Source organism: Notothenia rossii (genome assembly GCF_949606895.1).
Source record: "Notothenia rossii genome assembly, chromosome: 9".
NCBI lineage: Eukaryota > Metazoa > Chordata > Actinopteri > Perciformes > Nototheniidae > Notothenia > Notothenia rossii.
In genome coordinates this window covers 15,373,746-15,517,924 of record NC_136907.1, presented here as the reverse complement: position 1 = coordinate 15,517,924, position 144,179 = coordinate 15,373,746, and the positions used below count along the sequence as shown (strand labels likewise).

The window sequence follows — 144,179 nt, the reverse complement described above, 5'->3', positions numbered from 1 at the left end:
TAACAGTGGAACGAAGAAAAGGAGATGTAGGAGGATGTAATGGACACTGTTGGAGGAGGATAAGGTGGTTGGATGGACAGTTGGACGTCTATGGGTGAATAAATGATGATTGATGGGTGGGCGATATCAATGAGGAAGAGGAAAGTTTCCAGAGAAAACAGATGACAGGGGAGGCCTCTGAACATGGCCAGTGTGCTGTACAGGTAAGTGAGAGTGGTGAAGTAGTATTAAATGATAACAGAAACTGATTAAGGCAGAGACACATGACAAAGCACAAGTATAGTGATGTAGTGCACTGATTGGTTAACAACAATAACAATGACCATGAAGCCTCATAAAGTCCATCTCCTCTATTCTGTGTCTTCCCAGCATGGATGGCCTGTTTGGCAGAGATTGCTTCCCACAGAAATACACATGAGGAGGTGTCCGGCCGTATTCTGCATCAACGAATTTATAGCCTGGTCCAATATGCTGACGGCGCTCCAGTAAATACCTGCTCCAAGGAGAACCTTCAGGCCAATGTTGAGTTGACATATTTCGCATCAGCATATATCATTTTAGGCCTGACACTCAACCTGAACAAAAGAAAACATTCCTCTTCCCATACCCCTCGAGAGCACAGCTGTCATCCAACAAAAGCTCAGCCAACAAAAGATCCCAAGAAAATTATTACTTCCGGGCAATTTAACGTTGACAGCGTATGCCGTAACATGAAGGTCACAGATTTTATGTACTGTATATAGCAAAAACTAGTCAAGGACTTCTTAGTCTTTGATCTTTCCTTTCACATGCTTCTCACCAGCTTCCATGGACAATGCAGGGATTTGAGGCGGGTACATGAACTTACAACCATATTAATATGTTTTCCAAAGTTTGATCTGGCTAGGCACCAGGGCTAAAACATGATATTCACCAGGTGACTTGTTCACAGCCAAAGTGTTCAAACCAAGTTTGAAATGCCTCTTTCACAAGGCTTTTTGACAAGAGATAGTTTTCCTTTTAATTCAAGATTGCTCTATTTACTGTCCTGTCAGACAGCGAATCATTCACTGCACATTTTAAAAAGCTCTTGTTCAGAGCATCAGCTGCATTCAGATATGTAAATAAACATGTGCGGCCACTTCTACATTGACTGGGGCATGGTGGTTAGCATCATGTGTCTTTAAACCAATCTCTGTGCTTGAATTGTTTTTATTAAAACAAACTCAGGAAAATTATGAACAAGATAACCACAAGGCGTTCAAAGATTCCAATGACACTGCCTCAGAAAAGAGATAGCCAACCGGAGAGTTAAACTAACCCCCATGTCCTGGAATAGGGCCATCACCATAAAGTGGATAAGTCATCTTAGCAGAGTGAATGGCTCCAGGTGTCTTACACAAATCTATTCCCTCTTCAGAGATTGATGTCATGACCCTGGAGGTCAGAAAAAGCATTACCATGACGATTCCAAATCATAGCCTGAGAAATGCCACAGGTGCAGGAAGGACACAGGACACACAGGGCAAACTGGAGAGGATTACAGGGTTGGCTTCAGAGCAGATGTGATATACGATGAGTCAATAACTCTTTAAAAAGGAACACATATTTTGTCCATAGGATCCAATGCTCCACAAATATGCATTGTTATACATAACTGTTAAGTAGCAGCAATTAAATTAGCATCATGCATCCCATGACTAGTTTGGATCAGTTGCCCGTTCAAAAATAAATGATAATTTAAAAAAACACTTATTTCGTGGCAGATTTGTTCCGGCTGTTTATTTTCAAATTCTAGCGCACTCGAGCTGGTTTCTCCAAAATTACCTACCCCACCTTTAAAGGATCAATTACCACTTGTGCTGTCACAATGAAAAATCTTTAATAACAGATCATTTTCGTCTAAGTAATAATAGGGGCATGATAATCAGGTGTGAACATGACTAAAATGTGAGGTGTTCTCTCAAGCTATGTTTACATTTGATTTCATATTTTACTCAAATAAAAAGGCAAAGATCCCCAAAATCATAAAATAATTCATTTAAAAAGAGCGTTGTGTCATACATGTTGTAATATTTTTATTGTCAGGATTTATTTATTTTTTATTTGTAAAATGAGAACCTGCAGAGGAATTATTGTTCCCAAGAATCATCAAGGAGGGACTATACTATACTATACTACCTTTGAACACATTTAAGCCAAAAGACTCTCAAAGTCACACAACAAGCTCTTCTCACCAAGGTGCTTTATCTGAAATGGGATTGATGCTTAAGAGAATATGAACCTACATTCTACTGTATGTGGCACTAATACATCCACGGCTGTAAGCTCCAGTGGTCCCCTCTCCCTCACCATTGTGGTCTAGTGCCTTTCATCAATCATGGCCAACTAGCTATGGAGGCTGAATGGAAGCTGTAGGGGGCTGAAAAGCAATTGGGACAAGCTTATGTAGCCTAAACACACTGTAGACACTGCTTATGGCATCTGATCTGAAATGTATTTACACTCTTGAAACAGTCTCTGTGTGATTAGGGCTGTTGTCCATCTTTAATTCTCACTTTCCAACTTATTTCCTGTTTACACACAAACACATCCCTCCACACACACACTGCCGCACAGTCAATGCTGTCAATTTTAGTCTACATCACAGCCACATCAATCTTCATTAAGCATGTGACCTTGGAGGGGACTGGTGAATAATGGATGATGTCACCTAGTGCAAGCCTTAAGGGCCATTGTGTACAACATGCTTGTATGTCCATATGTGTCCATGTGTTGTTGCAGTGCAGCACCGCATTTTAACTCTCAGCAGGAGAGCTTGTTCGATGGCATCTTTTTCAATTAAAAAACACAACATATTTTTTTTTTGACAGGACTATTAAGATGGAAATGCATGTCAACACAAAAATAGGCCTTCTGTGTATATCTACAATCAGAAAAGCCTTTCAATCAGCTATTATGAGTATATTTTAGCAATAATGGTTGCATTAATGGTAATGGTCAAATTAACCTTATAGGAACTTTAACCTTATGAAACACATCTTTAACATGTTATTGATATTTCCACATTAGAGGTAGAGTACCTCATCGGTAAACAGTACATCCCGTAAGCTGTTTATCCGAAACACTCTTCTGTTTCCTGCTCTGCAAAACAGTTGCATGTCTGAAGGTCAGAGATGAAGGCAGCTCATTCTGACAGGAAGCGATGGTGCTCATGCTAATCTCTGAGGTTTTTGTCCACAGGGGCTTAGAAAGTCAGCCAGAAGTATTAGTCTGGATTTCACTTCCGCTGAATCACAGGCTGCACTGTGATGTTTCATTTACACCACTGCTTTAGATCTGTAAGTAATTGAACTGCGGAATATTTTTACTTCAGCTATTTTGTTGATGGTTTCTTGCGTCCTGTAATGGATTCCCTGGTTAATGTGTCAACCATCCATTGAGACATCTAAGACTTTCCAAATCACAAGAGAGAGAGTGCAGTCCAGTCTCATAAATGGCTTCATAATTTCTGTGAGTGGCCCAGATTGCTATTGAGGCGATCAGCTCAGGCTACCTCTCTGTGGCTTGTGTGCAAATACTGTTTCCTTCAGCTGATTGGGAAAAGGCCTGAAAACCACTTACAGTAAGACCAGATACAAGTAAAAAGGCTTTCCTAGTAAATAAATTATATTTCTTCATTAAAGTTCCCCTACAATAACACAAATAAATCCTCCTACAAAATAGGCAATGTGTATCAATGGTGTTTTATAACAAACTATACAAGTTATCAATTAGCAAGCATAAACTGTATTTTACTAACATCTGCCTTGATACGGATAACCTAAATAAATCTTTTCAGCTAGGTTTCAAAGCTGAGAGGGTTAAGTCACCTAGCTGCTCTCATACAGTCCCCAAACTCTGTGACATTAAGTTGAAATAAAGGAGGAAAAGTGAAAAGTACAGAAAATAATGAGCGATTGCCACTAGCCAACCAACCTATTCTTGTTGCAGAAAACCAATCACCTTAGTTCAGTCAAAACAACTCTAATGGAATGTATTATTATATAAATGAAGAATTTGTAAAGCGTTGATATTTGAGGTGTGGGCATTGAACTCATTGTCCCCAAAAAGAAAACACCACAGCAGGGGGTTGGGAGCAAAAATCTTACCTTTCACCTTATTAGACCCAGAGCTGACAGACGGATGTTAGCTTGGAGGTGGCTTTGTTAAATGTTATATGAAAAAAAAAAGAATTACGGTGTAGCTTTTCAGAGAGCACTGTTAGTTACCTTATTCTACTTATTTAATCAGCAGTGTTTTATAATGAAAATCAAAGGAACTGCTGTGCTAATGGAACACAATTGTCAATTAGATTTTGAACTCTCTAGTTTACCCTGATTGACCTATTTTTTGACAACATGTTTGTAGTACTGCTTTAGGCCAGCAGTTGTATAGAGGCAGATAGAAAATAAGTATTTTTGCCATTATTCCAAATACGACTCTTACTTTCTCTCTTTTTTCTTTCACTCCCTTTAACACATTCTGGGTGCTAAAAGAATAAAAACAAAAATAGTCATAATGTTTATGTTTCCCTTCTGTTTCAAATCTAGGAGGGGCAATTGTAGGTCTGTGTCTGTTGAATTTGCTCATGTCAGCAACAAAATATTGCAGTCACAATGTCTGAAGTTTGGCTTAAAAGTCACTTCATAAAATGTTTTGATTTTCTCTGTTGGTGATGACGTCTCATTGATCCCCATAAGAAAATAAACCCATTAAGTCCCTTAAAAGCATTGCTATTACCATCTTGCCATTATGGTATTTGCCTAACAGTTTAATTCTATTTTAATTATACGTTTATATCTTTATTTTTTAAATATATATTTTACACATGGATTACATTATTCTTTTCCACAGTTAACCTAATACTATGTACTGAGTACTATTTTTAGAATGTAGCTTCTACAACTGATTTGATATTACACGGTGTATACATTTAATGTATCAATAATGTAAGACTGCTTCTCTCATTAATCCGTACAAGCAGCTTCTTTTTTTTTCTTCTACAGAGACCTAATGGCAAGGGTAACTTCAAAGCACACTGCACTGCACAACAGCAGAAGCACCACCACTTTCAACACAGTCAATGGGGGTGGAAATATACGCTTGCTATAAAGAAATTCAGCATAGATCAAGGATCTTCAGAAAGAGATAGAATTGTAAAATCATGGTTTTGAAGTCTATTCACAATCACAAATGATAATTAGGACTCATGTTATATACGGTATATTTGCAATACATTTAAATCACAGCCGTTCCAACTGTACTGAGTAATTCCACCAGCCTAGCTTTGTGTTAATAAGACAATGGAACTATAGTTTGTACAGCAGGCAATTGTTCTGCATATCTTACCATTTGACACGTTCAAATGTACTTAGAGCAACTCTGAAGGAATCCCTCATAATGACAATAGTCAGATAGAAATATCCTCAGTCTTGGCTGCCTGATGGGACAACACTTTTTTTGTGGCTGCAACCCAGAATAGCATATTCACAGTTTTGCTGAATGACTGGATGATAGGCTCTAATGAGGTAGGGGATATGGGAACTTTTTATTTTAATGTTTCCTCCAATCCTCCCCTCTAACTATGTTTTTATTCTTTCTCTCTGTCACTTTCCTTCTTTCACACACACACACACACACACACACACACACACACACACACACACACACACACACACACACACACACACACACACACACACACACACACACACACACACACACACACACACACACACACACACACACACACACACGCACGCACGCACGCACGCACGCACGCACGCACACACGCGCGCGCACACACACACACACACACACACACACACACACACACATTGACATCATCCGTATCTTTTTCAATCATACAGAAATACGCACGCACGAACACACACACACACACACACACACACACACACACACACACACACACACACACACACACACACAAATACTCCTACACCTCCAGAAATAGAGGCAGCAACAGTCTCACTGAATCTCTCAGCCCACATGTTGATAATGTCACCTTTTCAGTGTTGCATTACCTTGTGCTAACAATCAGAGAACATCTCTCTCTATCTCTCTCTCTATCTCTGTCTATCTAGCTTTTCTCACTTTGTCTTTATTTTAGGATCTGTGGGATGTTGAGAGGAGCTGTCATTTGATATAATTGCCCTAGTTACATTAATGGTGCTACTCTGCAATTTCTCCATCACATCTGGAGTGGAAAGAGGGTTTAAGATCCATTAATGTCAGTATGCTAACTTATAAACTGCACTCAGCGGGAAATATTGGACATGAAGGAGGATACATGGAAGTGAGGTCCATCGCAGAGGAGGTTGAGTCATAACAACAGATGTCGAGGGTTCTTTGACTAAAAAATTATGTTGATCCTTATAACATAATTAGGTTCTCGAAGAATAGGTTTACAGAAGAAATGCTAAGCTAATTTTGTTTTGTGTTTTCAAATTTCAATATATTTATCTTTTGTAGCAAAACCGCCCACAAACAAACATAAAAAGAATGACCACAGTCAAGAGTCAGAAAGGAGTTGTTCTGTAAAACATAATGGACTGAATACAGCAAGGTACTTTACACTTGACATAACTAGTTCTTCTAATCCGGAAACATTTTCAGTAAAGGTTCCCTGATCCTTTAGAACACACCGCCCCTGTCTTCAGTACAGTATAAGATCTCAGTATCTTCAGATGTGATATATTTGCTATTTCTCTCAATCATAAATCATACGCGGGTAAAACAAAGGCAATTTCTTGCAAGGTTCACTTTTTTCGTTCACCATTTGTTTGTACCATAAGGCAAGACATAACGCGTTTGTAGCTTCAAGGAAGGCCATAGGCACATCAGAAACATTATAATTTTCCAAAAGCCTCAGAGAAACAATGAAAGGTTATCTTCTAATATGTAGAAAGTGTACTGCATGACCAGAAAGAATGTGGTAAGTTATCAATCATATACTTAGATTTATCACAATAGTTGGAAATCTGTAATAAAAACTTTTAAATAAGCTTTGACAGTTCCCTTGGATAAGACAGTCAGGGTAACATTTTATCTGTATGAGTGTATGTCTGATATTGACTAAATAATCATGTATATTATTTAAACGTATGCCTCAGACAAAAATTGTAAGTTGTACATATAGCTCATCCTCGCACGCCTATCCAAGTATTGAACGAGTAACAGGGTCAAAATTGCCTCCAGGAACTCCTGCTGGTTGAAGATTTCAAAGCTAGCCGTATGCCTTCTGACATAGTACACTTTTCTTAGCGTTGTGACACTTGCAACAGTTCGATTTCATGACTACACTCTACTTATGTCATAGAGATACATAAAAAAGTAGAGAGACTTAGTGTAAGTTTACCCTTGACTGCATCGCTGGCCACTATTTCTCACAGACCTTGAAAAGGAAATGGTCACTGAAGGGTCAGCTAACCTTAGAAAGTGTTCAGAAATGAACATCTCAAACTGCAGGTTGGTGTTGGAATTGAGTTGTTGTGGTCTAAGAGGTGGTCAAGATGTGCGGTCTGTGACTGCGATAACATTTACAGATCGTAATGTTTGCTGTAAAAAGATGTGTACTGTTCAGAGAAATAACCATCAGAATATATTAAACATGTCCTGCTTTATGCAATGAAAATATAGCTGTCACTTTAATAAGTCACTTACTGTTACTGATTACAGGAAGTCCTGAAATGAATGCCCAACTAGCCCGAGGCATTCAAACATCCTGTTTCATGTTGTAAGATGGGGATCCGGATATAGGAGCAGGCGTTATAAAAGTAAGCTAAATACAAACATGAATGGAGAGAAAATATGGAGGAGAATTAACCATTATCATCAAAATGTGTCTTTCATCACAAGCTTAAACAAGCGTTAGACACAAGAGGAAATACAATTAACAATAAAATACTCCCACAGTAAAAGTATACTAAAAATAGAGGTCTTTATAATTTTCAATCAGCATGTTTATATATCGGTCATCAAAAAAGAGAATCAGTCTATGATCATTCTGCAACGCTGATCATTCAAATGTCTTCCAATTTTTAAGATGTACTCAAAGTAAAAAGCTTGCCCCCCAAAGTCTCCTCAATTGATTAAGCTCCTGGTATATTGAATATTGGTCCTGCCAGTCAGCTTTGACATTAAAATGTATTGGCAATAGTGATGTTTCCCTTTACAGACTTTATTTACATTAGGTAATGGCATACAGTCAATATCAGAAAGACAGCTAAGCCTAAAACCAGGCAAAGTGTGCACATTTATTTTCAGCCATGTTGTTTTATTGAAAATAGATTGCTTCAATCTTTAAGAACAAAAGCTCTTGTGCTTTTTAGGCTCATAAGTTGCCTTTCTTATATACTCTTAACTAGGATAAATATTAGTTATACAAGTGATGTAGAGTACAACATTTGTGATAAAGTCACATCATTGCTCTGGGATTCTTGAGTGGCAGGAGCATATAGTTTCACTAGGTAGAATCAATGTCCAGGGAAAGTATTTGAAGGAAAGTAACTAAGCAGTGGAGCAGATGGTCAGTGAGATTTTAATGCCCGGGCCAAACTAAACTGTTGCACGTCGGTTGGCTCAATCTCAGGGTTATAATCAGTGTTATGTAAACTGACGAGTGAGAGTGATGCTGCTGCTGTGGGTTCTGCCTCTGCTCCATGGCCCCACTCACCCTCTACTACAGTACTGTTTGTTTGTATGTAGAGAGTACTGATGGGAAGACATTCATGTTTTTAGAAGGAGAGAAGAAGAATCAGTATGGACGGAAACCAAGAAGCATGAGATGTAATAATGTAAAGGCTAGACACCATAGGCCAGCCGGAAGAGAACACATATGACATTTAATATGATTTAAAACATTTGATTAATATTTACATGTCTAAAGTTAATCCATGTATGCAGCAGCAACTACAGTTGAATACTGAAGCCAAGTGTTCACTGAAGCACTTCCTCTTATGGCCACTAGAGGCTGGCTCCATAAAGCTTTAATGAAGTGACTGGGAACCCAGCATACTCAAGAGATGTACATATCCACTGTACCATCAAACAAAAACAAAGCTCTAGACAGTTCCATCTTTCAGTTGTAGACCATATTCATATACTGAGTATCCACAAGCAGCTAATATACTCATGCTCATATTGTTAGTGAAGCGAGTTAAGTGAGTTATAGATGAGTCAACTGAGAACTGTACATATGAATGGTTTATGTAACGCTATGGTAGAATTTACTAACAATGAGTGGGAAACAACTGCATTGGATAGCATGAAAGGGAAGTGTTACATTTAACCTTGATAAGATGCTGACATAGCATGTTGTGGGTGTCTTGGTGTACAGAAAATCCACAGTATACTGTGTGTACTTGGTGGTGCAAAGATGCAGCAGAGAGGCTTCTAAATTCTTTATCTTAGCACAAATATTCTAAAATTAGAGCTTAGCAGTGTACTTCCTTTTAATATTTATACATATTGTGTTTACAAATTATGACGTTTAATTGGCAATCATGAATATTTGAGTGTGAAATAAAAAATGGTTACATTATGAAGTTACCTGCAGAGAATTCCAGACAATCCCGAGCTTTTGCTTTGGATTTAACTCTTCATTTTGTCCTGCGTTGTGTTGTGCACATGTGTGCATGCGTCCAAGTAGATGGATGTCGGTGTGTGAAGCTAATTCCAAAGCCTTTACCACAGCCTTTAACTTAAGTTAAAGTTCTGTTGGGATATTATTTTGGACCACTGCAAAATAACATTTTACTTTTATTACTCCAATGATTATTATTTCTCACAGAACAATACTTTGAATTGTTTATGTTGCCTATTCATGTCCAGTTGTGAGAATAAAAGTAGCTGGTGGACCTAGATTATGTGCAGGTACAGTATGCTTAGCCACAATACATGTATACACTGTACATTTCAGTCAAATACTTATTTTAAATTAACGTTTTTTGAATGTCTTGTGTTGTGTCCATTGAACATTTGTATTTAGTTTAGTGCACTTGCATTGTTTTATATGAGGTATAACAAGTACAATCTGAAGTGTCAAACTCAGGTCTTTAAATACACAATTAAACAACACTGGTTTATGCTCTCCAGTGCTGTTAAATGTGTGTTTACATCAGTAATGATGGGTTCCCCACTCTGCTGGTAGGTGGTTGTAGCACAACATGTGGGAAAGAAACAAGTGATTCATAAATGCTGAACATTGGCAGCACTGATGCAAAAATAATTCCTCATAATAATAGGAAATTCAATGTTAAAAGAAACATACCGATCATAATTTGTGCAACATCCTATTTTAAGAAAAAACTATTTAAACCTCTTCACCATAGATGTTATAAATTCTCAATTTTAGCAGATGTATAGGTCTGTGATTGTGTACACATAAAGTAAAGCTTGTGTTCACATGCAGTCTGTATGTATGCGAACAATATGCATTGTGCATGTGTGCATGTCTGTTAACATTAGATATAATGTTCTGGTAGGTATGAATGTGAACTTGTTCCCCTGTGTGTGTGAGTGTGTTACGCTGGACCTTGTGCGACACAGTGATTCAGAGGAGACGCAGCTTATGGCTGATTGCAGAGAGCAGCTCACAGAGGGGAAGCACTCTTTTGCCTTTAACAACAGCCTGATGTATTCCTCAGGACGACTGATTGAGGCAAGTCACCCTTAATTCTCTGCAGAAAGGGAACCACAGGCTTTAGCCGCAAAACTGCCTGAAAGTATAGAAACCCTGCAATTTGTCAGAATCAACTTCTGACACTGACGTCAAAGTGCAATCTAAACACACTGGTTCCAAACTTTGTTCATCCCCGATTGTTTTGCTGTGAGAGTTTCTCGTCCTTTTGCTACCAAATGCGCATAGCACCTCACTGAAACACACATTTGGAAAGTCTCAATTAGCCTGATCCGGATTGGATGGATGAGGGATAACAGATGACACCGGGAGCTCGAAACGAAGGGTATGAGACACTGTTAAGCAGGCACAAAGACCGGGTTCAAGAGACTGCTGGCACTGTGACATGAAAAAGCCTCAGGGGTGAAATAACGGCAAGCAGAAATCAAGCTTTACTGCAGTAATTGAAGGGAACTACACTTGGGTTTATCCATGTCGCCTGCTAAAGTCTCAGTCTGAGGCCAGATGGGAGCACTACCTGCTGCATACTGGATAGAGATCCTCATCACCGAGGAGCAGCCCGACCGTGCAGGAGCCACAACATACCACTGACTAACAGAGCCTCAGGAAACCCAGGTCCAATGACATCACATGCCAGTTAAGAAATTCCTCCCTTTTCAAGAGTGGTTAATTCCACAAAGACTGAAAAATCTGTAAAGCCCTGCCCTGCCCTGCTTTTATACATTTTAATATACTATTAATGCTTGAGATAATCTTAGGTTGAGATCCTTTTGTGTGGTTTCGGACCAGCACTCTTAAAGAATCTGTGCTAGTTGAGAATGTGACAGTGTCATTAGAAGCCTTGTGTTCACTTATAACAAAAAGGTCAGGAAATCCTTTCAGGGTCACCAGTGTTCAGAAGGCCACTTTTGCTTTGAGAGTCAACAATCCCTTTAAGTGCCGGATAAAAGCTCTATAGGACGCCCGAAGGAGCGAATGGTTGTGCACTTGCATTTGTTCACATGAAAACACTGATATAAACTGCAGTGTGAATGACTTCCCTTTCAAAGGTCAAACGACCAACACTAAAAATACACAAGTTTGACATATTAAACGCTGATTGGGCACATTCACAATTCACAAAAGACATGTCCTAAAACAGAGTGACACCGATGTTCAGTGTGAATACACAAAGTTGTTATGACAAGATTGACTCTGCCACATATTGATGCTGAATATGAATTCACAGCAGTTGGTACTAGTTTGTGTGAAACGGAACAAATGATTAGCACATATGGCCCCCGTGATGGATACACACACAGAGGGGAAAAGGGGGGGGGGGGGGGGGGGGGGGGCGTATTCCGTCAATATCGGTTCTTTCAAAATGTAAAAGCACTGCGAGTGATAATTTATCCATAACCTGCACATCTCTCACCTAAATTATCGTCATCCATCTCTTTCAGTTTAGTTCTCACACACGCACGCACGCACACACACGCACACACACACACACACACACACACACACACACACACACACACACACACACACACACACACACACACACACACACACACACACACACACACACACACACCTTTGCTTTCCGTTCCCATCAGCTGCCCAGAGATGGAGCTGTTAGTGGGCAAGACGCCTTTGCTGGTGTCTATTTGTTTGAGCAGCATCGCTGAATTTTCGTCTTATATGATCGCTTGCAGTATTCTGAAAAAGCTGTGTTTTGTTGCCCACGAATAACTGTTCCTCGTTGGCACAAATGAAGGTTATTAAACGTGAGGAGGCGTGCAGAGAGTCCAGAGCTATATACTTTTTTCCCCTCTCTCCACTATCTGTCTCAGGCGTGCGCGCCAACACAACTCGCACGCGGGCACGTGTTGGTTATGCATGCCCGCACGTGCACGCGCGCGCACAGGCAAATCGAGTCACATGCAGCGGTTGCGTCTGGCTTTAAGGAGAAGGGAAGCAGCTTGAAATGATACTCCACTTGCATTACAATAGCATTAATTCTGCGGGAGGAGCTCGGTGGGGTTGTGGAGGGGTTTCTTGTTGTCATTATTCAAGAAATGTGCGCGTGCAACCACAGCATCAGGTTATAGGAACAACATATGAGAAGAGCTCAATAAGAGAGGGGAGAAGTCCATGTAAAACATTCGGGTTGATTTATTGTAATTGTTGTCATTATTTTAAGATTTCACAATGTTTCTATAATATTTGTCCTGAACGTGGAACAATCTCAGATAGATAAATAGATAGATGGATGAAAGAATACAGAGGCACATAAGCCAATGACGTCCCTCATAACTATCGCTCATCCACTACTTTAACTACGCGCGAGGAGGCAACACACATACACACAAACACGCACACTGAGGAAACGTTGCACTGCAGACCAGACTGACGTGACTACACTGCCAGCTCACTATGCCTGCTCTGAAGAAAATAAACCCCCAGTCAGAACTGAATGCGAAAAATGAGTTGTTCCTCTTTCAAAAGCATTCCCAAATCAACAGCTGGGATTTATAGGAGGCTTATGCAACCATGAATTACACTGATGTGATATAAACTGCCCATAATAATGTCCTTGTTTTCCTCTTATGCCTCCTGCTGTAGTCCTTGGAGATGAAAATGTCTTCTGATTTGTAGTTTAACTTGAAATACGCAGATGACTACAAAAATATACGCTGGGTATCATCAGCCCAATTTTTTTTCCCCCTGCCTTGCAGATGCACGCGGCTCAGCGCTCCTCGCCGTTCTCAGCTCAGTGTGGAGTGGCGCGGCTGTAGCAGCAGAATATTTGGCTGTAAACTGAGACACAGTGCGGTTGTCTCGATGCGAAACGCAGGCTTTTAGGAGACGGTGAGTGATACGGTGAGTGATTCGAAGAGGATTTTATTGCAGAGAGAGGCTCGTCTCATTAGTGCAAGCTGGTGAGGGAACACGATTTTCTTTACATTTTGGAGGTGTCTTTTCCCCTTGCTTGTGTGCGCGCGTATCCGATGCCGTGTAATCCATTCGTGTTTCATTCGGTTCTTTTTTGCTTCATCGTAAATAGTCACTGTCCGTTTTATTACTGTTACTCATGTCCATTAGATGCCCTAGCTGTCTTGGGTTTTTCAACGGTCTTTTGATGTATGTCAGTTTTATCTCTTCGGAAATCATCACGTATCGGAGCGAGACAGAGAAAGCGCGATGGGGAAAAAACAAGGGATCCCAGTTGAAAATGTAAGAGGATTTTTGTATGGCAGCCACTAAAAAGAGATTAGGGGCGACAGCAGTGGAAGTTAAATTGTGCTGCATATAAAATGGGCGGGCTAGTCTTTATATTAGGTTGGTTCAGCCTATTCCAAAATTAAATGGTCTGCGCTTGGACACAGTCTGTTTGCCATGCACTTTATTTACAGGCACTATTGATGAACTAACCGTTATTTTGGATAGGGACCTCGGTCCATAGACCAGATGTGTTAGTTTAGTGGAACATTTTTTTTGTTGCCGACAGACTGAGAGAGTTCAACTCACTACAGCAGCACCAATGAACAGTGAGAGAGACCTGCGCATATCGTCAGCAGCCGCTTCTCCAGCCTCAAGCGAAAATTCGTCAGATCTGAGATCACAGAGGATCTTTCTCATTCAGTCCGGCTAGAAAAGATATTCTCAAAAGTTTGGGGATATAGCCAGCGGACACCGAATATACCCCGACTCGTCAGCTGTAAGTGATATTCTCAATTTTCTTGCCTTTTTATCAGGCAGAAGAAGGAGAGAGGGGAGTAACACTCGGATTTAGAAAGGGATGGTTTGTGTTGCTGGACACCGCTAGAAACGAATACGAGTTTTATTGGGGGAGAAGGGGAGTTCGCCGTCGAAATTACGATCGTTTAACGGGTATGTTATGGCAAAGAAGAACCATTTGATGTTTTAAACGGGAGACAGCATCACGGACGGCGCTCAGAATAAAACAGCATCAACGTACATTTGCTTAATTACTCCGCCACGCACCAATTGGATCGCCATGCATGCATTTAGAGCAACCTTGCAGGGATGCCAGTTGCATGCTTAATGTCTACCCAGCTCGACTATGTGCATGTATTGTAGGGAAGAGGGTGACATTTCCTCTGAATAACTTAGAAAGTGTGCCTGTGCGGGATTTTCTGATCCAATCATTAATCTGCATCATCCCCGCTTTGTCAAATCCTTGTCAACCAAAGGATTTATTTCATTTTTATTTCATGTTATCAGATCATTGTACGTCCACTGACTCCCATCCACTCCCAGTGCACCTTGGAACATCACAAGCAAGTCGCAGGGATATTGTCTTCTATGTGGGCTGTGTTTCGCGGCAGGATTCTGTGGTCGTGTGTGAAATGGTTTAGCGCTTTTCTATAAGTAAGTAATTGGTCTTTGCGTGGACACATCGATTATCCCTTCAAAAATGGCCCGTGAATGTGTTTTGCATGTAGAGCAGGCTAATTGCTTACATACTTTATGAACCGGCTGACATTATTGCTAATGATTGAGGAGGACGCGAACGCTGTTTTTTTTAGGTGGATTTGGTTTGATATTGCGGTAACGCGCTTTTCACATTGCAGGGCATTAGAGGAGGCTGTGTACAGGTGCTACGAGCTCACACAGGGTGTTATGTGGTCGATGATGTGTTGCCTTCTTATTTCGTCTTAATTATTATGCGCTACAGATGCAGCCATATCGTATGCGTGTGTTGTGCGCGTCAGTTATGGAAGTCGTTTTTCCACTGGGTCCCTTTCTGATGGTCGAAATGCTGAGCTGCTATTTAAATTCGATCTCCCACATAGTTATGGTGTCTGTCAATGTGACACATCGTTTACAATGATGATGTGAAATCTTTGGCGGGTGCGTGTGTCAAGTGGCATGTGATGGCCCAATGCATTTGGCAGGCCATTTGGTTTGATTCATGTGCTGTCAACGAATCTGTGAATTAAGAGCAAGGGACCAACAGCCTAATCTTTTAAGGAACAAGCCTTTATCTACACAATAGCTGTTTGTGTTTAACACATCTGCATGTTTGTTGTCTCTTGAAGAGAAGAGATGTTTGTGTTAATGGTGTGACATTAATTCACATGACTTGGTAATGATGTCAATTATCCCTCTCTTTGACCTCCAACAGTGAAAGGTCCTCATATTGCAACTATGGGTGGACGGAGCAGGACGGCCTTTCTGTGTCTGTGGGCTTCCTTACTTGTGGCCAACAGCGTTCTAGGTGGGAAAAGGTAAGAACAAAACTTTTATTTACAAATGCATGTATGTTTCATTAGGATCATTGGATAATCCTATATATGACCGCCACACTAGAAATGCACACTTTTAATATGATTTGGTTTTGAAGCCTTTTGTAGAGTTAGAGATAAACGGTCAGTGGATTTAAATATTGTTTATATGATTGAGATATTAATGGAATGATGTGATTGCGCCTAGTGTCATTTGGAGGGCAAACTCTAAAGACCACCTTGTGTTGAATACACTTTTGTTGGAGAAGAATTATAGTTTATTATTGGTCTCAGTTCTTGCCAATGGTCTACTTGCTTGTAAATATGTCAGTAAATCAGTCGGCCAGCGAAGGAGGCAAATAGTGGTACACCTGCTGAGTTTCAATTATATCTTCCTGCCTAGTGTTCGGTATATTGGGTTACACCCTTACAAAGCAAATTCACTGTGGTTGTAACTGGGGCATCCCCACAGGACAACATGCTTAGAGTTGCATGGAGGCAATAAGAAATGCAACGCAGGGAGGAGGTTAGAAGCCAAAATCACAACCACCCAGCTTCTTCCTCCCCTTTTTGCCTTCACTAGTCTTGTGGGACAACATCTACATTCTCAGTTCTCAGACTTATGGGTTGTGAACAGTGGGTGATGTGTGTTGCATTGGGGCAATTGGCAAAGATGTGTGCACGTGTTTCTGACGGTGACTGTGGGGATGGTAGGGTTGATGTTCCAACACACATCTCAATGTCAACACTGAGGTGTCGGATGTCGCCTCACAAGAAGTAGACAAACATATTGAGGGAAAGACGGAGAGTGATTGGATAAGAGGTGGCAGTAACTCACTGTCATATGTCCGCAACTGCATTAATTCCCACTGGAGTCATATGCTGGGCAGCCATTCCTATGTAGCAAACCTCAAAATATCCTAATCTGACAACACTCTTTGGATTAACGTGGATCATTTTGACATTGAACCCTACATTAAATACGAACGCAGACTATTTACAGTCAAAAATAAAACACCAAACATGCAATTCATTAGCTGTTGCAATGGCATGAGATCATTTTAGCTCTTTCGTAATCTTGGAGAGACTCAAGAGATCAGGCTTTTCTACATGGTTGAATTATTCAGTAGAACTGTCAGAGGCAGTTCACTTGAATGGCGATGTCTTGAGATGGACCAGCTCGCTTCTCTCTTAGTGACAACAATACGCCACAAAAAACACACATGCATATAGTACACAGTACATGTTTCATCTTACACGCCCTGAGCAAGAGCAGAACACAGACGGAACCTGTCCTATTCTAAATGTATGATGAACTACAATACGTCATGATTTCCCACTGGTTTGATTTAACTGATTAATTAAGGTTGTAGCTAAGGTTTTGGATACTGACTAACAAATGGAAGGGATGATTTACTGGGTCTGATGTGCTGAATGTTGAGCACATTAGAGGAAATGTAAAAGTACTGATTACTTTATTGGGGAACTGTCACTGCAAACTGCAAAGCAATAATCACCGAAAGATTTACTGTATAATCCAGTCCCTCTTTTGAAGTCAAATACAGAATCTCACACACACGCACACACACACAGACGTACACACCTTGGGGGATTTCAACAAGACACGGTAATCAGGAAGACCTAGCACTCTGCTACAGTATGTTGCCAACGAAAGAAATTGCCTTATAATTAGATATCCGAGTGACGAGAGCGAAGGGGACTGAGAGGGAGGAAGAGAGAGAGAGATGTACAGTCAAATGGAGAAAAGGGGAGAGAGTGAAAGAGAGACATTGGCAAAGTGAGTGTGAACGGCACTGTTGCTGTTCAGATGACCTGTAGATGGGGATGGTGTACAATGTTTTATGAGGAAGTGGCCCCTGGCTGATAAACATGTGTATTCTTCCACATCACCTTTCCTCTCTGCTTTCTTTTCTTGTCCTTGAGTTACAACCCCCAACCACCTGTATTTCCCATTTACACTGTGAAAAAAATGTCTATCTTTAAAAAAAGCCATGTGTTATTCCATCAGTTCCTAATGTGTAACATGGTTGCTTTCTACTATAGATTATGACTTGTCAGTACCTTAAACCAATGAAAAAAACAGCAGCCTTTCATTCAAAGACTGCAAGGTCAAAGATTAATAAACCTTATAAAAAGTGTTTTTTCCACTGATTATTAATCACTTTTTTTGACATTGATTTGTTTTCCTTGTATTTTGGTGTATTTAATTATGTTTTAATTATTGTTGAACTTCAAAGAAATACAGGACATCCTGGGTTTTTTTCTCGGTTGGTGGAGAGAATTACAAAAGGACTGTAACCCTTGGAGTGGACCAAAAACTGCTTTGGTGTTTTGTTCTGATATAGGGCAAATTAAAATTGCCTTAATGAATATGAAAAGTATGAATAATAATCAGAATCAGAATTCCTTTTTCGTCCCACATAGGGGAAAATTACAATAAGGAAGGGAAGAGGAGATTGTGTTTTATTTTAGCCTGTCAATGGATGCAAGTTATGTTTTTGTATATACATAATTTGCTACCAAGACCAAACAAAACAAAACAGACCAGTTATTGTTTTGAATGCGAATATTTAAAAGCTGTTACCTTCAAGCCTGACGTTAAACAAAATTGCTCTTTCCAGTTTCCACAGTTTAAATGCTGGCTCAGATAGTTGCCTTTTTTTGGCAGATGGAAGGACGCTTGCAAATTGAGCAAAATCGGTTGCTGAGAGATACACATTAACCATTTTTATACAAATCCGTGTGTGACGCGGATGTGGCAGCCTTATTTAGAAAGCAAAATGTTTAGCGGCTCATGTTCAATCCAACAGCTTTGAACATGAACTGTTTTTGCACTACCCACTTTAATTTCCTAAGCTTTTCCCAACCTCGCTCTTCTTCCTTTTATCCGCCTCACATCCATCTTTTTTATCTCCCATCTTTTTTTATTTTCTTTGTCTTTCTTTGGAGCTTTACTCACATGTTTCTCCAGAAGCCACTTTCCCTCCCTCCTACTTTTCCAACCCTCCCGTTGCAGGTCCCTGCTAAATAATCTTGATGACCTCTCCCTCTCCTTGGAGCAGTTAAGCTTGCAGAGTTTGTTTCCAAACACTTTCTGTTTATTTAGGATGCAATCAAACCAAATGCTATTGGCATAAAAAGAGGGAGAGGATGATTGCTTGGAGGCATACAATGCCTAGTGAGAGACTTTCATCTGATTATTATCAGCCCTAACCCACATGCAAACATATGCATGGTATGTACCAAAGCTTGTGCGTAGACCCTAAGCCTATGCATTCCTTTATTCGGGGGTGAGAACACACAAATAAAATAAAATGTAATTAGGGGCCATATTCCTGATTATGAGTGCGTTGAAATATTTATGCGGGGAGATGCTGCGAACTCTGCTCTTGCAATTACTGATTGTCACTGTTTTTGGCGTTGCTCTTAGCATTTTGATTCATGTTGTGCATAAAGCACATTCAGCAAGGCCTTTGTGGTCTGAAAGACCATATTATGGTATAAATAATGTATTATGATTTCTCTATTCTCTCTGTGAGATTGTGTCTGTGCGTGGGTGCACGCTCATGTGTTGCATGCCCATTTTCACATTTGGATGAAAATAACTTTAACACTCGTCACACTTTCCGAAGGGATAATACAGGATTATCTGCCCTTTGGCGACAACAGTAAAATGCGGCAATTTTGTCAATTTTTTCAACAGAGCTGTCCTGCTAACTACAAAGCAGGGATCTTTTATTTGTTGTCTTTGATATACAGTATGATTCATATTCAGGGTTTGTTCTTACTCTTTTGGCAGTTTTGAATGTGGTTTTGGACTCTAACTGTGATGACTTTAAATCTTATTCTTTGCTTTGCCAGCTCTGGGACGAACGGCATGACAGATGAACAGAAAGATAACACTACAGTGTTCACCAAGATCTTAGACAGCCTTCTAGATGGCTATGACAATCGCCTCAGGCCAGGACTGGGAGGTCAGTAAACCCTTTTTTCCCTCACAGTGACTGTTTGAATATTTTTAATTTCTACCCATTTAATTTTCAAATGTAATTGGAAAAAACCTCTACAAATAACTTTATTTTCACATGACTACAAATAGAAATCTCCACATGACTACATCTTGTGGAGGTGGGTTTGCTTTGACTGTCAGATTGTGTGTGATAATTGAAAAAAAGAACGGGAGACTCATTCTTCAACTGCAGCTTTTGTAAAACAGTGAATTGCCATAAAGCCAGGACTTCTAATATAACACAGTGAATGACATTTCATCGTGTGGGCTGCTCTTCACTCTATTGTCAACTGACCATTGTAAGAGAGAGAAACAAAATGTCAGGGAGACAGATCCAGATAATGGAACATGAGAAAAATAGAGAATAGGAAAGAACAAAATAAAAAGGGAAAAAAGAGGAGAGATAATGTGAGAATTGGTGTGTGAAGGACGCAGAGGACTGCACAGTGCAATGTAGCAGGCATCAAACCGACAGGCGAATAAAACCAAGCCTGCTAAAAGTTCAGCAGTTGAGGGGAAGAAATTATGGATTATGATAGGTATCATTCATAAATCATGCTGTCGTATTTTAGTTTCAGAATCGCAAGAAACCTACTCTAACCTATGCATCGCCTCTGCCACCAACTCCAATTGAATCCCCAGTAGACCCGTTTCGGTTAACAGTATTATGGGACCAGAGTGGTATATATTCAGTAACACAGCAATGTGCACATTTATGAAGGGATTGAACCACTGGCCCGGTAATGGAGCTGACACTGAAACCAATACCAGCAGAAATGGTTATCGATCTACAAAATGGACGTTTTTATTGTGGTGTGTTTTTATTTTCTTCCAATTTATGTGTGTGTAAATGTGTTACATAATGTTGAATGGATCAGAGGCTACAGCCAGGTAGGCTTGTATTAACAGGTAGTTAGGGGCTAATGAATGCCACTGATAGTCACTCACTCTGGCAATTTCCTGCTTCAACAGAGCGTGTAACTGAAGTCAAGACTGACATTTTCGTGACTAGTATTGGGCCAGTTTCGGATCATGAGATGGTAAGACTCTTTTTGATTCTTTAAATGTCACCAGTTGCCCCCTTTCGCTGTTCCTCCACCCTCACCCCTGTCTTATAAACTCTCCAGGCAGACTGTTGTGTAAACTGTCAAATAAGTATTCATTTGATGATTGATTCCATTAACTCCTGATTTGTTAATAAAACTGTTACATGTGTGAAATGTATTTCCTTGTGCATGGTTCGTAACCCAGCTCTACATAAATGCCAACCCGTCTCGTTAATACGACTGCATGTGACTTTTATGTGGATGTTGATATATGCTTTAAAATTTGACCCAAAACAAGTTTTAAAAAAAAGTTTAATGTAAAAAATAAATAATAATAATACTAATAATGTTCGGGTCTACACATATGCTGATCTGTCTCTACTAAAAATGACAGAGCTAACTAACAATATATTAAAATTGAAGGACTGAATGTGCTGTAAAGTAAAAGTAATTACAGGGCAAACATAGCACAACATATATGTTATATTGCCTTTATTTCTGAAAATCAAGCTGTTATCATATTCCGAATGGATTTTTCTAGTCATTACAGAATAGTGAGATGATTTGGCAGTAGATGGCAATACAAATAATAAGCTACGATTCCATATTGAAATAAAATGCTACCTAAAAATATGAGTCATCATATTTATGTTTTGTTTAGTCTTCTTCAGTATGCTACCTTCAAAAAAAGCTGTGGGCCGCTCCAACATGAGCATGATCTGATCTTTATTCTCTGCACTGGAAACCAATTACTCTCATCCAAATGTCTCACTGCCTCTCCTTTACCGCTTTAAAAAAAGAAAGGACTTCTATTATCTGCACGTGAAGTGTGGTTCTCTATTTGACATAATCTCAGTTAATTGCAGTGGCTGACATGCGGGCCAGGACAGTTTTTCTGCTGTGTTATAAGGCCAGATGGAAAGCCGAAGAACAATTTCAACATCTCCAGCCTTTCCCTATCCCCCTGTATTACCTCAAAGCTCTGTTTCAGCTCACACTAATTATCTTACGTGGGCCAAGTGGAATGGGGGAATAAGAGAACAAAAGAGAAACAGGCTGGGCTGTAATTTTTACAGCCTCTCTTTACAGTGCCGGGCAGTCATGTGGAACCATTAGAATCTGCTCTCAGCTATAGTCATTAGCTGCCTTCAAAATGAAACGTCTTCCTAATTTTGTTGTCCAGTGCTTCCTTTTTGTGTCCATTATAATTTAGATTACTAAGCGAAGAAGTTTCCCTAAAGACAAATGCTAACAATAATCATGTTTGGCACTTCCAAACAATGCCCCATTTGCATACATGCCATTGCACTGACCATAATTGTGTCAAAATTGTGTCAACATTTAATAGAAAAGCAACCAAACAAATAACTAAATAAAAATAGAGAACAATTACTATACTTAACATTAGAGGCATTCTTTTATAAAAGATACCAGCCAGGAAACCATGCACCTCTGTCCACAAGATCCTCCCTATATTTTTCAAAGGCTTTAACACGAAGAGACAGCTACCAGCAGGGAAACAAGGCCAAGACTAACATGAGAAAGTCAAAGTGACATGAGGAACAGAAAAAGAAACATTGCAAAAAAAGTAGAAAAATAAGGTTACTCAGCATCTTGAGCCAGCAGCAGTAGATGGAGGTGGAAATAAAACAGCTACCGGGTTGGGGGGGGATGTTTTTTGTTTCCTTCTTGACTTTTATATTTATTTACCCCTTACTGTGCACCCGTAGGAGTACACTATTGATGTCTTCTTCAGACAGAGCTGGAAGGATGAAAGGTTAAAGTTCAAAGGCCCCATGGCCGTGCTACGTCTCAACAACCTGATGGCCAGCAAGATCTGGACCCCCGATACCTTCTTCCACAACGGCAAGAAGTCCGTGGCTCACAACATGACCATGCCGAACAAGCTGCTGCGAATTACAGAGGAAGGAACTCTGCTGTACACCATGAGGTAGGCTGACTGGATTTAAAAAAAACTGGTTTAGAGCTGATGCTGAAAGTCTTATATTACTCAAACTGAATGAAATAGTGCATTCTGTAGGCACCATTTTTCAGCTGTGGGTAAATACACAGGTGGTGTGCTTCTACGTATTTGTGGCACCAGAGCAATGTATGTGCAATAGAGAAATTATACATTTCAGTGCCTATACTGTATGCATGGAAAAGAAGGAAAGTGTCACCCAGTCAAAGGGTCATGTTTATTGATGTGTTCTTAATAGTTTTTGGACATTTTAGAAGATTTGTGGCACAGAGGGAAAAGGGTTTTCTGGCTTTACTGTTGGTTTTAATCTTGGTTGTTTAAAATGCAATTTATTAAGAGGTCTAAAATGAAAAGGCTATTGTATTTATTAAACATTTTCATTGAGTACATTTTCTGAGGTAGATTGCTTCTATCTGTAAAAAAAAAAAGGCAGTATTATTATAGTGCTGCATACTGTCCTCCTCACACAAAGATGATTCATTAGTCTTCTAAATGTATATTCTCTCTATTTTATATATCATTTTATATTACGTATTGTTCTAAGATTATGGTCAGCCATTTAGAAGTTCTGTGCACCACATACATACATAACAATGTCATTTTTCCATTGTAGTGTTCACCAGGAAAAATGAAATAGTTTTATCCTGTCATGATTTATTACTTTGGGGATTCTACGGGACAGTTGCGAGCAGGAAGATAAGGTGTATGACCAGCTGAGCTGAGTTTAGAACAAGTCGTGGCACCTCTGTATCCTTCAGCAGAATGCGGGTAAATAAAAGCCTCAGAGACGGCACAAACCTTGACGCACACTGCAGGGTGATGCTAATGTGAGGTGTCTGAGTCAAGGATTGTAAAACATTTGTTTTAGCATGTTATCCAGCAGGGGGAGGGGGTGGAGGCGGAGCCCATATTGCTGTCACAGATGAACGAGATGAGGGATGGATGGGAGATTAGTGTGTCACGGGTGGCCTGACGAGCTGTTTTTCACCAAGCTGTCAGGAAATAGAAACCCACAGCTCAGGGAGCTGGAGCGTTTCCGTGGGTTTGGGTAAAGTATAGCTGCTGTTTAACTGTTTGGTGCAGAGATTTAGACAAATAAATAAGTAATATATTACATGTTTGTGGGGCTTGAATTTGAATTGTCATTTTTGTGCCCTGATTCTTCCAATCCTCTTCTTCATCCTTTTGAAATCATTGTCGCTTTCTTTCTTTCTTTCTTACTGGCTTTGCTGTTCTTTTCTTATTTGCTTGCTACGGTTTAGTATTTTTCTAATTCACTCTCCATGTCTGTATGAATCTCTCTAGGCTTACAGTAAGAGCAGAATGTCCCATGCACCTGGAAGACTTCCCGATGGATGCCCACGCTTGTCCACTGAAATTTGGCAGCTGTAAGTGGCCGCTGCACTCACACACAACCTTACATACAAATGCACACCACACAGACACATGCCTCTCTGACACGCTGTCACTACTTCATCTAACTGGAAGCGTGAGCCCGCACCAGTCCCAGATAAGAGGTGACAGTGTGGTAACAGCTGTTCTCCCAGAGGAACTGTCCGCCAAGTCCCCTCTGGCCCCCCCATTCAACCCTGCCAGGCCCTGAAAGACCCTGCAAGACCCTGGCAGGCGTGCAGCGCACAGAGCTGCGTTTATCCGAGGCAGCACTCTTTGTAACGTTTCCAGAACATCACACCAGCTGCTCACCGCTGACAGCTACCCCTACCCTGCATCACCGTTGAGAAGACATAACAAGATATAGAGTGATTGAGGCCGCAGACAAGAACGGAGAGAAAAGCTAGATGCAAAAAAAACTGCGAAAGTGAAAGAGAAGTGAACGTCAAAATGTCTCTGTACCATTCTTCAGACAGCTGCACAGCGTGAGTGAGAGGACCTAGCATCAACCCCCCTTTAAATTGAACTCACTCCCTAAATATTTCAGTGATGAGCCCTCTTCCGTATGCTGCAGTCTGCAGTCGAGCCATCCTTTCCTCTGCAGTGGTCGAGCCACACTGCGGCTTTGACAGGTTGGGTGGCCGGAGGGGAGACAAGACTGACTTTGCTGTTTTAAGGTCATGTTGTCCTGTTGGGAGGTTGTTTGTTTGTTTGTTTTCTTACAAGTAGAGGGACAACATGACGTGATGTGAAAATACATCACATCAACGCATGCTTAAATGTTTTAAAAAAGGAAAGCAAAATATGAGACAGCATTACCTGAGGAGTATTACATAAGTCAGTGGAGATGACGTTAGCAAATACTCAAGAAAAGAATGTGCTTAAGTAGCAAATGAGACAAGACAGGTAGAATTAAGATGAGAGTAGAGTAGACGAGATGAGAGAAGACAAGATGAGGTAAAATGGAACGAGGGGATTTTAGTGGAGAACCGCATTTTAGATGTGTCCTTTTTTCTTTCTTCAAATGGCATCCCTAGCAACTCCAAAAATATAACCCGCAAGGCACCACGTGACAACAGACAACCGGCAGCAAAATAATTTATAGGTTTTTGCTCCGTTCTTCCTTCCAGATGCCTACACTCAAGCAGAGGTGGTGTATGTGTGGACCAGAGGGGCCGACCAGTCCGTGGTGGTGGCGGAGGATGGGTCCAGATTAAACCAGTACGATCTGATGGGGCAGCATGTGAATTCTGGTGTGGTGCAGTCCAGCACAGGTAGGTTTTTAGTTATGTAACAATGTGATCAGAATGGTGTGAAATAAATAAAAAATGCATTTGAGTTTACAGATTTAACCTTATTTCAATGTTAACACTGCATTGGCCAGTCAAAAAAGCTCAGTAGAAAGACGTTCCCTACATAAACATTTACACATGAACTAATCACTGCACCAACTACTGGTCTGAAACTGTTCATTCGACACAGCTGCAACAGTTCATCTGCAATGTCAGTGGCATCAGTTTGACGCTTTACAAATGACATGCCATGCCCTAGATTTATAATTTCCCTACTGGGCATCACGTCTTTTTTCCACCTCCTCTTTTCTTCATTGATAGCTGCAAAAAATTAGTGACAGCATAACATGGGTGACCTGTTTGGAGTGACGCTAGCTGCAGGCGGAAAGTAATGCTTACTGTAAAACAGCCCAAGACCCCAATCTGCGCTTTGCTTTATTAGCTCCCGAGTGACTGCATAGACTAAGCTTGATTGAATAAGCAATGTTGATGTATAAAGTCATTCTATTTTGTATTTGTTCCAGTTATTTACGTCTTTTGAAAGCCTCAAAAGCCTCAACATATTTCTATAACCCTTACCCATAACATAAACCTCCGGTGCTGGTCCTCTGACAGTCATATTATATGTTCGACCCGGTGTAACTGCCCAATGAAATGGATCATGCCTTGGTATCGAGTTGTTCTGACGAATGACACCCACAACTATGCCAATATATCTCAACTATACTTAAACTGAGCACAGCAATCCATTTCAACAACCCTAGTACAATAGATGTCCAAAACATATATATTTGAAAGTGTATCTGTGCATTCTTTCTGACTTCATTTCTCTGCCCACTACAGGAGAGTATGTCGTGATGACAACCCACTTCCACCTGAAGAGGAAAATTGGTTACTTTGTGATCCAGACATATCTACCCTGCATCATGACAGTCATCCTCTCCCAAGTGTCTTTCTGGCTCAACAGAGAGTCTGTCCCTGCCAGGACTGTCTTTGGTGAGTTCTCTGCTCTTCTCACTTCTAAACATCTGTGGCTTGAGAAATAAGCACTTCATCAGATGCTTTCAAATCTGGTTGTGGAGAAAATAAATGTGAAAGACATGATGGCTTGACATCAGGCATGCTGTTGAGAAAGACTAAAAACTAAATTAGAGTCATAATTAAATCAACGCATGAAATGATGTAAGGGTTTGACCTCACAATGGTTACATCACAGTTTTTACATCAGTGTTATTGTTGCCCAATGATAGAAAATGTTACATAATACTAAAACATATTGCATGGTTTGAAAAAAGATATCACTGAGATACAAAAAGTATCCATTATTTCATAATCCACTCTGACATTATCTGATTTAATTTTTAAATAAGAGCTTCTTGACTCAAATGGAATATAAATGAAAATAGGACAACATGCTGTAACAATTTCATGAAGAGTGGATGGGCACAGTGTCTTCCTGGTGTCTCTGCTGGTTGCCTGGCAACCTCACAGAGATAACACAGTGGTATCAATCTTCTCATCTAATCCTAGGCAAAAAAGCTAGAAAGCGTATTTGCCAAAATGTCAAACTATTCCCTTAAAGGATATTAAATGTTAAAAAAAAGACGGGATATATTGCCTATTCACTCCAAACGTCATTGTACGATAGTTCCACTCTATTCTCCTCTGTCTCTGTACCAGTGAGGGGAACAAGAGCTTTAATCAGTGGTGGCTGGCTGCGGTAGAAATTCAAGCACAAGGCTCAGTGTGAATTTGGATTTACGTGCTCGGAATGTTTGCCTACAAGTGTGTGTGCGTTTGTGATGTAAGTGTATGTCAATGTGTGTGTGTGTGTGTGTGCGCACTGACTGGCCTATGTGTGTAGTGCACATGTGTTTGGGCGTGTGTATGCAAGTGTCTGTATGTGAGTGTGTGTATCTGTCTGCCTGTCACACTAAGGTCTTACATAATACCGCCCAAAAGGAAAGCTCTTGCTAGTCTGCAGCATGCTCTGTAGCAGCAAAGAACAGCAGCAGCAGGCAGAATGTCCTTGAGTTACCTCACCCTGCACTCTTTCTTCCTCTTTTCCTTTTCTCTCTCTCTCTCTCTTTCTTCCTCTCTCTCCTCTTCTCATGGACGGCAGTGTCTCCCTTTGCCTATTACTTAAGGAGCTTTCACCCAAAAAATAATTCAGACGCCAAATGTTGCAGCTCCGCAGTCTCCAGCAGGTTTTTTTACTCCTGCAATGTCTCGGTGTCTGTTTGTGTGAGTTGTGAGTATCTTCATGTGTCACCGCAAGCTACCTGCGGTGCCCGTCACGTGTCGAGGGGAAATGAGGATGGCCTAGATTAGATTCGAACAACTATCTAGGGCATGTGTGTGTCCCTCATGCTATCACTGCTGGTTCTGCTTCATGAGATTACATGAATGCAGGATGTGCACACATGCACGCACACACACACACACACACACACACACACACACACACACACACACACACACACACACACACACACACACACACACACACACACACAGACACACACACACAGTTGAAGAAACACATGTACGCGCTTTTCGCGAATACACAGAGCAGCGCCGCATCCCAGTATACTAGGTAGGTCATCCATGTGATTAATATGCATCATCTGAGACAGCAGATGAATGAGCGTGTTCTTCAAAGATGTTACAATGCCAATATCGCTGTAAATGAATCATTAAAAAGACATAGCAGACAATCAGGATCTTTCATTGCCATCTTAATCCTTTGGCGATCATCTAAGTCGAAGATTTATGTGGTATATCAAACCATTGTACATATGTCTAGTGCTATTAGGATGAAGGAGTGCATTGAGCAGCCTTTACTCAGAAAATCCTTTATACAATGTGTCTTTATTTTGGTATATCATATGGAAAACGCAACCTTAATAACATGGTTTCTGGCAATGTTCAATGTATTCTCAGGAATAATGCTTTCATGTTATATAGAGGTTACGGTCTCACTGCTTGCAATGTTGCTGTGCAAGTGGGACTACGTACCTTTGGTTCCACTTGTCTCGTTGCAACTTTATATGCCTATTTACATTGATTATTTTGAGAGCTGGGCTTGTAAACGATGCTTTAAACATTCAGCATGATGATGTGAGGCAGACAGATGTCAGAGTTTTGAGAGAGGCAGCTCGACAGGAACAGATTCAGAATGCTGATAGGCACAGAAACACAATGGTTTGTAGTCCCTTCAGAAAGGCACCTCATTACCTAAATGTGATTACAATTTTACAGACTTGCCCAAGTCACAGTGATCCTTTTTAGAAGGTTGTAACATTTCCTACATAGCACTATGCAGTCACACTAACACAAAGGTTACAGTTAAACACGGTGAAATAAATGATGTGCACAAGCCGTTCCACAATAAATATAGCACTTAATGATAATCTTTTAAGCACACATAAAGTAATATAGTTTAATAAACCTCATAACTGAAATGATAATCAGACCAGCACAGCCATCTTATATTTTAGATTTTTAATAATTCCAACTTTGAATGAATCAACAAAGCACTTTAACACATCATGGGCATATATGAATCCATTTAGAGTCCCAGTGTGTCTTGTGCATCAAATCTTTAAAAATGATAAAAATGTATGATGATTTGTGTTAAGGGTGTTCACAGCAGGAGTTTTGGAAATGCCCACACTGTTCATTAATCAAACCTTCAAAGGTCAAATACGTTTTCCATCATAAACACAGCCTATGAAAGAATAGAAAACACTTTAAACAGGACTATTCAATTCACCACTGTTTCCATTTGGACCTCTGCATTATGGCTCTTTCCATAGTGCTCCTGTCAACCTTAATAAAGCTGTGAAAAAACCTTTACATAAAGCTCACATATATCTGAAAGACAAAAAGCCATTATTTTTAACATATACATAGATGAAGCCAACAACGCTCCGTGTTAAATGTTTGGAAAAGCCTTTAAACGTGCAAAACAAAAATATGCAGGAGTCCTAACTAAATGGCACACATTCACTTTAGTCATTCCTCCTGCAGACACCTATTCACAGTTTGACTTCTCTTTGTTTTCATTTCCGAACAAAATCATAATGTATCAAATGGTGCACGGATACTTAGGATAAACAAACAACTACTGTAATGCTATGTGTTCTCTTGTTACAACTGATGTGATCAGGTTAATGTTTCCAGCACAGATGTCCAAATGTGACACAGAAACCCCATTAACATGAACAAGCACGGCATTGCAAACACTGTTTAAATGCCATTGTGACTATGAATCACAGCCGCTGCTCTAAATCTCTTCTCCTAAAGCTTTCCCTGCAGATGAATAGGCAATTTAAAAACACAGCAGTGGGTAGAGTTATCTTATTTATCATTGTGCCGATTAAGAGGCTGATTAGTTTAGAGCCAGTTTGGTGTAGTGGAAAACTGTTTGCTTTGTATTTATTTGCAGTCCAAAATATAAAAACCAAAAGGAAACAGCCACTGATGGCGCTCTGTCTCACTTCCCCTCCCCCCTTCTCCCCTCCCTCTCACTCTGTCTCTGAGCTGTCAGGGAAAGAAATGCTCAGATTATCTTGCTTCTTCCTCGCCTCTTTAAGTGATTGGCTGGGTATTTATTAGTTTTCCCATGATGCTGTTTAATGTATCGGCTCATTAAGGAATAACACCTTGTGTGTGTGTGTGTGTGTGTGCGTTTGTTTGTGTGTGTCTGTGTATGTGTGTATGTGTGTGGGTGTGTGGGTGTGTGTGTGTGTGTATGTGTGTGATTGTATATGTACACAAGTGAGACTGTGTATGTGTCTCCGCATGTATTTGTTTGCTTTGCGTGTGCATGCTGGTTGTGTGCCAGTGGGTGATCATAAATTCATGATTACTTGCCGACAACATTGTAGGCACTGCAGTGATGTACCGTGTATGCACACGCATGCATGTTGTTTGTGTGCATGTGTAGTTCTCACAGCTGTGGTGTTGGCACAGTCAGTTAACTCACACGCCAATCAACATGATTTATTTCTCCATTTATGTAAATCAGAGGTGATGTAGTGACACTGAATGAGATGTGTTTTCTGAGTCAGGCCCCCCTGAGGCTTCAGCTATTGATAAGGTATGAATAAATAAGTAGCCAGAGCACAGTGGAGATGTTGATCGACATCCAAAAAGCAGCTTTACTCCAGGGACTGGTTGAACAAATAGAACTTGTTTGACAACTCCCTACACACAAATTGTCTTAATTCATCAACAGTCTTTTTGGTTATTATGGTTACTAAACTGCACTTCACTAATTATACCCTGATATTGGTATCCTTACTAATGTATTAGTATATGGTCCTTTGTGTTTTTATATCTGAAATTCTCTGAAAAGATGCTCAACTGTTCTCTGATATTCATGCAGCCAACCTGTTTTTCAAAATTGTGTTCATTTGCAGCTTATGTGAATCAGCATATTATTTATTTTTCAATTCTTTAAATCTAGAGTTGTTTTATTTGTTTCCCTACAACATTAACAAATCACTTGGATACGGGGGGATAGAGAAAGCTGATGCTTGAAAAAGACTAAGCTGACACGAAGCTCACTATAGGAGAATTATATTTAATGTTAAACAATCTCTTATCTTATATATCGATTAACCAAGTGTTTTTAGCCAAAATACTGTGGTTGTATGCCCGCTATCCAGCCTCCGGAAATTATAGTGTAATATAGTCATAGTCATACCCCAGCTGCAATGACGGTGCAGAGATGCCAAAAACGCAGAGAGCACAGGCACATTGACCAATCAGAAGAGACCTGGCTTTCGGGCAGTAAAGAGTCAAGCTGCTTGAACGTAGTGTTTTAGACAGAAGGTGAATGCAGGTATATTCAGGCAGGCCTGTCAATAGAGTTTATGTCACACATAAAGGATTAAATACTCTTGGATTGAGCAGGCATCCCACTTCACAATGTCCTTTTGACCTTGTCCCACATTTTGATTGTCATGTTTGGTTTGCTGCTCAGTCAACACATTGTCAGAGGGACATTTCTGCCTGGAACAAGGCAGCATAAGAGTAGAGAGGGAAGTCAGCCATTTTCCTGATGGCTTACTCTCCACCACACAGATTTGAGATCTGTGGCTTGGCTGCAATCCAGTGGCTGAGAAAAGTACGTTTTACTCACTGATCTGAGATTGGTCAGGTTACCAGAAGCGTCATTCAAGGGTTTTCAATCAAGTTGTCAATTGGAACCGAACAAAAGGAAACCATAGAATGACAGAAAAGTCAGTAATGATAATAAACAAAAACTCCTATAGCACCTTAGGCAGGAGCAACGTTTGGCCAAAAGGGACAATAAAGTTGATCTAAAAAGGTCTATTTCTTTTCTTTCCATGCATGGAGCAATTTATTTTGTGTTATCCATGGCTTTTTACTTAATTTGAACTAGACTGATTACGCTGATAGGCATTAAATCAAAAATGATTTAAGCTTTACCTTGCTGTGTCAGAAACCTGTTAACCAATTAGACATAATCCTCCCCATATTCTCTAAAAATGCACATATGGACTGCTTGCCTGCATACAGTATACGCATATCAAAATGAGTTCTTGCCTGAGGCAGCAAGGATAGTCACCCTACCTTGAAATAGTGTGAGTCACCTTGTCATGAATCACCATAAAATCTCTAATTTAGTTTCCCCACATTAGCTTCCTTGCACCGTCTTTCACTATGTCTTGATCATTTTTTTGTCAAGTTTGTGTCTGGAAGTGAATCTGCAAACAGAGGCCAAACCTGTGTTTGTGTAAAGTGAACTAAATTAAAGTGAAAGGTTCTCAATAATTGAGTTACACCACTATTAATCCAGTTAGAACTTTCCACATCAGTGACTTTGTTCATTAACATACTTCAAAGCCTCCTGTCTATTAGTTACAACATGTCAAATGGAGTCATTTAAAACCAGCTCTGGAGTCATGTTATAATGAATCAACCAGTGTTCTAAATTATTCCTAAGTAGGGCTCACAGTTAACAGACAAAGGGTAAGCATTTTTCCTCTAGGTAGGAAATCCATACCTATCCATCGCACATATTCACAAGTATACATAGGCTTATAGATATATTATGCAGAATAATGTAACCAAAGATAAATAAAACCATCAACACATCACTGTGTGCAAGCATCAAAGCAAACCAACACGTAACAATCAGTCAAATTCCTGCTTTGTTTCGATTTCATCGCTACTTTTCTTCCTCTGGTGGTATTAAGATCTTGGAGGAGTTGGAAGACTTGTTTCCATGACAACAGAGCTTGTCAAACACAGCAAAGTATAAATGATTTCAAGCATCGGGCCGCTTTTGTGAAGACTTGTGTAATACCCGATGGTGCTGCCTTCCTCCTCCCCCACAAAATTAACTGATTTACTGGCAAACAAAGTACCTGACAGATTGACACCAATCTGTTGCCCTCCCATCTTTCCGTTCACCTTCCTTTACCTGCCTCCATCCTTTCCTAATGCTGTAACCCACGTATCTCTAAATATATTTTTACCTCCTACATGTGTATTTGGTTTATCTAGTTGTTTGATATGCCATTATGCATCTTCCTTCACTCAGCTATAGCTCTACAGAAGCAATGGATGAGAGGTGCTTTGTTTTTAACTCCAGCATGTCCTTACGCCATAAGCACAAATTATTGTTGTCAACATTGCAGCAGTATTTAGATCTAATATGAGACCATTTTCTTTGGCTTAGTGTTGGCAGAGGTCACACAAAGAGCTTGACTTTGACAAATCTCATCCTTTAAGCATTCCCTTTTATTATCACTCTTCAACCCAACGGCCCAGTTCTCACATAAGCAAATGTAGTACTACCATAGCCATGCTGAATTTGTCCTCTACAGATACTTTATTGAAAAATAAATGTGAACAAAATGGAAGCAGTTTTCAACATAAGACATTATCAGCCAAGCACCTGATTTAGTTTTCCTGTTGTGTTTATGTTGTTTTGTATTCCTAGATGGAAAACAAATGACAAATGTAGTCAGGAAACAGCTAAGTTAAATGTGATAGTTTTGTGACATTTCATAGAAAAATGCACCATACATTCCCCCAAAATGTTATTTAGCTAATACAAATGAGCTATATGAACATAATTCTCGGTTGGGATGGAGGGTATGAAAATCTGGTATGAATTTGTGACTAAGCATCATTTATTATTTGAATATCTCCTGCCGCCATGCATTCCCATAACAATGTATCAACACATTCAATGCCCTACTTAGCAGTGGGTGCAGTGCAGCACATGCTCATGTGTGGACTGTATTGCATCACATATTTTAATTTACAGAACTTACTGCAGTATTTTTTTTTTTTCTCTTTTGACATTCACATATAGTGCTCATGCAATGTATAAATGCACCATGTATGATGATGAGGCAGTTGATACTCTTGATTATACTGTAGCTGTATGAAATCTAATACATCAAATAAAAGAACAGGCAACAAAAACACATTTTGACAATAAATTATGTCAGAATAAACCTCTGATTAGTTAGTCCCTTTTTAGTCATAGTGAATACAAGAACTGTGGACCCACACTGTGTACCCACTATGCCTGTCCAGTAAATCAATCAGAGGTATCTTATTCACTGGTTAATGACCAGTTATTTATTTGGTTCAGTCTAATTAGAACATAACAATCAGCCTTTACGCTTCATGTCGCAGCACCAAGTCAGTACTGCCAAAAACATGTGAAAGTGAGTGGGAGAATGAGTAGTCTGTGATTCATCTCTTAACACTTCATCATAATCGCGGAGGAAGAAGGAGTGGAACGATTCTAATGTAACATTTCAGGACACATGATAACCCAGTACCACCTGCTTATTCAGGCTGTAGGTGGTGGATACATCAACAGAAACACTCTTAAATATATTACAATCCAATACAAACACTAACGTTCTCTTGAGACTCTGAAGAATGAGGTTTTCTTTGATCAAAAATGATAGGATCACCTGGTGACAACCATGTTTTCATCATAATTCACCAACCCTTTCTTTGCCATGTGTCACCATTAATCCAATCCAATCCACTTTATTTCTAGAGCACATTTTAAAATCAGAGGGTTTGCCAAAGTGCTTCACAACGAATATAACATTATAACAAAATATAATATTACAAGAATAGATAAAAGGCACACCTAAGAATAGATAAAAGGCACATAAAGGCTATGGACAGACAATAAAACCATACAAATTGGTAGAGCATAGCTCAGACTGACTCGAAAGCGAGGGAAAAGCGGTGGGTCTTTAGGCGGGACTTAAAAGTTTGAAGAGTGGGCGACAATTTGACATTGGGGGGCAGGTCGTTCCAGAAGCTTGGGGCTACCGCTGAGAAGGCTCGGTCTCCCCTGGTCGTTTTCTTTGTTTTAGGGACTACCAGCAGCAGCTGATCAGCCGACCTCAAAGCCCTTGAGGGGCTCCTGTAGGAGGTCGGAGATGTACAGAGGGGCCAGCCCATTAAGCGATTCAAAATCAAACAATAGAACCTTAACATGAACTCTAAAATGGACAGGAAGCCAGTAGAGGGAAGCCAGAATTGGGGTGATGTGTCTGGTTTAGGCCGTCATAAAGTGCATTACAATAATCTAAACAAGTTGAAACAAAGGCATGAATTACACGCTCAAAGTCTCAAAAGGATAAAACCGGTTTAATTTTGGTGATAAAAAAAAGTGATTAAAAACTGGAAGAAAAAAAAAAAAGCACTGTCGATTTTGACGCCAAGATTTGTGACCATGGGTTTTGCATACTGTTGCAGGGAACCCAGGTCAATGGAAGGGACATCACCATTTGGTCCAAACACAATGACCTCCGTTTTGCTCTCATTTATATTTAAAAAGTGTAGCGCGATCCAGGCCTTTGTGTCATTAAGACAGTCAACCAGGGGCATCAGAGAGCTGGTGTTTTTTTTTTAGGGGTAGATATATTTGGGAGTCGTCCGCATAAAGTTAGGAGGAGACGCCATGTTTTCTGAAAATGAGCCCAAGGGGGAGAAGGTATTAATAAAATGGGCCCCAAAATAGAACCTTGGGGAACTCCACAGGATGGGGGGGCAGAAGACGATGCAAAGTCACCAAGCCTAACAGAGAAGGATCTCTTGGACAAATAGGACCTGAACCACTCTAAGGCAGTGACCCTGATACCCACAAGCTTGTAAAGGTTTTTCTTTACTGTCATTTCAGATTTGTTACTAATAATGTTTAGAGCATAGGGCTGTAAAAAAACAAGGGAGCTATAAAATGACTTAGCAAGTTAAGTTAAGGATCAATAAACTGTATTTAGCAGCTTTATTCATTAAACGTGTCTGTACATGCATCTTTTAAACATGGCAGTGTGTATGAGGGGATATCACATGTATGTTGGGTTATTTTTTTTAAAAATATTGTATTATTCCTGAACAAGCCAGCTGTTCTTCAACCCCCTCCATGGCAGTCAAGGCTGAATTAGTGGATTGTTTGCTCCTTGGGCTGATGCTATTTGGTGTGTAAACATCTGCAGTAGGCTGTTCTGTGATGAGCGCCGCATCGTCAGAGATGCTCTGACCCAGTTCCTCTACTTCTCAGTGTCTCATCTAGGATTTTAATAGCTGATGTCGTGAATTAAAGATTTCGTTTTCCAGGTTTGCTTTTTAATATCAGTCATTTTGGTGAATCAAATTTATGATGTATGTTTTTTCATTGCTGCTTATACATTGGTGTGCGGGTCAGTTTTGAGAGAAAGCCTATTTTCCTGGTATTAGTCAGCAGCAGTATCTCTGTTGCCGGCATCTCCCAGCTGCATCTGTGGAAATCTCTACCTCTCAGAGTCTATTAAAAGCACCAATCTGCAACACTGCATCAGCTGCTCATATATATTAAAGGGGACTTATCATGCAAAATGCACTTTTGTATGTCTTTTATATATGAATATGTGTCCCCGGTGTGTCAGGGAACTCACCAAGTGTCAGAAAACACAACCGTCTCTCTTTTCCTCCATACCCAAATCTTTAAAAATGGGGCTGGAACGGATCTTGAAAATAGTCTGACGTCAGTGACGAGGAGCCCCGCCTATATGTGCAACTCTCCACCAATAAGGGGAATGAGAGGTTGCTGTGGCATGGTAACAGCATGGTAACAGCATGGTAACATGACGCTCGTAACTCGGCCCCCTCCTTTGCAGGGGGGCGTGGTCAGCTGCATCACATGCAAAGACAGGGTGGAGGAGAGGAAAATAGAGCAAAATGAGGCATGGCTAAAATGCATGATCTGTTTGGTATTTTGAAAAAAAAACGTATAAATATAACTTATATACTGTAGGTATGGCCTACAATATATTATTCAAATATAGCATGATAGGTCTCCTTTAAAGTAAATTAACTTTGTGCTCATTTTTTTAAGAAAAGAAAATGCCCTAAACAAGAGTCCTGTCCTTATATATATGGAACCTTGAGATTCACCTATTAGCACATTAGTATATACAATGTACTGATTCCTGCAAAATGTTGAATTATACCAACAGTACATTTGCATTAATTACACAACGCTTCAGCTCAACAAATAAAGCAATATGTATTGTGTTTTATTCTTATTGTGTGATGTAGACTACAATACAACCTTTTTCGATTGAACAATTCCATCTTGTTTTGCTCCCTGCAGGAGTGACCACTGTCCTGACCATGACCACTCTCAGTATCAGCGCCAGGAACTCCCTCCCTAAAGTGGCCTATGCCACAGCTATGGACTGGTTCATCGCTGTGTGCTACGCCTTTGTCTTCTCGGCTCTCATTGAGTTTGCCACAGTCAACTACTTCACAAAGAGGGGTTATGCCTGGGATGGAAAAAGTGTGGTGCCAGAGAAGGTAATTGAAGACATTTGTTATGTTACTTACATTCCTCAATAATTCACTTGGAACACATTGAGATTGAGAGTCAATAGAAGATTTAACAAATATGGTTCGTCAGGCAATCTTTTGGCAATTGACATTAATTATCACTATTTCTATGGATACAGTGAGTGCCCTTGTTTTTAACCAAAAAAATAAATAAAATAATAACGTCAAGCTAAATTAAGGGTGAATCCTACAAACTAAAATACGATTCGATGTATGGACTTCTGCCTCAAAGAGTAATTCCTTTTTTGCACCAAGACAGTAAGCACTTAATTGTTGAGGGAGCATGGGCAGGTGGAGAACATTTAGTTGTTGTCGCCAGCTGATCTCATAGAAAGTGCCATTTGAATAACATGACGTGAACATTAATAGTTTAGTGTTCATCTTGTGATTTCTGCTCCACTTGTCCCTATAATTCAGTAAGCAGCACCGCACCCTGTAATCTCCAGCAGCGTTTCAAAGAAAAGGAAACAGAGCCTATTATTAATTATGGGTTTGATTGTTCTACTTCGGAATATGTAGTTTTAAATAATTATTTCATATTCCATATTTTTACAGAATATTCACCAGGCTGCTACATTGCCCATTAATACCAGTAATTGTGCAAAATGGTCTGTATTACATACATGTTTCAAGAATCTGAACCGTATCCTCTTTACTTTTTCTAACCCTTTCCCCAACAAACAAAATCAGCAAAAGAAGAAGAAGGAGTCCCTCCTCAAGAAAAACAACACCACAGCCTACCCAGCTGCCACTGCTACAGCCTTCGCCCCCAATATTGCCAGGGACCCTGGATTGGCCACTATTGCCAAAAGCGCCCCCCCACTCCCCTCTGAGCCCAAGGAGGAGCCAAAGCCCAAACCTCCAGAGGCCAAGAAGACCTTTAACAGTGTGAGCAAGATAGACAGGATTGCCAGAATAGCCTTCCCTTTGCTCTTTGGAACCTTTAACTTGGTCTACTGGGCAACTTACTTGAATAAGAACCCCAAATTAACGGGGATGGGTCACTAATCCATGTTTCATTCATTTAAAATTATACCTGTGATTTTCTTTTTAGTTTTCTTTCTTATTCTTCCTTAAACAGGTGTTTATTTACATTTTCAGACAAACATGGTGTCCATGCTGGTTTGAATTCCCAGTTGTTGCATTGCTTATATGTTTACCTAAAGTTTGAAGATTTTGAAAAAACTAAATAGAGAAAAAAAGAAAGATAACTTTACAGACTTTTGAAAGGGTGTTGATCAGGTCTCGGATGATGCTACTAAGAAAATGCTACTATAAATATATAGCCAAGAGAATGCTACTCTACAACTGCACATGGCCCACACTTGTTAAGGGGCTTTTGTTTCAAGTTTATTATTCTTATTTAATTTTTCTATTTTATTTAAACATTGAATCACAGACACATTAAAAGGCACTTGTGTATATGCATGGGCAGGGCATCTTTTAATTTATCTTTATTTATTAAAATACAGATCAACTTCGACTGATAGCTTAGTTTATTTGATATCAACTGCAAAAATGCTACACTCACTCTCTGTCAAAATATCTTCAATTCTCTGTAGATGTTTTATGAGATTAATTATGTCATTCTTCAAAATATGTTAGGGGTTTCTGCAATAGCAATAACACATGTCTCAGTGGACACACCATTTATTTAGGGACAAAGAATACAAAATCCAATCCTCTCTGTGTTCAGCATTGAAAATATTATGAATTTCCTTTCACGGCGTTGTAAATATTATCAAGTGTTAGAGATGTCAATATTATGTTTAAGCTTTGCAAAGTGTAACTAAAGGGTATGTTTATTGAATACACGGAAAAAGTAATTTTTTTATTTAATTTATTTTTGTTTCTGTTTATAATTTATACAAAAAGAGTATAATCTTGTCTAATTCACGCTTAAGTGACTGTTTCTCGCCAAGTTTGCGTTCCATTCAAGCTGCTTTCACACTGAAGTAAAATACTATTAAACTGTGTTTGTGTGTGTGTGTGTACACACTGACGGCAACAACAGCAACAACAACATTAATGGTGTAATCTGAGATTGGCTAGTTATGAAAATGTAAACATCATCTCAAATCCTGGAGTGCATTTGACATTTAGAATTAAAATATTAATTATGTACTTCATTTGTTTGATTTATTTATGGTGGAAAACGCCATTTTTAACAAAGTACAGTTGGCATTGCTTAAAGATGGGCGGGGCACATTGAGAAGGAGAAGTGCCTTTTTTATTTTCAGAGTTGAAGCTGTGATGGCTACTACTTTGTTGATGGATGGCACGTCTGCATTTTCCATCCCACTGTGTCCCCTAACCCTGACTCCCATAGTCCCCCTCTCCTTTCAGTTGAAAATTGAGACATAACACTCAGAAAGTACCAGCTACACTGCCTTCAGTATCACATGCCCGTTTGGACTCATTTGTTGCTGCTTGTTGGTGAGCAACAGCGAGAGACAGGGACAGAGACAGAGAGAGACAAAGAGAGAAAGGAGACATTGAGTTGAAGTGGCACTGTAATCTTGCTTTAGCCGGCGCTGTGATTCGCACAGAGGACTTGTCTAGTAGTTCCACGATAGTGACGAAGATGAATATATTTTTGTAGCATGATGTCAATCCCTCTTCCGAAAAAAACCAACAGAAACTAACGTAAATGTGAAAAGAATGCTTATTGTTTTGGTCTTGAACATTGCTTGCTCTTTTTTCTTTTAGCTTATAAAAAACAAACATTTTAAGGACATGCTTCTTCTCTGATGTGGCACGTTGAGGTTTCTGAACAGCCCATTTTAAATTATGTTAATGTAGCAATATTAATTAGCAAGGGCTTTTCTTAGGACCTGAACCTGACACTCAGTCTGGGGCTAATATCCATTGTAGCTTTACATTGACCCCTAACCACCTATTTTTTTTCGATATAAATGAAAATCTAGGAAATGTTTACATCTGGCAAAAGATAACAGGAATCAAATTGTGTGTTCATCTTCGGTCTGGAGCCTTTGGCTAACACTCTAACCTTTGTTCACAAAATCTCCACATTTCTTGTCGGGGAGTGGGGGTGCATTGTATTGCATTATGGGTTTTGGGTGTGCTTTTGAGAACATGTTTTACAGGGCACTGAACAGGCTAGAGGGCATGTACGCACCCCGCAGAATTATCTGTGTGTTTGTACGCTGGGGTGAAAATATCACACTAACACCAGAGGAAAACTAAAAATATATAGTTGGTTGTCGCTATTGTTGTTATTTGTTTTTATTTCATTATGACCAATGCTGAACCTATCACCTAATGGCAGACTTCTTTGCAGCCATATGCAAGCGGTCTACTGTTAAGAGCCACTTAACCTACAAGCAGAGGGTCGAGGAACTGCAAAGTCTAGGGTGAAGAGTTGTATAAAGATATTTGAATTCTAAACTATTGTATGTATGTTTATTATCATGAAGAAAAAATATATATACATATGTAAAATACATAATGCATACAGTATTTGATTATATTAATGAAGATATTAGCTAAGATGATGATGAATATTGTTTGTATTATCAACTTATTGTTATGCATTTTGCACATTTAGAAGAACAATAACATTACATTTATGTAGTCAGCTTCGTGCTATGCAAGGACAGCTTTGAACCACATCATTGACCTTCTCTCCCGACCATTGTGTTTCAGATTTACAAGCTATTATAAAAAAAAAAAAATGAAAAAAGCTTAGCTTTTATGTCAGCTGTGCACCCACTTGCTTTTTTTTTCTTTCAACCATGGCTAAACAGGGTGACTTCAAAGAAAACAGTGGATTATCTCTTTTGTTTGCGCTTTGGATTTGTCGGTGGTTGAAGGGAAAATGGCTTTCATTGTTGATTGCACTTTTTCTCAAGAAACATGCAATAAAGTGATTGAACTGAAGAACCAGGAGCAAAACTGTAACAAGATCACCTTGTTGATAACATTTATGTTCATTTTTTGAGCTTATTTGTCATTGTAAAAATGGAAGCAGGTGAAAACTTGACTTTGCTAAATGGATTGTTATGTTTATCTTTTGCTTTCCAAAGCTAAATGATATTACAGGGAGCACCAGAGAGTGTTGACTTCGACAAAGTACATTTTGTTAACTTTTCTGTTCAGAATAGCTTTGCCAAGTCCTTTTCTTGTACTCAAAGCAGGATCAAACAAGTGTTGTAGACCATAATATTTTTGAGCCAGGTCTGATTTTGCTACATTTGATGCTCCAGAGAGAGAATGTGAAATGTGAGGCACAGTGCAATCATGAGCTTCCAACGTTTACCTTCACACTCATATGCAGGGCAAACATGTACATATCACATTTGTAGGCACATCAGTCATTTGTTTCATTATGTTTGATGCAAGGTCCATTGCAGTTCTCAGCAGCACTTGCTTTTAAACATTCAGTCTTTGGTTATTCCTAGATACCTACTGGAGTTTTTCCTTGTATTTTTATCAAGCAAAATATGTTCTGATTTTCACTGAAATGTAAAAAAAAAAAAACGAATTTTCTAAAGCACAAAAGTTGATTAGGGTAAGAGAAATTAGATCGATACTGTATACATATGGACATCGACAAAGACACGCTTTCAAAATGCACACAAACACACACGAGCAGTACACAGGAATGTGTTGGTAGTCCAATGATACTAACAAAGGGTTCTGATTGGTTTAGATGAAACGGTAAACCTTCTGTAAATGTTTTCTTTTGGTTATGATATGGCCCTGTAGAATCTGATTCTCTGCATTAGTCTTTAAATAAAAAGAAAACAAATGAAAGTTGTGGCTATATCTCTGTCCTTGTGCTATGAATTACCACACAACGATTGACACACTGAATACAAATGTACGTGCACTGTTAACATCAATGTATTGAAAATAGAATATGTGGCATAGGTTTCTAAAGACTTCAGACTGAGTCACTTTAGTTTAATTTGCTGAAAATGGCTAGATTAAGTAATATAAAAAAGGCTCTAGTGTCAGTTGGACATTCAGTCTACTATTTTCTCAACAATGGATAGCCATTACATTTTGTGACATTTGGTAGCCCGAGGATTAGTCCCTCTGACTTTGGTCGTCCCCTTGACTTTAACCCAAGCCTGAAAAACATCTTACCCTACCAGAAACATTGACACACAATCCGGTACAAACATCTTTGGTTCCCAGACTGTATCCCTGTGACTCAGCTGATCTGCTGGCTTTTCCTGTAGCAACACCACAGGTCCAAGATTTCACATAACATATAAATAACATTTTAGCGTCCACTTGTTTCTATGAAATCAGATAATTGTTTGATGCCTTCAATACTTTGGTTTACAACAAATAATTGCATGATTCAATACACATGATAAACATTGTACGTGCTTAACATCAGCATGTTAGCATGAATCATTGTTATTATTATTATTATTATTATTATTATTATTATTACATTAGCGGTAGTAGGCAGTTTGAATTGGATGATGCCTGTCTTCAAGCTTCCAAAAATGGCAGTACAATCGTCTCTAAGACGACATTTGTATTTTGGTCCTCGTAGCTTTTCCCCTCACTCTTGTTCTTCCACCTCTGCACTCAAGCCTCCCCCCTCATCTTCTCCCACCCTGCCATGAAATTTCAGGTGCAGGGGAACGTGTGCTTCTTCCTGAAACGCATGTGAGCTGCCAAGCCCTGAGACCGTTATGTAATAAAGCTGCTTCTTGCCGGCAGAAGAGCAGAGGCTTTTTCTCTTTCCCTCTGCCTGGTTCTCCTCCTCCTCTCCCTCCTCCCTCTCTCTCTCTCTATGTCTGTCACTTTTTCCCTCAAAGGCACAGCTTTCAGTTGAGGGGGGGGGGGGGGCTATGGGGAGATGTCCTTCTCAGTATAGGCGCAGGCTGACATTATATGCCAATTGTTTCTCAGAAGCATATACTGTGTTTTTCTCTTGATCTACTTTGTAAATGCATATTGAACATAACCATCGTCACTGATAAGAAATATCATTCTCTCCCTTTGAAAAAAGTAGTCCTTTTCCTTGTCTCCTCGTTCCACTAGAAAGCCATTTAGATGTGCATTGAACAGTCTGTCAAAGAATCAATGAATCGTGTTCATGCAAAAACTGAATGGCACGTCAACCAATCCCTTCATTGTACACAGGAGCTTGCAGCTGTCAACATTTTGCACACAAATAGGCAAATCAGCCAAATGCATACCAGTGTCCAACCATTTTAACACAACATAATCCAGTTCAAGCGCACCCAGTGGATATTGGGACCTATTGTGACTGCGGTGAGTCAAAGCAGAATAAAACGGATGTATTCTTTTAAGGAACAAGCTATGTGATTATTTTTAAAGAATACACTTACATTGAGTAGTTTGTATGGAAAGGAAAGGTCTCAATTACAATTATCATCATTTGTTTAACTAAGAGAGCTTGTTACTGTGCTGTACTGAGTATTTGAGTAAGATTTAGTTTCTATTTCTCAACTACTTTTTCACACAAGTGCCTTCTGCCACATTCGATTATCCAGGCTCTAAATTCATAAACGGTAGGCACAACACGGACTCACATCTCCTGAGATGTATTTGAGTTCTCTTCCTGCATGCTTCTGTCTCTTTGCATTGTCTCCTCCATGGCCCGTTGTCTCTCTTTCACTGATTATCCTTAGGGGGGGGGGCAGGGGGGGCCAGTGCCCCCCTAACATTGACCTCTGACACCCTGTGGCCCCCTAAAAATGAAAAGTGAAAAAAGTGAAAAAAATGAAAAATGTATGATTTATTACACGATCTATTGAATGACGGAATAGGCGGAACTAACGTTATTCGTCATTCTAGTCGGACCCATTAGAGCGGTGCACTCACTTTCACTGTCCGGCTGAAGTGTGCGAAAAACAAACACTTTTCATCTCGGATCATCAGAGGCTGTTGCATCCAAGAAAGACTCATTGAAACCTACGTTTCGAGAGACTACCACGATAATTGAAGGTGAAACTATTGTATCCGTGTAATTGTAGATGTAAAGTAGAGATGTAACTTTTCATTGCCTTTATTTTTATATAAATATGATATGGTGTTAGTGCAAAAATGGTACTATAACTCAAGCCGAAGCTAACAGTAATAACTATAAGATATATCTGAAATAAATAAGTGTACTGAAACAAATACCAATAACTGTATTGCATTGTTTTCTTATGCGCAATTACTTCATACTGTCTAGTTCTCTTTTTCGTCCTGCATTTATTGTGCCCCCCTCAGAAAATAACTGGCCCCCCAGTGGCCCCCCCAGTGGCCCCCCCAGTGGCCCCCCCGGTCAATTTGGTCTAGAACCGCCACTGGACTCCACAGATTCCATAGCCAGGTATCAGGATCTGTGGGTTTCCTTAATTATCTTAAGTACTGTTTCTGAAATACTTTAGGTATCATGTTGAGGCACTTAAGTAGAGTCTCCCATTTTATGCAAACAATGCTTCTATACTTTAACATGAAGTCCATTTTGAATACACCAAATTACTATAAGCTGCCTAAAACATCAATACATAATTTGTTTGTTGGTTTTCTGGGGGCTTCCAAACAATATTAACATATTGTCACATTGGCATGCTGTTGTGGCAAACATGTTACCACATCAAGCAAACACAGGGCAAAAACATTAGCGTTCATTGAAGCCATGTTTATGTCCACCTAATGAACAAAAGTCAAATAAATTATAGATATTCTCCTTTTAGCTATGTTTTGTCTCCACCAATTATTGATGGAAATGTCTTGTTCTTTAGCTCCTAAATGCTTCGCTACCAGCTCGTTGTTAAATGTTTCAGTTGATAAATGTGTCCAAACCAGAACCGTAAAGAGTGGAAAGTAGGGCTGCTCGATTATGGCAAAATCCATAATCTCGATTATTTGGGTCAATAATTGTAATTGCGATTATTAAATGAGATTATTCATTGACTTTGAAAACATCCATTTATTGGAGAAAAGAAATGTGAATAGTATGTTTTTTTTAGTTTTTTTTAATCCTGAACTTTAAGTATAATTCGACTGAAAAATAAAAACAAACAAAAATAAAAAATAAAAAAAGTAATAAAAAATAATCGTTTTATTTCGATGACGTTGTTTTCGTAATCGTTGCAAGCCATAATCGTAATTGCGATTAATATATGATTAATTGAGCAGCCCTAGTGGAAAGGCGATTATCTGCAGGTTTGTGAGGGATTCCCTTCACACCAAACATACGGTATCCATGTAAATGCATATTATGCTACAGTGAGAACACATTGCTGTCGGCATACTCTGCAGGGATGGAACACTTTTGACGGGTGTAACTACAAAAATCACTACTTTTCCAAGGAAACACAACACTTCTAAAATGTGACAAGTGAACATATCTCATGCATGTTTTCTGTCCATGACATTCAACCTTAAACTGAAGTCTAGAAATTTGTTTTTTTTGTATTTCAACCTCAGAAGACTACAGCTCAGTTTCCCTAAGGGGCTCTGTTGCACTGCCTGAGATTTACACAAATTAACAAGACACAAAGCAGCACCTTAAAACGACAGTATCAACCTCAAATGTGCTGATGCAAATACTAAAAACACGAGTCCCTTTTTCAGGATGTTACCATTTGGAGCTGTGATGTTGCAGTGAACACAGAACATGGCTCAACTTGGCCAGACCAGCTTGTAGAAGCTCCAGACAACAGCCCACAAGCTGTTCTTTTTCAATAAGGATAATGTTAGTCATATAACACAACATCTGCGGAGCCACCACAGTGACAGGTCTATCTAAATGAGTTCTTCATTTAGTCGTGTTTGAAGGCTGCAGAATACTAGGCATCAGCTAATGATTGTGGAAGCAGCCAAAGGCAAGACTCGTCAGTCCACAGGAAAGACTGGGCGCGGAGAGGGAAGAAAAGGGGACATCCACTCTAGGCAATCATGATATCATCAGCACATTGTCTGGCCTCCTGCATACGCATTTTCTATTGTCTTCTCCTTTCTATCCTTGTATACCTTGTCTCCACAGTTGTCTATTTCTGTTTGTTTTTTGGTTGCCCCATTTATTTTGTCAATGTTTCAAATTGAAATACAGGGTCAGCATGAACAATGAACCATTGATCTCTGATGTAGCCTTCCCGTCAGTTCTGGCAGCAGTTGATGCTTTGCTTCTACAGAAGTACTACACTTAAGCCAAGACTGAAATAAGGTACGTGAGACAGAGAGCACAGGTAACTTACAGTAAGGTGAGCAGCGATAATGGAAGGGAAGGAACAGGACAAAGAGGGGTACGGGGGGGTGAACAAGGGCATGTCAAATGATAGATCAAGCAAAAAGGAGGGATGATCAACAAGAACGAGAGATGACCAGGAAGCAGGAATAGTCCAGGAAAGAAGTTATATCATTATAAAGGAGTAGAAGGATGAGAAAATGGAAGGCCAATGGGAAAACAGGAGAGAATTACAGAATAAAGTAAAGGGTATTAGAAGAAGATAGGGATTTTGAATATAGGGAAATTGGCAGTATTGAAAAAGGAGTTTGAGAAAAGAGAAAAGTGTTGAGTTTAAGACCACTGTACCTTACATTAATACACAACACTCTGAGCATTATGACATATATTGTAATGTTTTGTTATGGTTGACAATATTCTGTGGTAGTGTCTAACAGAATGTTTCCTTCTGATTACTTTAATTCCCTCAAATGTCAGTTTGTGGATGTTTAAATGACACACTCTAATTTATTTCGAATCACAAACTGCATCCTCCTACACCAACTCCCAATAAGTTTGTTGGACTTGAATAAGACAAAAGCCATTTTGTCATACATAAAACCGCTTTCCTTTGTCTGGGACACACATTGTGTTTTGTCTGTAGGGTTGTCTTATATAATGGAAGTTATGTAACATAATTAAAAGTTGTTGTTATACCATCATTGGATTACATTTGTGTGCTCTCTCCATATGCCAAGCAGCCGCAGTTATATTTAATACCAGACAACAGAGGGGTTTATTTGGCTTACATCACCAAACGCACCCTGTTCCATACAATTGCAAGTGACGGCTTTAATGCAGAATTAACTAGTTTTCTGAATGCTTAAAGAAACACCAATTCAACTCTACTAGTAAATATAAATACATTTTGAATTATAGAGGTATAATAATAAGAGTCTAATTGTGGCGTACCTTTTCTTTTTGTGCAGCAGTGAGGTGCTGCTTGTGTATTCAGTGACCATATCTGCAGCATAGAATCCACTCTTTGTTGTAATACAACTGGATTTATGTGGAACAAATTCGACTCGCTTGCGGTTTTGAATTATTTTATTCCAGACAATGGCCCTGGCTTCAATTTTTGCTGCAGTAAGCTAGTTGGCTACACAGTCAGTAAACATTGGCTAATTATTGAAGGTCAAAGCATAAACAGTCTTGGATCCATAGTGGACAATGTGTTTGAATGTTTCAATGCAAGGCTATTTGGAACTCTCTATTTGTTCTGAAATGACTTTCTTTACAGGGTATTATCAGAATGTGTGTGCTGTCAGCTGTCTTGTAATAATGTAAGCTCCAGTACGCTGCTCAGTATTGACTCAGGCACAAACGCATTTGCCCACAGGTATAAGTATTAAGCTGACAAACAATACATGTATTGCTTCAATTTGGCCAGTGTGATTTGGTTTCGATGTTCTGTGTCTGCACATACTGTACTTATACGGTATGTTCTTCATACACACATGTGTGTGTGATTGTGCGTGGGTTAATGTGTGTCCCACCTAGAGCTGCTTTCCTTTCATTTTCACTGCTATAAATCAAAGTGTAAACCCACATTTACGACGGTCAGCGCAAGCATCACCTGGTTATGGTTTGTCTTAATCATATGCCCTGTTCAACATGAGCACAGTTTCCCCCTATAGGGATTCAGAGGATCACCTGTGTTCATTCTGTCCTTGTAATATAATTGAATATTTTATTATTTTTCCTTTCTTTTCATCTGTTCCGGTTCCTCTGAATTGTTCTTCCCTCTCCAAGGCCTTTCAGATTTTCTTTGTCAAAACCAATAGTTGCAACGCATACCACTCACTAGCAAGCTCTGCAGTTTAAGTAAGTAAGTAAAACTGTATTTATATAGCACCCTTCTCAACACGGATGTACAAAGTGCTTAACAGTACAGTACACAATTCACGGTACAATTATAAAATGTAGAATACAAGGCATAAAACAACAGCAGGTAATACATAGGATAAAACATACGATAAAACACCAATAAAAGACAGCCACTAACTCACCTCCCCCGACGACCCAAAGGCCTGTCGGAAGAGGTGGGTCTTTAACTGCCCCTTAAAAATCTCTATTGAGGCAGAGGTTTTTATTATCTGGGGGAGTTTGTTCCAAAGCCTTGGGGCGACCACCTCAAAGGCACGGTCACCCTTAGTCTTTAGCCTGCTTCGGGGCACCCTTAGGAGGATCAGAGGATCTCAAGGCCCGGGTTGTGCTGTGAGGGTGGATCAAGTCGTTTATATAGGCTGGGGCTTGGCCATGGACAGCTCTATATGTGTAAACTAGGACCTTAAAATGGGTTCTGAAATGGACAGGGAGCCAGTGCAGGGCAGAAAGAATCGGAATGATGTGGCATGTTTTTTTGGACTGAGTGAGTAATCTGGCTGCAGCATTTTGGACCTGTTGTAACCGGTTTATTGATGTTTTGTTGAGGCAGGAGAACAGAGCATTAAAATAATCAAGCCGGGAGGAAATAAAGGCATGGATAGCCATCTCCATTTCTGTTTAAAATGCTGTGAAGATCACTTCTGCTCAGACAAACATTGGCATTCAATCATATCTTGTTTCAATGAAATGCCCCTTCGAAACCATCTATTATGGGTTGGAGAGTAGCCTTTCAAAGGGTAGAAGTTGTATCGGCTCAATCACAAGAGCATAACTTTTGTCTTTTACTGCCTAGCACATGTTTGTATTGCAGATCATTTTACTATGGACTCTCAGAAAGAGGGTTGTGCTGTTTTCTAATTGGGATTGCCCTGCTAAACTGACTACCTTTAAGTTTGACACATTGTCAACTGTATTGGCTTATACACGCACAAAATATGATTTCCTCCGGGGGCCAGTGGTTTCCCAGTGTCAACAGCATAAATCAAAAAGAACTTAGAGCATAACATGGTTTGTGACCAAGGAAGCACAGGTTAAAATACTGATTGAATGTAAAGTAAAGATACATCATGTTTCTGCAATGGATTGTGAGGGGAATCAAGCCAAGAAATGCTTCTTCACTTCCATTTCAGTTCAACAACATGGGCCTGCACAAAGCCTTAATCTTTAGATGTATGGTTTGGATCTCAATCTGCTGGTCTGTGAGGGTAGGCAGCACGTACTGCAGTGAGTTGAACCATAAATCAAACCTTGGTAGACTTTGTACACTGAATCGACACATCCCTCACACACCTCCCTAGGGATGCATGTGAGGCTAAGGCATCAATCAACAGTTAGCAGGTTAAATGCAAATGGTCGGGAAGGCAAATGGATCCTGATCAGACGAGAAGCAAATGAAAACCTGTGGTGCTTTCTTTCAGAGTGCTTCTTAACAGGCCTAATAGCAGTTGTTACAAAGTGAAGTCAACTGATGTTAAGTGCGAGTAAAAAAACTCAGCTTGTTAACAGGGACATGACATGGCAACATATGAAAAACCTGCAAATTTAGATTTACCCAGAAAAATGTAATCAGAGCCTCAAAATTCATGACTTGAGAACTGACTTGACACTCAATTGCCTACAACATTATTTGCTTTTTCCTTTCACGCATCATGTTTTAAACGAACATATTGAACAACTTAAGGTGAATCTGACGTGGTTAAATGCGTTTTATTGAAAAACAAATTATCGTTGACTCAATAATCATAATGGCTTTTAGCACGTCAGAGTATAAACTAAGCCAATATTCTCTGTTAGGTTTCTAAGAAAGACATGAGTTTTTGTTTTTGTTGTATATACGAATGTTTGTGAAGCTTTGCCTTTTATTTGTTGTATAAGACCATGCATTGTTATTTGTATTTATCTTTTTTAAATGCTCCTTAACTCTCCCAGCCACAATTGTTAATGCTGGACTCAGCTGTGTAAAAAGTCAAATGACATTTCATATTGCAATTTGTTTAGAGACTTTTGAACCTGTAACATACTTCATAATAGTTATATTATATGTTATATGTGTGTGTGCAAATGTGTACATAAATACATACCAATACATACATTGGTTGGTCAGTGTGTAAATGTAATAATGTAAAATATTCAGATCTGTTAAAGTAAGACCCCATGATTACGAAAGAGCATCTGGACTTTTTTTTACAGTATGGTGATGTGGGGCATTGTGTAACTTTAAGATACCATGCGCAATAGAGGAAAATATTGATCAAATGTAATTCTGTTTATAAATAACTATTGCACAACTGTTATTTTTGGGCAACAATTTCATATTAAATTGGGATTTGTGTGAGTTTCTCTGTCTCATAAAAACCCTGGAGATTTCCTAAACATGAAACATCGGCGGTATGATTCATATGATTGTGTTCTATGTTTGTCATATTGTGCATTCCTATGTTACCGTACATGGACCCATATGACACACACACACACACACACACACACACACACACACACACACACACACACACACACACAGACACACACACACACACACACACACACACACACACACACACACACACACACACACACACACACACACACACACACACACACACACACACACACACACACACACACACACACCTCACACTGACACTTACCTTTAGGAGAGATAAATCCAATATCCATCATAATTTAATCCAGTGTATAATTGTGTGGTTGATTACCATAGACATTGCCATATACGTTATTTCAAAAATCCTTATGGAAAACTTGTTGTTACTCCTCCGGTCTCTCACACACAAACATACAAGTACCCACACATACAGTACACACACGCTGCTGATGCGGATGTAATTTGTTATTGTTGACATTTGTTCCATCCTCAGGCAATGCATTTTCCCACTTCATCCACCCTTTATTGTGTCATCATCTGGCATTCTGACCCCGCCTACCATGTAAACAACAAAGGAGAGGTGATGGATGGATAATAGACTGACAGACAGACAGACAGATAGATACTGTCGATAGATACAGTAGATAGATAGATAGATAGATAGATAGATAGATAGATAGATAGATAGATAGATAGATAGATAGATAGATAGATAGATAGATAGATAGATAAATAGATAGATAGATAGATAGATAGATGGATAGATAGATAAATAGATAGATAGATAGACAAATAGATAGATAGATAGATAGATAGATAGATAAATAGATAGATAGATAGACAAATAGATAGATAGATAGATATATACTGTAGATAGATAGATAGATAGATAAATAGATAGATAGATACTTTTGATAGATAGATAGATAGATAGATAGATAGATAAATAGATAGATAGATAAACAATTAGATAGATAGATAGATAGATAGATAGATAGATAGATAGATAGATAGATAGATAGATAGATAGATAGATAGATAGATAGATAGGTAGATAGATAGATAGATAGATAGATAGATAGATAGATAGATAGATAGATAGATAGATAGATGGATAGATAGATTGAGAAATAGGTAGATAGTTAGATAGATAGATAGATAGATATAGATAAATAGATAGATAGATGGATAGATAGATAGATAAATAGATAGATAGATGGATAGATAGATTGATAGATAGGTAGATAGTTAGATAGATAGATAGATAGATAGATAGATGGATAGATAGATTGATAAATAGGTAGATAGATAGATAGATAGATAGATAGATAGATAGATAGATAGATAGATAGATAGATAGATAGATAGATAGATAGATAGATAGATAGATATAGATAGATGGATAGATAGATAGATAAATAGATAGATAGATGGATAGATAGATAGATAAATAGATAGATAGATGGATAGATAGATTGATAGATAGGTAGATAGTTAGATAGTTAGATAGATATAGATAAATAGATAGATAGATGCTAGACAGAGTAGAGGAATAAAGCTCTAGTAAGAGAGTAAGACAGAGAGATAGGGAGAGATAGAGAGAGTGTTTCTATTATTCATCTGCTCATCTCACTGCAGTAGATCCAGCAGGGGGAGGTGTTGCAATGTTTGGTTGATTGCTGGCCATCCATTGCAAAAACCCAACTAAACACACAATCAAACTCACATTATAAAACTATTAAAATAAAAAAATAAGTAAAAAGTGTACAAGGTCAAAAATGTGAGTTTGCTTTAATATCGAATAGACCGTTGAATTGTTTTTATGTCCAATGGTTTACTTCAAATATGTATTTTTTACTCTCTCTCTTCTCCCCCTCAACTCACTTGGTTGGAGAAAATGTAGGGTGGAGAAGAGCTGTTTGAAACCATGAAATGTCTCCCCTCACTAGGGAAGCTTCTCAGGTTTTGTCCGTATTGGAGTCAGGGAAAGTGAAAAAGAGAGAAGGGGTGTAAGAGAAACAGAGAGAGAGAAAGTGAATGAGAGCAGGATTATTGGATGAACCCAGACACAGGGGAGAGTTGGATCTCTCTCTCTCTCAAACACAATGTGAGTGTCGCATTCAGTAGGTGGACATTATCACAAAACAAAAGAATAATGGAAAGTCTGGGATTATGGTTTCCTGTCACATCCACACTCAAGTCTATTCTTTCGATTTCATTTGCGTACACACAAGGTGTCTACCAGGATTTCCTACGTGACACTGCTAGGATATTTCTGTATCCTTTTGGACTGCAGCTCCACAACCTAGTCTCCCTACGCCATGAAGCTCTCAGACAGTTTTAGGTGTTTTTATGGGCTTTTGAATTGCAAGTTGAACATGTCAAAACAAAGGTTGTTACACACCCGTCCTGCCAAGCTAATGAGACCTTGCTACTTTCGCTGGAACTGTCGGATCACAGCGGGCCAGTGAATACGAGACTTACGTTCTAAAGAAGAGGACTCTAATGGCGTCAGGGCTAGGCTGATAGGGGTCTCTTGGGCAACACTGATTTATAGCCCCCTAATGAGCCTCCCATTTATCTGAATAGTGTCTGTGTTTTGTATGTATTAGCTATCAAAAGTTTCTAACTGTTTTTAACACCATTCTTTATCCCATTCTGGGTAAGTTAGGAGGTTGTTTTGACAAATAACAAACGCAAAGATAATTTTGGCAAAAAATGTAACAAATGATAGTCTTACTTTTTCCAGTGTCATAAAGCCAACATCGCAACAAACAAGCATCAGATACGGGTGGCAATTTTGAGAAGAAGTCTCATTTTCTGCTACATTATTAACACATTGCCCAGGCACACTCACAGCCAGAACTTGAAGTGCCTTGGGTGCCAGCTATTATTCATCCTGCGAACGACCAAATGTATGGTCATGGTTTCTTAGCACTGAATAAATCATTGTTGTATTTCAAACCTGACACCGACAAACCTCTCCTCTTATTTATTTGTGCTATTCTACGTCTCAGAGCCAAACTCAGAAAACATTCATTTACATTTTTCCTAAATTAGTGTTTTGTCCTGTGAGAAATTGCTCCCCCTAATTCAACTACTTAAATGAAATTAGGTGAAGGAAGCTAATTGTGTTTCCTAAACATGCTGGGCAACCAAATGTCTGAGCAGATGGGTGTTTGTTAACATATTCATATTTGTATTGATTCAAAGTGACAATTAACTCAATTGAAGGTGACAAATTCAATTTAAGGCCACTGAACCAGTTTCCTGTTTTTCTTTTTTTATAATGTGTTTGGGTAGGTCTAACTCTTTAAGTCATTTCATCATGCAAGTCAATACACGCTGTACTTTATTATCTGTTGCAAATGTGTAGCCAGATGTAAAATAGGCTCTTGATGAGGAATTGTAAAAACAGGTAACACACCTGAAAAAATGTCTGTTGAAATAAAAGGCCAGTTGTGATGATAGACATGTCCGTTTGTGTTCAGGCTTGCAGAGCAATTCATCTTCCTACAGGTGTACAGGTGTGCTCCTAAAACTCTGGTTCTATAACGTCTACTCAACTCAAGACAAACAAACTTTTTTTTCATCACCGACCATCAAATCATAAGTTCAAACCTGTAGTCATTTTATATATATTTAGCATTGTTTGATTGGCTTGGAAACTCCCCTGAACGCGTTTCTACGATATATCATACTGTAAGTTCAAACCTGTAGTCATTTTATATATATTTAGCATTGTTTGATTGGCTTGGAAACTCCCCTGAACGCGTTTCTACGATAGGTGAGCACTACAACAAAGCAAAACAACAGCTGTTCCTTCATATATTTCCCCACCTTGATAATGTGCAACCCTTCCGCATGGCTGCATGTTTTTCTCTCTCTAAATCCAGATGGCCACTTCACGCTTTAACATTACATGCGGTTCACTATTTTGAACTTTTGTATATTTTCTCACTATTAATTAGCCTCTTGAGTGGGTCCTAGAATAAATAAAACATTTGACCTGAGCACTCTCTGTACTTTCCGCCTGCAGTTGTCTTAAAGGGGCCCGTTCTGCTCATTTTCAGGTTCATATTTGAATTTTGGGTATGTTGGAGAAACTCTATAAATTGAAAACTATGTACCTGAACAAAAACATATAAAACACTCAAGGAAAGGGGAAACCCTAACAAACATAATAAGGCCCGTTTCTATGTGATAGTTTTGAGGAAAGTGAAGAACACATTTGAAGTCATAATCACAGCATTAAAGCTTTTCGGTTTTGGAATAAGTATATTCATACAATAAAGTAAACCTGCTATATGCTCTTGAGGCATTGTTCTCCGTCAAACTGTCTAGTCTAGACTTGTTGACTCCCTGCATAATATCCTGATGTAAATGTGCCTGTTACTCAATGACTTGCATTTCAGTCCCCTGCTTGTTATACTGAATTGTATTATGATATAATAGTTTGCAGAAAGATACAAGAAACTATCCTGAAATAAAAAATAAAAACATTCAAACTGGAAAACAAAATATCCATTGTTTTGTATTCCGTAGGTCCAATACTTTATGCACTGAATATCAAGTATGGTTTCATGGTAGGTTAAAATTTGATTGACAGATTATAATACATACGACTGGCAGGGCGTAGCAAGACCACTGTTATCTCATATACTCTTTCTCCCTGCAATCTCTAGTGACACTTCCACGCTGTCTTGCAGCTGTCCAAGCGAGTTTCATATTCAACCTGAGTGGCACCATGACACCAGGGGAAGGAGTAGAGAGAGGGACAGAGAGAACCAGAGGAAGAGACGCAGGGTGAGGAGTGATGGAGGGAATGTTAGAGACGGGGGGAGGACTGAAAAGAAATCCAATATGGTTTTGAATGCTCTCCAGAAAGGGCATTAAGGAGTCACTTAGCTTAATCCATTATGCTTCACAGGATGTGTCTGCCTTTCTACTCTAAATCAAATCTTGTATCCAGGTAATTGTTCCCACATTAGAAAAAACGACATCCTGCTTTCATCCCCTGAATGCTCACTCACCCTGACCCATCTATCTGAAATGGGCAATGGTTATAATGTTGATGATACAATAAACAATTTGAGGACAGTGTCACAAAAATAGTTTTTTAAGAACCTAAATTAAGTCAAATGAAGCAGAAACAATAACGCTGATAACAAAGAGGAAAAGGATGGTTATGGTGGTGATAATGATGATTATGTTTTTACGCCTCTTTATAAGCGGTTTAGTGATTATGCCTGTCATTCTTCAACTGTTTCGCAGATACACACTGTAATACTTGGAGGCTCCAATGTACAATGCCATTCGTCTGCTGAGTAGCACCACTGGCCACTGTAAAGGATGTATAAGGTCAAGTTGTCAGAACAACTGCAACAAACATTTTCAATGACCTTCTGTGTTGGCAGCTATGAAAATAAAGTGAGTTGAACCGCTTCAGTCAGAGATCGCTCGGACAAACTCACCTTACCACAAATCCACCAGATGCAACAAATATAAGAAAGGAATTATACATTACTCTTTCTAAGGTAGTACAATATTCATTCATTATAATATCCAGGCACTAACTTGTATATTTTGTGGAATAAACAAATGCTTAATCTTAACATACAATGATTGTGTAAAAGAGATGTCTTCAGTTTATCTGTGTAGATGTCTTTTTGGATTATTGTTTTTTTTGTTGTTTTATTGGTATTGTTTCAATGTTATTTAAGTCGTTTTATCTGGGGCTTTCAACCAAAAGCCGTTTGCTCAGTTATAACCAGATGACAGCTAATAGTTAGCGTGAAAGTGTATCTTCTATTGGACATAATCCCAACTGAATTAAATGTTGGTTAATATGGCTTGATGCATCATTTAGGAGCTCCTATAGCGTATAACAGACTAACACCCATTCAGAATTTGCAACACACTGCAGTCAGACCACATTAGTCCTCATTCGTTTTGCAGCAAGTAAGAAAAATGAGTGTGCCACAGCAAATGAATTACTCAAACCTTCAATGTGTGAAGCCCAAATTGACCTTTACACGGCGGCCATCAAAGGGGTGCATTGCATAATTGAAAATCTTTGAAATATCAATGGACACTGAATCTCATCAACTTTCAATGTAGAACATCAACAGGAGCAAACTCATGTTCCGTCTCCGCGCTTTGAGTTCAGTCCAGTTCTTTGGCTTGATAGATTTTTGTACTTCGCCCAGAAATTGGGATTTGAATATCAATTCCTCCCCCACCACACACACGCTTCGCCCACCCAGTCCTTTTTCGGCCAGGATATTGTTACATTTCTGGCCGAAAAATTCCTTTAAGGCTCTTCGTAGAAAAATTGTTTTACAATTTCATTTCTTGCATTGCCTTGCTTAGTATTGCTAAATGCACACTTTCAGGTTTTTGTTGTCAGATGTAACATACATACAACAAACCTAACTGTAACTCCTCTGCAGCATCAAATCGCCTCACAATGTGTCTGAATAAACTACCAGTGAACCGCAGGTCCGCTGCAACTCTCCTTACTTAAGACTGAAGACTTTTCTTTTTGCCGCTGCTTTGGATTAAACCCAATGACTATTCATATCTTACATTGCACTACTACTTCATTTATTGTGTGTTTCTGTTGCACTATATCTTAATCTCTTAATGTTTTTACTTGTAAGCACTTTGAATTTCCTTGAAATGTGCTTTTTAAATAAACTCGCCTTTCCAAAGTTAAGTGTTTAACTCAAACTGCACACTTTGTCTCTCTGACCTTGGCTCATTCAGTCTACCTCTGAAAACATGAACAACTCTTTATATTTCATACAAAAAAGAGTGATGAATAATCTTTGATGTCATCAAAGCAACACTTCCTGGAGCTGTTCCATTCACCGTACATGTGCCAAACATGAACAGTGTGACAGTGCCCGTGGCTATGTCTTATATAAAGGCGCAGTGTTTGGTTCGGAGCCCCTAGCTCTTTTAGGAAATGAAATCCCATTTGGGAGTAAAAGACTTTCAACAGTTATTCTATAGTAACCAGAGTCCACCCTTATTTCTTTGACAGGAGAGCAGCTGCAGAAATAGAATTCTAATTACATAGGTTGCCTGGATTTTAGCTTAGAGGTATATTTATTCATATTCATAAATAATAATTGCGTGTTGACATTTCCTTCACAATATTATGCCCAATCTCACTTTGAATTAACATATGACTTGAAGTGTAATTTCTAAGAGTTGCACAAACTGTAGCAAGAGTAACAATTGGGGCAGCTGTATATCTGCAGCTCTACTGTGTATGATACAATGTTGTAGATACAGTGATTTGTAATATTCATTCACATTTTAGTAAAGTTGTACAGATGAATGTTGCAGTTTGTGGCTCTGGGATGTAAAATGCTGGTGTGGGTAACAGTCGTTTGTTTGGAAAATGTCTCAAACAAACTTTACAATCCTGAGTGAGAGAGACATATTGCCAAATGAACTAGAACAGTATGGAGGGTTTGAGAAAACAGCAGCTCATTTCCAAAAGCTTATCAAAATAAAACATTACCAGGGGTATCACTGTGAACTGAAGCACACTCCCGAAGCGGAGTCCTCAACACGTTTTCAGCAAGTGCACTGCTTTCAGCCAAAGGCACTTTACGTTCTGAATGAGATGCAAAGCATGTTTCAGCTCCCCAGGTAAGAGTATCTAGCCTTGGGTTAGGCAACAGATATAAAGACACTCCTGCTGATCCAGAATGCATTGGCTGCTTTATAAACAATGCACTCTCTGTGAACCCTGTGGTTTATCAGACGTGTCACAGTATGATTTCTGTCCATTTATGTGATCACTAATTGTCAGACGGGATCTACAAACAAAAACTTTTGTTTATTCTCACTTCTTTCATTAAGCTATTAGGTTGTCTCTACAGTCACTTTCCTTCTGTAAACTTTACAGAAGGTATTTATGTGTAAAAGTCTCAAGGATATCCACCCGTAGAGACACACATCAATTCTTGCTGTCCAATTGCATACAGCGAGCTGAGTCGGCACTGGGGTTCCCACCAGGGTCTTTACAAGCCGTTGATCAGAAAAACAAAAAAGGATATGTTTCTAGAGGCCACCCACTGCTGAGTGGAGAGGGGTAAACACACACAGAGGCAGGTGGATCACTTGCACTTCTCATAAGGTTAATAGCCTAATCTCAGGATACATAAATACAGGTGTGAGATGAGGCACTTGTAGGTTGTATAAACCCTGGTGCTGATTCTGCATGTAGTGTAATGTCAATAAAAGATTGGATTAACGGACTGTATGCCTCCTGCACCCCATTAAACAGCCAGTGAACACAGCAGTGTGATTAGCAGCTAATGAGCCTGAGATTTCCCTCAGGAGTTGGAGGAGACCAAAACAGAGCTCAAAGGAAAGTTCATTTTGGACATAACCCTAACCCTGTCAAAACAAATTTCAGGGAAATATATTGTTTCCCGATTACACTTGTATCAATATATCGCCAACAATCATCCAATCACAGCTCAGCAAAAAAGTCCCTGTAGCAGATTTGAGTGGATGAACGGGTAAAAAAAAGACAGGCTTCAACTGATTGTTGTGGCCGGTGTTGTGTTTGAAATCCAAAGGTGACGTTCACTTTTTTTAACTTTACATTACTTCAATAATGGAAAAGAAAAAAAAGCGTTGGTTTCAGTTGACCATATTTTAAAAATAGAAACCATAATGCGAGACAACATTAACTTCCCACCAAAAGTAATTGACAATGCAAATATTTGGTTGTATAGGTAGAGTATTTAAATACTCGAGAGTGATGAATGCTTGGGTGAGGGATGATCTATCCCGAATTGCTGACTGCTATTTAGAGTCATTCACACCTTTACGGAGGTGTGCAGATATACTGATTTCGGTTAGGCGATCCCATCCTAAAAAAGGACATTCGTGTTAATTCTTTAAATACCAAGAAATGCAACCATCAACTTATTTGGAACATCTTTAACATTAGGATAGACAAAGGAGAAGTGAAGTGTGTTGCAGTTTGAGAAGCTTGTATACATGATCAATACTGCCTGTCGTCTTTCTTCTTTTGCAAAAACCTATGTTGCCTTTTAAATGAATTCAGTCATAGTTCTGAATCCAAGCTTAATACAGATGCCAACATCTTTCAAGCCTTAAGAGTAAGAGTTTCCATAGAATACACATTGTGGACACATTTGCTGTTTAATTTATAAAGGAAAAATGTACTCTGTGTTGTTATGTGTCATAGAAACCTCAATAAACTACATTTAAAAGGTGTTTGCAGGGAGTTCAATGCTCGAAACTCTATGGAAATGTCAACCATGGCTGTTATGTATCCCCTTAGTCAGAGACAAAATAGGAGGCCCCTCCACCATGAGCACAACGAGGCCGAGTAAACAATATGCCTGCCATGCACAATGGGCCAGAGTGCTATGGCCTTGGGTTAAACAAGATGTTGCGTAGCATCCTGTTAGAGACACAGAACAGAGTGATGAGCTCGTGATAAAGCTTCTCCTATGCACTGAATGGAATTCAAAAGCATTACGACTCACTGAGGTGTGTGAAGACGTACTGCACTGATTATGTGAGATGGACCCCATATTCATACAAATAAAACTTTTGTGTCGAATTAAGGTAATGTATTTCTCCTCCAACCCATTTACATGTCAAGGTGAGTAAAAGGGATGTGTTGCTTTACATTGTGAACATATCGTTTTCAGTGAAAGCCAGGATCATCTGTATTCCTTACAGGAATGATACATAGTATTCTATAGTACGTCTCAGGCAGTCTTTTCTTTTTATTCAGGGTATATGCAGGAATCCTGAAGTCAAATGTAATACCTTTGAAGACCTTTTTTAAGACCCTTTTCATACATTTGAAGACCTCATCGCCCCTTGGAGTTTTAACCGGTTACCTTGGCGACACACTTTACCTCACATTGACTATATACAGTATTGATTGTCCTTCCTCCTTATCTTCCAACCATTTGGACGCAAACTTGCATTTCCCCATAACGATGTTGTTTAACAACCGGCGTAAACGGACCTTCCCGCGCTATCAGTCAGTGAGCGTGTGATGTGCTGTTCAGATGACGTCAAACCCAACGGGATGCCATAAATAAACTCCACAGAATCACACTACACACCTACGCAATGATTACATTCAGGCACACTGTAGAATACAACCTCTTTGGAGAATTTATATACTTATTGAAAATAAACTACACAATGTAATACCTTGGAAAATGCCGTTTAATACTTTTTAATAGCCTTCATTTTTGCTAAATTAATTTATCAACTTTTAATACTTTTTAAGACCCCGCGGACACCCTGTTATTTAATTGCTAGTGGTTGAAATCTCTTGTTCTCGTATTCAAGTCATCATGTTGTCCATATTATTACGACACATTCTTCCACAATTACTGCCCAATGAAGCCTGCCATATTCCATGAGAACCTGGTGATTATGTTGTTAATGATCAATTGAAGAAACAGTGGTGCTCTCTTTACAAATCTGCAGAAGTATGAGTCGCCATTAGGAGAGCCTTTTGATATTACCAAAATGAGACAAAAAGACAAAATATGAGCTTCAGAATGAATGTCGCTGCTGTTTTCTAAATGATTTAAGAGACATGCTCTCCATCTGAAGGGATGTTACATGTATAGTATAGAACACAGATGAAATGGCTCCTTTTCTAGTGTGGTGCTTTGGATGCAAGACAGGACTTTATAGCTGATGGGCGATGTGATGCTGAAGAGTTCCCTAGGGACTGACCATTTAGTGACAGCCATTGCTAGCATCCTCTTCTCTTTTCCGACACATGCACCAGGCAACATTAGAGCTTTGTTATGGCTGTAATCAAGGTGAATATGCATCTTAACAGCTATTTCAATCTCCCGACAAACAACGGGCCAACGAGATAATTTCCAAACTATGTTTTGAAGTGTCTTTTGAAACTCCAGCCTATGATGAATGGGGGAGGACAGGGCATTAGTGTTCTTCAGATGACAAAGTGGGGCTCTGGCACATCTTCAACTATAGAGCAAGGTGAATGAAAACAGAGAGGCCACCCTCAAGGTGGAAATACCAGCAACGCATGCAGTGTTGAGGGGAACAACTTTATTTTGAAAACATCGGGGTGCATCAAGGCCACAGGCAGAAAAGCATTGGGATTGCAGTATCAAGTTGTTCCCTACAGCTCTAAAAGCATTGGGATTGCAGTATCAAGTTGTTCCCTACAGCTCTAAAAGCATTGCTGAAAGGTTCAAGGGGTTAGCTTTCTGCCAATGGAACAGCTAATCTTGATGGTGATGAGGGAGATTTACTTTTGATAGAAAAATGCATCATACAGTAAGTACATCCCAAAGCAGATACATCTTTTGGAATTGGCACCCGCTGTGTAGAAGCATTTTTTTTTTTGTTGCAGTTTTCTCACGCTTCAGTTATTTCCCCCTCACACAAAAGGCTTTAGAGAAAAAGTAGACAAACTCCTGAGGGTGTGTGACACATACATAGTCTAAACAAATCCTCTCCACATATTCCACCATCCATCTTTTAACTTGGCAGTCCTCTGTCTGCAAATTGCACCAGTCTTTCGTTCTGGCATGTTCTCCTTCACATGCAATCTGTGGTTTCTGCATCCGTGACTTTGGGCTCTATCGTGGTTTGTTTTTTCTATAAAGCCGTGACCCTGAAGAGAATATAAAAGCCTCAGAAATAATACCAGAGCTGAAAGCAGAAACTCCCTGTGATCTACCTTTGGGAGTGGAGATTATACCTGCTTAACGTCAAGCAGACCAAATACCATATAAAGAGGCCATGAAATCAGCCAGCTGAATTTCCCCCTGATCACAGTGGAGAGGTTAGATGCTGGCAGGCGCCTCAGCCACCATTCAGGAGCATGTGTGCACGCCTCATGGAGAGCAGACCAATAAGCTTGACTGATACAGGCTTAGAGCAAACTGAATATCCAAATAATCCTTATGGTTTGTTCAATCCATATACAATGCATGGTTTACTGGATCAGACCAATTTAGATAGAGCCGGATACATTGTCCTTTTCAACCTGATTTCCACTCATTAAAATAAGTTGAAACAACTGTAAAAGTAAACAAAATGAATTACAATATTAGTTTACATGAATATTATTTCATTTTGATTTGATATATTTTCAAATGTGATTAATGTTAAGGGCATTCCTTAGCTGTGAAGAATGTATATTGCGTATACAATGATTGTAATCAACACATAAAAGGCATGGTTTTAGACCACACAAAGTTTACATAATGATGTATGACCCAAACAGGCTTATGTTTAGGAATGTGATGCTTCATTATTCATGTACTTTGTCAAAGTAGCTTTCAAACCTTCACATTAAAGATTGGACTAGTCTCCATTACATTGTAATTTATTGGCAGATTCAACTTAACAAGCAGCTACAATCTATATGTCACCGCTTTACAGTACAGCATCCTGCTTAAGTGCACATTCCCTCTCCCTAATATGTCAATCGTTCATCATATATGCTTACTTTCAGAGCCAAGAGCAGTATTTCAAGTGAGATCCACCCAGAATCTAACACAGTCCACATAGTTATCTAGGTGAAATGCAAACAGTGTGAGGATGAGAGCCTGAGAGGAGCTTGATTTGGTGGTGTGTGCACCCTTCAGGTTGACTAATCAAAATGCCCAACACGTCTTAAACAGTTCACACCCTCTGCAGCTGACTGTTCGCAGTGAGGAGGTTGTTGGCATTTCACATCAATCCTATTCTAGTAACATTATCCTCCATGGTGATAAGGTGGTTGTTATTCAGCTGATAACCTCAAGGCGCTCAAGCTGTAACATGATATTTTCAAAAGAGAAGCCAATAAAAATGCAATAGTAAAAATGAAATAAGTAAGAACAATACAGTGTTTACATAAGGTACTTGAGATACTTGGGTGCAGTACGTTTTTTGGGTGAAATAGCAGGGTCCTATTGAGTGTTAATATGCTGGGAGAAAATGCTCGTGAGTAGAAAGCGATGAGAAAATAGACCTATTTCCAAAGCCACTACCTCACGAGAATGCCCACTAGTTTCTTCCTTAACACAATTGTTCTTGTATTTGACTTTGTCTGTCAAGTAGAACAGGATTCATTATCATATTGTAGGAAAAACACAGAGCAGCAAATCAAGAGATGCATTGATGTTACTCTTAATTTGGGCCCTCATTAATTTAGCTGAGAGAACTGAATGACTCAGCATGACATGTTGTGAGATCAAGGAACCATTTCTAAATGGGGCCGTTAATAAAGATAGATTTGAAAGAAAGTAGCGCTTTACAACAGGCTTGGCAGAATGCACAAACGAGTCTGTTGGACTAAGAAAATGTTAGAGACAAAGTGCATTAAACCTACAATGGCATTTCAGATGTGGTTTTAAAATGTTAGTTATTTCAGACCACAGAAAGTGCTTTCTCATGTTCATGTCCGGAAGCTCTCAGTGAGAAGGGATGTGTTTGCACATTTGCTATGTTGAATAAACAGGCCACCTGGCCTTAGACTGCATTCGTCTACTCCAGTTTCACTGCTCTTGCTTTTTTAGGTCTTGTCTTTGCTGCAGTACAATCCTCTCAGGAAGTTTGTTGTTGTTGTGTATGTTTACCTTTCTTTGTGGATTTTTGATTCTGTTGTTGCGTAACTTTTGTCTGAATGCCAGCATGTTTCTCATATCCAATAGTGCTTGCAGTAGATCATTCTGGTCCCACAGCTTGATGCTAACAGAGCGGGGCTGTGACAGCATATGTGTGGGTTGTAAAACTGGAATGATAGTGGAACTGGGCATCTGTGTGTCCAATGGTGCCATTATAGAAGACTATACATTCCTCAGCTCATATCTACAGATGACACAACATATCAAAACAACTAGACCCACATGTGCCACAACTAGACGCATATGTGCCATCCTGTCCGCAGAAAGAACGGGGGTCATTAAGGATGAAGTCATTCTTGAACTGTTTTTTGAGCAGACATGTCACTAAACCAAGTCTTCCAATGCCAGTACTCTCACTGCCCACAATGCAACCAATCTGTTTGATTACAGAAATGAAAACCCTGGATGCTTTGTAATTTGTAATATCAGCCTTGTACTGTGCTCAATATCTTCATCCACTCAGCCTGACTGAGTGTGTGTGTGTGTGTGTGTGTTGCCTTGTATAACCATAACAAACATTTGGTATAAGGCATTTAGATTAAAAGTATACAGATCTAATTATCACCCAACAGTGAGTGTCTCCCACTAACATAATACATCAACATGAGTTAATTAACTGTTGCGATTTAGTCTCCTTTGTTGCATTTCTCTAAATGACTTATTTCGTCTTGGTTAGATCAATACCTCCTACTGCTAACCAGTATCCATGACGCTGGTGTTTGGGTCATGACCTGCATGGCTAGATTCTCTGACAGTGGCGGTGACATGGCCGCTGGGCAGGGAGAGATCCGTGGCCCTCAGGACTGAACGGTATATGTGTGAGAGTGTGTGTGTGTGTGTGTGTGTGTGTGTGTGTGTGTGCGTGCGTGCGTGCGTGCGTGCGTGCGTGCGTGCGTGCGTGCGTGCGTGCGTGCGTGCGTGCGTGCGTGCGTGCGTGCGTGCGTGCGTGCGTGCGTGCGTGTGTGTGTGTGTGTGTGTGTGTGTGTTATGACCAGTTTAATTAATAATTCATGATATGGATGGCCTATCTTTCCTTTGAATTTTCCCAAACTGTAGATAATAGAAATACAACATTTAAAATACTGTATGGGCAACGGAGATGACTATTCTCTGCTATTTCTCTTAACTAATACTACTAGTACACGTAGTGTTTTACCTGCATAAAAAACAAAACAAATAACAGTTAAATGCAATGTGTTTTGTAAGTATTATGGCCTTTTTTGCTGCAAAAAATTGCATTTGCGTTTTTGGCTTTTGAAACCCTTATCCACATGTGTTTTATTATTGGGAGGCATAGTATGGCCAGGGAAAGTGAATTGAAAAAATGGTTATAAGAATATTATTAAAAAATGACTAGACTTCATCTTGTTATTGCTAACTGTATTGGTGAGTGGTTGTTGGTTTGTGCATCCTGCCTGATGAAGCGTCTCTCAATTTCCTCAAGATGATTAACCTACACTGAGCCTCACTTGCCACAAATACTGTAAACACATGATGGTGTTTGCAAATCAGACACAGCTCATCTTCCAAGCATGTCACACTTAGGCGGAAACAGCTACAATCAACTTTGATTGCCACAGTTTAATTTTAATATCTTGTGTTTTAAAAAAATAAGGAAACCGACAACGTCTGGTTGTCTTTCGAGGAAATGAGTTTCTAAGTACGCAGATTATGTGAAAAGAACAGTGCAGTTCACTTTGGCTGTCACCTCATTTGACTAAAACAGTGATGTTGTAGCATGTTCACTGCCTGTATGCTTGGAGAAAAACTGTTCAGAAGGGAATTTGGGCTAATGCACCACGACAAGACGACTACTCTGAAAGCACCTGCTTGTTTCCACTGCACCTATCACTTTTTTTGCCGCTAACTTTACCTTCCACTTCCACACTGGTAGGATTTTATTTTAAATCAGTTCAATGAATTGTATTTTTCTGTGTTTGACAACAACATGTTATTGGATACGGACAAAATACCAAAAAACAAAAGACAGAGAAAGAAGAACAGAAATAACACTGATCTATCTTCAGCCTCTAGTCTGCACACTTGACAATGGACATTTGGAAGCAGTGTCCTTGGGTCACTCAAAACAGAAGACCGAACAAAGCTGCTGAGGACACGTGTGCTGTTTTGCTCTAGGCATTCACATCACACACAGTCCTAACAAACACCCCTTAATATGCGTGATATTTTCTATGTTTAGCTTAATTTTGGTGACATCTACATCACAAAATATTGTCAATACTGTTGCTTAATGTTTTATTGTTTGCATTTAAAAACACGTACTACTAGCACGATATAAAAGCGAGAGAGAGAGAGAGAGAGAGAGAGAAGGATATATATTGCAGTGTAACAGCATTATCAAAGTAATGTATGAGATAGTCTGTGATAGGCTACAATTTTCTATTTTAGATTATGAACAAATTTTTTCTCACAAACGCCACCTCAAGGAGTCCTTGGTAAGCAGTTACACCCCTCCAAAGGAGGAGCAGTAGCATACTTACATAAGGAATTTGAAATGGGTACTAGAGCACCTTACAGAGGACAATTGTAAACCTTGGGATGCCTTTTCTTTCGGTTTCAAAATATCTCAAAGACTTGTAAAAGCAGATATATCACAGAAGATAATGTAAATATATCATCTGGCAGAGGCTGCTTCCACCCTATTCAGACAACAAATCAATTTATGTACTAAATTAGCAGAAAAAAACAATGAATAAGTTCCCTTTTTGGAGTTGACAGTATTTTTTTTATATATTGTCAAATCAACTGGGCCGTGAGAGCCAGTGTTCAAGCAGCAACAAACTGACAGTAGCTGTCCTTTGTGCTGAATGGTGGTTTGTTTTGCAGATGAAACTAATAGAGCTGTCCAAGGTGCTCAAAGCGTGACTGCATTCCACTCAGGCCGGTGGGTCGTTAAGGATTCTAAATAGATCTGTATGAACACACACACACACACACACACACACACACACACACACACACACACACACACACACACACACACACACACACACACACACACACACACACACACACACACACACACACACACACACACACACACACACACACACACACACACACACACACACACACACACACACACACACACACACACAACTATTTGTATAATTACTTCATACAAATGTTTCTTTGTCTGCATTGTAGCCTATGTAGGAAAAGTGCAAGTGAAACATGATTACAACTATCAGTCTTCTATGTAACCTCATTGTGGTCACTGACACTGCATAAAAGGGAATACTTGCTCTTCATTAGTCTGTTAGGGACCACAGGATGTCACCTTAGATCTCATTTTGTAAGCCCCCACATTAAATTAGGTTAACTGCTGCTTCACATTATTGGGCAGCAGCTACACCAGCAGCCAGTAATTACATCATAACTGCAAAATATGATTTTGTCATTAAAAAAGATTATATAAAAAGTGTGCCGGTGGTGAGAAATAAAACCACAATTTTTTTCTGTAGCAGCAAGCTAAGGTTATTTTCCCATTCAGTGTAGCCCTGCTTCCGCTCGGTGAAACCACGCATGTGTTGTTCCGTGCTGCAGCAACGTGCATCAGCTCCTCTCTGACCCCACTGTTAATCTGCATCCAGACTGTGGCTCCACTGCTTTTTTCAGCAGCTGATTTTAGAGAAGCATATTACTGGGGGGGGGGCTTTGCCGTCTGTTGCAATTTTTTAGGGCCCTGCCAGGCTGATGATTCGGCAAACAGACAGGCAAAAAAAAAAACCGAGCGACGCGAAATCAAGACTCGCATCGATTTTGTTTTGGCTGATTTCACTTCACCGTACGTCCGCCTCGGGTCTAGATTTGCAGACCCGCTACTTCTAACGTGCGTTATGTATCGTAGAGAGGAACCCAGTAAATAGACGGACACGTCCATCTGCAATAAAGAGGAAACGAAGATGGTGACGATGGCTTCACCAAATTTAGCCTCCAAATGCTCGACAGCAATGGCGAAGCCTTCCCTCCCCTTGAAGCTGTTTCTCTGGGTGTTTATTGTCGTTAATCTCCCGACAAGGTAAGCTATTCACGAGTGATATTTCCTCTCCAAATCATGATTCTTTTATCGGCTTTAATGTGTAGCGTGTGTCTTATTTTAAAACACATCGTTTTGCGGTTCTTCCCATACAATGCCAACACAGCCCTGCTTTTCAGAGGGATCCTGGACGATCTAGTTTTAATTGAACAAAAGGAATACTGTAGTGTAAATACTGCACGTTTAATTGTGGTTCGACATGGACGTGTGATCTTTTAGATTTCCACAGCGACACATGCATCGCGTTACTTGGAGACGCCGTGGGTTATTTTTTTCACATAACATTTAGGCGAACAACGGAAACAAGCTGCCTTTATTACTCGGATGTGGAAATAAAATAATTGACTACCGGGCATTTTGCAGATAAGCGGATATATGAGCAGACCAGTATCTCACACAATCTGTCCAGCGTTAGAAATAGCATAGTGGCAGGCTAATGTGCTTGAAGCTAAGGCTGCATATAGTCTCTGCAAAGCTGTCTTTAAGGATCACGTCTATTCTAAGACACTAAAGCCTCATTATTAAACGCAGGTGTTGGATGTGGCCGAACTCGAACAGCTATTTACTAAAAATCGCTTGTTATAAAGATAACTTGAATATGACTGAGGGTACATTTCATCCCACGTATTTGAGATAAAAAAAGCATTTCAAAATGGCAGACAATCACACAGAAAATGCAAGTGTAAAGGCACAATAAGGACAAGGAGAACACATATGGACTCATCATTGTCTTGCACACAGACACACACAAGCAAAGGACTGCCATTTCAGCTTTACTGAGTGGCATACTCGGGTTTATTGAGAGAAGCTGTTCGGTTGTCCCTGTCAAGACATTATTCCCGTTTACTAAGGAGAAAGAAGCCAAGGGGAAGGGTGGCAAGGCTCCTCGCTTCGCTCTCGTCTTGTGCTGCTTGAGGGTGAAAAATGGAGGCAAATAAATCAGACGACGTTCAATCACCGTCATACTGATCGCAACCTCAGGGCTCCCTGCCCAGCCTGCATTGCCAGGCCTGTGTATTTTACTAATTGTATGCACAAGTAATGTTCACATTATGCATGAGTGAACACTACACCTTTCCCCATTCATGTATAACCACAATTGAGATGTATAGACAAGTTATGGATTGTATGCATTGTGCATGGGTGTTTCAAACCTAATGAACTAAGATTTAATATTCGGGTGCTCCTTAGACAAACATGACAAGGCCAAATCACAGCTGTTTATGTAAACACTCATTCATTATGTGTTGCTAATACCTTGCTATGCCTCAATGTCAGCAAGATATTGTGTCTTTTCGAATTGTCAAGCAAGCCCTGTTTAATAATTAGCTAATAGAAATCTATTGCTTGGGAAGATTTCATTGGACGTCATTTGTGATTTATGTATGGGACTTGTTACATAAGACATTTCTCAAGGCCTCTGGCATGTTGCAGTAATCTATGCTACTTTGTGACTCATTGACAGTTACTATGTGTAGTGATGTCTGATCGCACCACCATACATTAGCCTCCCTGTACAGCCTCAAGTAGAATAGTACAATACATTTACAGATAACATACTAATGTGTTGGGATTATGATCTATCGTCTTATAATTAGACTTCATATGTAGGCCCAGGATCCACTAGGATATGGCCATGATAGGAGGAAGTGATGTCAGAGTGAGGAAGCATGCTGGTGTTTTCTTTTCTTTTGCTAAGTGGTGTTTACTCTTCTGCAAACTCCCCTCGAGCATTTTGTGAGGGAAATGAATATTAGAATATAATAACATGTTGTGAATCGAAAAATAACATCTGTTTTTAGTTACCTAACCTTAACCACACCAGAACATATACTAATTTAAATGGGTCATGGATTAAGACTGATTTTGGATTAATGGACATACACATACGTATGGGACAATAGAACATGTCAGATTTCAGGAATGTTGTTAGTGGAAATAATTGTTTGATTGTAAGAGCTAATGAAATGTAATGCCTGCCATAATCTGACAAAGAAAGGAAATACACAACATGCTTTTAGAAGGGTTAGCAGGCTCTTACTAGATGTCAACAATGTATTTTCTCAATAGATAGTAGTACAAATGCTATATTTCAGGGTTTTACAATGTCACACCATAACAATTATCTTATTTGCTGATTTAGTGTTGTGAAGTTAACTACTGTATATCACTTGAAATGTCAATGTTGAAAATACAGATAATGCCATGTATCAATGCCAGCAATTCAAGATTACAAAAAGGTGACAAAAGCAATACCATATATAATGTAGTTGTGCTTAAAGGTGGGGTAGGTAATTCACTTCAGAAACACTTTTTGTTATATTCCATGGAATGCTCAACATCCTGATAGCAATGAATATATGAAATGCTTTGACAATAAATACATTCAAACATTTCATCTGTGGAAGCCGTAGTACTGTAAAAAGCACGATTAAGCCGGCCCGGCTAAAATAACTGGATGGGCTACCTGCCTGTCAGCCTTCCATCTATGCACAAACTTATCTCGTGCCCTCATTGGTCATGTGTGCGTTCGTGTGTGTTGGAGAAGGGGCTCTGTAAGGAAGTCTGAAAGAAGGGGCAGATTTTTTCCGGTTGTGTACTTTCAAATTCTAGCACACTCGAGCTAGTTTCTCCATTCTTACCTACACTACCTTTAAGAAAAACCTCCAACAGCAACCTAACCAAAAGTCATCTTGCTTAACAACAAGAACCAAACGGATACCTTGCCAACAACACACTCACCCATATACTGTAGTTACCTGTTGTTTGCATTATGTGTATTTGAGACAATTAACAATAAAGAAACGTAAGCCTTCAGCTGTTAAACAAATTACTTCTAGATTTGCACTGTGGATTTCTAGCTAACATTGCCGTGCTAGCAAGATAATGAGATTGAATTCTTACGTAAAATTACAACAACAACATCATTTTGAGCTGGGAGGAGTGTGGCTGATGTCAGACACATTTCAGAAGAGTACACATGGTATGCCAAATCAAGTTTTATTTATATAGCACATTTATAAACGATTTTTGGTCGCGCCAAAGTGCTGTACATATAATAAAAATAGCCTACAGTAGAGACACTTTACAGCTAATACAACAGCACAGATTGTTCAGAATATCAGTGTGAGAAAAAACGACACCCTCTATCCTTAAATGCCAAATGTATAGAACAGTCCAGCAAGCCACTTTTGCATTCCAGTTATACCTTATACAGGTACACTTCATAAGTAAGTGCAGTTCCTTGACAATTCCATACATTTAAAAGGGAAACTTATAGTGCATTGGATTCAGCCAAAACCTCCCTCATTATCTGCCTCTTGTCATTACTCAGGAAGGCATGGGATGAAACTGTCAATCTGTCATGTATCTCTATAATGACTAACATTTGTATTTATGTCTCAGAATTCCTACAAAAGTTGTTGATAGCCCACAGATGTCAATCGTATGTGTTCCTATGTGGATTTAAGACACTTTGACAGAACAGTAGAAGATGACAGTCCAAGCTCATAGCTGTCTCTTGCTTACACTTTTAGATAGTCTGTCATATTCACTCCCAGGAGGTCTTAAGGTCAGAGTGATTTTATATTTCCAGGATAGAGTTTTATGAATTAAAAACACTTGTGATTAACCCCAATCAACCAACCAACCCAGTCAGTACAACTAGAGCCATGAAGTAGGGTCGTGGATATTAGTCCATAACATGCCTTGTTATTTCCAGGTGGCCTTTCTGAAGTATTTTCACTTTGGCTTTTACTAGTTCTGTCTTTATTCTAAGGAATCCTGTTGATAAATATAGTTTTACTACCCAAAGTCCAAAAGGGTTTGTCCATTTCTATTTTAAGGCCACAGGTACACAGCAGGTGAATGAGGATACTACAGTAGAGAGAGGATACTTTTAAAACTAGTCCACAGAAGCATGCATGGAAGAGTTTACTACTAAACGCTAAATGTTGCATTAGATTTAAACACAATGTAATATTCCAGTTTACAAGATGCTCGAAGCAACACCATTTCCATGCAAATAGAAAGCTTACCCCACCAACAATTGAACCCAGCTACCACTCCCCTAATGATTTACAAGCCTCTTCATTCCACCAATGTTAGACAGCATCTTTACTACAAATTCATATTTTCATGATGCTGCCGCTCAGGGTTTGTTTACATCATCGTTAAGTGAAACCTCACTTTTAAATAGTCCAAGTACCGTCATTTTCATAAGGCGCACCTGAATATAAGCCGCAGCAGCTAAATTGAATGATGTGTACATATATAAGCCGCACTGGACTATAAGCCGTAGGTGTTTTAATGTTTAATTACCATATGTAAGGGTTCGTGCACAGAGGGGATTGTCGGGAAAGAGATGGCTGTTTGAGGAAGCTCCCATTTATTAACATTTCAACAAACAAGTTGAATATTTGCGTAACGTATTCAAGTGTTAGCATTTAGTGCAATAGTAGCTACAGAACATGTACTGTGCTGTGTAAACTGTACTGTATCACACAGCGTTTCAGACACACAAACTTTTCAACTTTCAAACTTAAACGGTGCGCTCCCAGCGCACGTACCGGCAGTGATCTACAGCAGTGGTTTTCAACCAGTGGTACGGGGACAAACTGTCTCGCTCTCGTAATGTCTGTCTGTCTTGCTCTCGTTCTGTCTCTCGTACCACTCTCGGTTCCACTTTTACTTTTGCGCGCTACCTGTCTCACTCTTTTCCGGCCTCCAGCTTTTCCTGCTGGAGCCCGCCGCTTCAAGGTGGGGGGCGCGGACCGGCCATAGAGCCCATAGAGTTAAAGGTGGTGGACTGTAACCTGTAAAATCCATAGATTTAGGAGGTCCCCTAGTGGCCGTTAGCTGTAAAAATCCATAGATTAGCCGCACCGTTATATAAGCCGCAGCGTCGAAAAATGGGAAAAAAGGCGCGGCTTATAGTCCGAAAATTACGGTAGGTATTTCTGATTGGCCCTTTAATCGTGATACACAACATCAACCTAGTTTACTTTATTTTACTTCATCACTGGCAGATACAAGTCAATATCGCAAGCCAATGTCATCTTGTCTATAGGATCTGGTTTGGATTGGACTGAGTGAAGCCTAAACTGGTTCTCATTGACAGGGGGCAGTTAAGCAATCAGGCTGAGGGTCCAGGTGATGTGAGAACCATAACTGCAGATGTTTTTTTCGATATTGACAGCTTGAGTAAATAAACAGAAACACAATTTGAATCCACTTTGAATGACTACAGTTTATTAATTAGTAAAAAGTAGCCACCGCATTTAGTTTAATTAACAGTATAGCTTGTGATAGGAGTGTTATTGAAGCAATGTGATGTGCAAGATTGGTTTGTTGTGTTGTTGCCATGGCAATAACAGGCAAATATTGAGTTTGCTGTTAATAAGTATGAGCATTCATTAGATTTGGTTCCTTCGTTTGAAACATGCACTAATCATAGCTCAGGGAACTTGATGTGGATGCTAATGGAGAGCGCATAGCCGTTTCTTAGCTTGTACTGCAGGCTTTGCCCTATTAAGACCATCTCATGAATGCGTAGAACCGAGGAAACAGGGGCAGCTACCTACCGCTTTACATGAAAACTAAAATAAGTGCTTTGTAGTACGGACATATTGTATATTCAACACAAATTGAGTCTCTCTGTATGTATGAATGTATGTATCTAAATATACAGTTTGACTTACTTTCTATTTTCCCTCAACAACCATCCATTAGATCAACTTCACACTTGACGGGTATTGCTGAGAACCCCAGGAAATGCAGTGTCGAGTGTGAAGTTGTCCGTATGATCGTTGCTCGACAAAGCTGCTAGTAGCAATACCTGGAGGGCAACTAATGGGCCTGTTCCGGTTGGGCACGTTTTAAACGGGATGTAAGAGTGTTTTTTGATGACAGCACTGAATGTGGAGGGTTAGTATGTGCGAATATATCAGATTGTCCTCAATGAAAATATCTGTGAGCACAACACTTAACTCCAGTGCTCTCTATCATTATATACACATACATATGCATGAAAAACAAACACTAATAAGCTCACAGACGCATAACAGCATGCACACATACGCACACTGGCACAGTGGATCTTCAGGTACCAAATTAGTAGGCAGTACTTCAGATCTGACTGCAGTGGAGAACACATGGCTCTCCCTTTGATCCGCTTGTCTTTGGAGCATTTCCATATACTGCGAGATGAATATAGATGATGCTAATGCAGTAGCCTAAAAAAGAAAAACAGACGTTAAAAATCATACACCCTTCTATGGCCTGTTTATCGATCTACCCACATATCCACTTATCTCTATCCATCTTTATATAAATACATCTGGACTGTTTTTGACAGAGAGATATACTCCCTGGATATGTATATTATGTTTGTAACATCCAGTAAGGCCTATCTAAAAGGTTCCACCTGAGAAGGAATATTAAGATTGAATGTGTTGGGCATTAGTGTTATAGGGGAGATGGGTGGCACTTAATGGCACTTAATGCAGTCTCAGAAAGAGTGCTGGTCAAAACATTATTCCTTGCACCCAGCCTAAGAACATGAGAAAGCTATCACAGCCTCTATCCTTCAGCTTTACCATGGAAACGGTGTCTTTCTTTTCTCACCATTACTTGTTCTTTATTATTTGATACAGAATTATTTTTACCTCTCAATTTTCTAAAGCCGAAAGATCCCAACTGTTTCACTGTTGCTCTTTTGTGCTACTGGCAAATTCTCCAAATCTTTCTTAATTTGAGTCTCTCCCGTCTGTCTTGTTAAGTTGTTTCTGATGTCTGTGTTATTTCTCAACGTTTTTGGTCACCTGAGGTACATTTCCTTGTAACATGTGAAGTAGGTTTCTATTTAAGGCATAAACAAGGAATTTGAACAAATTGAAGGAGCTGTAAAACATGTGTTTCAGCCATATTCCATTAAATATTTTGTATTTCATTAGTTAACACAACAACAAAAAAAGCCCCCTAAAAAGAGCATGGTTGAATGCTGGTGTATTAATATTAAGATTAACACCTGGCGACATGTTGTTGTCAGCATATTAATTGGCCCTTATGCCTTGCCATACCTTCATGTCTATTCTGGTCTCAAGAAATGTCTATGTAACAGAGACAACACATTTATTCCAGAAGTATACTTTTCTAAAATCCCACTTGTCTGTAGGATAAAACTGGAACAACTTTCACTGCTCTGTCAGGGTGGTATTTGTGGTCAGGGGCTTTTGAAGCATCATTATATTTTCAGTTTGAGACTTCTGAACTTAGCAAGTAAACTTAGCACAATTGGATTGTCTTTTCTAGCCTCACAGAAGCTTGGGGGGGTTCTAAAAGTGACACTTATGATTCACCAAAACAAATGTGACTTCAAGTTCCTCAACACTAACATCTTAGAATTGTTCAAAACAAAGAAGTTATTCAAATGAATGGAACTGAGGCTGCCAATTCTTCAACTATGGGCCTCACAGTAGTATATGCATTTCTAACATTTGTTTAGACTTTCCTGTCATGTTTATGCAATGAAGAGCCGGCCATTTTGCGCAGCAGCGGGAAGACTGTAATCCCAAATTGCCGAAGTCATTTTTGTTACATTTTACTTATTGTAGTAGTAAAACCTAGCTTGGGTAAATGTATAGGCCTTCATTACACAAATCCCAGCTGGCTGCTTTGAAGAAAGCCAACACAACTCAAAAGTGTGACCATAATTAAACTTTATTCTTAACAGAGGAATATATTCATCTTCATGATGAAGCCGTCCAGATGGGCATTTAACACTATGTCAAATGTACTCTACACTAATGCTAACATTAGCTGTCTAAACTGATGGGAGTTTGCACGACTGATTCTAACAAAGTTGCTGACTATGCAACCACATTACCTAAATTAAGCATTACCAACACAATTGTAGTGATTTAGGTTCAATTGAAAATAAACATGATTTGATATATATTCTCCAAATTATCTAACCACCCATCCCCTAGGAGACAGCATAATTCCCAATGGCCATAAGGTCTCTATTTATCTATGTTATGTCCTCTTTACTGAGCATATGTCTGAGCATAATGTCCTTTTTAGGCCATATTATGTCATTTCTGCACATCTTAACATTGTTCTATGGCGCAGATACACTGAGAACAAGGGGATTACGAAAAAATTAACAAATATGATGCAAAAACCTGAGGCAAGTCTCACCTGATATGGTACAAATACATGATCAAAATCGTCTTGAGATGACATTGCTGCAAGAATGAAACTATATTACAGGGGAAAACAATTATGTTGTAGACTAGTACTTTACATTATGGAGAAAACAAGAATTTAAATAGGGGTAGACTAAAAATGAATATCTGATTCTGAACAAACTTACAGTGTGAGAATTTTAAGAAATTGCATGTTTTCCATTACAAATGCAGCACTAAATGTGCACCATATATTTACCAAATGATCAAGGAACTATCTTATAAGGAAATCATGTCTATAAAGCATTACAAGGACATGATATGGTGGTGCAAGCTTTTTCTCATTGGTCAGGTCTGGCCAAGTCAGTTATAGTCAAGTACCTCTGCTTGACCAAAAACTGATCAAGCAGGCTGAAAGTTAGATTGTGATGCTTGTCTATCCAAGGTGTTTTGTTCCGTGTGCTTGGAGTTATTCTGTTTCGCGATAAATCATATAAATAATTCAGAAATCTTTCTCACTGTGTTGCTTTTTTCTAAGACACGTGGCTGAACACACTCAGAAAAGTTCTGCTTACTCTGTTTAAAAAAGTATATATTTATTGCTTGATTTATTTTCTCTCTTCTTCCTGCAGCTCCTTCCAGACTGAGGAAGATGATGAGACTGCTAACAAGACGTGGGTGCTGACTCCCAAAGTGATCGAGAGTGACGTCACACACATCCTAAACAGCCTACTAGACGGATATGACAACAAGCTAAGGCCTGACATTGGAGGTGGGTGCTGATCTGTTTAGTCACAGAATCATAAAGAAATACACCTACGTGCATTGCTACATTTGCAATTGAGCACTCATTCTCCTGAAAAAAATGCTATAGAAAAGCACTTTACGCATTAACTGTAGAAAATAGGGACATATAATCTCGGATTTCACTTGCTGATTGTTAGAAGGAGCCTGGAACCTGCCATGTTGTCACTCATTGAAGACTATCCATGATCTGCAGACACAAACTGAGAGGAGACACTTTAGACAAACGTATCTAGTGACACATACTTACAGAGCATGTTTAGTAAATAAAACACATTGACTTTTACGAACCTGACACAACAGTGTTGTGTAGGATTGTTGAGGCGTGTGGCGCAGTGGATAGAGCCTTGGTGTTCGGATCCGGGGGTCACAGGTTCAAACCCCACTGCAGTCAGCATGTCGTTGTGTCCCTGGGCAAGACACTTCACCCCAAATTGCTCCTGTGGGGATTGCCCACAGTATTGAGTATGTAAGTCGCTTTGGATAAAAGCATCTATCAAGTAACATGTAATGTTGAAAATGCTTTTGGGCCATCATTCAGGAAAAGCAAAAATGAATCTATGCTATTGTTTGTATTTGAAAGTAAATTCACATTGTGAACATCAATCTTAATCACAGGAAAACATGTCAAGGCATTTTCATTTCATTTCAAACCTTTATTTAACCTGATTGGTCCCATTGAGATCATAGATCTCTTTTTCAAGGGAGACCTGCAGCATATAGGTTCCACATGAAACATAAAACAATAAAGGACATCATACATTATATTTACAGGATACATTTACATTATAGACATTTACAAGTGCCCATAGTATCAACGAGCATTTCATTTAGCCTAGCTTTAAAAACATGCAGAGGAATGAGATTGCTCAGTTTCAATTCTTGCTGAAGATTGTTCCAAGCAAGTGGAGCTGCGCACATAAAAGCTGTCTTACCTAAGACAGTCCTTGCTCTTGGCACATCTAACAATACTACATCATGCGATCTCAGACAACAGCTGCTTGCAACTCTCTGTGTTATCAGAGAGCAGATATAATATTGGACTTTACCCAACAAAGCTTTATAAATAAACGTGTACCAATGACTGAGCCTCTTTACAGTGAGTGATGGCAAACCTGCCTTGGCATACAGGGTACAGTGATGAGTAAGTGATTTACAATTAGTGACACATCTCAGTGCGCTGTGATAGGCGGCATCTAACTTGTTCAGGCAATAGGCAGGTGCATTCATATACAACAAATCACCATAGTCCAGCACAGGTCAAAAGGTCACAGTGACTAGCCTTTTCCTGGCTTCAAGCGAGAAAAAGGATACAAATAAATAAAATAAAGAATCGTTTTATTTCGATTTTGTTGTTTTCATAATCGTTGCAAGCCAAAATCGTAAATTGCGATTACAATATAATTAATTGAACAGCCCTAATATGTATACATATGCAATACATATTTTAATATTGCTGCATAAAGGCACCAAACGAAAATGGTACGCCATATACAGTATGATCTAATCACTGGCTGTTAAAATTAAACACTGAGTGTTTAATTTGCACATAATTGAGTTAATTAGTACACTGTGTCCTTGTGTGTTTGCCTGGGTCAATTCTATGTGTGTGTTTGTGTGTTGTATGATGACAGGCAGCCGGGCTCTTTATAAAGAATGTGTACGCGTGTCTTTGTACATACATGCCTTATGGTTGGGTGAGCAGTCCGTCATGGCGCTGCAAGCCTTGTCTTGTCGATGTGAGAAGTAGACAAGTAGCTTACTCCCTTCACTTTGACAGACAGCTGGGCAGGGCTCCCTTGTCAAGTGCACGTTTATCCTAAAGCCTGTCACGTCCATCTGCAGGAGCAGAATATGGAGATATTCAGTACCCTTGAATACTTGATTCATGGATTGGTAATCCTGGGAAAACGGGTTCAAGTCGGAATATGTTACATACTCTTACAGAAAGATACAGATGTATCACTATATGCTAGCAGTAAGTTGCTTCGCCCCTACCTCTGTAGGGGCAAAGGGTAGTGCTGTATTAAAGTAGGAAAATGGCAAGAATGGTTTGGAAAAAATCGTCTTATCAGTTTATGTCATAGAGTTGCGGCTGAGGCTCTTACCATTTGTTTGATCAAATGCAGTGTTTTGTCTTGCGTTAGTGTACACAAACTTGAAGAGGGAAACAGCAACTGTCATATGAAACACACACCATTAAAACACAACAATACCAGACAGTGTTTCTCCTAGGTTTACTGCTTTGGGGGGGTAAACTGATGCATTATTGATTAATGCATCAGTGTTTCTTAGGATCAAAAACACTAAACTCACAACTTAAAATGAAAGCGTTTAGTTTATTTAATAAAAGAGCACATGTTCAATGTGAAAAGTGACAGTAAATATAGATTAGTTGCAATTTGGTGCTATATATATATATATGTTTTTTTTAATAAAAAAATAATATATATATATACATTTTTTTTTAAACACCTTGAATTTCAGGGGGGGCGCGGGGCTCCGTTGGCGGGGCGCAGCGCCCCTCCAAGACAATGGTAAGGGAAACACTGCCAGAGGTGGGGGACTCGAGTCACATGACTTGACTTGGGTCAGACTCGAGTCGCATATTTTTGGACTTGAGACTTGCTTGACTAACATTGATAAAAGACTTGACCTGACTTTGACTTGGATGACTCGAAAGGACTTTACTTTTTTAAATTAAATATTTGCATTTGTTTTTGTATTGTACGGAGCCTCTAAAGGGCAATGAAAAAATACTGTATCTCGATCGCAAGACAAAGTTACCGGAGCGCCAAGTAGGAAGTGGAGCACACAGGAGAAAGCCATTTCATTGCAGACTGTAATGTTTATGTTGGGAAATGGCAGTCCATACATTATTTGTAAATATATTTCAAACTCGGACTCTCATTCACTTCATGAAATCGCTACAGCACCAGGAGGCAGCGGGACGTGTAACTCCGCCTCTGAGAAGTGCAGCACCAGCGTGCAAAGAGCTGTGCCTTTTACGCAACGCTTTCACTGTGTTTACTTTCATTAGAACAGCTAAAGAGCGACCGCAGGCTGCTACGTTTAACCACACACACCTCTACACACATCGAACTGCCCGATTAATCCCCCTATTACTCGTTTTATGAAGGAGATGTCCGGTCACTAAGGCGCATGATGCGTGTGTGCTCTGCTCAGCTCTGCTCTGTGTGTTCGGTGTTTCTGTGCGTTCGACAATGGCATTTGTTTTCAAATGACCATGAACAGTAATTTACACACATCTGGCCAACTCCATATGTATATGTGGGTGTTCCCAAATGAAAGAAATGTGTTTAATCTTAATGTCGCACTGTCTGCACACAAACACACACATACAGTATCATGCGCCCTGGTACATACACTATTCCGTTGTACAGTTAGGAAAACAATGAGACAGTGTCATATGGGAGCACCTTAGACAGACCATGGAGAAATGCTGTGACCCTGCTGAAGGGGAGCCAGGGCAGGAGGCTTAACATGTTGATGTAAAATATTTGTGTTACTCCTGTTATCACTTTAGAGCCCTTTTTAGAACTTATAGGGTTATCATTTCAGCGCCCCACTCTCCATTGCTGTTTATGTTGAAAATAAAAATAAACTTTTCATAACCACAATATTTTAACTGATTTAAATACGGGAACTGAGGGAATTTCGTATGACTTGACTTGCTTGACTCTTACCACAGTGACTTGGGACTTGCTTGATACGTGTAGGTTAAAGGCCGCTACGCACCAAACTGAGACCAAAGAACTCGTACCGAAGGCGTATCAATTTTTACGCTACGTCGCCTGCATTGGCTACGCCGCCCGCCTACGAACACACTGCAAAGACTTCAGTCGACAAGTGGCAATAACTGTCCTTACCAGCAGCCAGCGGTAGTGTGTATTCGTCATTCAAAAGAGGCAACAGCTAATCAGAGTGATTTCTTTGGCCGACTTTCTTTGTCCGATTCAACATGTTGAAACGGCCGCGGGAGGTGTGAAAATGTGTCGTAAAGCAACGACGGTGCGGGACACACCAACCTGAGTAGGGCGCCGCGAATGCCCGACTGCCTCTGACGGCCTCTGACTCCCAAAATCGGGTAGGTGTGTCAGGGCCCTTAGACTTGAGACTTGCTCATGACTTGCACACGTAGGACTTAGTCCCACCTCTGCAGAATACACCTTTCAAAGATAAAAACAATGACCTATAACACGTTGTAACTTTGGCGAAGCAAGTGGTCTTCACCTGAAAAGCTTTATATAATATTATTTGCAGTTAACTGACTCATTTACAAGAGGTTGATGCTTGACTTCTCTGAAAAAAAAAGTTTTCAATTAGGTGTTTACCTTTTGGATTCACCAACGATTAGACTTACCTATTAACAAAACAATTCATTGCATTTCATTAGATCGATGCCCATGCAGAGGCAGACTGGATATGGTGACGATAAAGAAAGGGATACTACACTCAAAGGCTTCATTGCTGGAATTTAATTTGTCAGATTGAGGTTTTGTGGCATTTGGCATAACCAAGGAGTTCTGAACTTGCCTTATATTTAACGATTATCAATTTTTGGGAATTGTTCATGCTTTCTTCTCATTTGGAATGAGCTGCGTTCCTCCACTGCTCTCTCCACTGCTGACCTAAGGTGATTCTTCAAAACTGCCACTGAGAGGTTATTGCTCTCCTCCCCCAAGGTTTCTTCACCTTCCTTGATGGAACCAGCCAATTAGAAAACATCTCAAGTGCAACTCAAGGGTACAATTACCCAATGGCTAGCCTATTGTAAACATGGCTAATCTTTCCAAGTAGGCAGAAAAATGACCAAGACAGATGAACAACTGCAGAGAATTGACAGGATGCAGCTTTAACACATGACTAATGAATTGACTGAAATGATGGAGATGAAATAGCCAAGTAACATGGATGTTCAAACTGGCTTTTATGTTTCCCTCATGTTCTGTACAGTATGTACAATGCTACATATGATGTGAAACATTTCATGAAGAGCAGCATCACTATGCTGGAGACTTTAGAAGTGGGCTTGTGCTCTAAATTGAAGAGCAGCTCAGATGTGCTTTGAGGTGCGTCTTCAGCCCAGAGAGACGCCGAGAAGCTGGGCGGCTGGCTGCCACCGTCTTAACCATCATCTTCAAACACGCTATGATCTCGCTCACTCAGTGCTGATATTCCAGCTGCTGCCAAGTAACACAGCTACAGAGAGGTTATAATTAGCTGGCTATACTGTCATCTGATCCACCAACCAATCAACCAACTATACTGAAGCAAAGTGGAGATGCTGCTCCACTCCTCACAGCGATGCAATGCTGTGGATTTAGATTCAATGCTGATTGTGCCACAGCCTCCCTTTGAAGTCCATCGTGATGCGCATTCAATTTGAATGCCCACAGAGTCTACTGTATGAACACTGAAGCAAATAGGACAGAGAAAGAGAAAGAGAGGGAGAGAGAAAACGTGTATTCTTAAATCTAAATACACACATGGTGCTGATGAAGGACAGTGCCTTTTAAAAGAAAATGATGTTCCATATAACTCACACATATAAATGAATAGGTCTAGATGACTCATGCATGGTGCAGTATTTGGACAATATGAGTTAATTAGATCAGGTATTTACCAATATGCATGTGTAGTGGCTATGTTGGGTTGTAATATGTTGTCTGACTGCAAGTTAGAAATCTTAGCAGAGTGTTCACTGGCCTCTTGAAATAAGGTGTATTTGTCACTCTGTATTGCATTTATGAAAGACATCCACTTGCCATGTATTTTTGTGAATTTGTGTCCTATTCATGCCATGACTATAGAATGTGATGTACTAATAATCCAGTCTTACATCGTTTCTGCATCACATACATTCTTAGTATGTCAACTCAATAACATGCACTCATGTTCCATGCCACTCACTGATCTATCATGTGTGTGTTTGTGAGTTTGGACGGGTTGCAATGCATGACAGAGCATTCATTTGACAGTGAATACATGACGTAAAGATACATTTGCAACATTTAACAGTTTGTGATGTAACCGCTGCTGTAATGTTATCTGACATATTTGTTCTTGGGAGCTAAGAATTGTAATCTTCCCTGAAATCTTTGTCAAGATGTCAGGGCACTTCTAACCTAAATGCGCGTCTCAGCAGGTCAGTAAGAAAAGACAGTAACTGATTTGTTATCAAGAGGTGCTCACAGGCCTGAGGCATTGAAGGGTAGGAAAGGGATGGATGGGATGCAGCAGAAGGCACAAAGGTACTGTGGTAAATGGGACGGGAGTCAGGCCCTGAGTACAGACAAAGCGTGTGATTCTCTGACATCGGCAGGAAGCCTTTTTGAAGATGAAGTTGGCCCTGTAGGCTGTGATGTAGTCTGCTTGCACTCAAAAGAACAAGGGTTTCTATTTCATCAGCACTATCTGATGTATCCTAGACGTGGTAGAAAGATGATAATGTAATAGGGTGGTCAATTTAAAGTTGGACAATTTAAGTTTATGTCCGGGTGAACCTAATGTCATTAACTTGTACAGTGGACCTTACATGAATAGGGCCAGATATTATAAAAATATGAATTCTCCAACCTTTGTTATACTGTAGCCACAGGCAGCAACAACGGATTGAAAAGTTTGACTGCCAATCACAAGAGACGGTTATTATTTCTTAAACCAACAAAAACAATTTTCTGTTTTGTTTTCATTTTACATTTGGCATTAAAATATTGGCTTGATATGTTATATCAAATCAATTGGTTGATTTTGCCTGTTGCAAAATTAAAAGATGTTTCATATTTTTGAAATTGATGCCGGATAAACAAATGAACTCCATGATAAAACATTGCATTTTACTGACTTTAATGCAGACAGCTTGCAATAATTCAAACTTTCTTTTTGAATATTTAATCATATAACTGTACATTAGATTTTAACATGGCATTAAACTGAAAGCTAGCTGAGCAGTGATGTTTTTACAGCAGCTCCGTATTCAAAGCATTATCATTTCACTCCTTTGTTCACTGATAATGATGAAAGACAAAACTTCTGAAACTTGTTGTGCAAGTGTATGATAAATCATCTCTAAAATGTATTTCCTGTGCTTTTTTTGCAGTCAAACCAACAGTGATCCACACAGACATGTTTGTCAACAGCATTGGGCCGGTAAATGCCATCAATATGGTGAGTAATACTGAAATATGGAGTTAATGTGTCATCTTGTTATCAATAATCAGCCTGACATGGCATGTACAACTAAAGGAGTTTATCTGTATAATAAAATTGTGAGTTCAGCCTAACTCTTTCCTCAGATAGCTGAGCGTATAATGATCCGGAGAGTAGCTCTCTTCTCTGGCAGAGTTTCAGTGTCTTGCTCAAGCACACTTCAGCAGGGCAGGATGCTTTCTGTCACGCTGGATTGGTGGGTCCATCTAAACACTATGCTGCCCCATTGCCCTTGTAATGTTGCAACACAATGCAGGTGTCAATCTGCTACTTAACCACTGCACTGGCCTTTGCACCACATGCATAAATGAGGCTCATTGGTTGCATCTGCGTTGCTTCAGACACTTATAACATCCTGATTAACAGTTGAGCAGTTGTGTTGCTCAACACAAAGGCCAGATCTCCAAGCAGCATATTTGCAAATGGCTGCATGAATTGACAAATCCCAAAATGTTTGCACTTTCTAGTTGCCAAGGATTGCATCAGCGACAATATGACGTGTCACCTGTTAAAGCTCATTGTGTCTTACATTTTTTTTTTTGCAGTTTGTGATTATTCTTTTGATCACATCTGTCTGTTGTTATGATAGGAGTGAGACATTGAAACGGTGGAAAGTCAATGTGTTCACCAACAGAAATACTGTTTATATGCTATTACTATTATATTACAGTCAGTTATTTAATTATTATGTCCAGATACCTTTTTTTTAATCTAATATTTAAGTAATCTTAACATGACCATAACATTGGTTATTTATTATTTGTAACATTGGAAATCAGGTTGTGTATAGGTTAACCTTGATGATGAACAATATTGTACAACTGTTGAAGTAACGTTAAAATTAACCTAGTAAAAATGTGTTAACACCATTTCTCATTAGGTGTAAGAAGCTTGTTATTTCTGCTTAGCCAAGTCTGTTTCTTTGTTATATTACTCTTTCAACAGATGATCAGTTTGAGCCAATATGAGTGGGAGAATTGCTTGTTTGTACAATAGCAGATTCCCAAAAAATATTTGTATTAATACAAATAATAATTGCACAGTTGGAAGGGTTTGAAATACTGAATTGCAGCCATCAAGTTCATAAAGGTAGGAGGACCCTACATTATGTGTGTGATGTGCAGTGTGATGTGTGTTACAATGCACAACTAATTATTGCTATATTGGAAGACTGAGGAATAATAATAGAATGTACAGCTGTCATCCTGCAGTGAAGACTAACATCATTGTTCATCTGATAGGGGAGTGGAGAGAGAAAAGGATTACAAAATGAGAGTCTCTTGCAAATCCCACTTCGAGGTTGTTTTATGTGTCATTGTTTTCTGTGGCACGTCCCCGCTGAGAACCCTCTTCAATTGTAATTCTGCGGAGCAGTCTGCTCTACATGGTGGTGGCGTTCCATTTCACTTAGTCTTAGCTAAAACACCCACTCTCAATAACTGCAGTCACTGTGATGGTGGAAGAGAAGCATTGATGGGATCAGTTAGAAAATGTGTTTTTGCTCACATTAGGGAGTCGTGTGCTTGTGAACGCTGAACTGAAATAATGACTGATTGCTTCACTTTCGTATGTCATAAGCGCGGGCCGGTGTGTTCACACTATGACGTGACAAATATAGTGTGGCAGGTACATTTTCTAAAGAGCATCAAAGCATGAACATTATTTTTTAATCATGCAGAGTTATTTGAACTAAAGCGAAATTGCAATTCATGTTAGATAGGGGGGAAGGGATTGGACAGATGAACAGAGAGAAAGAGTGGGAGAGATTTGAAGAAGAGAAAGAATAATAAATGTATGCTTTTAGCCACTAGAGCTCGAGTTCTGAGCTTTTCTTGGATGCGTTTAGCTTTCTGAAAGAAGTGTGGCTTTGCGAAAGATCCGAGAGAATATATTGTTGAAGGGGAAAAAATATGTTCATCCGACTCAGCAGGGCCCAGATGAAGATCCTAAGGCATTGCATCTCTCTCTCATCATTGGATTTGACCTGTCTGCCTTTCCTCCGCACAAAAAAGGATGTTGAAAGGATGGGAATGTTGCCTGGTGAAAATGTTGTTTTTCAAATCTCGTTTAGTGCTCTTTGGCATGGATTTAGGCTTTATTGTTGGGCTAAGCTTTGTCAGAAAGTTAATGCCTCTATGCCCTCTTGCACACAAATCCTCAGATTTCTTTTTTTCTCGACTGCTGTACTTCTCTTTGAACCTAAGGGCTCAACCATCCAAATAACAAAATAAATAAGAGACTGATAACCCCCTCTCACAGCATCTCTTTTCCCTCTCATATTAGACCACATCACATATTTGCTCTTAGCTCTTCAACTGATGCAACGGCACTTCCCTCTTTTCATCGCTCATATGTGCGTTCTAACAAAGCTCTCAGGGGCTGAATAGGGAACTGGTTTTGTCAAGCTCAGGACAAAGTGCTGCCAAGACAGCAGGTTATGAGGTTAGGTAATACTTGAGCCAAACAAGGGGAATTATTAATTGCCTGGATGAACATTTAATTTTCAGGTTGAGGGCGTTAAGATGGTCTTTTTCAACAGAAGTCTCTAGTAGGGACAAAAGAACGTCTTGGCCTGAATAGAAACCATCTTGTCTGAGAAAATAGTGCATGCAAATGTGTTCCACTATTAAGTTTCCACTGGCATATAAAAGATCCCCTCAGCCAAAAGAAAAAGAGTCGTGTTTTTGCAGCCCACAGTTTGGTTTGATCTCATTGCATCTCATAGTAAAAAGCCACATATTGTTGACAGCACTGGTTGCAAACAATACTGTTTGCAAGGATTTCCTGACAAACTGAAACTTTCATCTAGTTGATAAAAAATCTGTTCAGCTTCTAAACTAAAAGTTAAACACAACATCCTGGTAAAACTGTGTTCTACCCTTCATCAGGAATACACCATCGACATCTTTTTTGCTCAGACCTGGTACGACAGGAGGTTGAAATTCAACAGCACGATGAAGGTTCTGCGTCTCAACAGCAACATGGTGGGGAAGATCTGGATCCCTGACACTTTCTTCCGCAACTCGAAGAAGGCTGATGCCCACTGGATCACCACGCCCAATCGCATGCTTAGAATCTGGAATGACGGTCGGATACTCTACACCCTCAGGTAAAATGTTAGGGATGCCTGAGATTCAATATTTATACAAATAAGTGATTTCTATATTCTGTAGCACTCGTACATGGTGCTTTAAATGGTGGGTGTAGTTCAATATTGAAATGATAGCTAAGATGGTGGGGAGTTCAGAATCTATTTACAAAGGTACTTAATTGTAGTTGTCTCAGCTGAATAAATAAGACATAATAGATTAAAGTGAAAATACATGGAAACTAGTCTCGACTCAACAATTCAACGACTCAATAAACCGAGCATTACAACTGGACTAAGAGCTGATCATTTAATTGTTGATTTTAATTATCATCAATGTGTTGCCACTGAGGTGATCCCTGCTGTTCCTAGTATTCATCACAAGCTATACGAGTACTTGGGAAGGTATTCTAAAGTACCCCAGCATTTATGGCCTCACTTTATAAATGATTCATTGTATTGGTTATCCTGAATAGGCTCAGGGCAATTTCAAATTGTAATATTTGAAATGTGATATTAATTTGTGGGCAAGAAATCTATCCTACTGAATGAGGTGCTGCTAGTGACAACAGAAAAACCTGCATTGCCCTAAACAGATGTTTATAGGCACACTTTCCTCATTAGGCTAGCATATGGATTTAAAGACAACACTATTTATGCTATTGTTTATTTTCGTTAGTTGCTGATACGTTTGGGGAGGTTTTTGTTGTCATATAGATATTTTGCTTATTAAAGATATTGCTATATGACCTTGTTTGCCTGAAGAAAAGGAGATTTGACAAATATCATAACCCTGAAGTTACAGCTCTTCTGGAGTGAAAGTACTCGACAATGTTTGCTTTTTAGCCACCCAGATTGAAATTAGTACATGCTTAATACTAATATGACAACACGCTGTTTGTGATCGTAAACCAAAAGAACTAACAAGAACTACGTACAAGGTGTGAAACAGGATAGGAGGACAGAATGGAGGCAAATATTGATTGTGCTTATTATCATGTTTTGCATAGCATCATAAATAGAGCGGATGTTTAGACTGACAGCACAATGTATCATCAGTGATAATAAGAGAGAAAGTGCACTATTCTGGACTCAATCAAGCCGTGATGGATGTTCTGCTTTGCAGCACACTACCCCTTCACTTCATTAATTAGTTAAGGAACTCAGAATGTAACCACTGGTTAATTAGGATGACCGCTGTGATTGGGAGGACAATGATACATGACAATAGCACATTAATGGATGGGTAAAGTCATTTAAGGTCATTCTCTCATTAAGGGGAAGTTTAATGACTTTGCCTGCAAACTCCCTCAAGTGTGAAAAATAAGAGAAGCGTGTGTTCCCTTGAAAAACATCAATTTGGTTTAGCACAATTCTGATTAATAATTTCTTCTGTTGATCATAATAAGGCTAGTCCCTGAATTTCAAACACATGTAAATTATAGTTTGTAATATAATGTTTTTATTTAAAATGTACAGTATATTCACCATTCTATAGTAACTAAGTCGATGCAAATATTGTGTCTCGGCAGGTTGACCATCGATGCAGAATGCCAGCTTAAACTGAACAACTTCCCAATGGATGAGCACTCGTGTCCCCTGGAGTTCTCAAGCTGTAAGTTTGGCCATATGCTGTTCCCCTACTGTTTTACCTCTTCCTCTGTTTCATCTCAAACACACACACGCTGTGGCAATGAACAGGCAACATATGAGCCTAACCAAAACATAATTCACGGGATGATTAAGCAACAAGCCAAAACAACAAATCCAAGCTCTTGAATTCCAGCAGACCACTATAAAAAAAATAAAAACAATACGAGTCATGTGTGAATATAATAGACGTATGCATTAGGTCTGTACCCGAATATCCGAATATTCGTTCGTTTGAGTACTATTCGGCTTTCAATTTCGTTATTCGGATATTCGTTTTTTTTGTTTTTTTGTTTTTATTTATTGAAAACTCCAATATCAACGTAAGAGCGTGTGCCTCTTCGGGGGGTGCTAACACTTAACCATAAACGTTATCGTTTACTTGATCCATTTTTATATGTAGATATTACTTTTTCTCCGTTAATCTCCATCACGTTGTTTCCATAGCAACAACAACTTCCTGTCAACAGCGCTAACTCTCCTTCAAAAATAAAAGCATGTCCATAAAAAAATAGGAAGCCAAGCCAAATTACACGACATATACAACTGCGACAAAAGTAACAAACACAACACAATATCCTTTTTGTCCATTGGTCAAACTATTTCCTCCTTCTATTGTATGTATTGGCATCTGGTAAAGGGATTTCATATTAGATGTCTTATTGATAAATGACCAGAGGAAAAGTACTGATTGATTTCCTGTACTCTGTCAATACAGTTCAAAGTGACATTTCAAAAAGTGACAAGAGTTTAAATGATTCAGTTCCTATATGTTAGAAGACGGTGTAGGTAAGTTATGCTAACGAGGCCACTCAGATCTACAGAGAAATGCACCATGGGGTACTCTCCGGAGAGAATGCTTCCTAAATAGCTCCAGAGCAACAAGAAAGAGGAAGCGAGGGGGTAGCAGGCCTAAAAATGGAACAGTAGCATTCATTTAAATTTGATGAAAGCCATGGATGTTTTCAGAACTTTGAAAATCGCTTGATGTACATTACATGAGCTCAATCTCAGAGGCAGCAGGCGGAGCAGTTTGCAGCAATTTATCACGAGGGCATATCTTCTCAACATGTGCCAAAATGCTTAAAAACATTGTAGCTTTTCTAGTTCAAACTCTTCCGCAGTGGTTTCTGAAAATGTTTTATCGGCACACACGATGCACTATATCATTTTAGTTCTTTCAAAATTGCATTCTCAGTAGTATGTTAATCACAGGAACTGATTCAACAAGATAAACACTTTCAAATTAGAATTTGAGACATTGAGCTGCAGGAGAATTGTTGTTCTGGCTTCCTAACAGTACACTGAATCAATCATTTGTCCTGGATGCATTGCAAGCAGAAAGCGTACTGCCAGCCTGCCGGGCTGTAATGTGGCAAATGGTCAGATCCTTCCATCGCTGCTCCTCTGAGGTCCAGCATTACTGGATGTCTGAGAGCACTTTAGTAATAAAGCCATTTAAAGTTCAAACTGAGGGAAGTTTTATGTGCATTATTCAAGCTACTTTTCAATCAGCTGTACACATATCATCACTAAACTGAAGACAACATTACATCAGATAGCCCTGTTTCAAATTAAACATAACTGTACCTATTTAATACAAATGTGGATACAAGAAATGCATTCAATACTCACAAATAGAATTCAATGTTGATAATGCATCTGCATTGTCTAAGTGAATCAGGGTAAGACTAGCAAGAGGGTTATTGTGATTCAAACAACTGGAGAACTCCCTCTTGAGGTGATAAGATTACTGGAATCCAACTTGTGGAAAGAAGTAGATCAATATTGGATTTTTCCCAAGCCACTGATTGACTACATTTATTGTAAGAAGTTTGTTATGTTTCTTTCCTGGAACAGTTTATTTGCAAGCTAGCTGACGTTTTGTGCATGGATTACTCCCACTTAAAATGTGGCTTTCCAGCACTCGGTGCTTATTTAAGGGGTCAAGTCTTAAACTATTTCCTTAAAGAGATAAATGTTGAAAAGGTGGTGTGTTTTTTTGGCTCCAAACTCCACTCCTCTACTTGTTTTAACAGAGCTCACTGTAACTGTGCTCTTATCTGTTCAGATGGCTACCCCAGGGAGGAGATTGTGTACAAGTGGAAGAGGAGCTCAGTGGAGGTTGGGGACATTCGCTCCTGGAGGCTCTACCAGTTCTCCTTTGTGGGCCTGAGGAACACTTCTGAGATTGTCAGGACTGTCTCAGGTAAGAAAACTATCTTTCATTTTTTTAACAAGTCTCTGCTATTTCTTCTTTTCCTCATTTCGTAAAGGCTGACTGAATATTCGCGTAATTTGCCAGAGATATTTGACATGTCGTGTGTGTGACAGAAGTGATTTCTTGAACATGTTGCAGCGGAATAAGGATTCCACAGGCGCTGCACGACACAATATTCATGTTGGGCATGATAGATTTAATCTGATGGAGTCGCGAGCGTGACTTCAACATCACAATAATATGATGATATTGTGCAATCTCATATATGAAAATATGAGAGGTATTAATTGTATCCAGCCTGACTCATCAACTTTCACGCTGAATCAGATTTCCCCTTCCGCTATTCCCCCAGTCCTATCCATAGACTGATCTGGTTCGTATCTGTTGCTAGGGGTTACAACATAAACTTTTATAGAAACAGAGACTCAGGATGTTTTTATCCACTTTTAGTTCACACTGCCTGAAGTCAAATCCATAAGGGTCCATAAATGCACCTCCTTCATATATCAGCTCCCGTGTGCCATGGGCATAGAAATGCTGCTGGCAGAGTGGGATGTATTGTAAGAACAATAAATCACGGATGGCATTCCATTCATTTAATTCATTTTATGGACCATACTTCAGTGTGTGGTGACTGTGATCCTCCTTAGTTTCACTGCTCCAGCAATTCATATTCAACTCTTTCTTAGCGAAACTTGAGCTGATCTACAGTGTATGGTTGCTACTCCAAAATTGGCCGGTGCAGATGCCTGTTGGAAGGTTTATCAATCATTAATCAATTGAAAACAATTAAAATTGCCAGTCATTGTTTAAACCAACTTAGGTAGAGCGTAATAGTGGAGATACAGTACCGAAGAAATACAATATACTGTATATATATTTATTTTTAAAAATAGTTTTTTTCTAGAGACTCATCCCATCCCACATGTGAAGTAATTCACTGACATTCAACAGTATATTTATGGTTTACCAGCCAGACTCCATTCACATTGATGCAGGAATAGGAATGTTTGCTTGAGGAAAAACCGCTGCTTTCCCCATACCGTGTTGATGTTTGAGAGGAGAGCCACTATGTTTGCATGGATATGCTTGTTTGTCCATGTTTATATTCATGAGCTGTCGGTAAGTAATGTATATAATGTTCTGCAAATAATTATATGTATTCTTAACGCTGTTCTCTGGTGTGATTTAAAGAACGCCTGCATGCAAAAATGTGCTTCAGCCCGAGGAGAGTTTCATTGGATCAGCTCAGCATCCTGGAGAACTTATGTTAAATAATTACAGTAAATAAGGGTGTATTATATTTTATGTATAAGTAAAACATTCCCACGTGAATATAAACTGTTAAATCGATCAGAAATAAATAACCATTTCAGCAAGTATTCAACTAAAGGTGCAACTGTAGAGGTGATTAAAAGTATGCTTCCCTATGAAGGCATCGCCAATGCGAATCTTTTTTTCTTAGCTTCAACTCGATCTTCTTTTGATTAGATATTACATTGATCCTACTCTGTCTGCTGTGTGAGTATTCAGAGTATCAGGGGAATGGATTATTTTTGGCTGTACTCCATCTGTTTAGAATATACTACGATAGGCTGGAAGGCTACTGAAAGTAAAGTCATTGTTTTATACGGTAGCATTAATATTGTGATCATTTGCATCTTAGGATCTCTCAGCATTTTACACAGCGCAGAGGTTTGGATTCACAAATGAGATAACTTAAAACTCGACATAGTAAAAAATTACTTTAGAAATATCTTACCCATAGCCAACAAATGTAAAATCATGTTATTTAAGAAGTGTGCCACAAATGTATTTATTTCCCTCCATTTCCTGAACCAACTCAATTTATAGTTAACAGTTCTTTTTCAGGCAAGTCAATACTTAACTCCATTATGATGGACAGCTTCGAAACAAGCTGCAAGAGAGCACCATGAAGAACTAGTGGTACATTATTGTGCTCCATTTGGAAACATGATACCATAAAACAATTTTACAACAAAGCTCAATCAGACATGTGTAAAAAAATCCACTTGTATGCACTACCACAGAGTAGTGTATGGGAATAACTGAATTCACCAAATTTTTCTGTTCTCCACCACAGTTCAACAGTGTCACTGCAACATAATGCTAACAGACACTCATACACAGAGGCTCGTTGTGGTGTGTACAGTACAACCATGTTTTAAGACAAAATGAGTGGTGCAAGTTAATTGAAAAATATGTTAAAAAAACATCTAAGTAAGTTACATTTCTGTTCAAATCTAAACATGTGTCTAGTGGCAACATGAAACGGCAATCTGCGTAGGAGGATGAGCGGAGTGGAGAATGTGCAGCGTCCTCTGACTCTGATCTGAATCTGGTTTGTTTTTCCACAAACAGCCATCTGCTCTGTTGTCAGAGCAGAGAACCTTGGCTGTGGCTAAGAGGCCTCTTGTCTCATTTTGCAGTCAGTTTGGGTGTCTGACCTGCTTCAAGATTCACGAACACAACATCTGTCTCAAAAAACAGTTAGTCAGGGCCCTATAATTACCCAGTCATCTCATGTTCTCGCCATGCGTGGGTAGGGCTCCTAAAGGTTTGTTAGAAACTTAGAAATATTCCCTATGGCAGGGGTACTCAAACTTTTTGTTAAAGGTCCACTTGTGAATTTTATACAAGGTCAATGGTCCGGATCAATGTCAGTAAAGTCCCCCCCCCCCCCCCCCGCAGCGGAGCAACGAAGTTTCGGCTTGCATGGGGCCCCCTTGAGGGGGTTTCCCAACATGTCGTTGCAGTAAATTAAAGGGTGTTTCATGTTCATGTTGAACTCACGCAGCGTCAGACAATAAAACCCTCTCTTTTCCTCCGTACCCAAATCTTTTTAAAAACAGGGGTACAACGATCGGGTACAGATTTGCTGCCGATCTGACGTCAAATCGGCGGCGGACCCACACAAAGTTGCTATCAGAAACAATGCCTGACATGTTTTGGACGTAATCTCGTCTTTGTTTACATTAGCAAGCCTCGCTAACAGTCAGAGCTAACCTATACTGGAGAGCACTTGTGTTTAAAAAGCAGGAAATAAAAAAAGAACTCACCTTGTGATAAACCCGCAAGAGAAAAAGCATTTGAGCTCCATACTGTTTCAGAAAAATCTTTGATGTGGTTTAGAACAGGATGGCGTTTTATCACAGCATAATTTAACTTTATCTCCGGTAGAATTCTGATCAGGCATTAGCTCCGCCTCCTCTTTTTATTTTTTTAAAGCTAAGGACCCAAAATCCGCGTTTCTCTAACAGGGCTGCAAAAGAGGTCTTTGAGCAGTATGAGGCATGGCTACAATGGGTGATCTGTTTGGTATTTTAAGCAAAAAACTTCACAGACATGTTTTGTATAGGTATGGCCCTACAATATATGTTTCCAATATAGCATGATAGGTCCACTTTAATTTACATCAGAATAAGAAATTCTTTTTTTTCTTTTTTTTATAATTTATTTATTTTTTATTTATTTTTAATAATGGGACACAGGGTTCGGTCCGGATCCGGACCTTGGTCCGGAGTTTGAGAAGCCCTGCCCTATGGTATAGCTATAATCTGCAGCTTTTGTGCATTTTGAGAGTAAATAGGTACTGGTGATTCAGATGATTTTAAACGTATATTGACACTATTGCTTTAATCTTGTTGTGTAAAGCCATTTTGTTTAACACAGCATTCTAATATGTTTTATAAGAAGAACAATCACTGGGATTTGTGTTGTTGTTGGTACATTGACCTACAGTGAAGACCTTGGACTCAAACTTGCATTCCAACATCTTCTGTTTTATAACACACTGTGTTGGTCACCATCACGTCCCTGAATCCCTGCCTGTTAAAGGGTTTCTGTCCTGCCTGAAAGGTTTAATAGGTATAGTTATTCTTTGGAAATAAAACCTTTTCACAGTATTCCAGTTCACGGACTCTGCTGAATCACCCTCAATTACAACTGAGTACAAATAGGTCAGGTGAGGCAAGAGAGTGACACATAATGGTAAGCTGAGCAGACAGGTGAATTGACCAAATCCAGACAATGAAGACTAGGTAATAGTCAGAGGAAGAGATTTCCTCTCATTCTAGGAGACAGGCTAGTCTCTGCAGGCTCAACTTGTCACAGGACTCCAATCTGTTCCTGTATACTCTGAGTATCTTTTTTTATAATAACAAGTGATGCATGATTAAAGAAGGATTGAGTGACATCGTAGTGAAAGGAGGCCAGTGTCGTGACATGCCATCTGCTGCTCGTATCCAGTTGTGCTGTAGCTTTTTATAAAGGATATGTCTGTTTTTATTTTGATTCTCCTCCCTCTCTGAGCCAGTGTCCAAGGGGCTTGGTCTCTCAACATGTCACTTCACATCAGAGCTGTACTGCCTGGAAGCTCATACCTGCATTTACAAACACAGAGTCACACAAATTTGCATGCACGCACACTATTTTAGGCCAATAACAAAACATTCACTGATGCTTGTGACAAGCAAGGACTCCTTGAAAGGATGCCAGTGGACAGAATAGAGAGAAGCTAAAAGATATAAAGAAGATTTTGAAGGTAGGCCAAAGCACTAGGTAGACAGCTAACATTGCTGTTTACACCTAAGTGAATGGGCTATGCTTAAAGCTTGGAGCTGTGTTCTCACCCATCTGCCAGGCTGGAGTTTATGGAGGAGCATCATAGTGCAGACAAGGACAGAGAGGCGACAACGCAGGGGAGAGGACCAATCATAAATAGGGATTATAGAAGGGACCAACATGGAAAGGGATGATGGTTATGGCACTTTTTTGGTCCTTCAAAAGGGAAATCAATTTTACTAGTCTACAAGAGTGAAATGTGTTGACCTACTGCATTTGAGGCTATATGGTGGGGATTTATATAACTGTAATTTGGGTTATTATATTTGGGACAGCTCTGGCTTAGGTAGTAAATGGGTGTCTACCAATCAGCGGATCAGTGGTTCAATCCCCAGCCCCTAGCAAAATACCTCAAATTGCATCCGTAGGCATGTATATGGTACTGAACTAAATGTAAGTGGTTTTGACTGGAGTGTCAGCTAAATGACATGGAACATATTTCATGACCAGCAATATATGAACTAGCATTTTGCTGTCTATAGCTTTGACTCTATTATTGGTTGATACATTTATTTACTAAAATGTACCAAAACACTTTCAGAGTTTGTCAAAAGATCAATAGCCATGAATGTGCATCCAACAACAGCGTTGTGGTTGCATTAGTGGATAATAGGTTTGATTGATAGAGAGGATGTCAAATAAGATAGATTGTGAAGGGAAAACCAGGACAAATGACTCATTTGTTTTATCAAGAAGCTGGTGATTAAGTGTGATGCATTTACATGAACTATCAAATACAGGGATCTCTCCGAGGCAGTTTACCATCTTCCCAGCACATTAGAGGGACAAATGAGCTTAGAAGACTATCGCTTGGTTTGCCAAGAAGCCTTTCCTTTCAAGCTTAAAGAGAATCAACGCTATTTACGGTCTATCTATCTGGTTTCGCTACTAGCCTCACTTTTCTCAGCATTGAATCATGGGATGGTTTAAGAAGGACGTGAAGTGCTTAATTTGCTTTCCTTTTAGGTGAGCACAAATGCTATGTGCATCAGCCTGTGGTACATATCTGTGTGTGTTAGACATTATTCAGAGTGCTTTGGTGTGCGCCCGGGTCCCATGAATTAATGCATGTTCCTATGTGTCCATTTGCTTGCATGCACATTTAAGTGTGTGCTCTCCACTGGATCCAAGTCTTATTTTTTTTATGTATTGAATGCTATTCTTAGAGTGACCTTCCAAAACCCGAGCCGTGCAGCCCAGTTGTCTGTGTGCGTCCGCCTGTGTGATTCAGTTAGAGTGGAGAAAGCCCAGGGACACATCAGTGGCCCTCTCCCGATTACGGAGCTCCACAGTTTGCAGATGATTCTTTGATGGGGCAAATCTTGAGGCATTGTGGTTGAAAGGAAGTGGCCCAGCGAGAGGCAAACAGTCAGCCAAACAAACACATGAACGCCCATGCACACGGTATATATAAACACACTCGTGTAAGATCAGTCACTCGCTGACACGCCAAAGGACTCCCCTTTTAGCATGGCAGAGTGCATCGTTGCTCTATTCTGCCAATGGATCCCATAATCCTCAGCTACAAAAATACACTCTCACACACCACTACAGTAAATGCATTCCTGATGCAACACAATCTCTTACATCCTTCAGTCTTGAGGTCTATTTATCTTATACAGTGGGGCAAAAAAGTATTTAGTCAGCTACCAATTGTGCAAGTTCTCCCACTTAAAAATATGAGAGAGGCCTGTAATTGTCATCCTAGCTATACCTCAACTATGAGAGACAAAATGAGAAAAAAAAATCCAGACAATCACATTGTCTGATTTTTAAAGAATTTATTTGCAAATTATGGTGGAAAATAAGTATTTGGTCACCTAACTTCTTCTTTAAGAGCCTCCTCTGTCCTCCACTTGTTAACTGTATTAATGGCACCTGTTTGAACTCGTTATCAGTATAAAAGACACCTGTCCACAACCTCAAACAGTCACACTCCAAACTCCACTATGGCCAAGACCAAAGAGCTGTCAAAGGACACCAGAAACTAAATTGTAGACCTGCACCAGGCTGGGAAGACTGAATCTGCAATAGGTAAGCAGCTTGATGTGAAGAAATCAACTGTGGGAGCAATTATTAGAAAATGGAAGACATACAAGACCACTGATAATCTCCCTCGATCTGGGGCTCCACGCAAGATCTCACCCTGTGGGGTCAAAATGATCACAAGAACTGTGAGCAAAAATCCCAGAACCACACGGGGGGACCTAGTCAATGACCTGCAGAGAGCTGGGACCAAAGTAACAAAGGCTACCATCAGTAACACACTACGCCGCCAGGGACTCAAATCCTGCAGTGCCAGACATGTCCCCCTGCTTAAGCCAGTACATGTCCAGGCCCGTCTGAAGTTTGCTAGAGAGCATTTAGATGACCCAGAAGAGGATTGGGAGAATGTCATATGGTCAGATGAAACCAAAATATAACTTTTTGTTAAAAACTCAACTAGACGTGTTTGGAGGAGAAAGAATGCTGAGTTGCATCCAAAGAACACCATACCTACTGTGAAACATGGGGGGGGAAACATCATGCTTTGGGGCTGTTTTTCTGCAAAGGGACCAGGACGACTGATCCGTGTAAAGGAAAGAATGAATGGGGCCATGTATCGTGAGATTTTGAGTGACAACCTCCTTCCATCAGCAAGGGCATTGAAGATGAAACGTGGCTGGGTCTTTCAGCATGACAATGATCCCAAACACACCGCCCGGGCAACGAAGGAGTGGCTTCGTAAGAAGCATTTCAAGGTCCTGGAGTGGCCTAGCCAGTCTCCAGATCTCAACCCCATAGAAAATCTTTGGAGGGAGTTGAAAGTCCGTGTTGCCCAGCGACAGTCCCAAAACATCACTGCTCTAGAGGAGATCTGCATGGAGGAATGGGCCAAAATACCAGGAACAGTGTGTGAAAACCTTGTGAAGACTTACAGAAAACGTTTGACCTCTGTCATTGCCAACAAAGGGTATATAACAAAGTATTGAGATGAACTTTTGTTATTGACCAAATACTTATTTTCCACCATAATTTGCAAATCAATTCTTTAAAAATCAGACAATGTCATTTTCTGGATTTGTTTTCCTCATTCTGTCTCTCATAGTTGAGGTATACCTTGGATGAAAATTACAGGCCTCTCTCATCTTTTTAAGTGGGAGAACTTTCACAATTGGTGGCTGACTAAATACTTTTTTTCCCCACTGTATAGTAGAGATGTTAAGATTCACCGATTCGCATCGGTGCACCGGCATAAACGTTCAAGATGCGAGTGCACCGGTTGAAAGAGTGCGCATCGGCTACAGTTTGGGTTGAACCGGGTTGAACTCACGATGCATCGATTACGTAGCGTCTTTGCATCGGTAAAAAAACGATTCATTCATATAAAATCCCCTCATCTTGTCAACGCTCAGCAGAGACGATCTTTGATATTTGCTTCGCCACTACAGAGGCCGAGAGTCTCAGTTATCAACACACAATGAAGTTGAGGAGAAAGAGAAACACAGCGCATCGAAAAATACCTACAAATCAAACGTTTGGCAACACTTCGGATTGTTCAAGAAAGACGGTGTAATAGTCCTTTATGCTATGTAGTTGACCGCAGGTCATGGAGAGTAATAAGGTATCCGTGGACCTTTGTATGAGGTATCTTTATTACTTCTACAGCCATGATACATAGATCCGTCCTAGATGCGGACTTGCATACACACAGTATCACTCCGCAGCCGCACCCCATCAGTAACGTCCTGATGGTATATGAGCACTATATACTACAGACGGTCAACTTGAAAAATCGCTGGCAAATTGTTAACAATGCCGAGCCGCTTTAAAGTACACAAGTAGTTCGAGGAACTTAGTGACGCACATAAAGAGGTGACATGGGGTCTGCGGCTGAAAAGAGAAACCTGAAAGTTAGACATATGAGTTCAATCACTCAGTGAGGTGTTCTGTCAGAGAGAGGTGTTTAGTTTACCGCAGCCTGTGACGGCCAATAATAATTTAAATGTCTTCCTTACTGTAAGCAGTTATGAAATACATGTTTGTGAAAGGTTATTTGTATTCTTTATTGTTCATATAGAACCCACTGCTTTCTGCTCACTGGTGAATGAGTGTTCAGCACATCAGGCTGGCAGCTGTATGGGCATTGCTCTATGGTAGCTGTTATTTGCATATTGTTAATCAAGAGCAATGCATCCTTACATTGTTTAACTGTGAGGTGTTATACAATTTTACTGTACTCTGGAGAGCTTTTAAAGGTAAAAAAATAAACGGCATGATGGGATGTGCAGTACCAAATATGTAAAGCACTTTTTAATCTATGATTTGCTGCATATAAGGAATAAAACAAAAATCCTCTGTCGTACCATATTGAAGTATCATTATTTTTTGCATCGTGTTGAATCGCATCGTATCGCCCCGAATCGCATAATGTCGAATCAAATCGTATCGAACTGTATCGCAACAGGGGTGAATCGTATCGCATCACCTGGTGTTTCAAATGTATCGTCAATGTATCTTATCGTGGCAACGTATCGAGATGCGCATCGCATCGGCCACAGTGATGGAGATGCACATCCCTACTGTATAGGGGTTTTTGTAGAAGAAAAATAGTTTTGTCCTTTAGATAATATTTTATTTTTCTGTCAGGAGTATGTGATGGTTATTTGGGTTTCTTTGAGGTTGTGTTGAAATATCATTGCATTGCCAAACAAAAAAGCTGTACCCTGGGCAGACATGTGACAATATTGTCTTGGCTTCTGGAGGTTTGTGAAATCCAGCAGCTGTGGTGTTGTAACAGGCATGCCACAAATGATGAGTTCAATAGCAGGAATCCAAAGCAAATTAAAGAGAAAATGTTATCACGTTCCTTGAAACATGATGCTTCAGAGACAATGGTGCTTGTCACCACCTGTCTGGTTTAATCAAAAAAAGATGGAGGGAGACAAAAAGCAATAAAACCAAAATGCCGATATATATATATATAATTTTTTTTCTTTCTTTTTTCTCTCTACAACTGTATCTGAGACAATGCATCAACACAGGTGAAAAGTCAAGGGAAATTGCTTTATGAGTAGCACCTATTTCCATAATAATAAGAAAAACAAGAAAAAAAAAACAGTATGAAAATGTTCAAATATATTTTTCTTTTCTTATACAATACGTCTTGATTTGGTTCTTCTAAATTATTTATTTTAAGAAAGTGTTTATCATAAAAAAATCACTTTATTTTTTGAAAGTATTAATCGGTGTGCAATAGGTAGGGATGGGTATCATTTGAAATGTATCGATTCCGGTTCTGCTTATCGATTCCGGTTCTTATCGATTCCCCGTTTCGATTCCAAAATTGTAAAAGAAAGAGGTCAAACGTTTCGATAATAAAAATATCTTTATTCTTTTAAGCTTTAACTGACATTTTTACAAATATAAAATATACATGCAATACAAATGTTTTGCACAATAGCTTTGCTTTATTTTAACTGAGCTATGCCTGTGGCAAGCTATTAACAGGCATTACACTGTGCCTTGTCTTTTTCTTTTTTAGTGTAGTGGAGCCTCACTTTAGAGTGTTTACCGCGATCCATCTTTGGTGTTATGAAGTGACTGAGCTCGTGAGCTGTCTACGGGAGGGCGGGGGGTCCCTCGCTGCGGGGCAACTGTGGACCTCTGTCGCCTGTCAGCGCAACTTACATGATGCCGTTTTAAAAATGAAGGGGCGGTGCCGGCCATCAGCGTACCGAGCCGGCCGTCAACGGCCCGCTGACGACCGGCCGTTCTGTGATTCTCCAGAACACACAGATGGCCAGTCGGCCCTTAACCTGTATTCCACCGGGTCACCGCGGCGCAGATGGACCCGGTGGAATACAGGGTATACCGCGTTTAGGAACCGTTAAGCAGAACCGAAATTGTGTATTTTGTATGGCTACCCGGTACCCGGCATTTTCTTATCGGTTCTCATCTGGAACCAAGTTTCAGTTCCCAACCGTATAGCAATAGGTGCAACACAGTTAACATGACTGTGTGCTGTATATAAAAACAGTAATTTAATCACAGTAATAATCCAGGCAGTTTTTTTTTATCAGATGAGGATCACTCCATCTTTGCTGAAGGAAAAAGGTTAAGAAGCGCTGAAACAATCCATTAGCCATGGTGCAACTCTGTTTCTATAATAGCTGCTCTCTCTAATCTCTCCCCCCTGCATCCCCCCTTCTCTCTCACTCTCTGCGCATTCTCCTTCTTTGCTTCTGGGTGATAGTTGTGATGGGCAGGAGTGGGAGGAAAAATGCTCTGACTCAGCCAGAATCCTGCTTTTGTGAAGTTAAATACCAATGTACACTCCTCCCCATCCCCTCTCCCCTCCTCACACACACATCCTAACCCGCCTTATACACTAACAGCATTCACACTTACAAGTGTCTACTCTTTACAAGCCATTCTCATTTCTTCCCTCCTCACTCTCGCAAGGGGGAAGATTTTTTTATTTTGCAGCCTTGCATTCCTGTGTCCTACTTTTCACAACCCCCTTCCCCCTGCTTTCTCTCCCTCTCTCCTCTTTTTTCTCTGCCTTCGCCCATCGGCAGTCTAATAAGCTGGTAATTAAAACCTGGAAACAGAGAATAGTGATAGACCTTAGGAAAATAGATTGCTTTGGGAAAATAAGACAGCACATAAGAAGCAACTACGTGTTTGTGTCCTTCTGGTTAGTGTTGTCAGTGCTCTGTTTTCTGTCTGTGAGGGTTGAGTCCAATAAAGTCAATAATATTCAGCGTCGTTTCTCAACTCCTGCAGCCGTGTTACACCTTAATACGTCAACAGAACGGTCCTCATGGTGAGTATTTCTCCATCATCCTTAATGGCTGCAAACCTTTCTGAAGCACAACTGTAGTTTCTACATGAGCTTGAGGATGTTAAACTAGGACACTGGAATAAATTGACTACAAAATGAAAGTTATCTAAGAGCGAAAAAGAGCGAAAAAGGAGGGAGTGGACGTAAATAAGTGAGGATGTTATTGTTTCCTGTTTTTCCGTTCTGATGCTGGTAGGCAAAGATGGAGGGCATGGGGTGGACATTTGCAATGGATTTAAAAAGAACGAAGGGAGAGAAGAAAAAAATTAGAGGTTGTTTTGTCAATACCAAAACAGAAAACGGGTCAAAGCTGTTAAGAGATGACGTTTCTAGAGATTTAGTGTCCTTGACTTCTGCTGTTGCAGCTGTTGAAAGTGTATTCATAACAATTTGTACTATTTTACTAACTTATCATATATTTTGCAGGTAACATATATGCACACAAGTACCTATAGCTGTGACATAATGGAGATAAGTCTAATAAAAAACATATCTTCTTTTGAAGCATGACAAATATATGCTTAGGTTAATCACAGCTGCCTCATAAAGTGCTTCAGTATTTGATGTACTCAGAAATACATTCCACCACTGAAAACAATGTAGTAAGCCTAGTAGCATGAGTAGTAGCTCTTAGAAAGTATACAGTATTATTGGTCAAAGTGCTAATAATGTCGCCGGGGCGGCAGTGGTTCAGTCTGTAGGGGATTGGGCTTTGGACCGAAGGGTCGCCGGTTCACGTCCCGATCAGACCAAAAAATACTTAGTGTTGACTGGTTCTGGAGAGGGGCCAGTTCACCTCCTGGGCCACTGCCGAAGTGCCCTTGAGCAAGGCACTGAACCCCCAAATGCTCACTGGCGCCGGCTAGACTGGCTGCATGTGCATGTGTGCATAAAGCTGTGTGAGTACTGTGTGTACCTGTATAAAAAACGCATGTGCGTGTATGACAGAGTGGAAAATGAATGCCCCTCTCGGGGGATTAATAAAGGTCCATCTTCTTCTTCTTCTTCAAAAACAAAAAGGCTTCTCTTGTCAAAGATATGTGCAGAAAGAGGGATATTAGAAATATCATATTCCAACAGCTATAAATACAACTGAATAAGAGTTTGTAAGTGCATTGTAGATGCACACTTCTGCATGCCCTTGCAAAATAAACAGCCTCTTCTTGGTACTCTGTTGAGACGTACAGAGCTGGTTTAGAGGCTACATGTGCTCAAAGTTGATGCCACTCAGTGGAGCAGTAATTGTTTCTGGGCCAATTCCTCAGTGCTCAATCAATTATAATAAAGTTTGATCCCAGATACTGTTCTCACTCAGCTTATTGGCCTTACGTAATATTCTGCAACCCAAGGTTTCAAAGTAATTAGCCATAAGAAAAATGGAGAGAGTAGTTGTGGAACATCCTTTCTCTGGTGTGTTAACATATGGCATAAGAGGATGAATTTTCGTAATCCAATAAAAAACGCTGTTTCCCGTGAAACATAATGACAACGTACAGCACATCACCTTTCACATTAGCAAGCACTTAACAAACATGTTTTATTGTGATATTACAACTCTGCAGAGTCCATGACTATATGTTCTGTTTGGCACATGTTATTACCTTGTGAAGCTTTTAAAATAGCATTTTATGTGTGCATGTTATGCTAATACATCTTTCATGTAATCTAATCTTGGAAATGTTTAACTTCAGTTAAACTGTCCATGAATCAGTTGGAGATGCATTAATATTCATGCTTGATATCTAGTGTCATGCATGAATGAATTTAAGAAAAAAGCAGTACATTTGTTTATGAGGCTTATTTATTTAACTGTGTTTTTCTGAGAGTGCTGTTTTGGAAAAGCTTTGTTATTATTGAGGTGTTTAAAATAAAACATACTCTGAATATGCACAGGCCTACGTCAGTGCTGTAGTTTGAGGAAATTCATTATTTTAGTTGAATATGATTAATTTGATTTCAAAGCTTAAAAAACAAAGATCCAAAAACATAATCTTTAATAGCACTAAGCCATGGCAGAGAAGTGGGGACTGATTGTCTTGGCTCATAGCGTTTGTCTGAGCTCATCTATCGAATTTAGATTTAAATGACATTGTTGCTATTGTAAAGACCATTACAGTATGCTATTAGGACTGGGAAATCACCCCAGAGATATCTTGTAATTGTACATTCGCTTTTTAATCTGACAGCATTTCTGATTAATTAAAGTAGCATTATAATGAAATTGGACAAAGTTGATGCTACTGTATGATTTATTTGATTAACAGTTCAACTGTTTCTGAACATCACAGCATTCAATCCCAAAGTTTATATACTGTTGTTGTGATTCTTAAAGGTGCATGTGGGAGGCACGTGAGGATGTGTTTCAAGCATGATAGACTGTGGTGGCAAATGATAGATACTCAAAAAACAATGTGTAGTTAGCCAACCCGTGACATTCTAGCCCTTTGGTTATCTGTTTGGAACTCTACTGGCTTTTCAACTGAGAAAGTGTGATTATTATAATGTAAGCTAAGTAGTTAGCACTTCTTCTTTGTATTCCAAACAAATTAATGTTCATCCTTCAATACTGAAAACCATTGCAAATATTCTCCATCCTTCTCCTTCGATTGCTCATCTTAACATATTAACTACCAAGAGGCCCCTAGAAAGCTTTTTGTCTTCTGTGTTTATCAGGACATTTGTGATGATCACACACTGCACTACATTCTCCCCTCCTAACTTTTACTGAGCTGCATTTCATCTTAATTGTAGGCAGCTTATCTGTACTTGTTAAATAAGCTAAAATAGGTCAAGTTATCATTGACGTGACTGTTCCGAGACTCCTCTCACCCAGCCAAAATAGTTGGAACAGAAAATGGGTCTAAAAAATGAAAAAAAGGAGATATATTAAACATGGCGAGAATAGATGGTGAGAGTGGATTCTTAGAACTTGGAGCTTATATAACCAGTGTGAATCGCATCTCTCCTCAGCGTGTGAATAAGAAATAATGAAGCCATTTTTAGACAAGGTAAGCTGGAATACAGACTGAAAAAGCTTGTGAATGCGTTTGCCTCGTTTTTGTAATTATCCAACGCGGTGGAAATAAACTCACTAATGATGTTGTCTTGCAACTTCTGTTCACAAGTAAAAAAGCTTAGGTGAGGACAAGAAATAGACAAGAATTGTTTGTGGCATGAAATAGGATGTTACATCACAAAGCATGTTGTTTTCTTTGGATGGTAGTCGTAGCTGGACCGGGAATTGGACAGTTCCATGGTCTTGGTCTAAACCAGGGGTGGGGAACCTTTTTCCTCTCAAAGGCCATTTCAATTTAGGCATTAGTAAATTACCATTGGGCCATAAAGTGGCACCTTTTAACTTTTTCAATTTTCAATTTGAAACGTGGTTTTCTAACTTTTCCACAGTCTACTAAACTCTTAAAATAATGGCAAGGAAAACAGTTTCTTACAACCTATCATAAATCCTATAAACTGCATTGCTCTCAATCATTTCAGAGCCATTAGTGCGTCTGAGAGAGGGATAATCATCTTTCTGTGTCACATTCAACAGAACATTAACAACGAGGCAATCAAACTCGGCAGACTCCTGTCTGTGGTTTAATCATGCTGCTGTGTTCCCACAGTTACTCACCGAGACAATGTTGAGCATTTTTTCCTCTGACATCATCTTGCCACCCGCCAACAAGCTGGAATAGCTGCAGCAGCCTGTGGAGACAAAAAATAGTGCCTAGTTAATCACTGGCATATTGCCCCTAGTCGTGTCACTGAAAGTGGTGAGTTAACATCCTCTCTAAGTATTGTTGACCGTACGGAAGCCCAGCCACGGCATGACCATTGTCGATAGCAAAGATTCTGTCTTTGGCACACACACACACAGACACACATGCAAAATTACATCCGCTGTCACCTCTGATATAGATGACCCTTGACAGGAGAGGAGCTCAGTAAGACAGGCTGTCAGCCGCTCTGTAATGTGTCTGCTTCGTCTCCCTTCATTGGAAGGCCAGCATGTGCCTCAGGTCTCTCCTGCCCATCCATATCCACACCAATTTACAGCCTAGCCGCCAGCAGAATGATATTCCCAAGTGACAGGTTTTTTTCTTTTTCTTCATGGTCAGCAATCCTGAATTAGTCCATTTCCTTCCTATGAACTCCCCTGTGTCAATTGTGCAATAATGTACAGCCCCATCGGATCAACATTAGTTCTCTCAGGTTCATTATTCTCCTGTCAAATACAGAATGTTATAACAATTTCTGCATTATAATAATAATAATAATAATAATAATAAAACACGATTTTGTGTATTTCCTCTAGAGTACAAGGGTCTTACTGCTGTGTGTCTCTGTAATTATTTTGAGTGTGTTGTCTCTGCGGCTTTTAATAACAAAGCAACACTGTTTTGTGATGAATGATCATCCCCGCCAAGTTTGTATTGCTTTTTGTAGATTACATCAGCTTGTAGCAAATCGCTTTTGCAGAGGAAATATGTGATCCTAATAAAAATACTTCAAACCATATCTTAATGCAAACACTAGTTTTGAGCTGTTGTCTGCATTGTTGATTTTTCACCCCGCAGTCATCAGCATTTTTAATTCACAAATTATAAACACAAAAGGAGCAGATTGAATAGAAAGCAATGTAATTATATAGATAGAATGATAGGATTTGAGAAATTTGAACATTTAGGAATTAGGAAGTGGAAAGATAAGACTATGGTTAAATTCCGGGAATTTTCAAAGATGGAATCTTTCCATGAGAATTAACGGGAATTTAAGGGAATAAACAGGAATTTAAGGGAATAAATGGGAATTTATGGGAATAAACCGGAATTTATGGGAATAAACTGGGAATTTTCTAAATTGAAGGTTGGCTCTTCATAGGGAACCTAAATATAGGTGGGGAAAGTATACGTTAGCATAATCTATCTGACTAAAACAAACAGATGCCATTCAAGTACACTTGAATATCCATGCCATTCCTCAATAACATGCACATAGCACACTGCTTACTGCATGGCTATTGATACCACACCCCCTATAGGCACTGTCCATCACATGCACAGATGATTTCTAGAAGTAATATTTAACTCAACATTCATGTTTTTGTTCTTCAATGAAAAAAAATGATTGTATCATTTTGCATGGATGTTTTCTTATGACAAAACAAGAATGTTTATATTTATGCTTGGATATGATACAATTTGATTACATTACCCTCAATTCCCAGTTATTTCCCATAAATTCCCGAGCTTAACTTCCCATGGAATTTACCGGAAATGTAGCAGAAATGTTCCGCCCCTTTGCAACCCTAGATAAGACGCTGAATGAGAAGCCTTAACAGAGAAATGAACTTGTTGAATTGAAGGAGTAATGACTGAAGCTGTCTGTGGGATCACAGAAGATGTTGGCATTGATGGATAGAAGCAAACTACAGTAAGATCATAGCATCTCATGTATGAAAGCTTCTTTATAATCCTCGTTCATCCACAAACAGTAAGGTACATTTCAGTTCAGAGGTAACGTTGTTTGTAGAGAGAGCTTTCTATAGACCTTGTGAAGATGTGTGACCACTCTTGCGAACACGCCCTCATCTGCTGGCGTTGACAGATGGAGAGTTCTATCTGAGGTTAGTTTGAGAACTCCCATTAGGAGGAAAGCCGGCACGAAGGCTTGGATGCTTTGGTATTCCAGCTGCAGTCCTATGCTATGAGAAATAAACAGGGACCGTTCCACACACACACACACACACACACACACACACACACACACACACACACACACACACACACACACACACACACACACACACACACACACACACACACACACACACACACACACACACACACACACACACACACACACACACACACACACACACACCTTGACTGTAAAGCACATGAACAAAATGTACAAATGTCAAGATAAGTTAAGTTTGAAGCAATAACAATCAGATTCAACTTTTATTTGTTCAACTCTTATTTAACAGGAAACAGTATATATTGCTAGCTCCATAATGTGCTTTTATAAATTGTATTCAAATTTAAAGCTCCAATGTGAAGGGTATTAAAATATCTCTTAGCAGTGGCAATGAGCACATACTGCTACACCCTGAAACAAAGACTGCGTAAGTTTTCACCAGGATTGTATACCTTTTTATTATGTTCCATTGATTAGAATAATGTAAAAGGTAGCCCGAAAACACAATCAGAAATTGATTTAAAAATTCACTTCAGCAGGCAATCTTGTAAAAATAACCATGCAAACAAACTGTAATGTAACATGTTCACACTAATTGGTGTGGGACTACTTGTCTGGATCATTTACCAACCTGCTCCCTCGTGTAGTTATGTTGTGATATCCCAACCACACAGTTAAACCAGGAAGGGAACCGGAAACCATTTTGTTTTAGTGTAATCAGGAAGTCATTAACAAACTGATACGTTACTACAGATTCCTAATGGCAGGGCAGCAAACCGATACATCAGCCTTCCAGACAGGAGGGCAGAGGTCGATAACACATCCTCAAAGAGCGTTCCTGGCAGGGGCTGTGGCCTGTAATGAAACTAGAGAATGGACTGAGAGAGGCATACGGCAGGAGGGTGTTTCACCATTCGACCTCACCCCTGTGGTGGAAGTCCCATTATCATTAAGGTTTCGAGGAAATGTGAAGAAGGCTTTGTGCTGCTGACCGAGCTGGAATAAGTGTATTAACAGGCAGTTTCACAGCTGTCAGGGGTCTCAGTTTTGGGCCCTCGCTAATGTAATGTTAATAAAAACAAAATAGTGGGCTGCGAGATCCCTGAGAGAAGCATGCTTGTGTTTTCCGTACTCGTACAAACCGAGGCGGCACACTGTAATTCACTATGCACCTGCCTGCATCAGCAGAAAACACACATGGCGATATGAACAGTTATGGTTCTGCTGCTGGGGTTATTGCACTTGGTTTATTTAATGATGCTATGCATGGGTGGGTGAACAGAGGTGCTGGGTGGGATGAATCACAAATACTTGGTCCCTCTCCAGACGCTACGAGAACTCACACACACACACACACACACACACACACACACACACACACACACACACACGCACACGCACACGCACACACACGCACACACGGAGTGAACATGTTCAAAGACATAATAAACACTGACAGTCTCATCTCTTTCCCTCTCTGTCGCTGATTAACACAAAAACACACAGATGTTTGCTGTTTTTCAATAAACGGCAGTATGTGTTGTGCGCATGAGGATGATTATTAGCCAGCTGTTGAATCCACAGCTGCAGTGACTACTCCTTGTGCGGTGGGTGCCTATACGCCTATACACACACACACACACACACACACACACACACACACACACACACACACACACACACACACACACACACACACACACACACACACACACACACACACACACACACACACACACACACACACACACATCCGATACATGGCGAGAGTAGGTTTGCCCCCTGCAGGTTACGTGCCACACTGAGAGGCCAGCGGAGGTTTCCGACACTTTTAACACTTTTGTCTTCTAATGAATTAGAAGACAACTAACTTAGCTGGAGGCCAGCAGTGCGCTGCCATTAAAGGGAAACAGACAGGCAGGTACATGGGCACATCACTTTAGAGGACAGTAACTATTGGCAGGCTTTGCTGAATTGTCAAGCTGTCAGGACTGGAATTGTGCGTTTGTTCTTGTACATGTCAATCTTCCTGTTTGGTTCTTGTTTATTTCCCTCTCCTTGCAAGTGTTTTGAAAGCACACTGTGTCCGCATGTGGTACAAGAAGGTGCACGCATTCATGATTAGAATGCATTTTAAACAGGCAGGCTGAATGATCCGTATTGTCAGGGTTAGGGCTATCTGGACTCAGCTAACCTCATCCTCCTAACACCGAACATCTGCTGGGGTCAGACAGCCAAGTCCAGGGAGGGCTCATCATCAGCTGGATGCTAGTGTTCATGCTCAAGCTAACTACTGGCAGGAGACGAGGGTGTGTGTGTGAGTGTGTGTATTCAAGCAAGTCCTGCTCTGGCTCTGAAACACTCTGTTTCATTTAAGATCTCCAGTTGCCTTGGGCAAACATGCTGTGGAGTCTTTGGTTACACAACATTACGCATTGATCAGCCCGTGACTTTGCAGTTTGTCTAAGCTTAGCTCGGTGTTTCTGTGTTGACAGAATTTTTTGATTACAGGAAGTGAATGTGCCACTAACTTTCTCAGTGCATTACATGTTTGATCATTCGTATTTTCTACTATGGACTGTGAACATTAATACTCACGGCTAATTACTATGCAGTGTTTACACTTTAACATCATGTATATCCTGCATTTAAACCTTCTATCCCTTGTGTTTGGTCACACATGCCCTTCATTTATCAATTTTCTCTCCTGTTATTTCTCTCTCTCCAGGTGACTATGTGGTGCTGACCGTTTTCTTTGACCTGAGCAGAAGAATGGGATACTTCACCATTCAGACCTACATCCCATGCACCCTCATTGTTGTCCTCTCATGGGTCTCATTCTGGATCAACAAGGACGCAGTACCTGCCAGGACATCATTGGGTAAATATAAAGTAAACCTGTTTTGCTGCAAGCTGTCCACCATTTGTTGTACATGCTGGAATCATGTAAAAGTCAGTTAGCAGAACACATTTTAAAACAGAATTTTACATTTCCCGAACGCACTTATGCTGCATTGAGGTTCATTAGGCAGCCTAGCCCTGATTACTCTCTGCTGAGAAACACAACTAGCACCCTGTGGTGGTCATACACCACCAAAATACAAAAAACAAGTCGGCTTAAGTTTCCTGCTTCCTGCTGCTCTCTCCTTTTGTTTTGCCGTCCCTTCATCTTCCTCCTCTCTCCCCCCTCTGAGACAGGGCAGCTGCTTAGGAATCTAGTCCATCTTGATTAGAAGAGCCTATCCTGGCACATATGTTTCCATGCATGCCCTAATGAGGCATTAATTATGCAGTACAGCAGGGAAGTTGCAGAGATGCAGCCTCAGCACAATAATGATGCAGGTGGCCTCTTCACTGAATGAAAAAGTGGGAAAGACTGAGGATTTTAAGGATATTGGTCAGCTTTGAACATGCCCTTGGCATCCAGTGGACATCCTCAGAAGTTCACTCATGGTGCAGTAACGTACATATTCCTTAGTCAGCTTATCTTTCAGCCCCCTAAGGCTCTAAACCCTGACCTCAAGTCAATGTGATGTGATCATTAGCGAGCATAACTGAATGTAAAGCAATCCCTGAAGGCAGAAGCCCATATGCTATCCCACTATGATCCTCACTTTGTCCATCATTAATCCATCTCAAAATAGGTTGTTTTGTTTTCCTTCTACTAATGCAGCTCCTTACATGATTTCCGGCTGAAATAATAACAGCATAAAATCATTGCTAAAATTGTACCAAGAGTCAAAAATCTTAATTTCCTTTGAAAGATGAAGTCGGAGGTACAGGAAGCCAGGTGGTTAGGAAGTAGGAACGGATTAATGCAGATGACATACTTCTTAATCCTTCAATGCCAACCAGAAGTATATCAATTCACTCATAATACTGCAATGTTAATCATGACGCAGACTGATGTCTTTCACTCAGTGTTACATTTAGACATAAATCATCGAGTGTGGTCGATTTAAAAAGGAAAAAGGCGGCGTTGTTAATGCTTGTTTGCTGGTGTTCGGCTTGTGTGTGTGTGTGTGCTGTCTCCAGTCTGGTGTATCAGCTTACTTATAAACACATTTACTAGTCATGTGCTAGTCACCCAGCCTAGAACTACATCATCATTAGAGACAAATAGAGCGGGTAAAATGGGAGAGCGTAACCAGATGGTGGATAAAGAATTGTTGTATGTCAGTGTGGTGGTCAATGGCAGTTAAATCAGTAAAGTATGTGGATCATAGGGACAGTACAAACAGCTGCTCACTCCATCCGCATGGAGCAAGAGCTTTCAGTTCAAAAGCCAACATTAATCCCCTTTTATTTATTTCTATATATATTTATAATATATATAGTTATAATCAGTTGGTTGATAACCTCTAGCATGACTTTTTCTAATTAATCTTAGATCTGACAGCTTTCGTCACATGGAGTTTCACATACAGTATGCAACTCAGTTCAATTTGAATGAGGCTGTAATTTCTAATTCAGCAATTGTTATATTTTCCAAAATGTAAAATGTACCTTCTGCACTAAAACATTAAGGGGTTATTGGGCTGAAAAAAGTATGAGAACATTGATGAATTAATTATGAAATGTATTAACACACTGAACAAAAAAGGATGCAATCAATGCAAAATATTAAAAAACATCTATTCCCAGTTTCAGATGACTTCCTTTATGACACTATTTTGGGGAAAATATCCTTATTGTGACATTTATTCAATCATATCTTTAAAAACAATTAAAACATCATGACCGATTTAAGAGCGTAAGTACAATGCGTGTATACATGTTATGTAACTATAATTGTGTTGCACTTTTTGACATTATAATATACAAAATATATCAGGCTTCTGTTTACAGATTAGACATAATCAAATAAAGCACTGCATTCGCTGCTATAAGAAAAAGGAAAGCAACTTGTGATTATGACAAACCATTGCGCTCTATGTACTGTGCAAAAAGAGTACAGTATCATTCATTCATACATTTCTAATGTTTCTTGATTCAGAGCTGATTTAATTTGTCTCTCTTGTCTTCAATCTCATTATCAGGCATCACCACGGTGCTGACCATGACCACGCTGAGTACTATAGCCAGGAAATCCCTTCCGAAAGTTTCCTATGTGACCGCCATGGACCTGTTTGTGTCAGTCTGCTTTATTTTCGTCTTCGCCGCACTCATAGAGTATGGCACGCTGCACTACTTTGTCAGCAACAGGAAGCCGAGCGCCAAAAAGGACAGGAAGAAGAGAAACCCGGTGAGTTTATTTCTAACAGTAATTCAAGTGAGGATTTGTTTTCTTTAGGTTTCAGTGTGACAGAAACATTGCTCAATTTCCCAGTGTAGCTACAGACAAGTGATTTGAATGTATTTACCATGCTTTGGGGTTCATCCTGTGTGTTATATATTTGCAATATTTACAGTATCCTTCATTTAGGTGAAAAGTCAAGTCCTGCATCTGTCCATCTGTCCACTTTATAGCAGCACAGGGATTAAGCCTTCGGGAAAAAAGAGAAACACTGATTTCCTAAGGGAGCATCTTCCCAAGGGGCCAGCCCACAAATTACTCAATGAGCAAGGCGCGCAGCTCCAACCTTTTCCTGATCCACCATATATCAGTTACAGTTGTAATTTAGAACAATGTCACGTGACAGGAGAGTAGTAGTCATGTGAGCTTTTAAATCCCTCAAAAGATCATGGCAGCTATGTCGGAGAGCCATGATCCCTCGCCATATGAGCTGAGAACGCTAACCCTCAACAGCAAGATCAGCAGTTCTCCCGAATCAGCTAGAGAGGTGGCTTATGGTTCTACATATGAATGTCTGCATGACAATTGTTTTAAGTCTACTTCTTGAAGTCTACTTAATGACACAAAGTTTAGTGTTTTAAGTCAGAAAATGTTAAGGGTTACTGACATCTCTTTTTGAAGTTATGACTTTTCTAAGGACTTGGAAGATATCAAATCTTAAACCTCTAAGTATGATGTGCTCGGGGAAACCGCAGTATTGAACTGGAATTTTGTGGAAAGTGGGGCCCTCTAGTTTCAGCCTCTGCAACTAAGGATGTGCACATTGTGAAACTGTCCAATGGACGAATGAATGAGTAATGAAGTGGAAGGTGTTTGCCAGTCTGCCATCTCAGAGGCGCTTTTACAGGTCTTCATAAAATGCAGAAAGGAGGAAGTATGCTATAAGAAGGAGGTCTTTTACTGAAATTCTTTTGACGTTCATGAATTGTTGAAGTGCATTCGAAAGAACAGGTCATCGAGGAAATGTAAATAAATGAAATGTTTCTCTTTGTTCTGTTAAGCCATGTGATTTTTTTTTTTTTAATGTTCTTATTACCAGCATATGTTACCACAACGCCTGTTAAATGCCACTAACCACATTTGTCAACGAGCTGCTATGTAAGGCCAATTGAAACGTAATGATGTCACAAGGACAAGGAGTATTTGAACACTGTATTATAGTTTTGTATCTGTAATATTTCCCCGAAGGTAATGCTGGCGGAATCATGTGAGATACATGTTTCCCACAATGCATCTCCTCCTATGTCTAATTGTAACATGTTTGTCCCTCTACTGTATATTTATACTCTTTTCATTATTGATTTAGACAATAGAGTGATTGTAAGTTTCAAACATTATCCTGTGTATATTTCTCATTTTATCGATGTTTTTTGTGTCCTCTGTTTACATGGATTCTTTGTTTTTTTTGTTACTCTCTTTCAATTCCACATATTCTTTGTATCCTGTCTGGACAAAAGCTCCTCCGGCTCTTTTCCTCAAAGGTATATTGCCTGTGTCTGACTGCATGTGTCTGCTGCATGTTGGCATTCTAACTGTACATACATGACATTAAAAGGGGCGCTCTGCAGTGCACAGTGCGGAGGCAGCCAGCCAGACGTACTTATTCCATTTAAAAAAAAAAAAAATGAAAATAAGCATCCAGAGGAATGTTATAGTACAGGTCCAGTGTGGACTCATTCTGGCTCCCTCTGTCCTGTCTCCCTCTTTGTTGTTGTTGTTGTTGTAACCACAGTGACCCAATAGCCGCTGCAAAAGCTTCCTGTCCTTTCCCTTCTCCTGCCAGTAAATCTATACCTGTGTGTTTGTTGGGCTTCTCAACCTGACGCTTCCTACAGAGTCAGCAGAGCCTTAACGGACTGAAACAGACAACCCCCTGCACTGTGCTGAGTCAAATTTAGATTTGGAGGTCCATTCAGAACATTAACACATGCTAATCTTTAAACACCTAGAAAGCATGTAGGGTGGGAGCAATCAAAGGTCGAAATGTACACACACAAGACAAGATTATATTTTTCACATAGTGGTCCTCATAGATATTTTACTGGGGGGGAATAATATTATCAGTTGGATTTCCAGCAAAGACATGAGTCTACAACCATTACATATTGAACTCAGGCTAGATAACAAGGGCATCCTCCTCTAATGAATGTTTCCGCCGTCTGCCTTCTATGAGAGGTTGTCTCATTTCAGCCAGTTAAAGTCGCCAATGCCACTGTGTTGTTTCTTTGTTGTTCTTTTATTTTGTTTTTGCTAACACCGACACAGCACAGCCCAGTTTGACCAGGCCATGAGGCAGGATGCTGTTAATGCTCTTTCTGCGCTTCCTCAAGTGCAACCAATCCCCTTGAGAACTGAGTCATAACCTTTTTAGTTTTTGCTTATCCCCACCTCAACACCTCCGTTAATAATTAAGGACAAATAGGCTGAAACTAACCCGTATGTTGTTTTGTTTGTGGTTATGTATCGTTTTCAAAGGGCCTGCAGGTTTGTGCACTAGTGCTGGGCAAGATTAGAATGTGGGGATGAACAGTTTACTTCAATTAATGTATTTAAAGCTTGTTTGAGGATGCATGTGCACAGCAGATAGTGTTATGTTCAAACTAAAACGGCAATGACCACTTTTTGTATTATTTCAGCAAGCATATCTATTGTAGATGTGTACAAATGGGGTCAAAAACATCACTTTTGTGATGTATTAAGCAATTAAAAAAGAACAGATTGACACAGAGCATACATATAAGATGTAAAACATATTGCGAGTCGTAGCAAAGTCTTTTTTATAGATTTGTGTTCCTATGTTAAACGAATAAGCATAAAGAACACTTAAATGACAGCTACTGGCACTTTTTTTGATCGGAAGTAATGTGCAATTCTTCAGAAGTTCAGCTTCGGAGTATGCTTGAATCGCTGTGTCTTTTTTAAATGATGAGCTTGACACCCGGATATATCAGCAAGGTCAAATAACCTCTGCCAAAGGGGAGGAGAGTATTTCATCTGCCAAAAAGCCAGTATTCCAATTTGTGCAAAGGTGGCATTTCAAGATAAAAGATGATGAAAACAGTGCGTTTGCATGCTAATTGTCTCTCTGTATAATGGCAGGGCCACGTACTCACTGATGTCACTGTCCTATTTTTGGAATCTTCACAAATAAATAGCATGTGCCCTCCAGTGAGTGGTGAGCACAGTTTGAAAAGGGGTTTAATTATTTTGGGATTTGGTCACAGTGAGAGTGGGCTCGAGAATTATTGAGCTGTGTGCTGAACATCTGCCAACGCATGCTCCTCCCCAAGCTTTATGATGCATCATAAGCCATTAACAATATATCCTAATAAAACATGCCAGAAAAAAAAACAATGCTTACAAAATCAATACAGGTCCAAATGATGACATGTTGTTCAGTCACTGAGCATTCAATTCGTTTTTTCTACATGGAATAAGTGAGGCACTCGTGTGTTTGCTACAGTGTTTTCACTGCACTTTTAGATGTCATGGTCAGAATCTAAATGAAATTGAGGGGCATTGCCCAGCACTAGCTCTATATATCTGCAAAATAAAGAAATATTAACTACTGTGCTAAACATTTTATAACTTAGTCAGCGCCCAATTTATCCCCAGGCAAAGGTGTCACTATAATCCTCACTAATGCAACCACAGTTGGTAGCTACGAGTCAATTTGAGTTTTCTTGGCATTAAAAGGGTCCATTGGCGAATTGAAGGTGCAATTTACATTTCACTTACTAAAATTACACTCAAGCAAGCGACCCAAAAAATGGCAGCTCAAACTAGATCCCCTGTAATGTCAGTGAGGTCTTTGTTACGGCATGCTGGGGCTCTGGCATAGCTAACTAACTCTGTCCTTTTGTCCTGTTAAAAGCAGAAACCCACGGTTGACATCCGCCCCCGCTCGGCCACAGCCATCCAGATGAACAACGCCACGCACATGCAGGAGCGAGACGAAGAGTACGGTTACGAGTGCCTGGACGGGAAGGACTGCACCAGCTTCTTCTGCTGTTTCGAGGACTGCCGCTCCGGAGCCTGGCGGCACGGCAGGTTGCACATCCACGTCGCAAAGATAGACTCGTATGCACGCATCTTCTTCCCCACTGCATTTGGTCTATTTAACCTGGTCTACTGGGTGTCATATCTCTATCTCTAGGCCTGGGTGTGTGCCCAGCCCTATCATACAGCTCATTACATTCTACATAAGCTCTGTGCCAGCAAGGGACAATATGAAGGAGGGGACCCACTAAAACGATACAATGCATTTCCTTTATATCCATACATTTGATCCCGCTGAATTGTAGTTATTTTATTTGAAAACGTTAACACACATTGCAAAAGTTGTAGCATTACATTTAACTGGTATGAGGAGGTTTGTAGATTGTGTGACCAATTATGTTTAGTTCTTTTTTCTTTTCATTCATTCATTCTCAGTTAGACTTTAGCTAATTGCTAAATAATTTCCTTATGTATAAAGCAATTCAAATAAATAGAAATTGAGTTGACAGCAAACACTCATCAGAAAAATCTAAATGACATTACGTAATTTCATCATTTCCTTTCACTTAACCTAATATATCACACAATCTAAAGCACTTTAATAGAGCTATTTTAGACAGTGATGCTAATTTATTTTTAGTTTGTTTAGCTTTAGTGTTGGCACAATTAAACATTGCATTTTTCAGGTGCGGTCAGAGAAAGACAATGCTGTTTATGGACAATGCTCAACTGTACAGACACTGTATATATTTTACTATTACATAGTGGTTTACATTTATTGCATGCACCTTTCAGGCCAAAAATCAACATATTTTGGAAGTTGGCTATGGAAATATAAAAAAAAAATAAGCACTGTTTATTATCATTCAAGATTGAATTATACTATTTTCTAGGAAAATTGGAAAATGAAATTATAAAAATGTGCCCGATTTATCCTTTTTAATTTGTAGAATCATCTCTGCATACAGGCCAGACAGCTTGTCTAGTCATTTTCCTCACAGCTATTAGCTAACAGTATTGACAACCCCGACCTCTCTTCCTCTCCTATATTTGTTCTTAAAAGCGTGCATATACATAATGACACACTCCTGTTGTTTTTTGGTTACGCAAGCTTTTACAAGACACCTAAACTGAAACAAGTTTTCTTATAAAAACAACAGTGTTAATGGCATCTACATTACCAGCAGTTTCAAATATAAATTCAAACTGATTGAAACGAATATCAAAATACAACACAAATGTTATATGAAATCAACCAATGAGCTTTGTTCAAGGGGGAAAAAAGCCTCTGCTTGTGTTGAAAGAAATGTTCAAGCCTTATTATTAAGCATCTAACTTCCTGTCTCTTTGAGAAGAAACACGTTGAGAATGTAAATGATTACATAGTGAGGAAGCTGATTTACAGGCTGGGCAGAATTTCCTTGTTTTTGTATTTTTTTTCTTATTTCTTTTTCCATTTAAATTAGCTCTGAATGCCATAGTGTGTGAAGAGAGCGGAGAACACAGTGAAAGCATCTGAAAAGTAAATGTCATGTATGATAAACATGTAACACACATTAATTACAAACCCTCCAGATTACAATTTTGATAGACACCAGTATGCAACAAATGGAGACAGTGCTTCAGTATGATTTGTCAAGGAATGGGTGTAAATCACATTGTTTATGTACATATATTATTAATGGAAGAAAACACTTGTCAAGCCCTTGGGATTTTGTAAAAGGGAATATATTTTGTAATTTCAGCATTGTTACAGTATATCATCCTACAGTATATTATACCTATTGTATCATGCTGGACTGACCGTGTAGAATACTTGGGGGTAACGGGGTATTTATTTATTTATCCCTTTATTGTATTTATTTATTTATTTTATCGAGAGAAAAAAAAGTATGTTATGTTCATATAGTCCCTGAAAAAAAAGAACATAGAATGCTGTCATTTATATCAAAGATGCATTTTTGTTTGATGTGTCAATGGAGCTTGAGCTTATTTATCTTGTGTTTTCTATGTTGTGATCGATGTACACTACTGTCACAAGGGCCTGTCAAACTGTTATATCTGTTAAATTAGTGAGTTGCAACATAACCTGTTTTGCAGCTTCTGAGTAGTAGACTTGAACATTTTCAGGGGGGGGGGGGGGGGGGGGGAACACAACAAAACGTTCCCAAGCCACCAGAAGAGAAGAACATTTGCTTGTCTCAGTGACTATTGCTTATTTCCACTTTTTCCACCTTCACAAGGTCATTGGTTATATTTGCCATATTTAATAAAGTATCAGTGATGATACTTCCATATGCATTTATTATCCGATTATCTCATATTTCCTGAAGTTTCTTCCCTTTTGTATTTAACGGTGGTCCTGTTGTGTTCCGAAGCTGCCACTTAGTAGTCTGTCTTCAGTGTGCACATACTCTATCTCTCACATCTTTAGAGACACAAGTGTGTCAATAGCAACTTAGACTGGTCATCATCTGTGTTCTGTAGTTTAAAGAAGTGTAAAAGAGTGAGTACATCTTATCAAGTGCCAAAGTGACACACATGCAATAGAGAATATCAAACTGAAATATCATTTGTGAATCCACTTTTAATGCCTTGAAGAAATGAAAAAAAGAAAAACATGTGCTGAAAGTGAGTGTTTTCGTGAAGGAAATGCTATACGATGAAAGTTGAACACACCATTATTCCCTCAGATATTGTATGTTTTTTTGTTCTTTTTTGAAAACCAAAAGCATGAGTACAATTATTTGAATGTAGACCAGATTGATAAGAAATACATTTTGTATCAGGGTGAACAGCTAAACATTTCTGACTCAGACTTTATTAGATTGCTGGGTTTGTAAATAACCAAGCATGTCTTGTGTTTGAACAGTGGTGCAAAAAAACAACATACTTTATGCTATTTTACTTCTCCATGATGTTAAAAGCTTATCTCATTTCTGTTCATTATTGTTTGTGCACTCTACTGTAAAAGCAGAGGTATAAAGGAGTATGGGAGACACTGTTATATTCAGTAGTGTGCATGTCGGATATGTGTTCAGAGTTTGGACTAATTCAATGTTTCATCTGGTTGCAGTCTTTTGCCTGCATTGAAATGGACTTTTATTACACTGTACATTTGACAAAGTACTTTTATTTATGTCTGGACCCACACATGAGACATTTATGTGAACAGCACATGTAGATATTTTCTATTGTTATGTATTTTGTCAAACTGCAGAAAACAAAATAATATGCACTGGTATTACAGAGCTCAAGCTATCCAAGAACAACATCAATTTCATATGATCCTCATACATACATTATGTTTGTTGTTTGCCATTTATGTATATTTGAGTATTGTATAAAAGGGGCACTGATCAATTATGTTAGGGTCTGCATAATATGCTATACATGTACTGGAAAAAAATCCTTTTCATAAGGAAATTGCACATAGCTGTGAAATTTTACAATAAAATGGTTGCATTTATCTGTGTGCATAAGTTCATTATTATGTTTGGGTACTCTTGTTCGATAAGTAATATTATGCACAGACAAGTATTTATTTTAAAGTCATATGTTGCTAAAGATGTAGAAATATGAGCCAATGTACTTAAAGTAATAGTTTTGTACTATTTTATTGAATTATGATTTATTTATCAATGTGTTGGTAACATTTAACTGTGTGAATATTGTATATGCAGTTTAATCGAGTGGCTGAATATCTCAAGTGAAGGTAGTGGATTTATTTCCTGGAAACAGTCAAATTCCTACAGTAAGTGCTTCACCATTTTATTTAAGTTTAGCGCTCGAATAAATGTTCTTCCCATCACTTTTTTGACAACTTGTCAAAAACGCAGGTTGCTTAGCAGGAGAGAACTTGCCAAGTAATTAGACTAAAAACATTTGAGTTTGAGAAGCAATCCAGGCTGTATGTGAAGCAATATAACTTTACATTTAGCTAATGGACGAAGACAGTCTTTAAATTAACATACTAACCTTTCGTCACCATGAACGTTAATTGTAAATTGGTTTGACCGGCAATTCAAAAGGTCAAACCATAGACTGATCACATCAACCTGTCAGGAGTCTAGCACTGCAGTCTGTGAGTACAATGAGAAGAGGAGGTTTAAGTAAATAGAAGATTGATAGAAAGTAGATAGAAATCCAAATATTGAGAGTGTGGAAACTAAGACTTTAGAAGTACATCGACGTAAGCCACACAATGTGATAATTACTAAAGTGCAGTACTCATTGCCTTCCCTAAAGGCAAACAACTGCTGATAAGCTAAAAAAAATATCCTCCTCTGCAGTGAGAACGGTACATAGTGGTACGGCTATATTTGTTAATTTCATCCAGCAGGGTTAAACAAATATGCAGCAATTAAAAGTCCTGGCATGGATACTAAAATATTCACCATAATAGCAGAACAGAGAGTTTACACCTACACTAGTATATACATGGTCAATTACAACATTTATATTTTATCCTTTTTTCAGGCAATGTGCTCGAACACATTGTAAATAAAGTAGGCTGGGATAAACAGACATTTGATAAACCGTCCATAATGCACTTTAATTACATCTTACAAGTCACATGCCGAGTCAAGCAAAGGTTTGATATACATTATTCTTATTTTCCCTTGTGGAAGCAAAACATTTTAATAATCCATTCCTCCTCGTTTCGGGTATCCACATTTACACTTCACCACTAAGCACACTTAATGCAATTTTAACAATGCAAATGTTAGTCAAGGCTAAGCAGCATCCATACAGCCAGCACATGTATAAAGGACGCAGATGGTGGATGTTAAAATGAATTAATGTACTGCACCTATTGTTAAATCAGAGAAGCCCTTCAAATCTTTAAGCACAACTGCAAACCGAGTCAACGAGAAATATGATGACCGAATTAACAAAGGCCATTTAAGTTCTAACCTGAAAAAAGGACATTAGTTTAGGCATGACAGAAGATAGTTTTAAAGTATTTCAGGACAGTTTTCATGTAGTTATATCACAGCCTGCTCTAGTCTCATCCTGTGACTGTCTTCTTCCAGGAAAGTGCACTTCAAACAGAGCGGCAGTTGGCTGATGGAGCCCCCCCCCCTCCCTCCACAGGGCAGTGTGGCAGCTGCAGAGGACAGCCATGTGAATCCCTCTGATTATTACACAACCGTCTGCAATGTAGCACTGCAGCGTGCCATCGCAGCCAGCCCTTTCATCAGCTGAGGTGCAGGCTCTTCAGCGCGGACTGAGCTGGGAGTGCAGGGAGTCCTGCATGGATAATGCAGTCTGCACATGGCTCGCTTTTTAGGACTTCACCCTACTGCTTTCATCACTGTGAGCAATGGGACATCCAGAATACGAATGCACTGACTGCTACTTTCTTTCCGATAAAGTAAGAATGTACTGTGTTGGTCTTGACAATGATCAGTAAACTCAAAATGATGACTTACAAAACAGTTATACGGAAAGATCAAATGTTTTCTGCAACATGCTGCACAGAGGTGAGAATATACTTAAAGGTCCCCTATTATATAGTTTTTCATCAATATATTATAGGTCTCAGATATATACAAAACATGTCTCTGAAGAGTTTGGCTCAAAATACCAAACAGATCACCCATTGCATCATCCCATAAACCCCTCTGTTTCAGCCCTGTTTTAAAAGTGCTGATTCCGGGTTTGTTACTTTAGATTAAATAAAAGTGCCACTCCCAACTCCCCCCAACGAGAGATATTTGGTTAAAATAACACAATTGTGCTCTAGAAGGAGATTCAGGTGATAAGGTGGGGGGGGGGGGGACAAAAAGTGAGCCAATATTTTTTCATGAAACTTTCAGAATCTCTTTACAACATCAACAAAGTCCAAAAAGTAATAATGACTTCATCCTAATAAACCTTTTGTCTGAGTCTTCAATGCCTGACATAGCTTATTTGTTTGTGACGAAGACCCTATGGTTGTTACATGAATTAATAACTTGCACAGTTAATTTTTTAAGACACATGTTCATCTGGCAGGCATATAGCATGAACCCAGAAACACTGATCTTGCTAATTACCCTATGGCACTTAATTGCCGTTTCTGGCAGTACATGTATTTAAAGATTCCTTCTTATTATACAGTGATATTATAAATATATCACATCAGGTCTAGGAACACCTCAAGGGGCTTCTAGACAGAGCTATTTGCTTAGGAGAGGGACGTCTGGAATACCTTGTTTAGCCCGCTGCCTCCGCGACCCGGCCCAGATAAGCGGGTGAAAATTGATGGATGAATTATCTCAACCATTATTTCAAACCGATTAAGGAAAAGCATGAAAAATACCTCATGAACATACTGTACGTGACAAGGGTTGACATGTATTTAACCTGCAGTTGATATACAGCAGGCTCTCAGAGGAGAACATACTGTACAGGCCTCTCTGACATATGACAAAACAAAGATGAATGTAACTGACTGTGGGAATTGAAAAAAAGGAGTTCAAGTAAAGGGACAAATATATCTCTGCAGACCTTCTGTCAATTAACATTATAGCGCTTAGACTTAGCGTTAGAACGTGTAAAACTCCTCTAATAAACCTACTGTTAAATTGCATTTTACAAAAACCTTTGTTGATTTCCTCACACCAATCAGATAAATTACAGCCACTAAGACATTTCATTTCTCTAATGTCTTTTTTCAAATGTTACTCATGACAGTAAAGATACAACCCTTACATCAATACACCACATACTTCATTAGAGATGACATTTAGGAACTTTTGAAGTGTACAATCAATGATTCACGTTGTTAAATGTCAGCCATCAAATAATTTGACCTTTCACATGAATTGAACGTGTTGCCACTGAGGGCTGATGGGAGTAATCATGTCCAAGTAGGTTTTTTGGAGGTTTTTCAGGTTTCCCCATGTGTATTAAACTGTGCTTGCCTGGTTTCCTGCACCACTCATTAACAACTCAACTGTAAGTGCCTGGGCTCAGTAACAGTGTGAGCAGGGTAACAGAGGGATGGTTGTGTAACTTCTTCCTAGACCAAGACAATGTATAAACAGGGATTAATTACCAGTGTTTACTTTCAAGATACTCCAAACCACAATCATCACAGGCAGATGAATAGGATCCTAAATGCATCAGTGCTATTAGGACACACAGACAGTCTCTCTCTCACACACACACACACACACACACACACACACACACACACACACACACACACACACACACACACACACACACACACACACACACACACACACACACACACACACACATACACACACACACACACACACAGTTGAAAGTATAAGATAATTTAAACATTGATATTATCGATTTACTTCTGAACACAATAATATAAGTTTATAATTGAATAGATGTGATATGCAAACATTGTTAAATGACTGTTCCAGTGTAAAATACCTAGTCTTGTGTGTTAAATATCTCCAAATTCAAAATGCCAAATAAGAGGACATTGAGGGTATGCAAAAGATAAAAAAGAAGAGAAGAATATTTTATTTGTTTTCATTTCTGGTAATTAGCAGATGCTTTAATGTCTGTAGGGACCTCTGACATTTGTGCTTACTGAATTCCCACTCAGCTTGTTCCTTACCATTGCAGCTGCCTGCAGTTTCCTTCATAAAAAAGACATGCCAGCTAGGATTTCTTACAGGGATTACAGATCTAAAAATAAAAAATGGTATTATACTATTCCGCAGTAATGAAAGAGAAATGTATAATTTTGTATTCATGTCCTATCCCAAACCACTCTATATCCTTTAAATTGTCTTGAAATAGCCTAAATTATCTTAGTAAATCAATATGCATTCTGTAACATCCTGCCCATTCAAACAACAGAACATTGTATTGGCAAAACTCTATTTAAGGCACATGCTGTGTCAAAAGGGAAATTGTCTAAAGTAGTATTGTCATATTGTAACATTGAGGCATATGTATATTTGTTTATATTTTTCATTGCTTATTATTGTGGTATAATGGTAATCTCAAATGCCATCTAGGTGTTCTAAATTGAAAGAGAATCCCTTTTGTGTTTTCAGGTTTTAAAAGCACTTTATTTTTAGCTGCTAATTGAGCCTCTGGTGACTAACTGGTGAGTAAAGAAAAAACAAGCCATATTGAAAGCACTTGTACCTTTAAAAAAATCACCTGAAGTGTACAACGGCTGAAGTTTTCACAGAAGTGCATTACAAATGCAATCGTTTGAGACTAAGAAATTACCATACGCACTTGACTTCCTATTTCCCCATTTGCTGAACACAGATCGGATCCACATAAAAAGTATTGTATGCCCTTCTTTTCAATGTAAGAGCTAAGATCTAACAAAGTATGGCCTCTTTGAACAATGTGTTTTTGTGGACAAGGTACATTTACCATATAGTGAAAGCACCATAAAGCACAGGCTTTATGGGAAACTTAAGTTCAATGACCCTTGGTGCTTGCAAACTAGGCTTCCTATAGTCCTTCAGATAAAGTACACCTTGATGTTAATCTGACCTTCCTAAATCTCTGGAAATGTTTACATGGGTTGGATTACTGGAGTAAATTCTAAGAAAAATATTTAAATTGCAATTAAAAAAACGCTATAAGCAGGTGTCTAATTTTCGAAGTAGAGCATTTACACTTCATGCTGAATTGGTAAACACCCAACAACTGAAAAACAAGGTCATGTGCATCTGCTCACCGACAGCCAAGAGGATAAATATTGGCCAGTACACCACCAGCGCTTAGCCAAAAAGCTTTCTCTTAGCAAATGTTACAGATCTGCTTACAGCAAACATTTGTGTTTTACCATCCTGCAGAAAGCAACAGAGGTGAGAACAAGGTACTCCATTCTAGCAGAATTGTATCTAACACCCACACCTTCTAAAGCTGTCACCTTTTTCACGCTTCTCATACCTCCCAGGCGCAACTTCCCGCTTCACACTTTTGCCAGATAACAGTTTCAATTCAAGCATTGTAAGTTCTTTGCATTGGATATTTCTTTAACACACAGTATGGCACTCGGAAAAGTTTGGTTCTAAAAATGTAAGCTTTTTAGGAAGCGAGATCTAATAGCCTTCCCTACAGCAGATAGCTATCTTTCTATGTATCATCACTCTATCCATTTGTAGTCTTCCTTACTTTGCTAGATCTTGTTGCTATTTGCTGATGCAGTTGAGCTCGTTCCTCCTCAGGGGTCATTAAACATTCATCATATCTGAAGTATGAGGTGTAGGTAAGTACTCACCATCTCACATACAGAACAAAATAAGGCTGTTAAATGTATCAATTCTGTCAAGAAAGCCTCAGGTGTTGTTTTGACACAGAAAAAACACCGGGGAGCAAGATGCAGGAAAAAAACATGCATTTATTTCAGATTATACCAGATGAATGGCTGGCTAGCTTTGACCAACACCCACATGGGATTTCCAGCTATACATGTTTATGTATATAACAGAGATAGCAGCTCTGTCAGGTAGGATTTGTTATATACAGTCAATGTATGTCAAAAATGGGCAGTTGCTTGTTGTTGTCCTTCTCGGTTTTAAATGATAACAAATCTTGACTCGTAATCTATTGGTAAAAGGCCAAATTGAGTAAGATATCACATCACAAATTCTACTGTTAGTGCTGTTAGCTGAGCAGACTGATGGGATGAGAGGATTCACAAAACCTAATCTCAGTTCAGAGTTTTTAAAGGTGTTGGGTTTACAACTAAATGGTTTGCACAAAACTGTAACAATCTAAGATCCAGATTCTTAATCACTATCTGCCTGCTGTACAAACAACCAACATTTACAGAGACTAAACAGTAAAGACAATGGGACGAACCATTATTTTTGTCTTTGGTCACAATAAAACGATTAGTAACCACATACTGGCAAAACTAAAAGGTCTTTCCACTTCTTTTGAATAATCCCATGTTCCCCTTTAGAGCCTCTACTCTGTTCCTTTAAGCATGCTGCCACTGCAGGGAGAAAGGCTGCAGGTGTAGAAATGTTAAAACTTCTAATCTCTCACAGTCACAGACTTCTTCTCGTGGCTAAATCTGTGAAATTAGGACACTGTGATGCTTTGGGTTACTCTGCAGATAACAGTAAAGTCTGGCTGATGTAGATTGAAACAGCCTAGACAATTTTAAAACATTATTTTCTTTACAACAACTTTCCATTCCCTATTTAAAAAATGAGTCTACAGCTACGATGAAAGAACTCAGAGTTTGCTGGGATTTCAAATTGTATACGCTTCACATGCAGCGCACACAGATAAGCTCATGGTGTTCCTGTGAGGCTGCCACCTGTTCTGGTGTTTCATTACACCTACAGTAGACTCTCTGCTCTTGTAGGTATTCTCACATGTTGTTTTCCTGTGCTTACTATTTCTGTATCATCGATATTAACCGGTGCAGTGCCTTTCATGTCTGTTCAGATGGGCCAATAGTTTGGCCTTAGGGATTGCTGCTTGCAGATTTCTTGAGAACCACTCATCCAAAGAACTTCACACTCGACACTGCACTCTTTTTGGTCCTGAGCGATACACCCACTAAGTGTGAAGTTGATCGGATGATGTGCTGTCAAGAAAAATACTAATAAGTAAAAAAGTGTCACACAGACCTCCAGTATCTCCAGTCTTTCTTTATCTGTCCCTGAGCAAGTAATGGAGCTTGATATGTACTCAGCCCACTATTCAGCAGTGTAACAGCTAATAGGGGTCCTCTATTAATACACTGCAAACTATTTACTTTTCTAATAAATAGTTCCTCTAGATCTCAAGAGTATCACTCAACACTCTCCTTGCCTAGGTCCTCAACAGTACACCTGCCAAATGTAAAGTTGATATTATGAACATTTGTTGAGAAAATCATAAAGACAGACATAGAGACAAAGGGACATTTTAGTATTCAAGTAATAATATAAGTCTTAGTGAACATTAGACCCTGGGCCCTCACATCATTGTTTGCTCAACATCGAGCGACTATCAGGCGCAATCAAAGCCTGATAAGTCGAGACAATACCATTACCGGGGCCGCTTCACAGTTTGGTTTTGTGATGAACTGTGGCAATGAGCTTTGACAGGATTGATGGAGTGTGCAAACAGGAGTGACTTAATGTTACACAAACCCAACAAATCTTCATCACTTTGTGATAGGATAAAAATTGTTGGAGTGTCAGATATGCTGTGACAGGGAAGGCATTAGGAATGTTTATTTACCCTACCACACACATTGATTAAAAAAGATGATGATACAAGTGTACAATTGCAATAGTAAACATGGTGCACTGACCCTTCCAAATGTCGTCCTATAGGACATGCAGCTTGACAGCCAGTTTACACAAATTGAGATGCTTGGACAGCTTGTCCATGAATTCTTAACAACATCCCAACGTAACTGCATTTTAACAAAAATAAATCACAAAAAATGGTTTTGGTTACATTTCCAATGTTTAGAAAGAGAGTGTTCTGTAGAGAGAGTACAACTGACCAATGGCACCAATGTAACACTTTTCCCATGTCTTTCCAGCCCATTATCCGTAGAAGATACGTCCATGTTGGACGACTAAGTACTTCAAAGTGTACATTTGATGCCAACAACGCCATCGACCGTTCTATCACTTCAATTCATTGTTTTATGTGCTTAACCATACCCTTCTTACCATAAATACCAATAACCAACGCTATAACCAATATAATTAGGACTCAATAAAATAGGGTTCTTTTGACAAACGGTCCCCAAAGATCCCAATCGAATAAAACATTATTTGTCCTTCTTTTTCAGCTTCTTCATTCCAGTCATATGTGCCCGGACTTCCCTTATTCACAGTAATACTGCGCACACTCAAACCATCTACAAAGCAGTGACAAAATCATATGGAGACATTCAGAAAACACAAAAAATACATATGCCTTTGAGCATATTTGGATATAAACACTGGCATGTTGTGAGAGTGAAACATGATTTGACAGGAGGGGCAAGAAATGTGTTTATCCGATGATATGAAACACACACAGTCTACTGCCTGTTTTACAGTACCTTCGGCATCTGTCTTTTCTATCTATCAACTGAGTATACTTGAGCTGATCCGTTTTTTTGAAGCATTGAAGCACAATGCTCTAAACGTGGTGTGTTTCACAGTTTCACTTAATTAGGCATTTGTAAAATGCAAGGGAAAACTATGTTTCGGCGCTGAGGCTATTTTATAAACATCTTGTCAAAAAATGTTATACCTCTGAAAATATGGCCCGATGAACACTGCCTCGGCTGTAGGGTAGAGGTACAGCCTGATACTGTAACAATGCAGCAGGGGCTGAGACGTAAATCAGTAGCCTGCATGGGGAGCCATCCACTGTGGCATGGAGGATGCTTTTAAATGTAACGTTTGTTTGTTTTTATAAAAATGATATACAATATAAATGTATATCATTGTCAGAAGTTATATTAATGTGATCTTAGAACAGCAAACTCCCTTGAATTGTTTAAAAGTAAATTAAAAACCTATCTTTTTACTATGGCTTTTATTTTGGGTTAACTTTACATTCTCACTGGTATCATTGTGGCATCATCATGTTTTTCTGTATTTTTTCTGTTTTGCTTTTATTTGACATTTTATATTTTATTTTTGAAATTGTTTTATTTTCATCTATTTTAATTTATTGTCAGCTTTGCTTCAAGGAAATGTCATCAGGATCACTGTTGATGTTTCATCTTGTTCTGTATTTATTTTAATATTGTTGTTATGTTTTCTTCTTGTTCTGTAAAGCACTTTGGACTGCTTTGTGCATGAAAGGGGCTATACAAATACAGTTTATTATTATTATTATTATTATTATTATTATTATTATTATCATTATTATTATTATTATGATTAATGTTATGAAGTATTAAAGACATACATTGCAAGTTGCTAAGAATTTAAATTATAAAAGGAAACCAACCCTTGAGTAGGAGTAATTATTTTCTCAATTTGCAGTGTTTATAGGTATGTCATTGTTCTGTTATTGGTATACATGCACATCCGCCTCTATACTCCTAAACGTGCGTGCCTGGATTAGACGGCTGGAGGAGCACACTTCTCGAACATGCTGCCCTTGACACCACCTCTACTCACGTGACCGCCCGGGCCCATCTCCCTGAGGCGATGGCGCTCCAGTGTCAGACCTGTCTCGTCGAGAAAACCAGATCTCTCTCTCTCCCCACAGGGCTAAAGGCCCATGGTTGCGTGACTTAGATATCTCCTTCACTGGCTGTCTACTCCCCCCAGGTGCCGTTGACTCACCCAAACACACAGCTGAGTCACTAGCTTAGAGGAACACAAACAAAGGCACAACAATTCTGCAAAAGTCAATTATGAAGATATTTTGAGGATATTTTGAAATATATTTGGAATATAGGGCTTGGATCTAGAAACATATATTCATATACATTTTTAAGAAGTTGAAATATTATATTTGGTGTGAAAAGGACACTTGGAAAATGTATCACCAGGAGTAGAAACCACTTGTCTGCCTAATGCTTAGTCAGTATTGTAAATGGAGGGCAGAAATGCACTCCCCAGATACTTCTCTTTAGGCCTGCTGGAACTTCCAAAGACATTCCCAGGTGAGATAAAAGTCCCTCGAGCATGTGGTGGGTTTGCCTTCAGGGTATGGTCCCAGTTGGTTGTACATTTTACTTAAAATGCTCTGGAGGTATAGATAAAGGTTTGGATTTCTGATTTGGACACCTCATAAAACAATTGTATGCAGTCACCACTGCATTGTATTTCTATACAGTACTGTATATTACTATGTATCAGTGTAGCCTCACTGTATTTGCAACAGTGCAGATATAACAGTCTAAAACAGAGTTAGACATGAAGAAGAGGGAGATGGCAGAATGGAATTGTAATGTCAACATCAAGAACAAAGCTTCAAGATGTTAGGTTTCTATATATTATCATGATATTTTCTCTTTTATAGATGTATATATGTATCACTGGCTTATTGATGCCTGTGGTGTTTCTGGCAGGAATATACTAAAATCCCCTTTAACAGACTTAGCAAAGAAAAATCCATCCATTCTGTGCCCCGCCACAGGGATCCACCTCAGATGATTTATTATAATCCTATGGGACAGCAGTTGTACTCCAATCCTCTCATCGTATGAAGGAAACTAATTTCAGCCCAGTGATCTCAGTATGTTCAAGGGGAACTCAGAAGTCCTCGCATGAAAAAAGGACCCGTTCCAACCAACCCAAAAGTGCTCTGGCAAAGGCATAATGAACGTATGAAAGGGAAACAGTGCAGCCCCTTTCCGGAGGGGAAATGATAAAACAACTATACACACTGCTGGCAATCCTACATGGATATTTGGACAATTCATACGGTACATTAGCTTAAACAAACATGCACATAGTAACGTATGACCATTTGTGGATTTCCTAATGAGCATCACATAGTGAATGATCAACTTTCCTATTACATTAAGGACATCATCTATGGCTGCACACTCCATAAACCAAGGATGAATCCCATATACACAGTAGTGTACGTGAACACACAAACTATAAATAAAGCACTGATGCATGCCATGTGATGTTTAAATGTAGACTGGCATCATCCAGGAATTTCCTGTCCTGCCATTTGGCCTGGCAGGGAGAGATGTGAGTGGGAAGACATCTGCAACATTGTCTCCTTATATAACAGCTAGATCTTCTATTCACTACTGAGCCTGCTTTGTTGAATCAGTGTGAGTTTTTATGTCACGTGTGTTTGATTCTGAACAATCTGACATATGGGGACTGATTTAGAATTGAAGCCTGTTGATAACAGCTTGCCTAAACATAGACACCATTTTTTCCCATCCAAAGTGTTGGTTGCATTTCTTTCAGCAAAATGTCAATCTTTTTTTAACCTTTTCTGGAGTGTTAACGTGGCTAAGTAGTAGCTTTTTCAAAAAACAGCAAGAAAGATTGCATCATTTGGCTGCCTCAGTTTCTTCCTGAAGTCATAAAACATGCATGTTACAGTAGATGAATCCCTTTTTGGACTGTAGGCATTTAGTTCAGAGAATTGATGGATAGATGGATTTCCTTCATTGGCAGAAGGTTAATGATTGAGTTAGCTATGGTTAAGATTAACATGAGCCTGAAGGAAATACATAATAATCGAAGCATTGAACCATTTTTGGCCTACCAATGTGTGTTTATGTTATGAGTTTGTGTTCCTGTGTCCATGTGTTTGTGGCTCTTTTATACCACTTTTGGCTTGATATTAAAAGAGCGGCAAAGACCAACATTTGTGAAGCCTAAATGATGACACAGCATCAACATCAAGGTCAACATGTCACAAGCAATGTCATCCTCATTAAAATAGCATCATATTGAACCCACTCACACGTTTAGTATGTGAGTGAAAAACGCTGTCAACTGTCTGATGAAATCACTTGTAAATATAAATGTCACAACAGATGATGGGATGAGAACAGCCATTGAATTCAAATGACTGTGCGTGTTAAGTCAGTAGATAAATCACAGGCATTGACTAAAGGTCAAGGGTTTGGGGAGCTTTTTTATTTAATTATTTACCTTCAGCCTGAAATTAAATCCACGGTCCTTGGGCATTAGATGGCCTTTAGGAGTATGCCCAGCAAGGTGGCATTGATCGATGAGATCCCTCTAGATGCTAATGTGAGGGCATTTAGATTTGTTTTGATTTCTTCTGTGATTATTTTTTCCTCTCGTGTTATATTACACGCCAGGCACTCCCAATTTCAAAAGTATAAATGTCCCTTGAACTTTGAGAAGAGCCAAGTGGAAAAAATAGAAATGAACAGTGACAACTGATGGAATAAATATTATAGGTATACCTGGGCTGTTTTGCACCTGTTGAAACTGAGTGGCAGATGGAAATTGAAATTGTTATATGTAACAAAAAAAGCATTACACAAGTCTGAAAACAATTGAGCTATGACTTAAGCATGACTAAGTCTAATTAGGTAACATCAGTGCTCTACAATATGCCCATCTGCTGTTTTTTCGGATGTGAAAAAGAGTGAAAAAGCCATTGAAGCACTCAAAAAAAACGTTGGACTTTGGAACAGCTGTTCCCCATTAGACTGTACTAATATTAACTTTGTATAAGGTAAGATAGAACAATGAACATATAAAACACAGACATTCAACCCATATCAATCAAATTGTCCTCATGCAATAAAAAATGATCACAAAAGAAAATGTGCGTGATGACAAAGTATAGCCTGGAAGCAAGCATAAAAATGAAAGAGAAAGACAGCTAAACCAAAAGAAGTTTGAAGGAAATTCCATGAGCCAGCTGTTAAAGCAGTGTTTTGCCATGCACAACCGACACGCATTAAGCTTCAGCTCATATTTGCACTGCTTAGAACAACTGCAATGAATATAACAGCCAACATTATATAAGAGAGGGTAACATAATTCGGCTGAAAGTCATAGAAAGTTGACTGAGCGTGCTTGCTCTTCTGCCAACTCTGTTTACATTCATCCAAGTCCACATCCACACCTGGAAGCTGCCAGTACAGCCGCAGTTTTCATACGGTTGATGAACAGCTCAGCGGGAGTAGTTAGGGCTTTTGTGCTCCACTCAAGGTCAAACTGAAAAAGGGGAGGGTGATTCATTTTAGAAACCCATACTTGTTTTCCAGGCCATCCATAATTTTGCAACTTTAACAAGCGCACTTGTCTGATTACGCCTGAAACATTGACTTCCTACCTGGACATAATCAGCAAGATACTATGTGAATACATAATCAGATGCCATAAATGTCCAGCAGCAGCAATTAAGAGTTGTTCGAGGGAAATAACTACCCACCTGTCAGGGAAAAACACACTGTTTACAATGTGTTTTTCATTTCATTTTGGCAAGGGGTAGGAGAAGGTTGGTTAATGTGTATAGATATAAAGCCTCACATTTAATTGGGATTTCTATTTCCCTGACAGCAGCTGCAAAGTACAATTAAGTATTTACTGTCAATTTATGGTTAAATCCCTTGCTCAAAGGTACAACCCTTCAAATATAATATTCAATTATATATATTTTTCTTGTAAATCTTCATAGTAAATGTAAGGCAAATGCTGATTGGCTAGCGAACATTTCAAAATTGCATGTGTGGCAGTTTTGACAATTTTGCCAGCTTCCAACTGTGGCACCAGATTTGCTGAATCGACAACCTCTTTAACAACTAGATAAAACAAAAAAGAAACTTACAGTTGTAACAAATCAAACCCATTTTTGGCTGGTCATAAGTCCCCAATTAAACTTAGTGAAACTGCAGCCCAATTCAGCTGCGTTCAGTGAGTGGGAGAGAGGACAAATTAATTTGACTGCACAGACTCCTACAGTAAACTGATACAGAGTATTCACTGCATGTACAAACAAATCAAAATGAAATACGCACTGCTACACTAAGTAATGACTTGATCATTTGACTGCAGGCTTCAACAAAGAATCATCACTGTAACATTGCAAAGTATGAACACAACACCTGATGTCAAATGGCACATTTCAGACTGAAGTCAGGCATCACCGTGGAATAAGAAATGTGTGTTGATGCATTGCTTTTTTATCATAACCTTTGCAAGCTCCTCGTCATCCCCAGAGCAAGGGGAATTATGCAAGACTCATTGCAATGCTACACTACTCTCCCTTTTATCTCATCACATTCCCTTTTCAACCACGAGTCTTTATGGTAACGGTGGGCTCTGGCCCCTTAGGTGCAAACTGAAAGACCTTTTAATCTTCTTGGCATTGAATTCTTCCTTTGTCACATCTACTTACATGTTACCTCTCCTGGGGAGTCTGTAGATTTCTCTTTTCATATTTTTTGGGCATGTTCCTCTTTGCAAAGCAACCTTTTATCCACCCAAAACAACTTCAGGGAAGAAAATACTGAAAACTGCTGCAGTGTTACCAATGACTTTGTGGACTTTTTTTTACATTATATTTTTGAGCTTAATAGCATGTGGGCAGTCCTTCAAAGTAACTAGGCATTAAACAATAACCTATTAATAACACAACATATGGAAAACATATTCTTCTATTGGCAGATATTAACAAGCCTCACTCCATTCTATATGACATGGCTCTTCCAAGGGCACAACTAAAGCTGAACAAATGTTTTACTTTATAATAATAATAATAATAATAATAATGCATTACATTTTTTATTAGAACGCTTTTATTAGAGGTGCTCAAAGCGCTTTACAATTACATATTACACATATTAGACGTGTAAATGTCATTACTGTGGACATTACCCACAGGAGCAAATGCGGGTAAAGTGCCTTGCCCAAGGACACAACGGCTTATGACTTTATGGTCATAGATAAAACAAACAGGACAATGCTTTTGTCACTTGAAATTCATTTCAACTTCTTTAATGGTTCTATGTCCCTACATTGATTGCCAAAGTATTGCTTTCATGTACAACAAAGCAGCAATGCAGCTCACATGCTGCACAAAAGCAGTAGTAACAGTCAGCTGTAAAGAACACCATTTGGGTAATACTGTAGAGGATGCCATTTAATTACCTTAAACGCCTTTCGTTCCTTACATATATTACATTGCCCGCTGGTTTCCAGGTGGCTGTCAAAGCTCCACTTTACTCCTCTCTATTTGCCTTATTCATCCCTGGTGTTGAGGAGGAGGAGAACACTGAAGTGGGGAGATGAAGCAATGGACTTTTTATTTCTCACACAAGAATTCAGCTGACTTTCGCAATGGAGGGAGTGTGAAGCTTCTTTTTTTTTTTTAAACCCAATGATTAAACACTCTTTGTTTGTATTTGTTTATCCTCAAAGAACCCCATTCTGTGTGTTTCTCCTTCTGTGACAACATAAACACTTTCCACAGAAACATTTACTAACACTAATTAAAAAGGAAATTGTTAAACAACGTTTTCTATCTCTGTGGGAATCACTACTAGTGGTTTGATTTGTTTTACCTGGACTGTGTCTCTCCCTACATTGAATACACATTTAGCTGGCTGTAATCGGTTAGACATTGCTTAGTTGCTGCTGCCAAAATTGAGGTGGATATTTGTCCTCATGCAAGCTGATTCTCTGAGTCTGGATTATAAACTCTCTAATATAAATATAATATAAAGTACTTCATATCAAAGGAAAAGCTAAATCCATTTAAAAGCCATCAAAAAGCCCTCTCATATTTCAAGAACATCAAGTTATTTTACTTCAAGTGTTCTTTACCAATTTGAAATTGTTGGAAATGTAAAAATCAAAAACTGGCATCTGAAACATGATATCATAACACTAACAGCTAATGGCTACTTACATCTAGTACCTCATTCATTTTCTTACGCACTACAGTATATTTCTAGTGATGATTTATTCCCTCTAACTCGCTGTGGGTTTCTATAAAAAGTGAGCAATCACAAACAGCAATATTTTACACCTTATCCCTTCAATATATAGCCTAGCTTTGCACTGAATCCCCTAGAAAGCCACCAAACCTATGATATCACGGTTTCATGCATTTGCTGGCAGCTAAGGCTGGAGATGTGGAGGGGCATTTGTTTCCAGCATTCACAGCCGGCCCTCTGGGAACGACATTCAGCATACCCAAAGGCGGGCAATGGCTCCTATCTGAGTAATACACCTTTTAGTGCTGTTGCTACTCTGGCTCTTGGGCTACCATTGCTACAGCTGCTGGTGGGTATCCGAGTTAACAAAGTGTTATTGCTTGAGGCAAGGGCATTTGGGAAAATAAGCCAACAGTCATCTTAAAGCTGACCTTATATTGTCCTGTGTCATGATGTGTGGGAAAACTGAATAACATGTGTCTCTGGGATCTGTAGTGGATGATTTCTGATTGTGGCTCTAAGTGTGAAAGCAACAAGGGAAACAACATACAATGAAAAACACATGATGTAACCAAGATATTCTTTAGGCCCCTTATTTCTTTTTAACCAAAACAACCTGCTTATACAATGAAAACAACGTGTGCGTGCGTGCGTGCGTGCGTGTGTGTGTGTGTGTGGCATACTGACCGTGAATGCCACACACTTAAATAGCCCTCACAGGAAAACAGCCTCTTGACAATCGCTAGCAAACATGTCAAGCACGAATACATATTAGCGGTTCATTTTTGCCTTTTTTCATGATTCGTGAGGATTTTAGTACAAACTATTTTGGGAAAATAGTGCAAATGAGCCGAAAGATGATTGACCCCAATGAACCAGGTTTACTTATTCTTTTCAGTAGCCTGACTTGCTCCATTTAGCGAGCAAAACTTGTACCTATCTTTGAGTGTTATCTCATACGACCTTAGGTTATGCAGAACGATAGATATTAGGTTGGAAAGACCAGCCATCAGAGAACAGAGAGTTCCTAAACTCCTTTAAGATAAAGACACACATTCAAACTCCACCTGTCTTGAAGATAGAGCCAGCAAGCACAGAGATACTGCCTTTTCATTCAAGCTGTCAGAAGCCTTGCTCCACCCTACAGATTTGAAAGTGTGCGTTTGGATAAAGCAGCTGCTGAGAGCCACTGTGCAGAAACAAGGGGGCTGTAATTTCACTCCTTTCAGTAGATCAAAGAGTAACTCCTGGTGCTATCTATCTAAACAGAGCAGCCTGTTGGTTGTCAATGATGCCACTAACCTGGCTAAAAGATGGATGTCCTTATTTGCCCATTGTCTGTTAGAAGGCAGACATGTTGGACATCAATGGAGGGGCTGGCAGGGCAGTGAGCTGTGGCTGGAGTCCTAATGCCAGAGTGAGGAAGCTACAATGGATATCACAAGCACTATATACAAAGTTATTTTGCAAAGGTTAGTTAGAGCCAGGGCCAGTGGTGCAAAACGCCCTGTGATTGAATGTCGACCTGTCCAAGGTGGTACACGCCTCCTGCCCAATGTCAACTGAGATAGGCCTCAGTGTGAAACTGAAATCCTCCTAATCAATACAGGACCCTGGATGACTTTGAATTTTCAACTGTCTTCGTAGATAGTATATTTGCCATACCTAACGACGACAAAAACACTTTCTTACTAACTTCACTTAAAACAATGTTTTTATCCCCTACGTTCTCCTCTTTTCTTACAGTTATCCAGTCTACATCACAGGAGAAGTTCTTGATATTACCCCATTTTGTATTTTTTTCAGTTGGACATGTGCTCACAAACATTTGTGAGTATGACAGAGAGAACTGTGCTTACCAGACAGCCTGGTCTGTCCTAATGGGGTTATCTGGATTTACAGAGGGCTTAGAATTTCTGAGAATACACTGCAGTCAATGTTACAGACAAACCAGCTGAATTGTGAAGGAAAGGCGACTCCCATGGAGGGTAATATGAACACAAAGGAAAAATTAGTTGTCAATAACTCACAGTCCCTAACTGGATTATGAGCACCTGTAGACGTCAGCAACTTAGAAGACTACCGGATCAGCTAAAGACCCCCCACAAATGCCCTTTCTGTCTGAAAAACCAATCAGCAAAATCAGGGGTAAACCAAAGCCTCATGAGACCCCTGCTGAGGCAATATACCAGGCCTAAAAATGTCCTAAAGATGAAGAAAATCAAACCGTTAGAGAGAAACCAAATTCTAGCTTTGCTCAGCATGTGGTGGATATGCACCTCCACTACATCCGCTTTCAAACGCATTGCAGCCAAGACTAACACTCCAGGAGAGAATGAATAACTCCAGCACTCTTGTGGTTGGATTGATGAGGGGAAGCTGGGTACAAACATAGTCTCTCACAGTATATGAACTCATGGTTACTCCATCCAGCATAATCATAGTGACACCTAATCCATCTATCTACTGATCTCTTTGGGTAGTCCCCATACATTTGAAAGATACCCGGAGAAAATCTCAATATAATAAAAAAATAAGCATTTCAGATGTTCTGACAATGTTTTTTGTTTTGCTTCTCCACCAGCTGTACAGAGAGTACTCATGTAGTTGTGTCCTGCTCATGTTTCAGTCTCTTCCCTAAAGGCATGTCATCGAATGCTCTTTCATGTAACAAACATGTTTATTGATTTTCTTTTTCATCTAAAACCCTTACTTCAACACTGAAATATTGAAAAGAAATGCATAGGGACTGGTACTAGAACACTAAAAGGCAATACATGTGGTTACAAGAAGCACACATACATTAAAGTTACATTGACATTCTGACTCATCCCTTTCTACTGGGGGATTTATTTTATTTTTTAACAGGGAACATGCTAACATTCATGGTGCGGTTAGAAACTGTGTGGTAAGGGATTGTGCAATTTCTGAGGCACTATTAACTTCCCAAAGACACATTGTCTAAATCAATTGCCTGGGTTTTTCTGGCTAACAAACAGGAACCCAATTGGCTTTTTATTTCATTAAAGCAAATGTGTTTTATTTAACTACATTACATGTGTCAGACTCCTACCCGACTGTGTCCTAATTTATTCTTCATCTTGTTTTCATGTTATCAGGACCTGAAATCTTGTGAAAGAGAGGTTTGATTATGTTGGCCCTGCATTGCCCTGGAGTCCCAAATCTTGTGAGGTGAGAATTGAGAGCGCCCTAAAATGAATTAGGCCCATATGGCAGTGTGCTGCGTGCCAGGGAGGCCAACAAGTGTTCAGCTCTAAATTAAGAAGTGTTACATGATCCAAATTAACATGCCTTAGGACCTTGTTATGGCAAGAAGATGTGCAATTGCATGGTGTCTTTTACATGAACAACTAAGTCATTTCAAATCGGAGTCTAAAAATCTCCTACCAACTCAATGAAATAGGGCTATCAGACAACTTTTGAGCAAGTTTGACCTAACTATATAAAACAAAAACACAAAAAGACTGTTGTGTCTTTGTATGTTTAGTTTATTATGAAGCCATTTTATTTTCAGTACAGACAAGTGTTTGAGTTTGAATACATGAAATTTAAAATGGAGACTCCTGGCTTTTGGTATCATCGAACAGTTGATCATGAATTATTTAACACTAACGAAATACCCTTGAGCTATCACAAGACACTGCATGTGTGATGAAGAGGTGCGAGGTTGCTAGTCTTAAGGGCAATTACATATGATTACTTCCCCAGTTATTGCTATTTTTAACAATGAAACAACACTGTGGGATTGTAGAGCTCATTACACACCAGAAAACACTTTTTCTATGTGATGAATGAAAGCCCTGCAGCACTTTTTCAAAAGGTAAGTGATCAAAGCTTCCGTTTGATGGGTCTTTTTGATAATGTTAAGAGATAGAGAGAAATATAAATCTAGTCATCCAGCAGGAGGATCTCAAGTAAATCAGCCCAATGGGACAACCCTAAAGCTGTTCTTACAAACTGCAAATTACACACCAATAAAAGTGATTTTTAGTGGTTGTAAGTAAAGAGAAAAATAGTAACTATAATAAGAAGATGTGCAAGAGTTTTTGTGCGTTGCAACTCACACATACACACACACACACACGCTGACACATATCACAATGTGCAATGACGGAATATATCTCAACAAATTAGTGCATGTTTTAACACTCAATCAGACTGAATGAGAAATTATAGTCTGTGCATCTAATTATTTCATATGGTGATATAAATGATACTCACACCATGTTCTAAGTATGATTCTATTTATGAATGATCCTCAGCTGCAGTCACTTCAGCAGTAGCCGATATAGAGAGATCAGGAGCTAAGGCACTGCAGCTAGTATGTGTCAAACAAAAAACATGCCAGTTTGAATTTCCCCATGTGAAAGAAAATTATAGGAGGCTGTAATGTTTAGGCTGCATGATGGTGTAGATCCAGTGCCTGCTGTTCTTCCTCTGTTCACAGTACCTATTATTTCGTTTTTAATAAATGATAGACATTTGATGGGTTGTCTGGACTGAGTAGAATTCAGAAACCCAACGTGAAATAACTTTTGGTAAAAAAAAAAAGCTGTCCTCAATGTGATTTCATGTGATACACGATCGCTCTCTTCACTGTTTCACAACGGCGTGAGTAAGAACGTTTGGTTTGAATTGTAGGATTATATATATTTGTATAATGTAATGTTGCAATGTGATATTGTGTTTGAGTGTAAAACACACAATATATTTGTTGGACTGAATTCAAATGTGGCTATATAATAGATGTTCATAGAAATACTTTTTATTACAAAAGATGTTGACTGATGGTCAGCCAAAAACCAGCAACCCCAAGCAACTATAAATTCAATTAACTTGGATGACAGATGGACTTGGACTTTTGGTGACATGGGAGTTTATTTGTTTGATTTGATTTAATGAACCATGCTTTGTGAGGATCTAGGGGCTGGGTGGGGGCAGTTAAGAATGAAACAGTGAGCAGCAGACACTGAAGCAACAACCTTGGTATATTCAGCTTAATGTACTTGATATATTTTGTAGAATGACAAACAGTTGTTTTTCTTTCAGTAATACCAAATATGGTCGTATGGGTATTGGAAGAAACAGTGAGTCTCAGTTCATGAACCAGCAGCATCCATGTCAAAACCAAACAACTGAGACACAAGTTTTAAGTGGATGACATTTATCACGTTCGATATAGGTATTACTGAGCTTCAGAGAAAACATGGCGTCATTTCAAATACATTATACTGAATAAGTGAATACATTTCTACACTGTTAACAGCATCTGTCAAATGTGTGATGATGGCAAAATCATGGCAAAACGAATAGTGAAGCTTTTTACAGAATGTCGATCACTGTAGTTGTTGTTATCGATTGAGTTTCCCAACACATACTATAGTAGTTGTATCATTGTCCATTGTAAAAGCCTTGAAAAATGCAAATCAGCGTAATTGTTGCTTTATTTGACACTCACTGTGAAATAATACACAAAATATGGAGAGAGACTGAGAGCTGAACTGTGGACATTGTGGCTATGTCGTCTGTTTGTTAATGCTAGGCTGGAAAGGTGCATTGCGAATCAAAAATGTATGACACCTCTAGTTATATTATAAAGGCAAACCAGCAATAAAAAGCAATTTTTAGAATCCTTGCAACACCAGCACATCCACACAACTCAACTATTTCCAACTATGGGATGAAACTATTTTCCTCTACCAACAACTCAACATACAATATAATATTAGTGACTCCTCCATAACATAAAGCTAACCGGATGAGCGGGGAAAGAATCTGCTTCTATTTTCAACACCTACAAAGTTTCAAAAGTTCTTCACTTGCAGCATGTCAAAAAGAAACTTGGTGTACCTTTTTTTCTTTTTTTAACACCGATGTCTGCTGAATGACAGAATAGAATACCGAAAGACAGATCAGGTAGCTTTCCTTCTGAGTGGCTGCTGGAAATGGTACTGAGAGACAGGGTGGAAGGATGAAGGAGAGAGTGGAATCAAACTTTTTTAAATGCTAGCTGGAAAAGACAGAATGAAGGAGAGCAGCTCTCCCGTGTAAGCTCGATGGGGCATGGGAAAACATGGCATCTAAGACGTCTAGTTTTCCGAAACTGGTGTCAGGGGAGGTGAGTCTCTCAAGCTCTAGACGCCAATTATTGGAAACCTTTGCTAAGCAGGTAAAGAATGGAGCTCCCCGATGCTAATGAAAGTCCTAATTATTTCAGACAAAGCATCAGGGATTGACACTGCAGGTTTCAGAGGGGATTGAATTCATTGCCTTCATGCCAGACGTCAACAGTAGCTTGAGGAGAAATCATTGGACGGAGCAATTCCCGCAGGGCGAATAAGAATTGTGTGGTTATAGACATATATATAGAAATGAGAATGAGACAATGTAAAGATAGGCTCTCTGTCACC

The 144,179-nt window shown here is 39.3% G+C and overlaps 2 protein-coding genes across 7 annotated transcripts; both read left to right on the top strand.

Annotated features, from left to right (window-relative positions):
- The first annotated feature begins 13,250 nt into the window (after positions 1–13,250).
- Positions 13,251–42,086, top strand: gabra1 (gamma-aminobutyric acid type A receptor subunit alpha1). 5 transcript variants are annotated; one of them, XM_079647216.1, is made up of 10 exons: positions 13,251–13,534; positions 15,816–15,918; positions 19,798–19,910; positions 20,918–20,985; positions 22,722–22,942; positions 24,278–24,360; positions 25,495–25,638; positions 26,500–26,652; positions 37,310–37,512; positions 38,236–42,086. In XM_079647216.1, the coding sequence occupies exons 2-10, from the start codon at positions 15,839–15,841 to the stop codon at positions 38,551–38,553; spliced, it is 1,383 nt and encodes a 460-aa protein (XP_079503342.1). In that variant the 5' UTR covers positions 13,251–13,534; positions 15,816–15,838; the 3' UTR covers positions 38,554–42,086. The 5 variants fall into 5 exon arrangements, with proteins under 5 accessions (XP_079503342.1, XP_079503341.1, XP_079503339.1 ...); XM_079647215.1 differs by having other exon boundaries at positions 13,251–13,605; XM_079647213.1 differs by having other exon boundaries at positions 13,252–13,546.
- Positions 42,087–68,268: 26,182 nt separating this feature from the next.
- Positions 68,269–121,908, top strand: gabrg2 (gamma-aminobutyric acid type A receptor subunit gamma2). 2 transcript variants are annotated; one of them, XM_079647536.1, is made up of 10 exons: positions 68,269–68,774; positions 77,611–77,750; positions 84,906–84,973; positions 87,904–88,124; positions 89,636–89,718; positions 91,825–91,962; positions 111,873–112,025; positions 114,184–114,389; positions 115,898–115,921; positions 118,318–121,908. In XM_079647536.1, exons 1-10 carry the CDS (start codon positions 68,659–68,661, stop codon positions 118,594–118,596), a joined length of 1,428 nt encoding a protein of 475 aa, XP_079503662.1. In that variant the 5' UTR covers positions 68,269–68,658; the 3' UTR covers positions 118,597–121,908. The 2 variants fall into 2 exon arrangements, with proteins under 2 accessions (XP_079503662.1, XP_079503661.1); XM_079647535.1 differs by having other exon boundaries at positions 118,315–121,908.
- The last annotated feature ends 22,271 nt before the right edge of the window (positions 121,909–144,179 follow it).

Excerpts from the sequence above, each read along its gene's own strand:
- gabra1 (XM_079647212.1), top strand. Across the intron at positions 25,639-26,499 it reads TGTGGTGCAGTCCAGCACAG|GAGAGTATGTCGTGATGACA; the intron begins GTAGGTTTTTAG and ends TGCCCACTACAG. Across the intron at positions 26,653-37,309 it reads CCCTGCCAGGACTGTCTTTG|GAGTGACCACTGTCCTGACC; the intron begins GTGAGTTCTCTG and ends TGCTCCCTGCAG.
- gabrg2 (XM_079647535.1), top strand. The coding sequence starts at position 68,659 with ATGGTGACGATGGCTTCACCAAATTTAGCCTCCAAATGCTCGACAGCA. Across the intron at positions 84,974-87,903 it reads CGGTAAATGCCATCAATATG|GAATACACCATCGACATCTT; the intron begins GTGAGTAATACT and ends ACCCTTCATCAG. Across the intron at positions 91,963-111,872 it reads GATTGTCAGGACTGTCTCAG|GTGACTATGTGGTGCTGACC; the intron begins GTAAGAAAACTA and ends CTCTCTCTCCAG.